At 41.8% G+C, this 144179-nt stretch overlaps 1 protein-coding gene across 1 annotated transcript; it reads left to right on the top strand.

Moving 5' to 3' along the window:
* Positions 1-38192: 38192 nt before the first annotated feature.
* On the top strand, positions 38193-136536 carry LOC132823227 (organic cation/carnitine transporter 2-like). The gene is made up of 10 exons (XM_060836853.1): positions 38193-38654; positions 48828-48931; positions 55050-55204; positions 63628-63799; positions 76564-76690; positions 93947-94047; positions 108160-108374; positions 121907-122089; positions 126690-126825; positions 135866-136536. The coding sequence occupies exons 1-10, from the start codon at positions 38265-38267 to the stop codon at positions 135963-135965; spliced, it is 1683 nt and encodes a 560-aa protein (XP_060692836.1). The 5' UTR covers positions 38193-38264; the 3' UTR covers positions 135966-136536.
* Positions 136537-144179: the final 7643 nt, after the last annotated feature.

The following is a 144179-nucleotide window of genomic DNA, read 5'->3' as shown; positions in this document are numbered from 1 at the left end:
CTTTAAAGATCTATACCCATTCCCATGATCTCAATCTTTATAGATTTGAAATATTCAGTTAAAATCCTGCAGATGGTGCTGGAACTACGCATAACCTTAAAATATCTGAAACCTGCTGGGCTCTGTTTCCTGACCATAAACTCGTCAGTCGGTTATTCTAATATTTCAGGATCAGGCCTGTAATGTACCCCAGAATATTGTAAGCAAATACACAGATCAGTAACTTCACCTGTAAGAGGAAAGAGGTGGTATCTATCACTCATCTCTCATTCAGAAGCACCATATTTCCTTCAAAGGACTTTGTCATGATTGAGTACTATTCAAACCCTCATTGAAAATAATCTTTTATTGTCTGGAAAGTCTGCTTTTCTCCGTATCATATGATTACTTCTCAGGCAATGCTTGATGGTCACATGATCTGGTCAATTATTTACATAAGCTTGTGAAAATCCATATTGAACTTTGATACTCCCGCGCGTCCAGAATCCATTCCTAGATTTAAACTCAAACGGACTGAATCTTATATTTGAGTTTGGCCAAGTATTAGTTTTAGGAGAAAGTGAGGACTGCAGATGCTGGAAATCAGAGCTGAAAATGTGTTGCTGGAAAAGCGCAGCAGGTCAGCAGCATCCAAGGAGCAGAAGAATCGACGTTTCGGGCATGAGCCCTTCTTCAGGAATGAGGAAAGTGTGCCAAGCAGGCTAAGATAAAAGGTAGGGAGGAGGGACTTGGAAATGCAATAGGTGGAAGGAGGTTAAGGTGAAGGTGAGGGTGATAGGCCGGAGTGGGGATGGGGGCAGAGAGGTCAGGAAAAAGATTGCAGGTCAAGAAGGCGGTGCTGAGTTCAAGGGTTGGGACTGAGACAAGGTGGGGGGAGGGGAAATCAGGAAACTGGAGAAATCTGAGTTCATCCCTTGTGGTTGGAGGGTTCCTAACGGAAGATGAGGCGCTCTTCCTACAGCCGTTGTGTTGCTATGGTCTGGCAATGGAGGAGTCCAAGGACCTGCATGCCCTTGGTGGAGTGGGAGGGGGAATTGAAGTGTTGAGCCACAGGGTGGGTGGGTTGCTTGGTCCGGGTGTCCCAGAGGTGTTCTCTGAAACATTCTGCAAGTAGGCGGCCTGTCTCCCCAATATAGAGGAGGCCACATCGGGTGCAGCGGATGCAGTAAATGATGTGTGTGGAGGTGCAGGTGAATTTGTGGCGGATATGGAAGGATCCCTTGGGGCCTTGGAGGGAAGTAAGGGGGGAGGTGTGGGCGCAGGTTTTGCATTTCTTGCGGTTGCAGGGGAAGGTGCCGGGAGTGGAGGTTGGGTTGGTGGGGGGTGTGGACCTGACAAGAGAGTCACGGAGGGAGTGGTCTTTTCGGAACACTGACAGGGGAGGGGAGGGAAATATATCCCTGGTGGTGGATTCCGTTTGGAGGTGGCGGAAATGACAATGGATGATACAATGTAAATGGAGGTTGGTGGGGTGGTAGGTGAGGACCAGTGGGGTTCTGTCCTGGTGGCGATTGGAGGGGCAGGGCTCAAGAGTAGAGGAGATGTGGTGGAGAGTATTGTCGACCATGTCTGAGGGGAAATTGCAGTCTTTGAAGAAAGAAGCCATCTGGATTGTTCGGTATTGAAACTGGTCCTCCTGGGAGCAGGTGCGGCGGAGACGAAGGAATTGGGAATATGCGATGGCGTTTTTACAGGGGGCAGGGTGGGAGGAGGTGTAGTCTAGGTAGAAATGTCAATTCTCATTCCTGAAGAAGGGCTCATGCCCAAAACGTCGATTCTCCTGCTCCTTGGATGCTGCCTGACCTGCTGTGCTTTTCCAGCAACACATTTTCAGCTAAGTATTAGTTTTGTTGAGTTTTTTGGAAAGTTTCTCTCCATGAGATTTACCTTGAGCTCTTGCTACATATTACCAAACACACCTCACCTCATTCCTGCCCTTCTCACCTGACTTTGGACCGATTCTACTATATGCCCTTCCTGGAAGAACTCACCACTTGTCGGATATCCGCTGTAGATGAACCACCCTGGTGTTCCTGCCCTGTTTAAAATGCACCTGTGCATCTCGCTCTGCAATTTTGAAGCTTCTCTGCTCATCAAAGGGCTGTCTTTCTGCAAATGTCTCTGAAGGGGAAAAGGTCACCACAATTCTCCTCCAATGACCTGGAAGGCTCAAGCGGAAGTCTGTCCACTTCCCAGAGAACTGGCAGAGGAGGCCACACCTCGGGATCTTGGCAGGGTTACCAAGTCACCACCCAGGTCAGTGCAGTACCTACAGTCAGGAGGAATGGCCAGCAGAACTGCAAGAAGACCTTCTCTGCTTTATAAGGATACGTGTCACTGTTTTCTCTCTGCACACTCACTCTGTCTCTGCGACTGCACCCATCTCCCATCAAGGGACACACTCTGCCAATGTCAATGCCTGCAACATCTTCCCTCTCTGTCAAATACCACTAACCCTCCATGGGCCTCTAGGCTGCCTTCTCTCTCAACCAGGACCATTTTTGACCACCCGCAGCAGCACTAACAATTGTGCCACCCACTTTCAGCACACTCAGTGCCTCTCATTCTCTTCTTAAAGATTGAAAATGGCTGATAAATGAGTAGAAAAAGCCATAACGGTTGTAGGATTTCTGCAATTAGGCTTCTGCACACTTTAAGAAAAGAATTCTGTATCTCGCTGGAGAACATCAGGACTTCTCTTGTGGGACTGCTGAGGCCTCCATTTCCTCACAATCAGGTAGCTACCACACTTCATTCCAGGACAATTCTGTACATTAATACCGTCTCAGTGCCATTCATTGAATGTCACTTATTACCATTGCCTATGATGCTTTAGAATTGATTAGATTAAATTCCTGACAGTGTGGAAACAGGCCCACACCGACCCTCTGAAGAGCAACTCACCCAGACTCATTTACCCTCGACTAATGCACCTAACACTATGGGCAATTTAGCATGGCCAATTCACCCGATCTGCACATCTTTGGACGTGGGAGGAAACCAGAGCACCTGGAGGAAACCCACACAGACACTGGGAGAATGTGCAAACTCCACACAGACAGTCGGCCAAGGTAGGAATCGAACCCTTCTCTTTCTTGTGTCTTGCCAGCAGGATGACCGTGGGAATAACTGGATGCTCTGTCAGAAAGCACTTTCTTCATCTCTGAGCAAGAGAGTTCAGATGCCTCAGAGGAAGTATTAACAGTAAGATCTCCTCCTCTACCCTTCACTAGCCCAGATGCTGATATTTTGGTGGAAACAAGAGCATCATGGGTGCTGTCGACATAGCAGGCATTCACCTGCCTGATGATCTGTGCTTAGAGTCATAGAGTCAGAGAGATGTACAGCATGGAAACAGACCTTTGGTCCAATTTCCTCCATCACGACCAGATATCCTAAATTAATCTAGTTCCATTTGCAAGCATTTGACCCATATCCCTTTAAACTCTTCCTAATCATATACTCTTCCAGATGCCTTTTAAATGTTGTAAGTGTACCAGCCTCCACCACTTCCTCTGGCAGCTCATTCTATACATACATCACCCTCTGCAAGTAAAGGTTGCCCCTTTGGTCCCTTTTAAATCTTTCTCCTCTCACCTTAAACCTATGTCCTCTAGTTTCAGATCCCCCTACCCTAGTCACCCTATCCATACCCCTCATGATTTTATAAACCTCTATAAGGTCACCCCTCAGCCTCCGACGCTCCAGGGAAAATAGCCACAGCTTATTCAGCCTCTGTATATAGCCGAAACCCTCCAAACCTGGCAACATCCTTGTAAATCTTTTCTGAACCCTTTCAAGTTTCACAACATCCTTTCTATAGCTGGGAAAACAGAATTGCACATTGCATTCCAAAAGTGGCTTAACCAACAGCAGCAACATGACCTCCCAATTCCTGTACACAATGCACTAACCTATAAAGGCAAGCATACCAAATACCTTATTTGCTATCCTGTCAATCTGTGACTCCACTTTCAAGGAGCTATGAACCTGCACTCCAAGATCTCTTTGTTCAGCTACACTCCCAAGGACCTTATCATTAAGAGTATAAGTCCTGCCCTGATTTGCCTTTCCAAAATGCTGTACCTCACATTTATCTCAATTTAACACCATCTGACACTCCTTAGCCCATTTACCCATTTGATCAAGATCCCATTGTACTCTGAGGTAACCTTCTTCGCTGTCCACTTCACCTCCAGTTTTGGTGTCATCTGCAAACTTACTAACTGTGTCTCCTATATTCACATTCAAATCACTCATATCAATAATGAAACGCAATGGGCGTGGTACTGATTCTTGTGGCGCTGACTGTTCATAGGCTTCCAGTCTAAAAATAATCCCTTCACCACCACCCTTTGTCTTCTCCCTCGAGCCAGTTCTGTATCCAAATGGCCAATTCTTCTGTATTCCATGTGATCTAACCTTACTAACCAGTCCAACATGAAGAAGCTTGTCGAACACCTTGCTTAATTACATATAGATCACGTCCACTGTTCTGCCCTCATCAATCCTCTTTGTTACTTCTTCAAAATATCAATCAACTTTGTGGGACATGATTTCCCATGCTCAAAGCCATGTTGACCATCCTTAATCAGTCAAACACATGTAAATCCTATCCCTCAAGATTCCCTCCAACAACTTGCCCACTACTAATATCAGGCTCACTGTAGTATAATTCTCTGGCTTCTCCTTACCAAATTGCTTAAACAGTGGCACCACGTTTGCCAACCTCCAGACTTCTGGCACCTCACCCGTGACTATTGATGATCCAAATATCTCAGTAAGAGACCCAGCAATCACTTCCCTAGATTCCCACAGAGTTCTAGGATGCACCTGATCAGGTCTTGGAGATTTATCCACCTTTTTTTTATACCATCCAGTACCTTCTCCTCTGTAATATTTCCGTTGTCACTATTCATTTCCCCACGTTCTTTATCTTCCAAGTCCTTCTTCTTGTTTAAACATCTTGGTGAAGTTATAATCCGTTGCAGTGCCAACAATTCTCTGTCTACATATAGGGCCCACAGAGCTGGATGCATGCAGCTAATGGCTTTTTGCTCCAATGGGAATCTTGTTACCATTGTAAAGCTATGGTTTTGCTCTTTCTACTTCTCTTTTGGGAAAGAGCCAGTGACATTTCTCCGAGCACATAATGACCTTTATCACCTCTTCGATTCAACAATGGACAGCAAACTGGAACATGCAACTTGCTCCTACTTTGAAGCTGAGGGTGAAGTGACCTTGATGGCAACTGGCAATCCTTCCCCTACTCAGCTGTGTGGCTGTCCATCCATTTGAAGAAGGCAGCACAATTCAGTCACCGTCTGTTGGCCTTGAAGGAAAATTCAATAAAACTTGCAAATGACACATGCTGTTCTAACCCATCTTGTGTACTTGAAAATGGAGCTCCAATAAAACCAGTGTGCTCATTCCCACGACATCGTGATTTTCTTTGACGGTGTTTTTTTACCCCTCTGTGATACAGTGAATCGTGGTTGCCTGTTTCTGGCTGAGGTATTAGTCTGAAAAGTGCTTCCAAAATTGTTTTGTTAATCAGGATTTTCTCCTGACAGCCCTCTTCCTTCACATTTGACTTACTCACATGCAGATTAAGCTCTAGAGATTAGATTACTTACAGTGTGGAAACAGGCCCTTTGTCCCAACAAGTTCACACCAACCCGCCAAAGCGCAACCCACCCAGACCCACACTCCTACATCTAACACTACAGGCAATTTAGCATGGCCTATTTACCTAATCTGCACATTTTTGGACTGTGGGAGGAAATCCACGCAGACATAGGGAGAACGTGCAAACTCCACACAGTCAGTCGCCTGAGGCAGGATTTGAACCCGGGTCTCTGGCGCTGGGAGCCAGTAGTGCTAACCACCCTGCCGCCCGCAAAGAAGAGGGGCTGCAACTGCGTTGTTGGCGCCTGCAATATTCAAACTTTCTGTAAACGGGGCACAAATTTTACATCATCTCCCAGTTCACTGGTTGCAACAAAGCCATTGAAACATCACCCACACGTTTCCAAGAATGCACTGTGCACTTCCACAAACCTTGCAAGAATAAATGCAGGCCAAAAGCATAACACAGAAAGTCTTGGCTTTTTAATAACATTAGTGAGGTTTGGGGACATGGGAGGGTTCTTTGAACAGAAAACACTGACTCCAGCAGCATGGCTGAATAGAAATTTGCAGCCTGGAGAAACTTCCTAGTCCCTGAAAGATATTTTCTCAGTTACAGATCAGAAGTGGAATGCAGTTGTTTGAAAGACAAGCTTAATTGAGGACTGTGTGGGTATTTTGAACTATGCCGTATCAGGGCAGCACAGTGGCACAATGGTCAGCACTGCTGCCTCACAGCACCAGAGACCCGGGTTCAATTCCTGCCTCAGGCGACTGACTGTCTAGAATTTGCACATTCTCCCCATGTCTGCGTAGGTTAGTTTCCTCCCACAGTCCAAAAATTTGCAGGTTAGGTGAATTGACCGTGCTAAATTGCCTATAGTGTTAGGTGAAGGGGCAAATGCAGGGGAATAGGTCTGGGTGGGTTGTGAGTCGGTGTGGACTTGTTTCCACACTGTAAGTAATCTAATCTAAACTAAGGAAATGAAAGCTATATTGTGTTTATATTAAGGACCACTGTTGTAATCCAAGCTCCGTGTGCATATCATTGAATACAGATTGGGCAATATATTTCTGCTGTTGGAATCCAGCCAGATATTTCCATGGCAACAAGAACATTTTTTATATAAAGGTGTGCGTGAGGTGTGTGCTCATATGAAAACGTTTTTGTGCAAATAGCATTTCTTATCTAGAAATGAGTCCAACATAATACGATAAAGGAGAGAAAGAATGTGGGAGCAGTTTATACTACACTGTTTTCAAGTATGTGCAATCCTAGGCGGAATCTATTGGCAGAGTTTGTGCAGTTTATTATGCTCTGATTCCAGCTGATGGTAATACTGGATAAGTGAGCTCCTTGAGTGAAACCTAGCTTGATACATTTTATTTTTGTGGTTTGGTTTTGGTGGTCAGTCACTGAAAAAATTCACATGAGGCTGCGAATATACATCTAAGAAAAGAACATATATTTACGAAATAAATGGTTTTAAAAACTGGACAAATTTGGAAGAATCTTGTCATTAACACCAACTTTTTCTTACAGTCATTATGTTCACTCTTTAATGTCATACTTTACAAAAAGGGTGGTGGGTGCATGGAACGCGTTGCCAGCAGAGATGGTAGAGGCAGGGACGGTAGATTCATTTAATCTGCATCTGGATAGATGCATGTGAAGGTGGGGAGCAGAGGGATACAGATGCTCAGGAATTGGGCGACAGATTTAGGCAGTAGATTTGGATCGGCTCAGGCTTGGAGGGCCAAAGGGCCTGTTCCTGGGCTGTAAATTTTCTTTGTTCTTTTCTTCTTTTAATAAGGTCACAAATATTTATTTTTAGTGAATTTCTGTACACTTACTAGATGTGATTTTCTCAATCTCTCCCTAAGATGCATAGGCAAACTAATTCACCATTATCTTTCTTCGAATCCTAAGAAACGCTGAGCATTTTGATTTCCAACCCTGTCCACTTGGGCCTGCTAAAACCATTTAAGACTTCTTTCCAGTTTTGACAACCTGGAAAGTATCAAAATTATACTGTCCTTCTGCTAGAATAGTTTCTTCCAACGTAATTCTGCCTCTGGCCTCTGTCCCCACTTTCTGAAGGCCACAAAAGCTCAACTTACTCAACACTTCAGCAATAAACTGATTAGGTACTTGCCTTGTCATCTTGCTTAAGTCACAAAGTATATTGAGAAAGCCCTTTGGATCTAATGCTAAATTAATATTTCTCAATAAAAACAAAACACCTTCACAATTCTAAAAATCGAACACCCACTTGCCTCTACTTCAGAATCCAAGTTCCCAAATTACAACGCTACTTTATAAACTTTCACTACATCTGTCAAAGTTCTGATTCTAGACCTTCCCAGAGTATATTGTCAATATAAATGAGATTCAAAACTTCATTTACCATGGAAAATCATGACATTCAAGAAGTGTTCTTCAACAAATTAAAATAGTCATTAAAATGTTTTGGGGAATGCTCTGATTTGGAAAAGGGAAGAGTCATATTTTGGCAACTTCACTTTCACAAGAATGTATGAATGCAGTAAATGTATCCATTAAACTAATATTATCTCATAACAAAGAACATTAGTATCAAATCCTTATATAAAGCAAAATACAACAGATGCTGGAAATTTGAAGTAAAAACAGAAGGTTCCAGAGAAACTCAACAAGTGTGGCAACATGTATGGTGAGAGAAACAGAATCTAAGCTCCAAGTCCAATGTAACTCTCCTTTGGAACTGAAAGAGGCTACAAAATGGTGGGCATTTTTGCAGTTGCCTGAATGGAAGAGGAAACAAGAGGAACAACTCAATGGAAATCCAGATAAAGACCAGATGGAAGCACTTACCCTCACCTTCTGTCAACAGCGTAAAAACTATTATTTTCTAACACCTTTTAGTTCTGAAGAATCATTTCTGACTCAAAATTATAACTCTTGTTTTCCTTTCCACAGATACTGCAAGAGCTTAGTTTTCCTTTCAATTTGAAGATATAAAGGTGGTTACTGGCAAAATCTGAGTCATCCTTTTATTATGGTAGGTATCAGAGCCAATTCGAATCCTCTAACATACTGATCAAATAAACCTGCTCTTCCTATGTAATGTTTGAATGACTGTAACTATTAGGCACCTTGACAAGAAACCTGATAATTTGATTGTGTGTGTAACTGAATTTAAGATTAGGTCCAAGAACCATGTGAATTTAGGGCCGGGACCTTATCTGAATGGTTTAGATGCTGTCAATATTATCAATGGTGATTATTGGCTATATCTCTCTTTAGTACTAATAACTCAACAGTGCTCAGTGTCAAATCTATCCCACTTTAAAGTGGAGATGTTTTTATTGGTCACATTGTAACAAATGGCCAGTTTTCATATTGTAGGGAATCTAATCTAGCTGTAGATCAGATCTTTGGATAGCATGTGTTCCAATTGATAGACAGAAAGAGAGCAGAACTTTGGGGTGGCACAGTGGCTCACTGGTTAACACTGCTGCCTCACAGCGCCAGGGGCCTGGGTTTGATTCCAGCCTCTGGCAACTGTCTGTGTGGAGTTTGCACATACTCCCTGTGTCAGTGTGGGTTTCCTCCCACCATCCAAAGATGTGCAGGCCAGGTGAATTGGTCATGTTAAATTACCCAAAGTATTAAATGCACTAGTCAGGGGTAAATATGGGGGAATGGGTCTGGGTGGGTTACTCTTCGGAGGGTTGGTGCGGACTTGTTGGGCCGAAGGGCCTGTTTCCATTCTGTAGGGAATCTAATCTAACCTACTTGAGAGGTACTTGAAAGAGCTCTATGTAACACTATTACTATCAGTGGGATAAGGTGGCTGAAAAATTAATGTGAGGTGCTTAGTTCTCATGGAATGGCTTTAGTGACAAGCAAAGGTTAAATAACTTCAAAACAGTTGCCCAAACACAATTTATGTTTATTACGCTCCCTTGACATCTTTATTATCTACAACTGCAGTACATTGTGTATAGAGATAATTTATTCTGAAAATAGTTCCAGAACATACGCATAAAGAAGCCTGTCACAGTGGCATCAGATAACGAGCTTGAATGTTTATGGTTCCAGGACGCCTCAGCCTTATTATCCCTTGTACATAGTTATATTTAATAAAGACCGTTAATCTTCACTTACGAGATTTGATCTGAGCACATGATAGCGTCAGTCAGCAGACCAACAGAAAGAAAGGTAAAATGCAAGGAGGTCTTCGGGGTGGAGGATGATGCCAAGTCAATTGTAAAAGTATAGAAAACCCCAGCAGTGATGCGAAGCAGCTGACAATGGACTTCAAATCCACCCGGGCATTGGACTATGGAGACAGAATTTTGCATAAAGCTGACAACATGTGGGAGAAAGGCCACAGTCGAGAGTGTGGGGCTGGAAAAGCACAGCAGGTCAGGCAGCGTCTGAGGAGCAGGAGAATTGATGTTTGGGCATGAGCCCTTCATCAGGAAAGGCCATAGCATGGAATGTGGCAAGCATCAAGCAAAATCAGTCAGTTACAAAGTGCAATAAACTCCTGTCGATCAAGAAAATTGCAGAAAGATATAACTGTGCAAGAGAGGAATCTGTGCAACATTATGAAAGGGCAGGAAACAAAATAGTCATCAATAGGCCCACATAGCAAATACACTGGTGATGGAAAAAGCTGTGCTTTTACCAGACCTCTTGACCATTTAAGATCCCTGACTAGACCGTGCATTGGGTAAGATGATGATGGCGTTTTAGTAAGTAATATACTGACTCAGGCCTCAGTGGAAGGACAGTTAAAGTTTGAGTCAGTGTGTTACACTTTTTTTTAATATAGAATCCCTACAGTGTGGAAAAAGGCCCTTTGGTCCAACAAGTCCACACTAACACTTCAAAGAGCAACCCACTTAGACTCATTCTTCCACATTTTCCCTGATGAGTGCACCTAACCTACACATCCCTGAACACTATGGGCAATTTAGCATGGCCAATTCACCTGACCTGCACATCTTTGCATTGTGGGAGGAAACTGGAGCATTTGAGGAAACCTACGCAGACACAGGGAGAATGTGCAAATTTATTCATGGAATTTGGGCATCACCAGCTGGGCCAGCATTCAATACCTAATTGCCCACACTGCTGTATGTCAGGAGTCACATATAGGCCAGTAGAATTTCTTCCCTGAAGAACATTAATGAGCCAGATGGGTTTTTCCTAATAATCAACGATGGTCATCATGAGACTCATATATCCAGATTATTATTGAATTTAAACTCCACAATCTGCATGCCAGGATTTGAACCCAGGTCCCCAGAACATTTCCGAGTCTCTGGATTGGCAGTCTACTGTTGACCCACTCGCCATCACCTACAGAGAATGTGATCAATGCCATCCATGTCAGACAAGACCGAGCGGAAGACAGTGCAAAATATGATCATGTAATTAAAGCATTTGATTCCTATTTCAGTTTAAGGTAAAGCTCCATGCTAGACTGGGCAAAGTTTAAACAGCACTGCCATAGAGCAGGAGAAAATATGGATTCATTTATAAAATAAATACATTGCCTTGTGGATCATGGCCAATATAATTCCAACAGTGATGAGCTCATATTGGACTATATAGATATAGGATGTAAGATGGAGTGATTTTTTTTATATTACAATGATATCACAATAAATATTATCACAAATAATGCAGTTTGCCAGACAGGCTGAACTTTTGCCAGCAGAACTGATTCCTTATCCAACGCAAGAGGGAAATTCCCCAGGGAAAGTCCATTGACTCTGACATACTCCATTGTATTTCTCACACAGCAACAAATATGGTGGGACAAGGCAACCCCACAAGGCAACACCACATTACTGTATACAGTTCTGGTCACCACATTACTAAAAGGATGTGGACGCTTTGGAGAGGGTGCAGAGAAGGTTTCTGAGGATGTTGCCTGGTTATGGAAGGTACTAGCTATGAAGAGAGGTTGAGTAGGTTAGGATTGTTCTCATTAGAAAAAAGGAGATTGAGGGGGGATCTGATTGAGGTCTACAAAATCATGAAGAGTATAGACAGGGTAGATAGAGATAAGCTTTTTCCCAGGGTGAAGGATTCAATAATGAGAGTCATGCTTTCAAGGTGAGAAGTGAAAAGTTTAAGGGGGATACATGCGGCAAGTACTTTACACAGAGGGTGGTAGGTGCCTGGAACGTGTTGCCAGCAGAGGTAATAGAGGCAGACGTGACAGACTCATTTAAAATACGTCGGGACAGGTGCATGAGTAGGTGGGGAGCAGAGGGATACAGATGCTTAGGAATTGGGCGATAGGTTTAGACAGTACATTTGGACTGGCTCAGGCTTGGAGGGCCGAAAGGTCTGTTCCTGGGCTGTATATTTTCTTTGTTCTTTCTTTGTTCTTTATTACTCTTACCGTTGCTTCTTGTCCCCAATGTGATGGGAAAGCTCTACCTTCACAGTTACCCTATTCTAGCAGCAGTATTGATTTTAAAAATTCATTTATGGGTTATGGGCATTTGCTAGCTACGTGAACATTTATTGCTCATCCCTAATTGGACTTGAGAAGGTAGTGGTGAGTTGTGTTATTGAACAGCTGCAGTCCAGGTGATTTAGGTACACAACACAGTGATGCTAAAGACACAGCGCCAGATTTTACCCCAGTATTGGTGAACAAATAACAATATAGTTCCATATCAGGATAGTGTGCGGTTTGGAGTGAAACTTGTCAGTGGTGGTGCTTCATGTAATCTTCCCTTGTCCTCCTAAGTTTGGAGGTCATGGATCTGGAATGATGTTTGGGAAGGAGCTTTAACAAGTTGCTGCAGCCACTCAGCTTCTTCAAAGAGCTGACAGGGTGGGGATTGATGTGCACTGGTCATTCTTCCTTCTTGCTTAATTTACGAAAATTTTCTGTGCCATTTAAAGAGAAGGCAGTACCACCATTGAGGGAAAAGGCTAGATTGATGTTTACACTTCTTCTATCTGTTTCTAAGTTATTCAGCTGTCACATGTCCTCATGCATATTTTTATTTTTCTACATTTGTAATTGTTGAATGAAATGGGAAGGAAGAACCTTCTTAAAAATGGGACTGTGTGTGGAAAGAATTACTTCATTTTTTAAAAGCAAGTTACTTGACTGTCATTGCAAATGGTGTACACTGTAGCATGTTTAAACAGTGGAGGAAGGACTGCTGAAGATGGGCTGAAGCAGGGGTGTCTACAAAGGGACTTTTGGCCACTGACAAGTGGTCTCTGGAGTGGTGACCAGTTGGTCATGACAAAGTAGCTGAACAGCTTGTGGTTTTGAATCTTTAGTTAGAAGCTTTTGGACCTCCAAAAATAGAGATACTGTCCTTTCCTCTGCAGTGCGAACCATCTCATGTTTGAAGAAAGACATTTTATTTCTTCTCAGAAGTTGCTGGAAACTGTGGATTTTAATAAATACAGGTCCTTTTGTTATAACACAGGTGTGAATTGGGGTTGCTGTTTCTACAGCGCAAACTTTTAAAATGTGTTGGCTATAACGCGATTACAGTGCCAACACGATAAGCACTGTTTCTAAAGCACAATTTTTCTATAATGTGGGGCTGCACAAGAACACAACCATCGTGTTACAGAAGAACTGACAGTAAGTCAGAAACTTTGTAAGCGTGGACCAGTGTGTGTCCTGTGTCTCCAGCCAAGAAGTCCAAGCACCTGGGTAGGAAGATCGATTAGCTGCAAGTCCAAATGGATTATTGAACTGCCTTCGCAGTCTTTGCATCTGGCCATAATATCTATGATAGTGTGTGTGTGTCTGTCTGTGTGTGTCTGTCTGTGTGTGTCTGTGTGTGTGTGTGTGTGCGCGCGCGTGTGCTGGAGGAGTTGCATTTAAAGCAGGCGAGAGTTTTAACGAGTTGGTTATATAGTGCGGATTCATTATTGTTTACTGTGGCTAAATTTTATTTAATTGAACTAATAACTCTTATTAAGTACAGAAACTTGTAGTGGACTTCTATCAACCTGGATCTGAAAGGCAGAAACTTTAAGCACTTTACACACTTATATAACCTCTTTAGCTTTTGTTGTGACTTTAGGAATAGTGGAGCATGATTTCCAGTACACTTCCCAAAAAAGGGATTTGTAGTTGCATTGTTAGGAAGGGAGATATTAGGATTATATGTTTTTAATTATGGTCACTGAAAGACACTGGTGTCACATGGTCCTTTGTGAATAACTTCCAGTATATCAAAAGTAATGCCACATTTTTTCAAGTCAAAATAATAAATAAATATTAGAGGCTTGTATTGACCTCAACAGCTTCCTCATTTCCCATTCCCCCACCTCATCCTAGTTTCAAACTTTCAACTCCGCACTGTCCCCATGACTTGTCCGGACTTGTCCTACCTGCCTAGCTCCTTTTCCACCTATCCACTCCACCCTCTCCTCCTGACCTATCACTTTCCTCTCCTCACCCACTCACCCATTGTACTCTATGCTACTCTCTGCCCACCCCCACCCTCCTCTAGCTTATCTCTCCACGCTTCAGGCTCACTGCCTTTATTCCTGATGAAGGGCTTTTGCAGGAAACGTCGATTTCGCTGCTCGTTGGATGCTGCCTGAACTGCTGTGCTCTTCCAGCACCCTTTATGGCATAGGCCCAGTGTTAGAAGAAGCTTATTCTTTTAGGATTCACAATAAACAGTGAATATCTTTGAAGTACAACAGTTTTTGTTAAGTTTGAAGACAGTTCTAAACCCTGAAATGGTTCAGCATTGTAACTTAATTATTTTGAAAGAGCAGCAGTTAAAGAATGGAACAACCTGTGAGTGAACATTACATTGGAACAAAGTTTCATATCAAGGTTTCATTCTTACTAATGTGACTCATCGCTTTGGACTGCAAAGGAGTGTTCTATTTTAATTTGTTTCAGGGACCAGAATTATTGTGAAGTCACATGAACAAATCGTTCTTTTAACTATAACATATTGACGTACTTTGCAATTCTCCAGAACAACTGGTTAGTTAGATACCATTTAGTGTCAGTTAGAAATTTGGGATGATATGAATCATTAGGATGTGGCACTACATCCTGTACTGCTTAAAGGCATACGGCCCCTAAGAAGACAGAAGTATTTTAGTGGTATCTCCTTATCTTAATTGAGTTGTATAAAATTATTAAGGTCACAGAAAGCCTGTAAGGAAAAGGGTGACATCTTTGTCAGGAGGTGGTAGAAGAACCATTGGGCATGCACTGCTTTGTCAATCTGAGCCTGATCATTTGTACTGGTCAGTTAATTAAAGGTCAGACATGCCACTGATTTTACACAGAAGGTGTGACTGGTAATGATTTATCAACTATAACCTTTAGGGGCTAGATGTACAGTAAGAAGGCAGAAGAAGAACGTCGGTCAACAGAATAAAACAGGAGGTATATGCATAGTTGGCCAGAAGTCATGATCTTTTGGTTTAACTTTGAGTCATTGATCCACTGCCTTCATTAAATATCATTCTTTTGTCCTTAGCTTAACTGTCCGGAAATGTCCGGAAACATATTTTTACATAGAGTGATCTTGTTGCTAACTAAGACCTTGACATTGGCTCTTTCAGCTCAATCTATATATGTAATTAATACGTCCTTTACAATTAAAGTTACTTTGAACACTGTAGGTCTTACAGGTCAGCAGCGCAGTATACATTTCCAAACAATGTCTAGTGGCAATGGATGTGATAATCTAGGCTCTCTGGAAATGGTGTTCCACCATTTGGGCCCTTTTTCCATTGGCAGATACAGCAAGTCTGGGAGTGAAAGTTCAGGCTCATTCCTCAGGATAAAAACTTTGAAGTGAGTTTGTGTTCATTATGGTTTAATTTTGTCTGCAAATATCACATTGATGATATTCAATTTTCCTTTATGTTCCGGTACTATCCTTCTGATTAATGATTTTTACCTTCATAAGAAGCACCATTATTATTTAAATTTTATAAAGAAAATGTCTTTATTTATGGGCTTTCTAAAACTATGGACTGAAAGAACTGATTTAACACCAGTGTTTTAAAGGAACACTGCATTTTTTGGAAAGTTAGTGACCAGACACGAAGGGCAAACATTGTTTAAACAGCTGCTTAAACAAGCAGGTACAGCAAGCAATTAAGAAACCAAACATTGTCCTTTATTACAAGAGAATTTGAATACGGGGTAAAGATGTCTTACTACAGTTGAACTTTGGGAAGACCATGTTTTGAATATTGTGTTTAATTTTGGTCTGTGTGCTGGAGGAAAGACATATTGATCTATAATGGTAGTGTAACAAAAATTCACCAAAATAATTACTTGAATAGAGGGATAATATACCATGGTATATTATAGACATAGAACAGGAACAGTCCCTCTGGCCTTTCAGAATCAAAAGTGTGGTGCTGGAAAAGCACAGCACGTCAGGCAGCATCCAAGGAGCAGGAGAGTTGACGTTTTGTGCAAAAGCCCTTGGCCTATCAAGCCTACGGCAATTCCTGGTCCTTATTTAGACCTGGTACTTATTGCCCATATGCAGTGTCTCTCCCTCTGTTTTCCTCATGCTCATGTGATTATTAAGACTGACCATAAGCATTGTTAACATACCTGCTTCCACCAGCTTCATTGGCAGCAGCTTCCAAGCACCCACCACCCTCTGTCTGAAACATTTTACCGCACTTCTCCAATAAATTTTTGCCCTCTCACCTTGAACCTGTGTCCTCTTACAGATGACATTTCCATCCTGGGACAAAACCTCTGACTATCCACCCTCTGTAATTTTGTAGATGTCTCAGCCTGTCTTTCCATTGAAAACAATCCGAATTTATCCAAACTCTTCTTATACCTAAAAACCTCCTGACCAGGCAGCATCCTGGCAAACCTTCGCTACATTCTCTCCAAAACATCCACATCTGTCCAGCAATGCAGTGAGCAGAATTGCATGCAATATTCCAAATGTGGCCTAACTACATTTTATACATCTGTAACGTAACTTGCCAACTTTTATCTTTGATGTCTCAGATGATGAAGGCAAGCATGTTGAATGCCTTTTTAACCACCTCATCCACCTGTGTTGCCACTTTCAGGGATTTGTGGATCTCCATGCCCAGATCCCTCTGTAAGTCAAAAGAAAGATTAAATAGACCAATCCGTTTATATCTTCCAGTAATCTAACACTAGGATGTTGGGATGAGAGGGAAACAGTGGACTCTTCCTATCTCGGTCATAACATCAGCCAACAATACTCAAAATCACTTGATAAAGACAGAAAGCTATTAGGGCTGCTGGACAAGATTTCAAGGTGCAGAGCTATTGATGGTTAAGGCTAATATCACTAATTACTGACCTCTCTTAATCAAATACACACCAGTAAACCAGCTGCAAAGCAAATTCAGAAATTTACACACAGGGAAGTGTCTTACTCAAACAAAATTTCAACTGAAGTGGTGCTTTTCCACTTGGACAGAGTAACCTGCTTCTAATAAGCAATATAATGTGTATAGAAAAATTAATTGATTGATTTATTGATGCCTCATGTACTGAGATACAGTGAAAAGTGATGTTTTGTGTACTATACAGGCAGACTGTACCATTCAAAGTGCATTCAAAGCAGAACAGAGTGCAGAATACAATGTGAGAGGCACAGTGAAGGTGCAGAGAGAGAGAGAGAGAGAGAGGATCAAAATTAACATTTGAGGGTCATTCAAAAGTCTGATAACAGCGGAGAAGAAGCTGATCTTGAATCTATTTGTATGTGTACTCAAACTTTCATAACTTCTGCTTGATGGAAAAGGATGGAAGAGAGTCTCACCTGGGTGGGAGGGGTCTTTAATTAGGTTAGTTGCTTTCCCGAGGCAACAAGAAGTACAGATGGAGTCAATGGATGGAAGGCTGGTTTGTGTGATGGATTGGGCTGTGTTCACAACTCTCTATAGTTTCTTGCTGTCTGGAGTAAAACATTTGTCATACTCCTCTGTGTTGCATCCAGATAGGATACTTTCTATGACACATCTTTAAAATTGCCAAGAGTCTTTGTGGACATGCCGAATTCCCTTAGTCTCCTGAGGAAGTAGAGACCTTGCTGTGCTTTCTTGTCTGTCGCGTTGATATGGGTGGACCAAGACAGATTGTTGCTGATGATCACTTCCAGAAAGTTGTTACTTCAGACCAAGGCCACTTCAGTGTCATTGATGCAGACAGTGGCATGCCCTCATATCTACTTCCCGAGGTAAACGGCCAGCTTCCTCATTTTGCTGACATTGATGGAGAGATTGTTGTCTTTACATCATGCCACTAAGTACTCAATCTCTTCTATATTTTACCTTGGCACTGTTTGTGAGATCTGACCTACAATGGTAGTATCATCAGCAAACATGTAAAGGAGTTGGAGTAGAATTTGTCCACAGAGTTGCTATGTATAGGGAGGATAGTAGGAGGCTGAGTACACTGCTTTGCATGGCACAGGTGATGAGGATTATGCTGAAGGATGTGCTGTTGCCCATTCATACTGATTGTTGTCTATGGGTCCAGAAGTTGCGAATCCAATTACAGAGGGGTGAGCTGAGATTTAGTCTCGGAGGTTATAAATTAGTTTGTTTGGAATTATGGTGTTGAAGGTGGGAGCATGATGTTAGTATTCTTGTTATCCAGATGTTCCACAGTATTGGCATCTGCTGTGGACCTGTTGTGCCGGTAGGCAAATTACAAAGGATCAATGCAATTTGGCAGACTGGAGTTGATGTGAGCCATGACTAATCTTCAAAGCACTTTATAATTATGGGGGTTAGAGTCACCAGGCAGTAGTCATTGAGCCACACTGCACGAACTTTCTTTATTGGATGACAGTGATCTTCTTGGAGCAGGTGGGGATCTCATGTCATAGTAAGGTCATAATCACTTTGTGCTCATAAATGAATTCAACAACTAAGACCAATAACACTCAATGGGTGCCATGAATATGGTTGCAACAAATGTGCAAGAGAAGCAGCTTATGGAGTGGGCCTCCAACAGCAGCAGAATTATATTGAGTTATAATCTGTGAGAAGATTTGTAGCTTGGGTGCTCGTTGTTGTGGTTCTGTTAGCTGATTCACAAATTCACAGCTCGGCGAACAGAATCACAACAGTTATAATCTGTAACCTCACAGCCCGGCATATACTCCCCACTCTACCATTACCACCAAGCTGGGGGCTCAAGCTCAGTTCAATGAAGTGTGATCCTGAATCAACAGCAGGCATGCCTATTGATGCTACAACACAGGACTACATGCATGCCAAACAATGGAAGCGAAATGAAGATATGGTTAAGTAATCCCACAACCAAAATGTCAGATTCAAGCTCTGCAGCCTTCCACATCTAGTCACAAATGGTGATGGACCATTATAAAAACTAACAGAAGGTAGAGGCACCACAAATAGCCCAATTCTCAATGATGAAGGACCTTAGAGCATCAGTGTAAATGATAAGGCTGATGCAATTGCAACACAGTGGCTCAGTGGTTAGCACTGCTGCCTCACAGTGTCAGGGACCAAGGTTCAATTCTAGCCCTGGGTGATTATCTTTTTTTTAGATTAGACTTAGATTAGACTTTTTTTTAGATTAGACTTACAGTGTGGAAACAGGCCCTTCGGCCCAACAAGTCCACACCGACCCGCCGAAGCGCAACCCACCCATACCCCTACATTTACCCCTTACCTAACACTACGGGCAATTTAGCTTGGCCAATTCACCTGACCCGCACATCTTTGGACTGTGGGAGGAAACCGGAGCACCCGGAGGAAACCCACGCAGACACGGGGAGAACGTGCAAACTCCACACAGTCAGTCGCCTGAGTCGGGAATTGAACCCGGGTCTACAGGCGCTGTGAGGCAGCAGTGCTAACCACTGTGCCACCGTGCCGCCCAACTGTGTGCAGTTTGTACATTTTCCCTTTGTCTGTAAGGGGGTTCCCTTTGGGTACTGTGGTTTCCTCCTACAATCCAAAGATGTGCAAGTTAGGTGGATAGGCCATGCTAAATTAACTGTAGAGTCCAGGGATGTGTAGGCTAGATGGGTTAGCTATGATAAATACTGGGTTACAGGGATAGAGTGGGGGGGGGGTGGTGGATCTGGGTGGGACGTCCTTTGGAGGGGTTGGTGTGGACTTGATGGGCCAATTAGACTGCATTCATACTGTAGGGATTCTATAAACAATCTTCAGCCAGAATTGCCAAATGGAGGCAATCCATCTCAACATCTATTGACGTTTTCAGCATCACGATTGCCAGTCTTTAACCAATTTGTTTCACTCCATCTGATATCAACAAATGATTGATACACAGAAGGTCAGATGTTAGGAATTCTGCAGTGAGTAGCTCAGTTGTAACTTGCCGTCCCAATGCCTTTCCAACAGCTAAAGGGCACAAGTTAGGAGTGTGATGGAATACTCTCAATTTGCCTGGATGGATGCAGCTCCAGTGACATTCAAGAAACTTGGAGCCATCCAGCCAAAGCAGCCTGCTTGATTGATGTCACATCTATCACATTCAACCTTTACTCCTTCCACCATTCCTGCATAGTGACAGAAGTGTGTGCAATCTACAAGATGCAGTAATTTGCCAAGATTTCTTTGACAGTAACTTTCAATTATGTGACCTGTACCACGTAGAAGAACAAGGGTAGCTGATGTATGGAAACACCATTACCTGCAAGTTCCTCTCCAAGTGACATACCATCCTTTTTTGGATAATTTCTTCAGAATCCTGGAACTCCCTTCTTAATGGAACTGTAGATATCCCTAAACCCCAAATTATAGCAGTTTAAGAAAACAGGTTACTACCACTTTTACCAGAGCAATTAGGCATGAACAATGAAATAGTAGTAGGGACTTTAAAAAATCATAATATAGACAAGAATGGAATAGTGTCGGTTAGACGGACTTCAAATTGGTTTCACAGATCGGCGCAAGATTGAGGGCTGAAGGGCCTGTACTGCGTTATAATGTTCTATGTTCCATATATGCTGGTCTGGCCAATGTAAACCACATTCCATGAATAGTTTTAAAATGTAGCAGTGATGTCCCCTGCATACACTGAGCTCTCTTCGGAACCCAGCAACCACGCATGTGTGATAAGGACCATTGGTTGCTTAGAAGTAAATGCTGTCACAGATACTGGAACATCTGTCAATATCATGGGAGTCAAAACATTCAGCAAACTTCAGGTATTTCTCATTTTCTGCAAATGAGGGAATAAGAAAATCTTCCCTCACAACGGTGAAAACCATTTTTGAAACATCAGTTTCATTCAAAGATATCCGAAGAATGCTTATATCTGATCTGACGAATATGATATGATCATTTTGCTCAGCAACAGATTTGAATGAATGAATGACATTATTGTCACATGTTTTACTGTAAGAAAAGCGGTACAATACAGTGAAAAGCCATGATCCAATGCCATTTTCAGTAGTTTTAAGAATAAGAATAGAAATATAAGCTTAAAGAGAGTCCATCAATCCCAAGCCATGAATTCCTCTTAAGTTAATGTTGATCACTTAACTAGAATTGGCGTAATGACAATGTTTCATACAAACTACTCATAGACATTAATATGCTTCCAGCTGTATGTCAACATTGTTCAGCAACATCTTCTTTGCGTCTAGGAGGATTAACTGTTCGCGAAGGATATCAGGACAGATAGTCTGCTGTGTTGAGCTTGCTTCAATTCTACAGAGAAGGAACTTATGTGCTTACTTGGGCTTGAAATTATTGAGAAAGTTAGGGATGAGCCTTTTGTTCACACCCATAAAAATTGTGAAGAAAGCCAAAAGAGAAAACCACTGTGATATGCAATCACCAAACCAAGCCGTGCAGCAAGAGAGTTGCTTGACACTGGTAATTAATGATAATATCGAGAAAGTGAATGGTAATAGAGCCTTTGCCAAAGTGGACCTCAGTTCAGGATACTAGCAAATCGATCTTGCAAAAGAATCAATACATCTCATGATATACTTCAATCATTGACTTTTTTGACACAGGAATCTCAGCTTTTAAGTTAAATCAGTAACTGAGGTATTTTGGCCAGCCAAATGAACCTTATAGAGTATGAGTTCCCTGATTGGGGCTGTTAATCTGGTTCAATCAGGGAGTCCTAGGTCTCAGATATAAATACGAGTGTCAGGGGTTCAGTCTCGGAGTCAGCTCTGATAGAACTGGTTCGGTATCATGTACTATGCACATGCTAAATAAAGTTAAAAATCACACAACACCAGGGTATAGTCCACGGGGTTTAATTGGAAGCACAGTAGCTTTCAGAGCGACGTTCCTACATCAGGTGATAATGGAGGGCTCGATCGTAACACAGAATTTATAGCAAAAATTTACAATGTGATGTAACTGAAATTAAAAATTGAAAAATTGATTGTTAAGCCTTTCATCTGTTAGAATACAGTGATAGTTTCACTTCTTTCATGTGTAAATCACAAAATCTTTTTTTAAAGTTGCATTCTCGGGTTAGCTGTTAACAATGGTGACAGCTAGACATTATGTTGAAGGTGTTGGCCCCCTGTGTTCTCTGTCTATGCCATGATGTTTAGATCGATTCTAATCCAGAAGGTGAGATAACAGAGTTTTACATAAATTCATGCAGTTTTTGAGCTCAGAGTTCTGCATGAATGCATGCAGTTTTTGAGCAAAGTATAATGTAACTCTGCAAGTACAAATTCACCCCACAAAATATATGTGTGCATGTGGGTCTTTGTCTGTCTGTGTGTGTGTGTGTGTGTGTGTGTCTGTCTGTCTGGGGTGAAGTCACTGATAAAATTACACAGTGACATCAACAAGTTTCATCCCACCATCAAACTCACCGTAGACTACTTTCGACTATTTGTCTCATTCTTGGACATATGCATCTCCATTAAGGATGGACACCTCAGCACCACACTCTAACGCAAACCCACAGACAACCTCACAATGCTACACTTCTCCAGCTTCCACCCAAAACATTTTAAAACAGCCATTCCCTATGGACAAGCCCTATGCATACACTGGATCTGCTCAGATGAGGAGGAATGTGACGGACACCTGGAAGTACTCAAGGATGCCCCACAAGTACAGGGTACGATGCTCAACTCATCAACTGCCAGTTCCGATGTGCCACAGCAAGGAACCATAATGACCTCCTCAGGAGACAGACACATGCTGCAACTGACAGGGTACCTTTTGTTGTTCAGTACTTCCCAGGGGCTGAAAAATTACACCATTTTTTTCATGACCTGCAACACGTTATCAATGAGGATGAGCACCTCACCAAGACCTTCCCCACACCTCCACTATTTGTCTTTAAACAACCGCCAAACCTCAAACAGATCATTGTTCGTAGCAAACTGCCTGGCACTCAGGACAACTCCATACGACCCTGTCACGGTGGACGCTGCAAGACGTGTCAGATTGTGGACATAGATACCACTATTACGCGTGGGAACACCTCCCACCTTGTACATGGCCAGTGCTCATGTGACTCAGCCAACATTGTCTATCTTATATGTTGCAGGCAAGGATGCCCGGAGACATGGTACATTGGGGAAACTGAGCAAAGGCTACGACAATGGACGAATGGGCACCGCACAACAATCAACAGACAGGAGGGTTCCCTTCCAGTTGGGGAACACTTCAGTGGTCCAGGGCATTCAGCCTAAGACCTTCGGGTGACCATCCTCCAAGGTGGACTTCGGAACAGGCAGCAGAGAAAAGTTGCCAAGCAGAGGCTGATAGCCAAGTTCGGTACCCATAGGGAGGGCCTCAACCGGGACCTTGGCTTCATGTCACATTACAGGTGATTACCATTGCACTACACATACACACTCTCACATACACACGGACACAGGTACACACAGACGCGCATGCAGACACCCACACACACCCTTATAGACACACACACTCCCACACTCACACATGCACCTCCTCACAGACTTAAGACACTCTGCACTCACTACACACACACACACACACATACACACACACACACATACACACACACACACACACTTTCTCACACTCACAACCCCTACCCCACCCCAGACAGACGCACACACACAGTCAGACAAAGACCCACACACACACATATATATTTTGTGGGGTGAATTTGTACTTGCAGAGTTACATTGTACTTTGCTCAAAAACTGCATGCATTCATATAAAACTCTGAGCTCAAAAACTGCATGAATTTATGTAAAACTCCATTATCTCACCTTCTGGATTAGAATCAATCTAAACATCATGGCATAAACAGAGAACACAGGGGGCCAACACCTTCAACATATTGCCTTGCTATCGCCATTGTTAACAGCTAACCCGAGAATGCAACTTTAAAAAAAAGGTTTTCTGATTTACACATGAAAGAAGTGAAACTATCACTGTATTCTTACATATGAAAGGTTTAACAGGCAATCAATTTTTTAATGTTTAATTCAGTTACATCATACTGTAAATTTTTGCTATAAGTTCTGTGTTACGATCGAGCCCTCCACTATCACCTGATGAAGGAGCGTCGCTCCGAAAGCTAGTGTGCTTCCAATTAAACCTGGTGGACTATAACCTGGTGTTGTGTGATTTTTAACTTTGTACACCCCAGTCCAACACCGGCATCTTCAAATCACATAAATAAAGGCTGACTTGGTGACGGTATACTGGCCTTTGTGGAGTTATTTCAGTTAACTGCTGAGAGAATGCTCTCTAATTGGAGGTGGGGGGGGGGGGGAGGGATCGGAGTGTCTAGAAATAGATTTCAACATAAAGAGTCTCGCAATTAAGACAAACGAGGAGGAATTTCTTATCATAGAGCTTCATTATTGTTTGGAATTTTCTTCCCTTGTAAGAAAAGGAGGTTGGTTTATTGACTGTATTCAAGGTTCAATTACAAGGGAATCCAGAGGTTAATGGGATTATTGTTTGAGATAATGGTTCTGAAACTAAATGTATACTGTACAGCTCACAAGAATTCCACTAATAGCTGACTAGCAATATAATGTTACTGTTACTATTATTCAATAAAACATCATGTTCAAATATTTCCATTGGTTGGGGTTTCTAGAACTAGGAGGCATAGTCTAAAACTTAGACCAGACCATTCAGGAGAGATGTCAGGAAGCACATCTGCACAAAAAGGGTTATAGATGTTTGGAACTTTCTTCCACAAATGGAAGTAAATGCTGAATTAGTTGTTAATTTTAAATCTGAAATAGATTTTTATTTGTTAAGCAAATGAGTTAAGGGAAATGAGCCAAAGACAGGTATATGGAGTGAGGTCACAGATCAGCTTCAATCTCATTGAATGATGGAACAGATTTAAGGGGCTGAATGATGAGCGTGGTGCTGCAAAAGCACAGCAGGTCAGGCAGCATCCGAGGAGCAGAAAATTTTTTCTCCTGCTCTTCAGATGCTGCCTGACCTGCTATGCTTTTCCAGCACCACTCTAATCTTGACTCTAATCTCCAGCATCTGCAGCACCCAATTCTACATTAAGGGCCTGAATGATGGACTCCTGCTCATATGATAACTTAGAACAGTGACTCTGTAAAGAATACACAATGCTGTAACTTCTATAATTAGACAGCTTCGAGAGGAAGTATGCATGAATAAAGATTGGTAATAACAAACTACCCCAACTAACCCTCTCTCTTACTGTGATAATAGTTAGAGACAAGAAAATTGCAGATGCTGGAATTCAAAGTAGACAAGAAGGAGGCTAGAAGAACACAGCAAGCCAGGCAGCATTAGGAGTTGGAAAAATAGATGCTGGTCTGCAGTTCTCCATTAACTGTTCCATCCACTGTGACTTCTAGGAAAGTGAATCTGTTGTTGATCTCTTGCTCTTTTGTGAAATTTATGCCAATAAGGATGTTTTTGATGATGTTGTAGGTTTCCTCTAAATTGTTCTGTTTTGTTATGACAAAGGTGACATCCACATAGCTGAACCAAAGTTTGGGTTGTATTGTGGGGAGGGCTGTTCATTCGAGTCTCTGCATTACTACTTCTACTAAGAACTCTGATATTAGTGATCCCAATCTCAGAAGCAATCATCTGAATACCCACAAATGGAGCTGTATCAGGGCATTATCTAAACAGGCCACAACACACTGCAGCACCCAGAACTACGAGCGGCAGAAGAGAAATACTTATATAGTGTGTTATGAACAACAGCTACCCAATAAACACAATCTTCCGATTCTTAAACAACAAACCCAAACAAATAGAAACAACACGCCCAGAAACTCTAGCCGCACTATTATACATCAAAGACATCTTGGACACGACTACCAGACTACTCTGACCCCTTGGCATCATGGTAGCCCACAAACCTACCAACACACTGAAACAGCGACTGATGAACCCAAACGAACCTATACTAACAACCAGAAAAATGAATGCCATTTACAAAGATACCATGCAAGGACTGTAACTGACACTACATCAGACAGACAGGCAGAAAACTTGCCACCTGGATACACAAACACTAACGAGCCACCAAAAGACATGACCCGCTGCCACTTGCATAGAGATGAAGAAGAACACCACTTCAACTGGGACAACAGATCCAACCTAGGACAGGCTAAACAGAGACATGCACGGAAATTCCTAGAGGCCTGGCATTCAAACCAGAATTCTATCAATAAACACATTTGGACCCCATTTACCAATCTTTGAGAAAAAGAACCAGAAATGATATCACACACCTTAAAAGACATAAATAGAAACAGGACAGAACTCCAGCACTTAATCCAATGATGTTACCCAGCATAGTGATGAAACAAGTCTACCAGCTCAGACAGCAAATTTTCAATCTGAACCTCAACCTGTGCTACAAATCTTCTTAAAAATTACATGTATCTATTTTGGAACAGCTCGTCCCTTAACTGTTCCTGTTCTGCAGCTGAGGCTGCACTTTCATTTTACTTTAGAATTCAGAAAACACTTTCTGTCTTAAAGTGAACATAGCACTTTTCCAACTTTGTAACAGTACTAACTATTTACAGGCATTCTAGATAATTATGGCCACTTTTATGACAGAATCTGTGATAAGCACAGTTTGACATCAAACTGTCAAATGCATTTTAACATCTCACTAAATCTTTCATGTTGCTGCTTAAACATAGTCAAAAGTCACATGGCACCAGGTTATAATCCAACTACGGTTCAACACTTGACGAAAGAACAACAGTCTGAAAGCTTGTGATTTTAAATAAACCTGTTGAACTACAACCTGGTGTCATGTGATTTCTGACCTTGTCCACCCACTCCAACATCATCGTTCTGCTCAAACATGATTAGAGCAGTTGATCTTCCTTGAGCCAATGATCATTAAGGACTGCATGTGATTATTTACTGTTACGTTGTCCTCTGGTTCATGCCAACAGCAGTAGGCAGCATTAGATGAGGCACTTCACAATCATCACTGGGATGATTAATATTGTTTGGACCCAGAAGGGGAAATAAAACACAAGAGGTGAAGGCAAAAATAGAAGCAGGATATTAGGACAGCTTGACATTGGACAAGGGTGTTTAGCATGTGCCAGGAAAACTGGGGATAAGCAATTGCCAGTAAATGTTGACCATGGGAGTCTGCTAGGAAACTGGGCGAGGACTAACATTCTGCCCAAAGGGTTTTTTTGGGAGGGGGTGGGGTGATTGGTAATGTGAGCTCAGTACACTTTCCCAATGCTCTCGGCTGTTCAAACAGGGCCACAGTGCAAAACAATGTAAACAGTACTAAACAATGTTTTAAAAAAAACTGATTGCAAAATCTTCTGTACGTATGTAAAGAGAAAGAGATTGGCGGATGCAAACGTAGGTCCCTTACAGTCAGAAATAGGGGAAGATATAACGTGGAACAAAGAGATTGCAGAGCAATTAAATACATCCTTTGGTTCCGTCTTCAGAAAGGAGGACACAAATAATATCCCAAAAATGGTGGAGAGCATTGGATGAGGAACTGAAGGAAGTCAATATTAGTAGAGAAATGGTGCTGGGTCAATTGATTGAATTAAAGGCTGATAACTCCCTAAGGTACTACAGGAAGTAGCCCTAGAAATAATGGAAACATTGGCGATCGTCTTTCAAGATCCTATAGACTCTGAAACAGTTCCTACTGACTGAAGATTTGCCAAGTAACCCCACCATTTAAAAAAGAGGTAGACCAAAAAGAAAGAGAATTACACACTATTATAAGAGATATAAAAGTAGACCACTTCAAAAAAAGTGACAGGATTGGACAGAATCAGCGTGGACTTAAGGGAATTCATTTTGATTTTTTGATTTGATTTATTCTGGTCACATAAATTGAAATGCAGTGAAAAATATTGTTTTGCATACAACTTGGGTATATCATACCTTACATAAGTACATCAGGGTAATAGAACAGAATGTAAAATATTGTTTTATATCCGCAGAGAATGTGCCAAGAAAGATCAGCTTTAATATTTGAGAGGTCTGTTTTCAAACTTTTATATCCTCTGCCCGATGGAAGACAGTAGAAGAGAGTAAAACTGGAGTGGGACGGGTTTTTAATTATCTTGGCTGCTTTCTTGGGACAGTAGGAGGTATAGACACAGTCAATGGAAGGAAGGCTGGTTTTCATGATGGACTGGGCTGCATTCACAACTCTCCATAACCTCTTGCCGTCTTGGGAAGAACAGTTGCCATACCAAGCTGTGAAGCATCAGATAGTATGCTTTCTACGGTACATCTATTAAAATTGGTCAGAGTCCTTGTGGAATGCTGAATTTCCTTACCTTCTAAGGAAGTAGAGACGATGTTGTGCTTTCTTAACCATAACATCAATGCAGATGGACCAGGACAGATTGTTGGTGATATTTACTCCCAGGAACTTGAAGTTCTTAACTATCTCCAACTCAGCACCATTGATACAGATAGGGGCATGTCCTCCACTCTGCTTCCTTAAGTCGGTGACCAATGTTTGTTGACATTGAAGGAGAGATTGCTGTTTTTACACCGTGCCACGAAGCTTCCTTTCCTGTACTCTGACTTGCCTTTGTTTAAGATCTGACCCACTATGATGGTGTCATCAGCAAACTTGTAAATGGAGTTAGATCAGAATTTGGCCACACCATCACAAGTGTATAAGGATTACAGTAAGGGACTGAGTACACAGCTTTGCAGGCCACCATTGATAATTATTGTAGAGGAAGTGTTGTCACATAATGTTATTTATTGGGGAGTGTGGCTCAGGGCATCGAGGAACCATTGCAGAGTGGGGTGCAGAGTGCCTGAGACAAAGCCTTGGAAACAAGAACAATTTATTACACTCTTGCAAGAACTGGACGCCTCTGCAATCAAGCAGAAATGTACGCGAAAACAGAACCTGCTAGCACTCTTATTTAATTTACAAGTTGCAGAATCACGCCTCCCTTTTCCCATCCTATCATAAGCCGATTATCTCACTTGTTAGTTATCTTCTTATCTGGCCATCCTGCTGTCCTTGTATTTTTGCATTCTTTGTTCCTTGTTTGTTACAGCTTGTTCTTTTATCCAGTTTCTCTTATCATACTATAAGCTTTATTGTGAAATGCTCTTGCTGCTTCTTTTTGTGGTCAGCTACAACCCTTTAAAGTTATTTCCTAGCTTAAAACTATTTTCTTTAAATGACCCTCTACATTCATTAAAGTCTTAGCCTTAAATATGCTACATGCTACATGCTACAAGAATTAACACCCCAACCCCCCACCTGCAAAAACAACATTTCTAATCTCCCACAATTCCCCCTTTTTCTTTTTCTCTTACTGTTGTTTTTGCACTTATTAAGTCTCCTTTAATTCATTTTCTTATGTTCTGCCCTCTTATGCCTTTTGGCGATGAGGTTCACAATTTTACATTTTATATTTGTGTTGTTCAGCCCTCGAACTCTAGAAGCATTCTTTGACTTTCTCTTTGTTGCATATCACCTGCTGATTGTAAAAGCATCTCATGATTTATTTGGGTTCCTTCCCCAAGGGATGTCATCAGTTGGCTCATTACCCATTTTAGGACATTGAACCCTACCACCAGACCCACTAATATCATTAATCTATAGATAGCCAGATTGACTAACCACCTTCCCCAACCAGTCAATCCCCAATTCCCCCATTACCATCCTTTTTCGTTCCGGTACCGATTACCGGCTTCCCTTATCTTGGTGATTTTGTTTCGCACATGTTTGGAGATATCAGTAATGTTAGAGGAGACCTCAGGTATGTACGTACAACATTCTTCTCCAATTAGTGCACAGGTACCACCCTTCTCTGCTAGAATATAATCCAGAGGCATCCTGTTCTGAAGGGTCATTAACCTAGTGGCAATCATTTCGGTCATTATGGCTGCTACTTGGGACTGGGTTTCGGACAATACATCAGCAGTATTGTTGGCCAACTCTTCCAGGGAAGTCGCCAACGTTTGTATTTCTACTCCTGCTCGAGCGGTCCCATACATAGGTTTCAAAGTCCAGAGGAGGCTATCTCCTTCAGTTACTTTCCGGGTTACTCGCCTTCCTCCCTGTTTATTCCAAGGTATTTTTGGGGCTCTTTAACAGCCTCAAGTGGGGAATTATATAGGCGACGTAGCAGCAGCCACTCCAGCCTTTCTGGCTTTGAGGCAGTGTTTGATCAACATCATAACATGCATGCATTCCTGTACATTCAGTCACGCGAATGTATTTCTCCCCGGGAATAAATGGATAGGCCTTCAGGTCGCATACCCGTTTAATATTTGGGGAATGGTTGTGGCAGTGGCTTGGCTGGTGTAGACACAAGATGATTTTCCTAATCGGAAGGGTGCAGTAACATTCTGATTATAGAAACAAGTTGTATTTACTGCTCCTTTTGGGGGGGAAAACTCTAAGGCCATCGCTAGTACCCAGAGTTTTCGGGGCTGGTCGAGGGAATCATCCCGCTAAGTTATAATTACCCCTTTCAAATCTTCAAGTTATATCATTTGAGCCCAAGTCAAATTGTTCTACATCGTACACTTCTCTTTTGGTAAGTGGTATTACCGTATGAGGAATTCTGATTCCCCATGGTGTGGGATCTCAGCACATAGCCAACAGTCGGTATGCCCCTTTAGTTTAGCATAATTTTGACATAAAGCAGTAAAATGACTTTTTCCAAACCCCAACCCCCAACACCCCCACCCCTTGGCAGCTAGCACCAATGTTATCGTGACAATACAAAGCCGATCATTCATTTCAGCTCACAACCCTATCTGTCTATTCCCTAACCCTTTAACTACCAGGGAGGAGTGAGTCCATGCAATACTTACAATTGTTTTGGGATACAGTTTTTTAACCAATACATAATAGTCTCTTATCTCAGTCCATTCCTTTTGCTCAGCTTGATTTTCAGAGGGTTGTCTGTAGGATGTGCTTGCCACTCTGCCGGAGGGGAAGGAGCGTCCACTGGGCCCTTAACATGAGTGTGATGACTCCACCTTTTTTCAGCAGTTCGGATGGCTGTTTCAGTAGTCAGGAGGGTTAGAAACGGTCCCTCCCAGCTTGGGTGCAGTTTGGTATCTTTCCAGGTTTTTATCAGGACCCAGTACACCGTATCCGATGTACTGTGAACTCAAGTGGAGGCGTCTGGGTCAACCGACCCTTCTTCCTAAGGACAGACAAAGAAGAGCCGAGCGCCACAATATAGTTCTTTAAAAACTTATCATTGAACTCTACAGTTGGTAATTCCCCTCTTCCACACAAGAAAGGTAATCCAAACATCATCTCATAAGGAGAGAGGCCTATATCACGTCTAGGCGCAGTCCTAATGCATAGCAACGCGATAGGTAAACACTTTGTCGATGGTAATCTAGTCTCTAGGACTAGCTTAGACAATTGCTTCTTTAAGGTTTGATTTATTCGTTCCACCAGTCCAGAGGAAGGCGGGTGCCTAGGAGTGTGGAATTCCCAAGAAATTTCGAAGCCCGCCATTACTTCTTGTAGGATCTTAGAGGTAAAATGGCTACCTTTGTCTGAACCTATACTTTCCACCACACCATATCGAGAAATTATACACTCTAAAAGAGTTATCACTACTCCCTTCGAAGTAGCTGAGGACATTGGAAATGCCTCCACCCTCCACCCTCCCAGTTAGGTGATCCATTAGAACTAATAAGTACTTTTGTTTCCCTACCAGGGGTAATTCTGTGTAATCTATCTGTATTCTTTGTAAAGGTCTTACCCCAGGGTTTCTTCCACCTCTTGGCCCCCCTCTCGTTACTTCCTTATTAATCTTTTGGCAAGTCGGGCAACCTGCTCATACTTGCTTGGCTACTGTGTATATCCCTTTACATCCGTACTTCCTTAACACTATATCACACATAGCTTGGGAGCCCCAATGACTGCCTTGGTGCAAGGTGGTTAAGATGTTTCTCATGACTGGTTTACTTAATAACTCCCTTCCATCCGGGAGGATCCATCTTCCTTGGGTTGTCTTAGCCATCGTTACAGTTACTGCACTATCCTCCACCCCAATTTTTAAGCCCAGTAATATAATCAAATCCCTACCTAATAGATTACTTCCAATGTCAGGAATATATAGTAATTGTGCTATCATTTCTTCTAATTTGGGTTGGTTCAAAAATAGGCACCAAGAATTCTTCGCCTTTTACTCTGGAACCTTGAGATACTCCTTAGTCAATTTAACACCGGTAGGTCTAAAACTTAGGGATGACCATGCCACCAAAAATTCAGGTCCCACCTTTAAATTTATCAAGGGTTCCCAGTGGGTCTCAAGAGGAAGGAACCCCTGACTCCCCTAATCTTCATCTAAGGTCATTAGGGAAACGGCTTCCCTTTCTCGTGCTAATTCCGGGTATTCCCGTTTAAAATGCCCCACTTTCCCGCAATGGTAACACCCTGCCTGTTGCCTCCTTTCCCGAGTATCTGACCCTTGTCTTTCGTGTCCTCCCCTGCCCTTCCTGTTATCCCTTGATCCTATTCTCTCTTTTGTTATTTCTTCTCCTGCCTCCACCATCATTTTGGCTTTCTGTTTCTGCTTCTCGTCTTCCCTTTTCACATACACTTTCTGTGCTTCACATAACAGTTCTTCCATCTGTCTTTCACTCCATCCATCTAATTTCTGTAACTTCTTTTGTGTGTCTGGCCATGATTTAGTTACAAACTGGACCTTTAAGAGTCCCTGTGCTATCGGATTATCGGGATCCATTCCCAAAATTTCCTTGTGACCTCCTTGAGCTTTTTAAGAAATGCAGAAGGGGTTTCATCCTTCTCTTGTCGTGCTTGAAAGGCCTTAACAAAGTTTTGTGATCTAGGTGCCGCCTCTTTAATTCCTAATATTACCATTTCTCGTAGATCCCGCATTGACTCCCTATCTTCTCTGTCATTATTTTCCCAATGAGGGTCAACATTTGGGAATTTCTGTTCTGCTGGGGCCCCTTCTTCCCCAACTGGGTGCTTCTTTTCCCATTCCTATAAAGCCGCTCTCCTAATCATACCTCGTTCTTCCCCTGAAAATAACGTTCCTAAAATTGCCATCAGTTCTCCCCAGGTATGTAAATTAGGCCCTAGGAATTGCTCTAATTGTTCAGTTAGTCCAACCGGATCCTCTATTAAACTTTTCATTTCCTTTTTAAAGACCCTAACTTCACTGCTAGGTAATGGAGCGTTTACATATCCAATTGTACCTTCCCCAGTCGGAACCTCTCGTAAGGGACATAATTTTACATTTTCCATGATCTCTGCTCCTCCTTTACGTGTGGTGGCTCGAGTGATTCTGAGCCCCCTAGGTTCTGCATCTTTGAGTTCAGAGTCCGTTCCCCTTTCTGTGTCTGGACTTGGTTCTACTTCGGGAGCTGTAGGCTCGTTCCGGGGAGTAGGATATGAGGGCGGCAAACACGTTAAGGGATCCCATTGTGGCTTCCTTTCTTCATTTTTTTTTCTGATTCCTCCGTATTCATGGGACATAGTTTTACTCCCGCGCTCCCTATCCAACAAGCCGCATATTCTGACTCTTCTTGACTGTATGTTTCTTTCCAAATGACGTATATAGATTTGATTACTTACAGTGTGGAAACAGGCCCTTTGGCCCAACAAGTCCACACCGACCCGCAAAAGCGCAACCCACCCATACCCTTACATTACCCCTTACCTAACACTACGGGCAATTTAGCATGACCAATTCACCTAACCCACACATCTTTGGACTGTGGGAGGAAACCGGAGCACCCGGAGGAAACCCACGCAGACACGGGGAGAACATGCAAACTCCACACAGTCAGTCGCCTGAGTCGGGAATTGAACCCGGGTCTCAGGCGCTGTGAGGCAGCAGTGCTAACCACTGTGCCACCAAGATCTTGACACAGCCAATCCTCATCAGACCCATATTTGGGCCAAAAAAAACCAGGCGCCTTAATACTTTCTCTAGTCCAAACGAAACTACAATAGTTTATCATTGTAGCCTTATCTTTCTCCAGCGTTCGGGAGTTGTGTTCCCAATTACCCAACATTCTCCCCAAAGAACTGTCAGGTGGGATATATCCAATTTAACGTTATTTACAGATCGATCGTTACACAGGCAACTCCCCGTGCCTCCTATTGTTGCTAATTTAATTAATCTTAACGAGGTCCGGTGTCACCTTCTTCCACACCCCCTTCAGGGTCCTGACTAGACACCGCACTCATCTGATTAATCTGACCAATTATATGCTTTTTTTTGAGACTTCAACTGTTCTCCATAAATCACCTTAATGTAAGGATAAAAGAGATTAGTTAGAAACTGATAGTTAGGCAGTCATGATTTATAAAAGGAACAGGAGTTAACGTTACATTTCATAATCTGTAAAATCCTTAAAAGAAATCATGTTAAAATTTCCATTGTAGAAATCAGATTCAAAACCGTCCCGGATCTCAAGCTCCAGGGAACAAAGCACAAACATTCAATCACCAACAAACAAATGTGCGTTCAAACTGAATCACAAAGGGTTAAACTTTCTACTTGCTATACAGCTCTTTTCTCTCTCTCTCTCTCACACACACACACACAGACAGACACCATGTCTCACAGACACTTTGAGCTTCCTGCAAAAACTCCTCTAGCTTTTGAATATTTTTCTGGACGTCTGGCCATAAGTTAGTTACGAAGTGCACCCTCGGTAGCCTTTCAGCTACTAGCCCTTCTGACATGGGCTGTTTTCCATGGACATATGCTTAATTTTATATATCGCCAATTCCCCGTACTTCCGTACGTCCCGACCACCAAGGCAATACTTAAAAGTCTCTTTTCTTATCTTAGTCTGTGCACAGAGTTACCTGGTAATTTCGGTGCACCCTGTCCTGTGGCAATTCCTGCAGCAAATACCGCAGCCCCTGGTCACCCGGATATATCCTTTAAGACCTTTCCCTACCCGGGTCTTGTGCACAAGAGTTGCCCGACTGAACCCGCCACGTCTGCCCACCTTGTTTCCAGGGTCTCCCAGTCCAGATCGCACTCGCCCAAACCGCGAACGACAAGCAAGGGAGTCAGAGATCACCGAAATCGGCGAGGTGCACCTCCCCCATTGTCCCAAGAGTGTCGAGCGGTTGGAATTTTGGATCCCGAACGAGGCCCCCAAATTGTGAGAAACAGAACTCACTCACAAATCAATAGCCTGGGACAAAGCCTTGGAAACAAGAACAATTTGTGGCACTCTTACAAGAACTGGACACCTCTGCAATCAAGCAGAAATGCGCACGAAAACAGAGCCTGCTAGCACCCTTATTTAATTTACAAGTTGCGGAATCACGCCTTCCTTTTCCCATCCTATCATAAGCCGATTACCTCACTTGTTAGTTATTTTCTTATCTGGCCATCCTGCTGTCCTTGTCTGCATATTTTGTTCCTTGTTTGTTATAGCTTGTTCTTTTACCCAGTTTCTCTTATCATACTATAAGCTTTATTGTGAAATGCGCTTGCTGCTTCTTTTTGTGGTCAGCTACAATCCTTTAAAGTTATTTCCTAGCTTAAAACTATTTTCTTTAAAAGACCCTCTACATTCATTAAAGACTTAGCCTTAAGTATGTTACATGCTACATGCTACAAGAATTAACACCCCCCCTTCCCTCCCCCGCATCTGCATAACCAACATTTCTAATCTCCCACAAGTCAGAGTTTGGTGATGAGTTTGGTTGGGCGTTTGATGTCAAATACGGAGCTAAAGTTGATAAATAGGAATCTGACTTGGGTATTGTTCTTTATTCAGATGTTCCAGGGATGACTGTAAGATGAGGGAGATGACATCTGCTGTGGAGCTGCAACAAACCTTCCAGCTCATTGAACTAACTTACTTAACATCACTTGAGATACTAATCACTCAAAAGTCACTAACATGCAGCACATTTACAGTGGAAGCAACAGTTAATGATATTATCACTGGATTGGAAATCCGGAATTTGAGCATATGGACTAAAATCCCAAACCATGGGAGACATTCACAATTTACTTTCTTGTTTACATTGATCTAAATGGGAATGTATGTTGGGAGGATGATGCAAACTAATGTTGAGGGGATTTGGACCACTGAAGGAGTGAACAAAAACATAGCAGATCGAATACAATGTCGATAAGTGTGAGTTTATCCACTTTGGTAGAAGGAATGGAGGTGCAAAGTATATCTTAAATGGTGTGCAGTTGGAAAGCATTGATGAACATGGGATATGGGTATCTTTATTCATAATTCACTGAAAGCTAAAATGCAGGTGTAGCATGCAAGTGGGAAGACAAATGACATATTTACCTTTATCAGAAGAAAATTTGAATACATGAGTAAATCTGAATACAGGTCTAGCTCAAATTATACAGAACCTTGGTGAATTTGCAACGAAAGATCAACTTTCGTATTTGAAAGGTTTGTCCGAAAGTCTGATAACAGCAGGGAGGAAGCTGTTCTTGAATCTGTCAAACTTTTATATCTCCTGCCCAATGGAAGACAGTGGAAAAGAGTAAAATTGGAGTGGCAGGAGTTTTTGATTATTGTGTGCAATTTGATTCCTTTACTGAAGGAAGGATGTGCTTTCCATTTAGGGAGTGTAGTTCAGGTTCATCACACTAATTCCTGGCACGGTCCTATAAGGAAATATTGAAGAAATTATATTCTATAGTGGTTGAAAGGTTGATTGCATTGAAAGTTACAAAATTCTTAGTGACATTTCCCTGACATGGGCTGGGTGCGTCTACAACTAGGACCCACAGTGTCAAAATTTAAGGCACATCTATCAGGCTGAGATCTGAAGGAATCCTTTCATTCAAAGAGGGGCTGTGGAAGCTCAGCTATCCAGTATTTTCAAGACACAGATGATTAGATTTCTGGATATTGAGATATCAGGTGATATCAGGGTAATGTCAGAAAATTGTGTTGCAGTAGATGAGCAGCTATCCTTAAAACTGCAGAAAACATTTGAGGGGCCGAATGGTCTACTGTTATTCCTACTTTTTTGTTACATTTTATAGCCTGTGAACTGAAAAATCTTTCAGGTTAAAGCTTTATTATAATCTTTTAATTAAGCACTGATTATGGAATTTAATTTTTTTTTCTCCAAACATTGAGTTACCCATCTGTTTACAAAGTGGTCATTTAAGATTGATTCCAATTAACTATATATACATGCTAATTAAACTGTCATCCTTGCACGTTTGCTAGAACGGTTACTTTTTGTTTAAAAAAAACTTTCTGTGGAAAATTCTAGGCTCAAGACCCATTTGAAGATTTCAAAGCATAATGCCCATCAATATTTCTGGTGCATATTATTTATTTGACCTACATCTTCAAAAAAGGTTACCTGATTATTCATTCATCTGTTGATTGTTGAGACTTATTGTGTTCTGTTGTAAGGAGCAAATATTTAAGGAGAACCTACTTACTTTGAAATGGATTAACTTGTTTCACCAAAATATCAAAATTTGAATTGCACTCATCTGAAAACTCTTCTAGAAGGTAATGACTAAGTCGGGCTTTTAAAATATACACTGGATCATATTTTCTTCCCGGGCAGAGAGTCAGAGTCAGGTTTTCACTATTTCCTGATGATGCCTGTCACTTTGATCTAGTTTCTAATTTGCTAATCAGTGACCAGTTGTAAGAATCAGATCCTCAGAGTGTCATCTGAAGTGGGGTACCTCAACACTGCACCACATTCTGGCTGCAATATAATCCATAGTTTATACTTGTTGAACATTACTTGTTTGCCTTTGTGCCTTGTGTTAATAAGGTTCCAATTATCTTTATACCTTAGTGTCAATAAGCAGCAAAAGTGCATTCAATGTAAGTCACTTGCTTTGTTTGTGTGCATTTGTAGAATATGTTTCATTCCTTATCAGTAGCAACTAACTAAACAGAAATGCTAATCATGGTTTTGTGGTTAAACATAACCTCAGAGTGCCTGTCCTGCCAAATAGTATCCAGGCGAAGCTCAGAGTTGGCAATTGAGCTGTTTACTGAACGAATCTCTCTTGGTGTACAGTGCAGTGGGATAGGGAGGAGCCGGCCGAAGATCAGATTAATATTTATAGCTGGAAACAATTGAGCTGTTACTACAGTTTGAACCAGCTCCAGTCTGTAGTTCCGGTCTGCCTCCTGACGACAAGTTGCTGCAGTTTTACGGAAGAGAGTTACTGCCGGTTCTCCCACTGTCACTAACATGCGGGATTACGATGAAATCACCGCTTTTCTCGGAGAGTGGGGACCCTTTCAGAAAATTATCTTCTTCCTCTTGAGTCTCAGCATTTTGCCCAATGGTTTCTGCGGAATGTCCATAGTTTTTGTCGGGGATACTCCTGAACACCGCTGTTTCATTCCCGGGAACCTCAACCTCAGTGAAGCGTGGATGAACCGCACGATCCCTCTGGAACAAGACAAGGACAAACTCCAGTACAGCAAATGTAGACGGTACCGGTTGGATGTGATCAAGAACCTCTCGGAGATATTCCCTGACCCGGATTCCGTCAATATTTCTGAGGTGGGACAGGAGCCCTGTTTGGATGGATGGGTGTACAGTAAGGAGCAGTACATCTCCACCATCGTCAGCGAGGTAAGGGCTGGAGCAGACACAGTGTGAGACAGGGAGTAGTTTGTGAAGGTGAATGTCATGTATCTCGATGCTTTTTAAGTAAAGGGAGCAGATGCATTTAAATCCAAACTTGGCTGGGCAACTCCACTTTTGTTTATGGGGCCTCTGCCCAATGTGGTTTAATCTGGGACCTTTCATTTTCTGAGCATGAGACTTCTGCCTCTGAGATGCAGAGGAATCTGGGTGTCCTAGTGGGCAGGTATGCTTGGTAATTAGGAAAATTAAGAATGTTTCTGTTTATTGTGCAGGCAATTGTATGCAAAAATAGGGAGATTCTGTATCTCTTCTGCAGCGCAGTGTTGAGACCACATCTGTAATACTGTGTACAATATTGGTCTCCTTATTGAGGAAGGAGGTAGTTGCACTGGAAAGAGTTCAGAGAAAGTTTATTGGACTAATGCCTGGTATAGATAAACTGATATATGAAGAAAAGTTAGATAAACTAGCCTTTTATTTGCTGGATTTAAGGAAAGAAAGATGCAACTTGATTAAAACATCTAATATCTTAAGGATCTTCCTAGTGTAGCTGTGAAGGGGATGTTTCCTTTTGTGGAATGATACCAAACTAAGAGCCATCTAAAAATAACAGGTCACCTATTTAAGAAAAGAGGTGAGCGATAGCTTCTGAAAAGGCTTAATTGGCAATGACTCTCAAAGTGTCATAAGTGGCATGGGTAGATAGATCCTTGTTAGGAAGCAACAGGCAAAAGATTGTCAAGAGTAGGTAAAACATGGAATTAAGGTTACATTACATAGAACATAGAACATTACAGTGCAGTACAGGCCCTTCAGCCCTCGATGTTGCGCTGACCTGTGGGCCCACTCCGAAGCCTATCTATCCTACTCTATTCCATTTTCATCCATATGACCATTTAAATGACCTAAAAGTACAATCTTATTAAATGGTGGAGCATGCTTGAAAAGCCAAATGGTCTACACCGTGTGGGCGGCACAGTGGCTCAGTGGTTAGCACTGCAGTCTCACAGCGCCAGGGACCCGGTTTTGATTCCAGCCTCCTGTCTGTGTGGAGTTTGCACATTCTCCCCGTGTCTGCGTGGGTTTCCTCCAGGTGCTCTGGTTTCCTCCCACAGTCCAAAGATGTGCAGGTCAGGTGAACTGGCCATGCTAAATTACCCATAGCGTTAGGTACATTAGTCAGAGGGAAGTGGGTTACTCTTCGGAGGGTCAGTGTGGACTTGTTGGGCCGAAGGGCCTGTTTCCACACTGTAGGAAATCTAATCTTAATTTGAATTTGTGTTTGCTAACTTCGTGCCCCTGTGAACTGAGTCTTACTCCTTCTCCAGTCCTAAATGATTTGTGTAATTTATCTGAATAGAATAATACTAGTCATAGTCATAGAGTACAGCACAGAAACAGACCCTTCGCTCCAACCAATCCATGCTGACCATAGCGCTGACCTAAACTAGTACCAATTGCCTGTGCTTCAAACATCCCTTCAAACATCTCTTATTCATATACTTACCTAAATGTCTTTTAAACATTGTAACTGTACCCATGTCCACAACTTCCTCTGGAGTTCATTCCACACAGCAATCACTCTGTAAAAAAAACCCTTATGTATTTTTAAATCTTCTTACCTTAAAAACATTTTCCCTAATCTTGAAATCCCCCACCGTAGGGAAAAGACACCAGCCATTCACGTTATCTATTCCCCTCATGATCTTATAAATCTCTAAGGTGACCCCTTAATCTCCTACGCTCCAGTGAAAAATAAAGTCCAAGTCTATCCACCCTCTCCTAAACACAAACCCTCTATTTCCGGCAACATACTGATAACCCTCTTCTGAACCCTGTCTAGCTTAATAATATCCTTCCTGTAACAGGGTGACCATAACTGGACATAGTACTCCGGAAGAGTACTTACACAACTTCAACATAACATCCCAACTGTTATACTCCAAGGTCTGAGCATTGAAGGCAGGAATGCCTTCTTAACTACCAATAAACTTCAAATAATTATGTACCTGAATTCCTCAGTCTCTCTGTTCTATAACACGACCAAAGGCCCTACTTTAAATTGTATAAGTCCTGTCCTTGTTTGTTTTACCAAAATGCAATACCTGTAATTTATCTAAAATGAACTCCATCTGCCATTCATCAGCCAATTGACCCAACAGATCAAGATCTCTTTGTAGTCATAGATAACCTTCTTCACTGTCTACTATACCACTGATTTTGGTGTCACCTAGAAACTAACTAACTGCGCCTTCTATATCCTCATCTAAATCATTTATATAAATGACAAACAAAAGTGGACCTATCACCAATCCCTGTGGAATACCGCTGGTCACAGGACTCCAGTCTGAAAAACAACCCTCCACCATCACTCTCTGCCTCCTGCCATTAAGCCAATGTTGTAACCAATTGACAAGCTCATGCTGAATCCCATGTAACCTTGTTTTACTAATTAGCCTACTGTGTGGAACCTTGTCAAAGGTTTGACTAAAGTCCAAGTCAACAACATCTACCGCTCTGCCCTCATTAATCATTTCAATTACTTCCTCAATCAGGTTTGAGACATTTGATTACTGTCACACAAAGTCTTGGTGACTATCCATAAATACTCTCCAAATGCATATAAATCCTATCTTTCAGAATCACTTCCATCGACTTACCCATCACTGAAGTCAGACTCCGAGGTCTAAAGTTCCCAGGGGTCTCCTTACTTCCCTTCATAAACGTAGGCACAATATTGACCATTCTTCAGTCATTCAGCACTTCACCTATAGTTATAGGTGATACAAATATTTGAGAAAGAGGTCCTGCAATTTCCACCCCAACTTTCCTCAATGTCTTGGGATACACTAGATCAGGTCCTGGACATTTATTCATCTTTACATTTTCCAAGACGTCCAATACTTTCTCTTTGGCAATGTGTACTATTTTCAAAACAATATTTATTCCCTTGAGTTCTCTAGCCTCCATTTTTTTCTCTGCAGTAAAAACTGGCAAGAAATATTAATTTAATACTTCTCCCTTCCCCTGAGGTTCAAAAATATCCTAGTTGATCTTTATGGGGTCCTGTTCTCTCTCTAGTTGCTCTTAATGTGCTTGTAAAATCTCTTTGAATCATCTTTAACCTCATTTGCCAAAGCTATCTCACATCCTCTTTGCCTTCCCTATCTCCCTGTTAAGAATGCCCCAACACTTTTATATTGTTCAAGAGGTTCATTTGCACTCCGTTGTCTATATATAATATAAAGGCAATTATATAATATTATATAACGGTGTCTGTTCACAGGGTTCATAGAGATGATCCAATTGGCTTGTTAGGACTTGTTGTTCCTTGAGCTTCTTTCTCCAAGGTATTTTCACTTGCTTGCAGGTGGCACACAACATCTCACTTCCCACTTGGGGACCCCACAGCCCAGTGAACACAGACTTTAATAATTTTTAGCGCATGAGCACCTTCTTCCATATCCTTATCCCAATTCCCAAACACTTGGCCTTGTTGTTACATGGGCAGATACCACAACCATCCCATTAGTAACAGTCTAAATCAGCAGCTATTCATTTCTCCAGACAGACATTACCCATTCCTTTGCCTGCCCAACAATTGTTTTTGCTCTCTGGGCTTCATAACCATCTATCATTTACTCCACCACCCTCCTTCATTGCTGAAAAAAAATTCTAAAATTCAGCTGAACCCTACTGCATTAACCAGTGACTTCAGAATTCAGGCAAGATATGTGGTTCTACTTGCTGGTAAACAACCTATTGTCCAAAGATTTCTGAAGGTTTCATATTTATCATTTGAAACTGCTTAATGAACAAGTGCCAGGCAATGATCACCTCCAACAAGCAAGAATTTAGCAGTATCTCTCTGAGATCTAACAGTACTATTATTGCTGAATGCCCACTGGCAGTTCCCAGAATTTGCCGTCACTGAATTGAACCAGATGACCAAATACTGTAGCTGCAGGAACAGGCTGAGAGTTCTGGGACAAGTGACTGAGCTGTTGTCTCCCCAGAGCCTGTCCACCATCTGCAAGGTTGAATTCAGTAGTATAATGGGATACACTCCACTCTGCTTCAACAATATTCAAAAAGCTTAACACTGTAAAGAAGGAAACAGCTTGATTAGTATCCTGTTCACCACCTTCAACATTCCTGTCTGCATCACTGACAAGCAGTTACAGTGTATCATTGAACTCACTGAATAGCAATCTGAATCTGATTTATATGCTGAATTATATCTTTATCCCAGTTAGGAAAGTTTAACTTCTTTCAGTTATTTTATTTATTGAAAGAACATCGCTCCAAAAGCTGGTACTTCCAAATATGGACTATAACCTGGTGTTCTGTGATTCTTAACAATCTCTGGAAGGGCTACATTTGTTACCAGTCCACAATTGACCAGAGGAGGTGGTGGGCTCTCTAAATTTGTTTCCAGAAATCTACTGTATTAAAGAAAACGTGTAAGTAAATTTTAGCTGTTCAAAGCTAAAATTAAATAAAAATCACTACAGCTCAATTTGTTTCAGTACAGTGATGCCTCATTATATTCATAATTGCAGATTTTATTTACAAAATGCATTTCATACTGAACACACAGTCAAAGTGGTTTTATGTGGATTCCAGTTTCTCAATGTACTACAACATGGGGGTCTTAGCTAGTGGTCATTCTCTTTTGTGGACACTGTTTTCAGTATGATGCTTCCTCTGAACATAGTCATGGTCATTGAAATATGCCAGGATGCAACACCTGTCTGTGAACAGCACTTTTAATTGAAAAACCAACAGGTTTCAGGCCAAATAAAGAATATTTTGGCTGAAGGTCCTCCAGCAATAGTTGATGTTTGTTTCAGTTTGTGTCCTTGGGAACAACCAGGATGATAAACCTTCTGCCTTATGGAACTGCTTGGGATGGACCAAGATGAAAATCTCTGGATGCCTTTTGTGACATGCTTTGTAAAGGCACACTTCAGAAGGAGGTGGTTGATGGTACATCTTCACTACACCCATCTCATGAACACTGCATGATAGTGAAGAGGTTCTGGGTGTGCTGGAAGGGTCTGAGGGTAAAAGACCCTCTCACTATCAGCCAAGTGACACCTTGGTGCTTGTAGGTTCTGTCATTTAGACAGTCCATCAAATTACTTTGACAGTCCACTTGGGTATCCACTGGATAGGATGCTCTGGCATCTTTCTCTGCACAACCTGTAGAGATCACAAAGTGTTACACTTATTTGAGTTTGAACAGAAGCAATGTTCTGAGGGGTGACACTGGAGTTCTCTCGCCGGGACGGTTTGGCTTACTTCAAAATGATGTTGCTATTGCTTCTATTACGCCAGCAATTTAATTACTAACCCAATTTCTTTGAAACATAATGTGGTCATCCTATAGGGAATCTTTCATGTCTGGACTGAGATAGTGATTATTTGGAAATTGACTAGGTTGGAGATCACAGACGAGCCTCATTCATTGATTACACGTGTGCTTTATGTCAGATTCACATAACAGCGATCATGGGTCAAAGTACTGACTGATTTATATTTTTAACTTGGTTATATTTTTTAATCATTGTCTACTCTTTGATTGTGTGAGTTACTGGCAGTGCTACATTTATGACCAATCTGTGAAGGAGATGAAGCTTCCTTAACTCTGCTAATTCAGTTGTTACAGCTGGCTGGATGGCTAGTGCCAACATTAGAAGACATTGAGGTGTGACCTATAGGTCTGACAGGTTGACAGGTTTCCTTCCTAAAGGAAGTCGTTGGAGTAGTTGGGGTTGTTATAGAAAAGTCAGACAGCCTCATGGTCAGTATTAATGAAGCCATCTCTTTATTTCCAATTTTTTTTTAAAAACTTTTTTCAGTTTTTCAAACTGCCATTATGAAATTTGAATTCATACTTCCTTCATCGATTGGATGCCGAAAGTTTTATTTAAGTTTAAAATATTAGTTTTGGATCAACATATTAGTCCATCAAGCTGAGCATGTACTTTCTCATGTTATGACCCCAGTTGCCTAGAGGTTCTTTTCCGTGAGGTTATTATTCAGTCTTGTCTCATAGTTCATCGTTATGTCTAAAATAGCATGTTTCCAGGTTGACTAGAATGTGTATACATGCAAATGGAATTATTGCTAATAATGGGTTCAATATACAGCAGCCAGGATGATTAAGTACCATCTTCCTGGCAATTGTGCCAGGGGAGGACATTAACTCATGCCTATAGAATCAGAATTGTACAATAGTACAATACAGGTGGTCATTTAGCTTGTCGTAGCTTTGCTGTCCCTGTCTTCCCTGTCTTCCCTGTCTTCAGCTTGCAGCCTTGCTGACTGTTTCTTTTCAGATAGAATCATGGAGTCATAGACATGTTACAGACGGAAATAGATCCTTCGGTCCAACCCATCCCTGCTGACCAGATATTTTAAATTAATCTAATCCCATTTGCCAACACTTGGCCCATATTTCTTTAACCCTTCATATTCATATACCCATCCAGATGCCTTTTAAATGTTGTAATTGTACCAGCCTCCACCACTTCCTCTGACAGCTCATTCTATACACACTCGACCCTTTGCATGAAAACGTTGTCCTTTACACCCCTTTTATATCTTTCCCCTCTCACCTGAAACCTATGCCCTCTACTTCTAGACTCCTCCACCCCAGGAAAAAGACCTTGTCTATTTACCTTATCCATGCCCCTCAGGATTTCATAAACTTCTATAAGGTTACCTCTCTGAGGCTCCAGGGAAATAGCCCCAGCCTATTCAGCCTCTCCCTCTTGCTCAAACCCTTCAACCCTGGCAACACCCTTGTAAATCTTTTCTGAATCCTTTCAAGTTTCAAAATATCCTTACTATACGAGGGAGACCAGAATTGCTCACAATATTCTAAATAATAACATGATTTCCTCTTGACTAGTTCAATTCAACCTGCTCCACTATTCTTTCAGTCAGTATGTTCCAGATCCTTACCACATGCTCTGTGAAGTCACCATTTCTTCTTTTGACAGTGGTGTCTGATTCTCAATCCTACCAGCAATCCTTCTCCTTTGCTAGTCTGTCCAAACTCCTCGTAATTTTGAATATCTTGATCCAGCCTCCTTTTCTCCGATGAATAGATCCATTTTCTTTAACATAGTAACTGAAAATTCCTATCCATGGAATCATTTTCATTAATCTTTTCCACACCTTTGCTAATTCCTTTGCCTTCTTTCTGAGGTGCGCTGCCCACAAATTGATGTAATACTCTTAAATAAAGCCAAACGAGTGTTTTATTCAGTGTGATAAGACTTCTTTGCATTTTCACTCCCTATTGATAAATCCCAAGGTCCTGCATGCTTTACTGATCATGTTTTTAACCTGTTCTGTTGCATTCACATTCAGATTCAGATTTGGATTTAGATTTTTATCGCCACGTGTTCAAGTACAGAAATACAGGAGCATAGCCTACGCATAATAAGTTGAAAAATAAAGAAATAAAATAATAGCTAACATTAAATTCCTTCTTGCTATAAACTAGGAAAATAAAGGATTAAAGTTAAAAGTTCGATAGCCGTTAATGGGAGACCTCAGCTGTTTGTTCTCAATGCCACCACCTCAGATATGGGGGAGCTTCTTTCGCTGCTTGCTCTTCCTGTATTAGGCTGCTGTGCCATTGCTGCTGAAGATGCTACCTCCCTGATCTCCTCCTGCTACCTCTGGACCATACCTGGGCAGGGCCCTCTCATACTAGGAGTACGTGAGGACTGTTTGATGCTGGAGAGTCAGAGTCAAAACATATGGTGCTGGAAAAGCACAGCAGGTCAGGCAGCATAATGTCCGAAACGACGACGCTCCTGCTCCTCGGATGCTACCTGACCTGCTGTGCTTTTCCAGAACCATACTTTTTGACTGGGACCCACTCGTGCATCGAGATACCGTCACGCTGGACCAAGAGACTGCTACATCGGGCTGAGAGCCTGCCCCAGGCCATCGAGAGACTGGGCCAAGACATCACCACGCTGGGCAGAGAGGCCAGGCCGAGATACTGCCACACCAAGCCAAGAGACCACAATGTGCTGCTGAGAGATCAGGTAGAGATGCCGCCATGGGCTGGGCCAGACCAAGAGGACGCCTCGCCGCTTCCAAGCTGAAGCCAGGAGCGAAGGGAAAAAGGAAAAGATTTACCAAGAGAGAAGAAAAGAGGGAAAGAAACGAGAAAGAAAGAGACAGAATGGATAAGCTCCAGCTGAAGTGTCCTTCTCCCTTGCCATCTTGAAAACAGGTTCAATGATTAATGCACAAAAACAGTCTGCTCCTGCACCCCTTTTAGCACTGTACACTTTATTACATATTGCACTTGGAGATGTCAGTTGTATATTGTTTTTACTGTGCTAAATTGTTTCATTTTAGAGTGAAAATGTCAAAAAGAGGTGCAGGTACATCTATGGCTAACAATAATATTAAGAAAAGGAAGCATCTATCATTATCAATAATGCAGATAGTAGAATTATTGCAGAAGCTTGATCGTGGTGTGGCTATGCGGCATCTTACCGAAGAATATGGTGTCAGGAACTATCACTGTGTTGAATTCCTACCTCTCAGTCAACAGAGAGGTAGGAATTCAAGACTTCCTGAAAGAGTTTAGTCTTAAGGATGTCATTTACGCAGTTGCTAATGCTTGGAATGATGTTGATAATACAACATTAATAAATGCTTGGCACAGACTCTGGCCTACAACAATCTTTCTTGAAAATGAAACTGTAGGTGAAGAGTTTGAAGGATTTCATGTCACAGAAGAGAAGAAGATGATAGCAAGCCTTGTTACTTATGCACAAAATTTATCGGATGAAAGTGTAAATAAATTACATGAAGTTGACATCGAAGAAATGCTGAACATTGACAATGATGTGTCTGTCGTGCGTTCTTTGAGCGATGGGAACTTGGTGAAATGGTTTTAAATATAGGTTCCTGTGCAGATAATTGTGAGGATAGTAGATCATAGATGATGATGATGATGATGATGATGATGATGAGTTAGTGAACACAGTTGAAAAAGTCTCCATTGACAATATGGGTGAAAATGTGTGATCAGTTAATTGCTGGCCTTGAACAATGTTCATTTATCAGTAAGCAAGAGATTATGGCAATTTACTCAATTAAAGAGACATTGCTTAGACAGAAACCTATGTCAATGAGACAGATGACACTTGAAGAAGCCTTTAAAACCACAGCCTACCATAGCGCTGAAGCTGTGTATGTTTGAGTTTTACAAAATGTTTTTATTGGAATTCTTTTATAAAAATAAAATGTTGAATATTTATAGTCAATGTATTTCATGAATTTGTATATATTACACTATAAATAAAATGTGATAGTATTTCTAGTCTTTATTTAACCCACTTAGTGCCAGTATTCATATGTTTTTGCTGCAGTACAGTATTTGTGTTTGCTTATGGGTTTCTGCCCTGCACCCTACATTAGTTCTGAAAATTGCAAAAATTCCAATTCCTGCAAAGCAGCTGGTCCCAAGCATTTTGGATAAAGGGATACGTACCTGTAATCTACTTCAGTTATATTGCCTGTTGAATAAGTTTTGACTGAAAATATAGCCTGCTCATTTTCAAATGGTGTTTCTTTTTTTTTTCCTTTCAGAAAAGGCAAATGGGGATTATAATTTAACATCTCATCCAAAATACTGAACTCCAACAAAACTGAACTGAATCTTAACTTGAGATTATGTGCTTAAAGCTCTAGAATAGGAATTGGACCCACAACCTGATAGGTAGAGATGTGAGAACTGGCTTGAGGCTCAACTTGATGTGGAATTGCTGGTGTTGGAGTGGGGTGGACAAAGTCAGAAGTCACAGAAAACCAAGTTATAGTCCAGCAAGGTTTATTTGAAATCACAAGCTTTCATAACACGGCCCCTTCGTGAGTTGAAGTGACTTCACCTGACAAAGGAGCAGTGCTCTGAAGGTTTGTGATTTCAAATAAACCTATTGGATTGTAACCTGGTGTCATGTGACTTATGACTGAGGTTAGAATGACATCAAAGTAGGTTTGATTTGTGAAATGCAATTCTCCTATACCCCATTTCTTTCTATTTTTAGATTTTAAATGGTAAAATAATTTGCTTGCAATTTTGTTTGAATTTTTCATTTTGCTTTTACATTTCAGTGGGATTTGGTGTGCGACAATGACTGGAAAGGGCCATTTTCTATGTCAGCATTCTTTGTGGGAGTGTTGGCTGGTTCCTTTGTTTCTGGGCAGTTATCTGACAGGTGAGTTATTTCTTCTGATCCCCTCTGCCAGAAGGAATTTTAGCCCCAAGTACCGAAAAAAATATGGTGAGCATGTGGAGGTTAATCTAGAAACTGTGTCGTAACATATTATTTGTGTGGCGTTCCTATTGAATGCTATTTTAATGTCTGAATGTTAGGAAATAAGTTAAGTGCTAGCTATAAGCAGTTTGGTCATTGTGAATATTCAGAGGTCTGGATCAGGTGAAATCCTTCAAATATCAAAGTACTTTCGACCTTGGATCAGGCAAACTGAACATCTCTGACCACCTTGGCGAAAGCTTTTGTGCTAGGATTGAGGACCTGAAGAAGCATCGTTATCAAACATTACTTAAAACTTTAATGGATTCCTTGTAGGCCAGTGGATAGCGATCATCTTCTCCTGTATGAAATCATAAGCCTTCCTTGTACCAAAACTCTCTTTCTCCCAATATCACCCCTCCACCTTTCTCTCACCCAACATTCCCCTCGAACTCCACTTCTTACCATGAGCTACATTAAAACCAAAAGAAAAATCTTAGGTTCCTGATGGTCACCTTTCACTGACCAAGATCCTGCTTCATGAGCTGAACTCTTTATCCTTCTGGTGTGTCCAGGTGAGAGTCAGTCCTGGAATATGACAATACAAACAAATGTCACCATAATCTTACCAGACCATAGACTGCACTCTCATCAGAGAGAGACACCTCAGAGTGGTTTAACCTGAGTGGCGCAATGCCTCAGGTAGGGGGAGAGGTTCAGAAGGAGAGCCCTTCAACATAACCTCAGTTGGCATAGAAAATGGTGGTGAGGTAACAACAGTGCAGGATATGTTAGATGTGTAACTTGTAATCAGACAGGATTACATAATGATCCCAAAGTAAATGATTCCTTATGCAAGAGTGATTATAAAATGCAACAATTTCACATGAGTTTGAAGATAGGAATCATGGATCTGAGACAAGTCCAATAAATAAAGACAATTACAAAGGAGAAAGACAGAGTTAGCTGCAGTGGACTGAGAAATAGGTTGAAAGGTAATACAATGTATAAATGGTGGCAGATGCTTATGGAGATTTCAAAACTCTCAATAAAGATATGTTCCATTGAGTAAGAAAGACTCTATGAGAGAGTGCACCATTTGTGGTTAAGTAAGGAAGTTAAGGATGATATTGAAATGAAAGAAAAGGCATACAACACTGAGAATAAGATTGGGACAATCTTAGCGACCAGCAAAGGATGACTAAAAAAAAATGAAGGCCAAAAATCAAATATGGGCTGGGTTCTCCATTTTTTTTCTGTAAATGTGATTGTTTTGAATTTTTTGAGAGGGATTCTTGCTGCGAGGTTCAGTGAGAAATCTTGTCACACCCTACGGCCCCCTCATGTCTGATTCTGTCCCACGCTCACCACGTTGTTCCTAGAACCATTCACCACTCGGTTGATATCCATTGAAAAGCCAGAAATCCTGGCACCTGTGCCATCTTTAAAAAGCCACTGTGTACCCTCATGGGCTCTGGCATTCTGAAGCTGTATTGCTTGGTCAAGGAGGAATTTGAACATGTCAGAGAAGAGGAAGCTGGCAGCACGATCATCTAACAGGGATCTGGACATCCCGGTTGATGCGATGGTGCAAAGGAGGGAACTCTTTTTCCCAGAGGACTGGCAGAAGAGTCTGCAGCATCAGAACATGACAGGTTATCATGGCTACCATCTTGGGCCAGAGCCATCTCAATGATGTGAAGAAACAGCTAGCAATGCCATAAGAAAGCCATACACTTGCTTCATTTCATCAGGGTAAGTGGTACACTGTTCTGTCTACTATCTTACACTCACTGTCCCTCTGCTGCTGCATCAAGGTTCATGCTCTGCCACTCTCACCATCGCCTGTGACACCTTTCCTCACTTGCTGTCACCACAATCAGCATCCCACACCATTAACCCTGCGTGACCTCTGTGCTGGTCTCTCTTCTTCCCGGGACAGCTTACCATTTGTTGATCACCCACACTTACACCAACCTGCACTTGCATGGCATCCAATTCATTTCTTCCACTCACTCCCACAGAAAAACAAACTCTAATATGGTAGAAAAGGCCTAGAAGGTTGGAGAGGAACCTAACGTTTGACTCCTCAACTCCTGCAAGGAGAGAATTTGGGACCACTCTTGTGGAGATGCTAGGATATCCACATGCATCCCAACTGGGCAAGTATCATTTTTTATTCCACTGTAATTCTCACAGTAACCCCGGTGTCAGCATCATTCTTGCATACTACGACCACCCATTGGCCACATTGCCTTCTTTGTCTTTTAGCTCACAGCCAGCCCCTCAACCACTATCGCATAGAAACAGCCTGCTCCACCAGCAGCCACCTCCTCCAACTCTGAGCAAGAAAGTGTTCAAGAGTTGGAGTAAACATCGGCAAGGCTGCCTCCAGCAGTCTCCAGTCAGCTCAGACACTGACCACATTGTGGGAAAGTTAGGCTCAGGGAGTGTAGGAGCACAATTTGGTGAGCACCTCACTGTGACAGCTTCTGTCCGAGGACAGCAATTTCCCAGGCTGCTAGTACTCAGAGGGCCTTCAGGGAACAAGAACCTATTCAGCTACAGGCAGGAGACAACTCACTGGTGATGGCAATCAGGAACTCTGTCCACATGCTCAGAGAGGGACAGAAGCAGCAGACAGGTATGTGGGACACAATGGTCTTACATTGACCAAGGGCTGAAGCAGTGCAGTTAGCCATGTGATGGTTTGCCTTGCGTCTGCCATGGAGATCAGAGTCCAGCATCCTCAGGGCTTGCCAGAAAGCTGCACACATCTGTGGTCTAACGCCACGGCCATTGGTCCTTGCTGGTAATAGGAATGATCATTCAAAACAAAATTAGTAGCCACTAGAATCATCAGTGGTCTACAACATGGAAAAAGTCCCCATGACTTTGCTCGAGTTAAAATCAAACACCTAACTATTCTAATCCCATTTTCCTGCACTTGTCCCATAGTTGTGGAACGGCCTTGTCATTACAAGTACATTTTGAAATGTTCTGTGGGTTTTTGCCTCTACCAGTCTTACGTGCAGTAGATTCTAGATTCCCACCACCTTCTGGGTGATTTTTTTTCCCCTCACACCACATCTAAATCTCCTGCCTTTACCTTAAATCTATGTACCCTAATTATTGATTGCTCCATCAAGAGAAAGGGTTCTTTCCTATCTACCCTGTCTATGCCTTCACAATTTTGCGCATCTCAATCCTGTCACCATTCAGTCTCCTCTGCTACATGGAAAGCAACCCCAGCCTGCCCAATCTCTCTTCATAGTTGAAACTTTCCAGACCTTCCAACATCCTGGAGAATCTGCTCTCCACCTTCTCCAGTGCAATCGCATCCTTTCAAAAATGTGGATTCCAGAACAGCGTATAATACTCTAGCTGTTATGGACAACATTCCCTCTAATTTTTCCTGCCAATGTGTGGACCTCCAAGTTTGTGTGTGGCAGTACCTTCCACAAGCACAAACTATGTGCTCAAAAGCCAATGGCATGCATGAAGCTTCCCAGCTGCTATGATGCCACACAATGTAGAGGGAACATTTGTAACAGGACTAAAGGTTACAAGATTAGGGAGAGGTGAAACCATGGAGGGAAGTGTAAAATAAAGATTAGATGTTTTAAAGTATCGGAATGTGGGACAGGGGTGAAGGATGAACAGAATTTGATATGAGATAGGAAACGCCTCAGAGTTTTGAATTGGGTTACACATGATGTTAAACTCAAATACAATAAGTACACTACAATGTTCACTCTCACAGATGCTAAATTAGTAGGATTATAATTACCCAAGTTAACTCTGTCTCTCTTTTTGAAAATGGTTATGCCATTGGCTGCTCTACAGTATTCAGGCACACTTCCATACAGCAGCCTTTGAAAAGAAAATGCTTGAGATGGCTGACTCACATTTTGAGAAATTAGCACACACCAGTTTCACTCCCTGGGTACTTTTGGCTGCTAGCCTCAGTGAATATAAGGAACAGATTTTAATGTTATCAAGAGCTTGGACAGCAAAATTGGGACAGTTTAAAAGTGTCATTAACATTTGGTAAACCTATACTCCAATAAGGATGTGATTGATCAGTGTTTTAACATAGTGTGATATTGGAAGAAGCATTTTATTCCCATACGTAACACCTTGAGGCAAAAAAAGGCTAAAATGTGCAATTTAACTCTATGATGAGTTTTTCCAATATCCTAAATTTTCATATGGGTTTAAATGTAATTTGTAGATAGATGTGGAAAAACAATACAGCCAACTTATGATGCAGATATCAGTTACTACAGCACAGATATAATAGATTTGAACAACAGTTGCAGTGAAGAGTATGTTGTTGGAAAAAAAAGTGCATTAAAAAGTTTTGAGGAAAATAGAAGTGGACCATTTTGAAATTAATTTATAAAATTCCTCTATCTTCTTTTCGGAGCTCCTTGCATTGCCATACCACACACTTCCAATGGCAGGGATATTAGGTTGATGACTTGCTTCAAGGCTCTGTATTTCAGCTAGTTCCCAAGGAATGCATGGAACAGACTAAGAACAATCCCCACATTGATTTTAATTTCCTCTTTCTTCCTCCAGTGATTGGAACAAGAGCCAGGTGGATCTCATTGAGTATGGGATCCTTGATTAGACTTGCTAACCTGCACCAATTACAGAGCCCTGGCTGATGGATATAAACGGGAAACTTAGAGAGTCTCCTCACTGTAGGGACTGACTTTGAGCTGGCTGGTCAGAGTCCATGTATTGTGCACTTGTATATAAAGGATGACTTTTTGATGAGATACTGGCTCCTGTGCATATATTTCATCTCAATGATGATTTCAAATGAAGTCACATTAGATAGAGTTTGTAGAACATTGTCTTGTGCTTCCCTTTTCATATATATCTTCAAGCAAGGCCACATTCTATTGTTCATACCAACTTCATCCTTTATTGCATGCACTAACTGCACCGAATGCTGAAATGCTGAGATTACTTTGGTGATTTTGTACAAACGCATTGGCCCATGGTCTTGTCAGTAATGAGTAAAGTGAAACCTAAATCATTTGAAGTCTAATGCTTATAGCTATCTGAAATGGTTCAGAAGCAATTGCTACTGTCAATCATGAAATTTAATTCCATGATTCCTTGTTACAAAAAAAGTTCAGATCTTTTTGACTTCAGCCATTTCACCCCTGATCTGAGGAAAGACCTTCCAATTGATCATACAGTCCCTACAGTATATTTAATAATAAAGATGGAAATTGATTTCTTCAAGCAAATCAATCAACTCTCTGCCCCTCAACAAATCTCAAGGGACAGGTGGGATCCTAACTCCAGTCTTTGTCAGATAGTTTTAGTGAAGTCATAGTTTTTTGGGGGAGCATGCTAATGTTACATTCCTAACAGGATATCCTAAAAACCCAAAGATAAAATTGAGATTTTACATTTCTGGGTCCCATCTTGTTGAGAATCCCTATAGTACAGAAACAGGCCATTCAGTCCTACAAGTCCACACTAACTCTCTAAAGATGATCCCACCCAAACTCACAACTCTGTGTATCCCATGGCTAATCCAAACAACCTCTACCTGCCTGGACACAATGGGCAATTTAGCCAATGGGCAATGGGCAATCCACCTAACATGTACATCTTTGGGCTGTGGGAGAAAATCCACACTGTCACAGGGAGAATGTGCAAACTTCACACCAACCATCACCAGAGGCTGGAATTGAACCTGGCTCCCTCAAACCGTGAGGCAGAAGTGCTACCCACTGAGCCATCATACCACCTTAAGTTTCTAATCATTCTGGTACACCATCACATTGCTTACAGCAGGTGTGCGCCCACACTATCATAGATTTTCGGTCCCAATAAAATATAAATCAAAGAATAAATGGTCAAGTCTACTTTCATATGTAAGACTTATGTATAACTGAGAAAATGTGGATTTAATGTGTACACCACACATGCATGTGTACAAGTGTGTGCATGACTTAGCATGTAAAAATGTGTATAAAGACATTGTTATTTATATGTATCTTGGTAAGTGTACCAGAGTATATAGTTCAAAGTTTATTTCATTTTTTTTTAGGTTTGGAAGGAAAGTAGTTCTGTTTGGAACTATGGCCATACAGACTGTTTTCAGCATAATTCAAGCATTCTCTCCAAGCTGGGAAATATTCTGCTTTCTGAATTTCATTGTAGGCCTTGGACAGATTTCCAACTATGTGGCTGCTTTTGTCCTTGGTAAATATCTGTAAAACTCAATATTTTTATCTGCTGTCTCAATATTTCTGTCATTCTCAGTATGGCACTAAATTGGTCTGGACAACCAGTAGAAAACCCATGGAATTTGGAGGCTTCATTTTGTTCCAGTTCTTTCCTGTAAAGAAATGGTCAAAAAATTCTGAAACATGTCACAGAACAAGAATGTAGGGGTATGGGTGGGTTGCGCTTCGGCGGGTCGGTGTGGACTTGTTGGGCCGAAGGGCCTGTTTCCACACTGTAAGTAACCTAATCTAAACTAATCTAATATTCCAACTGGGAACATGAATCAGAGGATTACTGACTTGGAGGGAAAAAATAAAGTTTGAATCGTAACTCATAAAATGTAGTGTGACAACATAAACTATATCAGGGGTAAGTGTGAATGTGGGGTTAAGGCCACAGTCAGATTAGGTATGTTCTCACTGAATGGCAGAACAAGCTTGAGAGTTGTGTAACCTATTTAGAGTCACGAAGTCATACAGCCTGGAAACAGATCCTTCAGTCCAACTAGTCCTTGCTGACCAAATCAAACTCGTCCTATTTGCCTGTATTTGGTCCATATCCCTCCAAACCTTTTCTATTCATGAATTTATCCAAATGGTTTTTAAATATTGTAACTGTAGAAGGCATCCACCACTTCCTCTGGCAGTTCATTCCACATACGAGCCACTCTGCATGTAAAAAAAGTGTATTAGAAATGACTGGGAGGTGCTGGTGTTGAACTAGGGTGGACAAAGTTAAAAATCACACAACACCAGGTTATAGTCCAACAGATTTATTTGGAAGCACTAGCTTTTGGAGCGATGCTCCTTCATCAGGTGGTTGTGGAGGTAACGGTCACACTCATTGAATTTATAGCCAAAGGAGTCCAGTGTCATGGAGATGTGATACAGTAAACAACCTTAAATTAAAACTTTCATCTTTTATCACAGGATATGCTGGTTTGTGTTCCAGCATATCCTATTATAAAAGATGAAAGTTTTAATTTAAGGTTGTTTACTGTATCACATTTCCATGACACTGGACTCCTTTGGCTATAAATTCAATGAGTGTGATCGTTACCTCCACAACCACCTGATGAGGGAACAGTACTCCAAAAGCTAGTGCTTCCAAATAAACCTGTTGGACTATAACCTGGTGTTGTGTGATTTTTAACTTTGTATTAGAAATGGTAAGCCGACTTCTAGTAAAAGCAGTATATGCTCAAATAAATAACTTTTTAAAATATAGAGTTCAGCAGGTTTTTGCTAACCCAGATGTAAGGGATTATGGAACCGAGGGTGTGTATGGTGTTAGGTTTCAGATTACACATTGAATATCAACACAGACTGGAGGAGCTAACTAACGCTCCTTCTATTCCTCCATTACTACTCTTGTAAGTCCCGACGAGCAAACCCATATGTTGGACTGCTGGGTGTATTCATTATCTCTGAAGTAAATTCCACAATGAAAATTAAACACAACCCACTGCAATTTAACAATAAATCACAAAAGATTCCAGACACCCATCATCACTGCTATGAAACCCCCTTAAGTAAATAATTCCCATTCTGCTGAGCAGCACATTCCTGGCATTCTTTTGCTGTGAGAAAATCCAAGTATTTGGATGTTAGATCATTCATGCTTTTATGATACGATAATTTGTTTATTTTCTATAATTAGTTTGCTCTGTGATATGCATGATTTTATTGTTCTGCTGCCTCCCTAAGGCACCTAGTGAATCTGCAATTGCTCCTAATTGCTCCATAGGCACTCATTAACATAACTTGATGTAGAATATCTTTTAAATGCTGTTCTTATGCCATGAATGTAGTTTTCAGTGAAGAACTACACTTTGTGGTGGAGCCATGCTAACTGTTAAATATGTTTGGTTCTTCAGTTTTGATACAATGAGTAGCATCAACCACCCTCACTGGCTCACGAAAGTGTTCCAGAAGCATAAATTGCATGAGTGTCCATCATGGAGGCTTTGCATCTCCAAGGATGCTTCACAATTATCTGCTTCATCAACACTAGCCTGAATAGCAAAGTGACATATTATTACTTACGCAACAGAGTTAAGGCGAATCTAGATCTTTCCCGATGAAGGGCTGATGCACGAAACGTTGATTCTCCTGCTCCTCGGATGCTACCTGACCTGCTGTGCTTTTCCAGTGCCACACTCTCAACTCTAATCTAGATCCTTCTTTCTTTTTATTTTCTGTTTCCAATAAGACATAGTCTCTGTTATTGATTACTTCTCTGTTGTGAAAATTTGGGGAAGTATTATTAGAACCAATTTAGTTTTTAGCTATTTAAATTCTGACGTGATCTTATGTGCAGATTGGGTGACATGGGAGACTAGGGACTTCCAAAATTGTTGACAGATTTATTATTATAGATTAGATACTAAATTCCTGACACACATACTGGCACAAATTTCATTTACTTCTCTTGCAGTGCAGGAATTTCAGTCTTATACATATAAGGTTTGTGTTTATATATGCATTAAAATCATTTATTTTCGAGTTTGGTTTTTGAAAAATGATATGTGGCTTTTGGGGAATGTATATGTGGGGGCTACCTTATTAGTGTATTTCGGGCCATTTTTATTCTAAACCAGGACGCGAGAAAGAGTTTCTGGAGTGATAAATGGAATTTATTTGTATAGTGAGAGATTTATAATCAAACAGAGTAAACATGAAAAAGTATTGGCTTGATTTAGTTTAGAAGAATCAGGAATTGAATTTTTTTGCTTCGGTGAAAACCCAGAGTTTAGAAAGTGTTCAGTGGGAGTTTACAAAAGTCCGAATTGAAGTAAGATGTAAAACAATAGTTTCTTCTAAAGAAAGGAGATAGTTGAGAAAAATGAAAAAGTAAGTTATCTCTGTGTTTTGTTCTGAAATTTGAGAGCAGAAATCTTTGGTTGGAAATCCAAAGGACTATTTGAAGCTGAGAAGTTGTGAATGTAATCAGAAAAGAAGCTCTCAAACTCTTTGGGTGAGAATTGAAGGAATCAATTAAGTCAACCACATAGGTGTGATAGATAATGTGATCTCCAGCATCTGCAGACCTCATTTTTTACTCTATGTCTGATGTGAGTTCTGTAATGTGTTGGTGTTGGAATAGATGGGATTATATTTGTTGCAAATTATGCTACATGAAAATATCTTGGATATTCTATTTAATCTTTACTTCTTTTGTTTAATAAACTTTTGTTTTATTGTTAAAACTAAACATGCAGCATTGCATGTTAGTGTTTCAGTGGAAGACCACCTTAGTAAATTAAAAACAAAACAAAACATCAAGGCACGTCTCAGTCTGGATGTGGCGTGTCCAGTAATAACATTGGCTGGAATTACAACAACGAGATCCAAAACCTATTTTGATATGTCAGATTTGAATTGCTTGTATTTCATTTAGATGTAAATAATGTAAAAATGCAATAGCTAGAAATTATTTAGATGGGGGGGTGCCATGGATAGAATAAATAGACAAAGTCTTTTCCCTGGGGTGGAGGAGTCCAGAACTAGAGCGCATAGGTTTAGGGTGAGAAGGGAAAGTTATAAAAGAGACCTAAGAGGCAACTTTTTCACGCAGAGGGTGTTCGTGTGTGGTATGAGCTAGCGGAGGAAATGGTGGAGGCTAGTACAATTGCAACAATTAAAAGGCATCTGGATGGGTAAATGAATAGGAAGGGTTTGGAGGGATATGGGCTGGGTGCTGGCAGTTGGGAATAGATTGGGTTGGGATATCTGGTTGGCATGGACAATTTGAACCGAAGGGTTGTTTCCATGCTGTACATCTCTATGACTGTATGACTGTAAGACTTAGAAAGAGAATAACAGTAAATAGAACAGCTAGAATTTTCAATGTAGCTGAAGTATGACCAAAAATTTTGCAGAGTGCAAGTTTTACTCATTCAAACGACTCATTTATGAATCTGAGCCAATTTGGGTTCAGTGTAATTTAAGTATTGACATCAGTTTTCAACTAAGTTGATCAACTAATTTGTGTGGGAGACACAAACAGTACTGGTACATTTCAGATGCCTATTGCAACAGTCTGGTTGCAGAGCTCTGTGCCTAGCCGTGAAATCCAGGAAATGTTTGTAACAGAAGTGTCCACTCCAACTGCATGATAAGTGATACCAGTACACTCAAGTATATTACCTGTGTTGAACATTTAGCATTTAAAATTCAGAACTAAAACTCTGAAATAGGTCACTGATCTGGAATGTGTTGGATTGTCAACTGCAATGCAGGTAGCGGGAATCAAATGTCTGAGTTCAGCCACCTATCTCAGGAGGAAATGCTTGCAAAGCCAAGATTTATGTTCTTGAAAGGCCCATCTCAGTGTTTTTGGACTTCATTCTAGTTGCAATGAAAACTTTAAGGTCTTCCATCCCTCACTCAATCCCACCACTTACTCCATATGCCCCATCCATGGCATTTCAAGCCCATTCACCTAAAATGGGTTCTGCATTGAATCGATTAACTCTACAATGACAAGCAAATGTATTAGTAAAATGTTTGGAAAAGTTTTGTTCATAGAAAGATAGAAGATAGGAGCAGGAATGACCCATTCAATCCTCAAGCCTGCTATGTCGTTCAATATGATCATGGCTGGTTATCGAGTTCCATATGCAATCCTACCCTTCCCCCAGGTCCCTTGTTCCCTTTAGCCACAGGAGCTAGATCAATCTCCTTTTTGAAAACAAACAATGCTTTGGCTCCAACTATTTTCGGTGGTAATTAATTACACAGGCTCACCATTTTCTAGGTGAAGAAATTTATCCTTATCTTAGTCCTAAAAGGTTTATCCATTATCCTTCTCCTCTTAGAATTTTAGAGGTTTCTATGAGATTACTGTACATTGCTCAGTGAATACAATCCTAATCAACCCAATCTCTCTTCATACATCAGTTCTGCCAGCCCAAAAATCAATTTAGTAAGTTTTTCCTCCATTCTCTCTATAGCAAAAGCATTCTTCCTCAAAAAAGGGACCAAAGTTACCCTCAATATTTTTGGTGTGGCCTCGTCAGTCCCCTGTATAATCGTAGCAAGATGTCCTTGTTCTTGTACTTGAATCCTCTCACTATGAAGGCCAACGTAGAGTTTGCCTTTTTTAACTGCCTGCTATACCTGTGCACTTACTTTCAAAGAGTAGTGCACAAGGACACCCAAGACTCCTTGAACATTTACCTCTCTCAATTTACAGCCATTCAAATAATAATCTGCCTTCTTATTTTTGTTTCCATAAGACCATAAGACCATAAGACATAGGAGTGGAAGTAAGGCCATTCGGCCCATCGAGTCCACTCCGCCATTCAATCATGGCTGATGGGCATTTCAACTCCACTTACCCGCATTCTCCCCGTAGCCCTTAATTCCTCGTGACATCAAGAATCTATCAATCTCTGCCTTGAAGACATTTAGCGTCCCGGCCTCCACTGCACTCTGCGGCAATGAATTCCACAGGCCCACCACTCTCTGGCTGAAGAAATGTCTCCGCATTTCTGTTCTGAATTGACCCCCTCTAAATTTAAGGCTGTGTCCACGGGTCCTAGTCTCCTCGCCTAACGGAAAAACATTTCGAGAGTCCACCCTTTCCAAGCCATGTTATCTTGTAAGCTTCTATTAAGTCTCCCCTTAATCTTCTAAACTCCAATGAATACAATCCTAGGATCCTCAGCCGTTCCTCATATGTTAGACCAACCATTCCAGGGATCATCCGTGTGAATCTCCGCTGGACATGCTCCAGTGCCAGTATGTCCTTCCTGCGGTGTGGGGACCAAAACTGGACACAGTACTCCAAATGGGGCCTAACCAGAGCTTTATAAAGTCTCAGTAGCACAACGGTGCTTTTATATTCCAACCCTCTTGAGATAAGTGACAACATTGCATTCGCTTTCTTAATCACGGACTCAACCTGCATGTTTACCTTTAGAGAATCCTCAACTAGCACTCCCAGATCCCTTTGTATTTTGGCTTTACGAATTTTCTCACCGTTTAGAAAGTAGTCTATGCTTTTATTCATTTTGCCAAAGTGCAAGACCTCACATTTGCTCACGTTGAATTCCATCAGCCATTTCCTGGACCACTCTCCCAAACTGTCGAGATCCTTCTGTAGCCTCCCCACTTCCTCAGTACTACCTGCCTGTCCACCTAACTTCGTATCATGTGCAAACTTCGCTAGAATGCCCCCAGTCCCTTCATCCAGATCATTAATATACAATGCGAACAGCTGTGGCTCCAACACTGAACCCTGCGGGACACCGCTTGTCACCGGCTGCCATTCCGAAAAAAAACCTTTTATCCCAACTCTCTGCCTTCTCTCAGACAGCCAATCCTCAATCCATCCCAGTAGCTCACTTCGAACACCATGGGCCCTCACCTTGCTCAGCAGCCTCCCGTGTGGCACCTTATCAAAGGCCTTTTGGAAGTCTAGGTAGACCACATCCACTGGATTTCCCTGGTCTAACCTACTTGTCACCTCTTCAAAGAATTCCAACAGGTTTGTCAGGCGTGACCTCCCCTTACTAAATCCATGTTGACTTGTTCTAATCAGACTCTGCTCTTCCAAGAATTTAGAAACCTCATCCTTAATGATGGATTCTAGAATTTTACCAACAACCAAGGTTAGGCTAATTGGCCTATAATTTTCCATCTTTTGTCTTGATCCTTTCTTGAACAAGAGGGTTACAACAGCGATCTTCCAATCATCCGGGACTTTCCCTGACTCCAGTGACTCTTGAAAGATCTCAACCAATGCCTCCGCTATTTCCTCAGCCACCTCTCTCAGAACTCTAGGATGTATCCCATCGGGGCCAGGAGATTTATCAATTTTAAGACCTTTTAGCTTTTCTAGCACTATCTCTTTTGTAATGGCAACCATACTCAACTCAAAGTGGATAACCTCACATTTACTCATAGAAGTTGATCTTACTGCAGACCGAGTAAAATGTGAATCATTCAGGCCCTTGGTACTTTTAATACCAGAACCTGAAAACATTTGCAACATCTTTATCTTATGGAAATGAACATTGCAGCATTTACAGAACAGAAAAGAGAGCAAGTCTTTCAAGTGAGTTTTGATAATCCAATGGATGCCTTGAGCTTTCAACCAAGCTTCATTGTACATTCCTGGTCCCTCCGAGAGGCCACGTATAAGACCTTTTGAACTTATCTTTCAAAAGCTCCCTCATCCAGTTTATACTTCATGACAGTTCTGAAATGCCATGAACCACAAGTTCCTCAAAAGTTGCTCTGACTGCATGAAAATTGTGGAGTAGTAGAATATGCCTATCCCAGCCGTAACGATAGATAAGTACACAGAGTGAAGGTACCTTAAATGCACCTTCAAATGTACAGAAGAAAATTAGAAAGCTTTGGGAGTGGAGTCCAGAATCAGCTCCTGGTTGCCATTTTCACACCTTGGAGTCGCCTTGACTCCATAAAAATCCAGCCCGTTAACTCTGTTCCTGTCTTCACAGATATTATTTTATCTGCTGCGTTTTTCTGAGCATTTTCTGTTTTGTTTCAAATTCTCAACATTTGTGCTAATTTGCTCCAGTTTAAAGTTTGGAAAGAGCATGAGAAGGGAGATGAGACTAATTCCAGGAGTAAAAAAGATGAACTGTGAGGAGAGGTTAGGCAACTTTGGGTTTAGAGCTGGAGAAGGACAGTTTATGAAAGGATTTTCTAAAGTACAGAAATGGAATATATGAGATAGTAATAGATAATAACAAATTGATGATGTCTTTAAAAAAAAGATATTCAGCTCAGATGACACAACTCAATAATTAGTGGAAATACCTTTAAAGAAAATCAAGTAAAGCTTCTTTACTGAAGTTCAGACCCATGCTTACAATGCCTGCCCACTGGTACAAAAACATCAGAAATAGTGGGTTGATGAAAATGTAGAGAATGAGTAATTCAAAATACTAGAGTAATAAAACTTTATGGGACTGAACCTGGTGGTCTTTTGTAATCTCTAATTGTTCTTGTGATTTTGCTTCCAGAGACGGAAGTAATCTCTAGTCTCAATGTCTGCTGGACATTTCTTCATGAAACCTTACTTTGTTTTTAATTGCTTTTCATACATATTCCATCTCTCTTCTCTTCTTCCTGTCATATGCTGCATTCCATTGTTTAATTGCTTCTGTTTATCTTGCTCAGGAACTGGCTCCAGGGCGGCACCTAAGATGGACTGACGTTTCAGTTCTGCATCTAGGATCCTTCTTTCAGCTTGCTTTAGTAGATTAGGTTGAGGGAGCATTACAATACTAGAAACATTTTTTCTTAAAAAAGACTGAAAACCAGAAAAATAACTTCATTTTAAGGTGGCCAAAATAGGCATTGAGATAAAATGAAGAATTAACAGAAAATCAATGTGATTTTGACCAGTTTATTCTTTTACAGGATCGGAAATGCTTGGAAAATCAATTCGGGTTATGTACAGTACAGTGGGAATCTGCATTTCTTTTGCTATTGGCTATATGCTTCTGCCTTTGGTTGCATACTTCATAAGAAGCTGGGGGGCTCTGCTTTTGGCCTTGTCTATCCCTGGTGTGTTCTACATTCCTTTGTGGTGGTAAGTAGAAATTCTATACTCATTAGGTAAAATGTTTATTTCCTTCTCAGATTGATTTTGACCAAAATAAAGCCAATGAGAGTTCTTCTTGTATGAGAATATGGATGGGATCAGATTTGCCTATGTTCTATGAGGTGTTGTTACATCTTCTTGACTGAGAAGGGAGGCTAGGTAAAAACAGTGACTGCAGATGCTGGAAACCAGATTCTGGATTAATGGTGCTGGAAGAACACAGCAGTTCAGGCAGCATCCAAGATTTTGCTGCACCTTGGATGCTGCCTGAACTGCTGTGCTCTTCCAGCACCACTAATCCAGAATGTGAAAGGAGGCTGGATGTTCAAAGTGTGATTTTTGTTTTTATTGCTGAGACAGTAATTGAGTCAAATGGTTGCCATCCCTTTGGAATTTGACATAATTTGACCAGATTGAAATCGATGTGTTAAAAATTAAATGGGATTTATAACGGGAAATTGATCAACTTCATCATATTACTAACAAGGAGATGACGATGACCATTAAATCATATAGGTGGATTGGAATGATATTGGATAGTCAATGTGTTATAGACCTATCCATCCATTTCATGAGCTTATAGTAAGGTCTTAATACTAAATGCATTAAAGCAGAGTATTTTTTTGTAACAACATCTTTTGTTATTTTCCGTAATTTTAACTGTGACTGACATGAGAAAAGAGCTACATTAAAATGAAAGATTCCTGTGTGACTGCTGCATATTTTGAAAGCAAGTGTTGTGACAATCATAATAAGTACATCTTGCACTTGTTCAAACCGCAGTTAAAGTGTGGCTGCAGACAAACTGGTGTTGAAAGGTTGTAGTGCTTTGGTTGGAAACAAGTAGCTTCCTGATGAAGGGCTTATGCCCGAAACATGGATTCTCCTGCTTCTGAGATGATGCCTGACCTGCTGTGCTTTCGTTTTGCCACACTTTTTGACTCTGATCTCTAGCATCTGCAGTCCTCATTTTCTCCTAGCAAGTGGCTGATTGGCTTAGAATCCCAACAGTGTAGAAGCAGACCATTCAGACCACACTGACCCTCTGAAAAGCATCCACGCAGACCTGTCCCCCTATCCCTGCATTTCCCATGGCTAATCCACCTAACCTGCACATCCCTAGACACTTTAGCATGGCCTATCTAGATAACCTGGCCTGTGCCAGGAAAAAGTGAGGTCTGCAGATGCTGGAGATCAGAGCTGAAAATGTGTTGCTGGTTAAAGCACAGCAGGTTAGGCAGCATCCAAGGAACAGGAAATTCGACATTTCGGGCCAGAGCCCTTCATCAGGAATGACTGATGAAGGGCTCTGGCCCGAAACGTTGAATTTCCTGTTCCTTGGATGCTGCCTAACCTGCTGTGCTTTAACCAGCAACACATTTTCAGCTCTGTGCCAGGAAACCAGATCACCTAGAGGAAACATAGGGAGAATGTGCAGACTCCACAGAAACAGTCTGGAATTGAACCCAGGTCCTTGGCACCGTGAGGCAGCAGTGCTAACCACTGAGCTATTGTGCCACCCCTGGTTTGTGAACCAGTGGCCATTTCCCAGTGGCAAAGGCCTGTTTGCCTGCCAACAATTATGTGGTTGGTTCTCAGTAAACATCTCCAGACCTCCATCCACTCAGGAGGTTTCTTTGTTCTCTGCGGTAAAAAACATTTTCAGCCTTAAAAAAACTGTTTTTTTCTCCAGCAGTTGTAGTAAACTGTGACTTATAATTAGTAAAATAGATATTTCAGTCAAAAATAATCAGCTGCCCTGTGTCCCTTGCAAACCAGTGGAAGCATCCAAAAAACGAAGACTGAGAAGCAGCATTCTGGTTAGCATGAGAACCATTTCAGCAAACCAGTCTACAGCTTTCCCAGCTTCCCCCCCCATCCATATCACCAATGTTTTCCTGTTTGTATGTGGGGTAGAATCTAATTAGTTATAATAAATAGCAATTCTTACTAGGTATTTAAACCTGGTCCTTTCTGACAACTCACTCTGGAATACAGGTAAATCTGGGAATTTTGTGTACTTTTAAAATCTTTAATTTGGCGGCAACTCTGAGGGCAGAGCTTGATGTTACAGAACTATTTGGAACCGGATCACTTTTATTGGTTACTGTGCATGACAATTATGAAAAGGAACTGATGAATTTTTTTCCATTTTGCTTTTGTCTAAAACAATACTACTTTTGCTCAAACATTTTTCAAAGTTTTTGGTCAATGTACAAAATAGATTACAGGATCCCTGCATTTGTCCCATTTAGTCGACACTGATCCTTTGAACAGTATGCTACTCCATCCCCACAAACCTGTGTGGGATTTTTACCATGGCTAACCCTATAAACTTGCACAACCACTGCACAATGGACACCGCTGTGCAATTTTTTAACATGGCCAAACCACCTAACCTGGACATTTTTGGACTGTGGGAGGAAACCAGAGCACCTGGAGGAAACCCGTGCAGGGAGACATGGGAGAATGTGCAAACTCCACACAGTCACCTAAGACCTGTCGCTTCACACTAGGTTTCTCATGTAGCTATGTCACAGGACAGAAAATAGGGATTTAGAGTGGAGATAAACATGAATGGCAAATTCAAAAGCAAGAGCAAGAAAAGAGGATTGAAATGAAGGGTCAAAAAATGTGAAAGAATGAAGTTCTTTGTTAAACAAAGAAGAAACATTTAAATAACAAAAGTAGAAAAAATAACAGAAGTAGAGGAGTGTTAAATGAAATAGGAAAGCAGTCGAGGCAGATAGAAATGGTGGTGTGAAAACATCTCCCTTAAGGAACAAAGAGGCAAGGTGAGCAAGTCATTAAGTAGACAATTGTGAGGCAGAAACTAAGGTTGAGAAGAAGAGAAACAGAACTGCAAATAGTGACTAGAGATGAAAGAAGCGGGAGAAACCAGAATTAATGTAAATAAAAGTAAGGGAGGAGGAAGTTAACAGGGTCATAGAGTCATACATGGGAATAGACCCTTCAGCCCAACTTGTCTATGCTGACCAGATATCCTAAACCAATCTAGTCCCATTTACCTGCATTTGGTCCATATTCCTCTAAACCTTTCTATTCATGTACCTGTCCAAATGTCTTCTAAATGTTACAACTGTACCTGCCTCTACCACTTCCTCTGGCAGCTCATACACATACCACCATCTGTGAAAAAGTTGGCTTTCAGATCCCTTTTAAATGGTTCCCCTCTCACCTTGAATCTATGTCCTCTAGTTTTGGTCTCTTCCACCCTGGAGTAAAGACGGCACAGAGAAAATGCAAAAAAAAGCATGATTCTATTCTCTGAGTATACTGTAAGTATTAGATTGCTTGCATGTATGGTCTGTATGGGCATCAGTAAGGTGTTTGACAAGGTTGTGCATGATAGATTGGTTAACAGGGTTAGATGACATGAAATACAACGAGAACTAGCCATTTGGATACATAACTAGCTCAAAGGTGAGAGACAGAGGGTGGGTGGTGGAGGGTTGATTTTCAGATGAGAGGTCTGTGACAAGAGGTGTGCTACAAGGATCGGTGCTGAGTTCACTGTATTTTGTCATTTACATAAATTATTTGGATGTGAATATAGGAAGTATGGTTGGTAAGTTTGCAGATGACAGCAAAATAGTCGGTGTAGTAGACAGCCAAGATGGTTACCTCAGAATACAATGGAAATTTGATCAGAGTACAACGAGTCAATGGACCAAGGAATGGCAGATGGAGATTAATATAAATAAATGTGACGTGCTACATTTTGGAAAGGCAAATCAGGACAGGACTTATACACTTAATGGTAAGATCCTGGGGAGTGATGCTGAACAAAGAGACCTTGGAGTACAGGTTCATAATTCCTTGAAATTGGAGTCACAGGTAGATAATCTGGTGAAGATGACATTTGGTATACTTGCCTTTATTGGACAGAGCATTGAGTATAGGAGTTGGGAGGTCATGTTGTGGCTATACAGTACATTGGTTAGGCCATTTTCAGAATACTGCTTTCAAGTCTGGTCTTCCTGCTATAGGAAGGATGTTGTGAAACCTGAAAGGGTTCAGAAAAGATTTACAAGGATGTTGCCAGGGTTGGACGGTTTGAGCTATAGGGAGAGGCTGAATAGGCTGGGGCTGTTTTCTCTGGAGCGTCGGAAGGGTGACCTTACAGAAGTTTATAAAATCATGAGGGGCATGGATAGGATAAATAGCCAGGTCTTTTCCCCAAGGAGTATGGAGTCCAAAACGAGAGGGCATAGGTTTAAGGTGAGAGGGAAAAAAATTAAAAGGGATCTGAGTGCAACTTTTTCATGCAGAGGGTGGTGCATGTATGGAATGAGTTGCCAGAGGAAGAGGTAGAAGCTGGGACAATTACAATACTTAAAAGTTATCTGGATGGGCACATGAATAGAAAGTGTTTAGAGGAGTGTGGGCCAAATGCTGACAAATGGAACTCGATTAATTTAGGATACCTGGTTGGTCTGCATGGGTTGGATTGAACCATGTTCATTCTGTATATCTCTATGGCTGTATGTCTCTATGCTGCATATTTAGTGTTTGGATCTTGTTTCATGTTTCCTGATGCTTGTCCTCATGGATTCACATGACACAATTCCTGGAAATAAGACAATCAATAAATTAGAAGTTATTCTTGAAATTGAATTAAAAATAGAAGAGTGATTGCAGGAGCAGTGAGCTTTGTAAACAGCTGTGATTGTTTTCTGTAATGTATCACATTAATTATCCATGACTGATAATTTGAGAATATATCCTATTTCTGAATTAAAGAGTTTTACACAGAGTTCTTTTGTTACTGATTAAAAAGAGGTGATTTTTTTTTTACTTGTAAAATGTTCTTATGTGCATTGTCTGAAATTTCAAGATGCAAAATGTTTCATTTGCTAATGAATTTTGAGTTTGAGGTTGATTTTCCTCTTTTATTAGTATACTTGAATCATGGAGTGAAAAGCAACAAACTGGAAAATAAGTCAATGTAATGTCCTTGTCAAATGACACCTTAGTTGGTGCTGGTGACATTTGTAAACTGAACAGCAAAGAATTTCGGAGCTATCCTGGCACTTAGCTGACTGCTTTGTTGAGTTTGTTGATGAGAGTTAGAATTTTGAATAAACCTTTTACCTCATCGTATTGGTAAGCAAAGTATATCAATGGCATTTTCAACATAATTAATTAAACTTCCTAACTGTTGTGTTAAATAGATTAGACCACTTTTGGACTATTGTGTGCAGTTCTGGTCTCCTTCCTATTGGAAGTTGTAAAACTTGAAAGGATTCAGAAAAGAGTTACAAGAATATTGCCAGGGTTGGAGGATTTGAGCTATAGGGAGAGACTGAATAGGTTGGTGCTATTTTCCCTGGAGATTTGGAGGCTGAGAGGTGACCTTATAGAGGTTTATAAAATCCTGAGGGGCATGGATAGGATAAATATACAAGGTCTTGTCCCTGGGGTGGGGGAGTCCAGAACTAGAGGGCATAGGTTCAGGGTGAGAAGGGAAAAATATAAAAGGACTTAAGGGGCAACTTTTTCATGCACATGGTAGTGCCTGTATGGAATGAACTGCCAGAGGAAGTGGTGAAGGCTGGTGCAATTACAGCATTTAAAAGTCATCTGAATAAGTATATGAGTGTGAAGGGTTTAGTGAGATATGGGCAAAGTGCTAACAAATGGGACTAGATTAGGTTTGGATATCTAGTCAGCATGGACGAGTTGAACTGAAGGGTTTGTTTCCGTGCTGTATATCTCTGTGGCTCTATAACTCTAAACTCCATGGTTGAAATTGAACACAAACATGATTTTTTTTTGAATGCCTATAAGTTATGGTCAGATTTTGATAAGATGACGGATGTTGGTCATTCATCCTATGGAGGAATATACCATGGACTTTAATTGTAAAAGAGTGGACTAATTAAATTTAGAGATTCTTTCTTCAGAATTGATATTTAAATACCTGGATTGTGCTAAGATTTAGTGCATAGACAAACTCCTGATGGACCCCTAAGTGGGATTTAATTCTTGGATCAGAAAACTGCTGCCTTGAAAATGTCCTGACGAAGAAATAGTTTTCAGAGTTTGATTGTACAGATGAGGCATTTCCATGATGTTGCAATAACTGGACGAGGCAATGATTGCAACGTTTCAAGATCAGATATTGGACACTGACACCATTAGAGTGGAAGAGTTAAAGATTCACCAGTGAGGGTTGACATGAGGTCAGGGGGTAGGAAGATTTTGTGGCAAGGAACGGGGTTAATCTGTCAGGTCCATGACCTTCAGCTGCCTACAGCCGCTGAGTGTTTTCAGAATTGTTTTGTTTTTGTTTCAGATCTCCAGCTTCTGTGTTATGTTGCTTTTTGTGTTTTTACTTCAGGGATATAATACATAAGATGAGAAGAACATGATGATTCCATGCAATGTAACTGGAGTAAGCTATTTTACTGTTGCTGATATAATTTCTAGTAGGATAATTTTGCAGTTTAAAAAGAGCCTTCAATGAAAAAAGCACTAAGGAAACTCAACATGCAGCATGATAAAGCAATTATTTTTAGAAAGACTGAATCTGCAGTTTACTCAATAAAGACACTACTATATATTCCCTTAACAAAGATTTATAATTAAAATGTTGGAGAATTATTAATGGCAGCATGTGATAAGGATCAGAAAGAAAAATGAATTGTCTTAAGTTAGCACAATTTACTCACCTTCTTGTCAAAAATTAAAAGTCCTGCATAAGGATGCACGTGTGATTGATGAGTATATGAAGTATGTTGAAGAGATTTGGATGAAATGTGAAATATGTATCAGTGGACACCATCATGTCCTAGTGCAAGCCTTCCTGGCTCATAATTTTCATTAGATCGTTGATATAGATCTAAAAATATGAGATGAACTCCCAAGTTTTACAATTGATAACTTTACATTTGGCCTGGAAACCAGATTCAGTGTTCAGCAACAAAAGGAAAGTTAAAATGGTGGTTGTAGATAAAGTCATGGAGAAATAGATAAAGACTATACTAGGGCATTGGCTATGATCCTGACTGATAAGCCTCTCTAATGTTACATCTCAACCTTCTGTGGTCCCGTGAAAAATATCCCCTCCCTTCCATACTCTTCTTAAACTCAAACACTCTATTCCCAGCAACATCCTGGTCAATCTCTTATGAACCCTCTCCTGCTTACTTATATCATTCCTCTGACAAGACAACCAGAACTGGACACAGTATTCCAGAAGAAACCTCACAAATGTCCTGTACAATCTCAACGTAACGTCCCAACTCCTATACTCAAAGGTTTGAGCAATGAAGGAATGCATGCTGAACAGCTTCTGCAACACCCTAGCTACATGTGATGCAAACTTCAAAGAATTATGTACCTGAACCCTGAGGTCTCTCTGTTCTACAACACTACCCAAGGTCCTACTTTTAACTGTATAAGTCTTGCCTTTGTTTGTTTTACCAAAATGGAATACGTGGCATTTATCCAAATTAAACTCAGTATGATAATTAGAGATAAATGGTTTTAATCTTATCACAAGTACAAAGACATGTTACGTATTGACCAAAATTGGGAAATATTCCAGAGTTCATAGTATTTTTAAAAAGATTGGCAGAATGCCGAAGATGAAAGGACACACCGACAGTGAAGGGTGAAGTGAACACAATATTAAGGAAGAGGTTTTGCTTGAGGTATTATGCAGAAAGCCTAATACAAGCTTTAACAGGAGATTTCAGAAAATAGTCATATACTGGCAGCTCATAGAATACCTACACTGTGGAGACAGCCCATTCAGCCCATTCCACGCTTCTGAACAGCATTCCATCAGACTCACTCCAGGCCTCTTCATTTCCCATTGGCTAATTCATCTATCCTACACATACCTGGACACCATGGACAATTTAACATGACCAATCCACCTAACCTTTAGACTGTAGGAGAAAACCAAAGCACCCAGAAACACCAGGAGGATGTGCAGACTCCACACAGTCACCTGTGGGTGGAATCAAACCTAGGTCCTTGGTGCTGTGATGTAGCAGTACTAATCAGTGAGCCACTGTACCATCCACAAACAGCCCTTTGATTTTGTGAGGGAGAAATGTAATTGCAATAGCCCTGAAAAACAACAATATACATATAGAGTCCATGATTTGAATTGATTGCGCAAATGAATGAGTGCTGCAGAATAGTTTCAAAACAGAACGAGAGGAGGTCCATATGAAATTTTGGTGGTTGCAGAGGATAAGAGTAAATAATAATAGAAGCAGAATATGATAGTTTTCTAACACAAGTACTCTGACACCTACATTTAAAGATTGTATTAAGCTTTCTTATTTACTATTCTTTCAGGATAATAAGAGCAATACATAATGAGTTTATAATTTATTCTGAACTACCAGAAAGATGACGAACTGCAAGCCTTGTTACGTAGAACCATTTGTAAGGAAAATAAATTTTCGCAGTTGAGGCACAAAAACAGAAATTGCTGGAGAAGCTCAGCAGGTCTGGCACCATATGTAACAAATTGGTCTGAGGAAATGTCATTGGACCAGAAACATTAACTCTGATTTCTCTCCACACATGCTGCCGGACCTGCTGAGCTTTTCCAGCAATTCTGTTTTTGTTTCTGATTTCCAGAATCCACAATTATTTTTTATCTTGCTGATGAGATTTTGAAGGTTAAAATGAGGTTAATTACACAGGACTTTTAATGGTATGTAGCTGGTACAGATATTAGGTGCACTGTCCTACAACTGGACAATTCCTTTTGGTTCTTTGAACCGCATATTCTTTGGTGTCTCAATTATGCCCTATAAGAGGCACATTTCTGCAGGTTAATACATTTCAAGCAGACTTGTTTTACAATCAGTCATTGGGATTCAAAGCCACGTGCAAGAACATTAGTTTGGAACTTTGTATCACTGTCTTTGATGTTATCGCTACACTATGTTTAAAAAGAAAATCAGCTTTGGTTGAATCTAAAAAAAAACACTTCCTTCATCAATGGTTTATGGTAGTCCCACAAACTTCTCTCAAGCTAGCGCAACTCCCAAAATGACTCCTTGACTACCTGTTACCTCTTCACCCAGTCAACATAATATTCACATTCTCCATTCAGCACTTTCATGCATCCTATTGGCAGGATCAAAGTTTATTGTGGCTAATTAATAGATAATACCTCTTACCATCATTAAAATGCTTAAAATTCTTCAGAAGTTGTTCAAGTCATCTAATTTCTTCTGGGATACTCTTGTGTAACTGGTGCTTGATAACTTTTTCAGAATAGTTATCCTCTAAGGAGAGCACCATGGACTTCCCTCTTCGAGACCTGACCCTCTGTCATTTATGCCCTTATGCCAGGAGACCAACATTTTACTGACCAAAGACAACCTCTGCCTTCTTTACTCTCCGAAAGTGACTATCCCATTAAATTGTTTTTCACGAACTCTTCCACCACTGATTTCAACAAGAAGTGCAAGGAAGTCTTGGTTACCAGTATTGAGAGGTGCCTGTTCTACTTTTCCCCTCTCATTTGGATGTGAGACCAACACCAGGATCCCCTTGGTCCTGTGCCTACATCTCTCTCTAGATTCTTTTCCCTTTCCTCCTTGCCATTGATGAGCTTAAACTCACTTCCTTCAGTAAACTGCTGATCTCCACCTTTCTTTCCCAATCTCCCCACACTAGGTGACATTGTAAGTGGTTTCCATTTTCAAATACTAACTCCTTCCCAGTCACTACTCCTATCATTCCTTCCATTCTCATTCTGTCCTGAGAAGAACAACAACTTCCCTTTAATGACCAATTTATACATGAAGCAAACCCTTTGAACAGCTTACTGCCAGATTACAATTAATACAATTTGAACGCTTTGGAAGGATGGGCAAGTGCAACTTTCTTGTTCACTTTCCAAGATGTGCTTAGCTTTCTACAGGTAAGCACCAGACTCAGAGTCAGCATTAATTCCCAGAATGCAATGGGTTAGTAAATTATCAAAGGGAAGATAATGGTTTAGTATAAATTCAGTCATTGCATCATTAATTTTTCCATTTATATTTTTTAAATGGAAGATTAATAGGCTAGGCATTGACGTCTGGAGACTGTGTGCTGTCCTGTTGAAATATTTTCTGGCATCACCTTGTTCAGTACAAAATGTATTTGTTCTGCCCTCCAACTCTTTTGCTGTTAGTCAATGAAAAGGATGACGCAGATATGATTTAGTTATCAATGCGTCATATGATCAGAAGGAGCATTTGATATCGAAAGCCATACACCCTTTCAAAAATACAAATTAAAATTCTTTTGTCACATCATGAAATTATTTTTAATTGACTTCATTAACTTATTCAGGAATGTTTTCATAGAGTTGATTTTAATTCCCACCAAGATTCACGTGAATAGGGGAATGATTCATAGCATGCTCTTTGCCCCAAATTTCAGACTAAAGACATTTTAATTCTCAGAAATCATGTGCACACACTGATCAGCAGCTTGTCTGTCACACTTGGAAACAGCTGATGACTGTGAACAGAAATTCAGGAGGCTGCTGGGGTGAATCCTTGGCAGGGCAGGGTGTGAAGGAGCACACGTGCTCTTCCTGGCCGCAAAAAGGAAAGATTTCAACACATCTTTTTTCTATCAACACTGAAGGAACTCTGACTTCCTTCAGAATAGAAAGTGATACCAATTCAAGCCTGAGTTAAAAAAAAAACATTGTTGCCCTGTTGATATGATGGGATTCCACTTAGTACTAAGGCTCCAAGCTCCTATCAACTTTCAGTGGGGATCTCAGCTACCAAACTGTAAACTGGTAACCAATGAGCTTCTGGTAAGAATAGTGTACACTTTAAAACTCACCCTGTCCCGTTCTTCTTGGCTGCATTGGGATAACTTTTTAGCTGTGCATAGAAGAAACCTTGTTCTGACAACCTGTATTTTCCATGTAGTTGCATTGCTGTTGTCTTAGTTGATTCCAGGGATCCTATTGCTTATGTTTTTCGATTCATGAGTATGCTTTATTTTTGGCTGTGTGAACGTGAATGTCGAACATAAAAACTTTGCTTGATTCAAACTGATGTAAGCACTGAGTATAGTTGATGTCATCACTAAGAGAAATGAATGATCGTTGAAGGCTTGTCAGGGATTCCAGGCCTTGCCCCTATAAAATGAGACATTAACAAAGAATGTGTGTGTGTAATTTTTTGAAAAAAAATGTTTTGGCATGTCTTCTTGAACTTCAGGTCTGTTCCTGGAAAGAATAACATTCTGTTTTAATGCAAAGTGTAGTAGAAATGGGGCACTCCAAATCATTGTCCATAAGGAATTATTGAATCTTTTAACACTGAGCTCAATGGGGTGTAAATAAATGCTTCAGGGATTTAGAACTGAATGGCACTGAGATATAGGTCAGCCATGACCTTATTGAATGGTGGAATAGGCTCAAAGAGCTATATAGGCTTTTCCAGTTTCTGTTATAGACCTTTGGGTTAAGGAAGAGTAAGTCAACGTATCTCTATTCCTTGTGCCTTTTTAGTGACTCCTGTAAGGAAGGTGAGAATGGCCCTGTAATAACTTCAGCATGGACGGTTTACTGGTGATCACTGTCTGAGCACAACATAGACTTAATTTATCTCTCTCTGAACTGACTTCACTCCATGCTCTCAGATCCAGCTCTGCCCTTGTAATCAAGCCTGATGACTAGGCTGGTGCTGTTGTTATTTGGCATACTGACCTCTACAATGTGGAGTCTGAACATCCCCTCTCATACTTCTTCTTGTCTCCCCTCAGGCCACGACCTCCCATCAAACATTTGACTATCGTGTCCAGCACTATCATTAATGTCATCTTGTCTCCCTAGCCTCCCAGCACATGATTCCCAACCCCCATTAATCCTACTTCCACCTTCGTCCCAAAATCACAAACTGGATTTCCTGGGCAGACCCATTGTTTCTGCCTGTTCCTGCCCCATGGCTCTATGACTATCTCTGGTAGTTCTAGTGTATTGTTAGTTTTTAATTCTACAGTCTACAGTCATGTAGCAAAGAGCTATTTATCATCTTTTGAGATAAATATAACTCTTACCTAATGTTAATGTAGTTAATCAGTCCTAAGGTATCATAACCTGTTTGATTTGGAGATGCCGGTGTTGGACTGGGGTGTACAAAGTTAAAATTACACAACACCAGGTTATAGTCCAACAGGTTTAATTGGAAGCACTCTAGCTTTCGGAGCGACGCTCCTTCATCAGGTGGTAGTCACCTTGATAACGTATTTTTTTACTAATGAGTAATAAATTATTTGCTTTTTCACTCAAGTATGGGCCTCTTCTGCTGAAGACTGAAGGTTTGTAGACAAATATTACAAGGAGTGTTTTGTGATAATAAATGAAACAAAATCCTTTCAGAACCAGGTGAACTACTTCCAAGAAAGGATAGTGGCAGCAAATAGATTAGCTCAGATGGCTTGATGGTAATGCTAACTGATGCCAACTGTGTGTGTTCAATTCCTGTAACTGGTTGAGATCACCATGAGCAACTCTCCTTCTCAACCTTATCCCTTATCTGTACCTAGTGACCCTCAAGTCAAGCTACTACTAGTTGTCTCTGTCGAATTTGACAGCAGCCCTAAGATCTATAGCAGGAATATAGTGCCTTTAGTTTACTTCAATATACGCAGTAGGGAATATTTAATATTAACAGTCATTGCACAAGTCCATTTCGTGACTTCTATATTCTTTCTTTGAAATCAAGTTCTTTTAATCCCAGGCTTATTCCTGAGTCTCCACGCTGGCTGCTGACAACTGGAAGGGTACAGGAGGCTGAAGCAATAATCCATAAAATGGCAAAGAAAAATTGTGTTACTCCACCAGCAACACTATTCAGTGACTTTGAGGTACTGCCACAAAACATTATATTTGTTTCCTTTGTGGTTGTTAGTAAGGGTATATTTATTTTGTTGCCCATCTTATTTCCTGTCTCTTCTGCAAGTGTTGATTGTTGGTGATGGTATGAACTGACCGATGTTAATGACCTTCTCCAAGTCACTGTTATTTCTCAGTTATAAATACAAATTGTGAGAGCTACCAAGTTATTTAGCCATTGTCACTGCTAAGAATGATTTGTTTTCATTCAAAAACAAATAGTCACAGTCATTAGATTTCTACAGTATGGAAACTGACTCTTCAGTCCAACTTATCTATGCTGACCAGATATCCTAAATATATCTAGTCTCATTTGCCAGCATTTGCCCCATATCCCTCTAAACTCTTCCTATTCATATACCTATTTAGTTGCACATTGAATGTCATAATTGTACAGTCTCCACCACTTCCTCTGGCAGCTCAATTCATACACACATCACCCTCTGTGTGAAAATGTTGCCCCTTAGGTCTCTTTTAGATTTCTTTGTTCAGCAACAACCCCCAAGATTTTACCATACAAGTCCTGCCCTGATTTGCCTTTCCAAAATGCAACAACTCACTTTTATCTAAATTAAATACCACCTGTCAATCCTTGGCCATTAGCCCATCTGATCAAGGTCCGTTTTACTCTGAGGTAACCTTCTTTGCTATTCACTGAACCACCAATTTTGATGTCACCTGCAAACTTACGAACCATACCTCCTATATTCATATTAAAATCATTTACATAAAGGAAGAAAAGCAGCGAACCCAGCACTGATCCTTGTGGCACACCACTGGTCTCAGATCTCCAGTCTGAAAAACAACTCTCCACCACCATCCTCTGTCTTCTACCTTCTGTATCCAAATGGCTAGTTCTCCCCATATTCCATGCAACCTAACCTTGCTAACCAGTCTGCCATTAGGAACCTTGTCGAACGCCTTACTAAAGTCCATATAAATCACATCTACTGCTCTGCTCTCATTAATCCTCTTTGTTACTTTGTCAAAAAACACAATTTCCCACACACAAAGCCATGTTGACTCTCGCTAATCAGTCCTTGCCTTTCTAAATACATGTAAATCCTGTCCCTCAGGATTCCCTCCAACAACTTGCCCACCACCGATGTGAGGCTCACAGATCTATCATTCCCTGGCTTTTTCTTACCATGTTTCGTAAATAGTAACACCACGTTAGCCAACCTCCAGTCTTCTGGCATATCACCTGTGACTTTCGATGATGCAAATATCACAACAATGTGCCCATCAATCACTTCCCTAGCTTCCCACAAAGTTCTAGGGTGCATCTGATCAGGTTCCAGGTCCACCTTTATCTGTTTTAAGACGTTCAGCACCTTCTCCTTTGTACTGTGGACATTTTTCGAGATGTCACTATTTATTTCCCCATGTTCTCTCTATTCCATATCCTTCTCCACAGTCAACACTGATGCAAAATATGTGTTTAGTAACTCCCCCATCTCCTGCAGTTCCACAAATTGGCGGCCTTTGGATTCTCCTTAACCCTATTTATCAAAGTTATCTCATGCACCCTTTTTGCCCTCCTGATTTCCCTTTTAAGTATACTCCTACTGCCTTTATACTCTTCTAGAGATTCACTTGATTGTGCTGTCCAAATCTAACATCTGCTTCTTTCATATTCTTGCCGAAAACTTCAAATTCTCCAGCATACTCTACATCTACCAACCTTGTCCTTCACCCACACAGAAACATAATATCTCTGGACTTCCATTATCTTATATCTAAAGACTTCCCATTTTCCAGCCTTGGACTCTGACATAGCCTTCATTACACTAGAGCTAGTCTCAGTCCCAGAAATCTGGCTGTCAGTACTACATTTTCCTGAGAGTCCATCACCCCCTACCTTTTCCAAAATAGCATACTTGTTTGAGATAGGGATAGAGTCAAAAAGTGTGGCACTGGAAAAGCACAGTAGGTCAGGCAGCGTCTAAACAGCAGGAAAGTCGATGTTTTGGGCATAAGACCGTCACCAGGAACGTGGAGAGCTTATGCCTGACTGTCCTGCTCCTTGGAAGCTGTCTGACCTGCTGTTCTTTTCCAGCGCCACTCTTTTTGACTCTGATCTCCAGCATCTGCAGTCCTCACTTTCTCCTGCGATAGAGTTAGCCACAGTAGACTCCTGTACTACCTGCCTTCCTCTCCTACTTTTCCTGAAGGAAACCCACCTGCCTGACTGTGTCTGTGGTTTTTCTCCCTTCCTGCGAGTGCCATCCATCACACCCCCAAGCTCCTGTAAATTCAAAAACCTTCCAGCACAATTCCTTTCATGCCATGACGATCTTGTTTAGTTTCTCTAGAATTCTTTGCAGAACTGTGGCGTCAACAACCATGTAAGTAAGATGGCTCATTAACTTAGTTCATGCTAAATTGACTCATTAAATTAGTTCTCATTTTTTGTATACAAAGGTTAATTGTCTTGTCTATTGCAACTAAATGAGAACAGCCCTGAGGCTGAACACTATGTCTCAACAACATGTTGGATACCATCAAAGAGTCACTGGAAAGCCTTAATTTGTTATGATTTCAAATGCAGTCACTTTTTCATTGTTCATTTTAAAAAATCCATTGTATCAGACCCTCTGATAAAAATTAGGTCTTGAATCGTTTGCTCTGAGTGGAAATTCTTGTTTCCAACTCAGATCAAACTGTAAGTTGCCCACTTAGTTTTGGAGGAGTTTCCTTGATGAACTTTCAGACCTGGAGCTTTCCCTGTAAAACCAACATGATCACGACCCAGAACATGTATCTCCATTCTATGCATCAGAAAAGTCTGAGCTTTCAGTTTTGTGAGTGTTCATGTCTGGAGATTTGCCAGTTCACATGACTGAACCAAGGGGAAACAGTTCAATCAAATCTAAAGCTCTGATTGGGAAGGATAATTTCTCTGGATTTTGATTGCTGCAAAGAGATAATGTTGAAGAACATATAAGTATTTGCTTTACCATGTGTTTTAAGATCTTTCAAGCTGTATTTTATATTTAGATAGCTTGTTTTGTTATTGTTTTCCTTTCATGTAGCAAGCTTCAGTGTGATTGTTAAAATCTGCAGCCTGTGCGTTTATGTTTCAGTGAATGGCTGCCTCATTAAATAAAAAGCAATACATTTGATCCATTGAGTCAGATTTCGTTCTGAGATCTGTCTAATAATAATAATATCAGCTAAGATCATAACACAAGGCCCCTTCCACCAGCTTCAACAATCGTTCCCTTCATCACTGATGCACTGTGGCAGTGCTGTGTATCATCTACAGTGAATCAACAAGGCTCTTCCAAGAGCACTTTCCAAACCTGTAAACTCCACCACCTTGAACGGACAAGGGCAGCAGATGCATGGGGGCGCACCATGTCCTGCTCCACGTCACATACCATCTTGATCTGAAGTCGTATCACCAATCCTTCGCTGTCATAAAACATAGAACAGAGCAGCACAGGAACATGCCTTTCAGCCCACCATATCTGTGCGGATCATGATACGGTTCTAAACTAATGCCATCTGCCTGTACATAGTCCATCTCTCTCTATCTTCTGCTTGTTCATATGTCTGTCTAAATGCCGTTTAAACTTTGCTATCATATCTGCATCTACCACGTCCCCTGGCAATGTGTTCCAGGCACCTACTATCTTCTATATAACAAAACTTCCATTGCACATCTCCTTTAAGCTTTCCCATTCTCGCCTTAAACTTGTGCTTCCTAGTATCTGACTTTTTGCACCTGGGAAAAAGAGTCAACTATCCACTCCATCCATGCCTCTCACAATTTTAAGTACTTCTTTCGGGTTACCCTCAGCCCTTGGTGCTGTGGTGAAAACAATGGAGGTTGTCGAACCTCTCCTTACAGCTAATACACTCCAATCCAACCAACAACCTGGCGAACCTCTGCACCCTCTCCAAAGCCTCTACATCCTTCCTGTAATGCAGTGAACAGAACAGCACACAGCACTCCAAATGTGGCCAGATCAAAATCTTATACAGTTACAGCATGACTTGTCAATTTTACACTCAGTGCCCTGAAGACAAGCATGCCATATGCTTTCTTCACTATTTTATCCACTTGTGTTGCTGCTTTCAGGGATCTATGAACTTGGACTCCAAAACCCCTCTGACTATCAATGCTGCTAAGGTTCTGGCCATTCACAGTATACTTCGCTCTTGCATTTGATGTCCAAAAGTATATACTTCACACTTGTTTGGATTAAACTCCACCTGTCATTTCTCCACCCAACTTTCCATTGATCTATTTCTTCCTGTGTCCTTTGTACCTTTCCTGACCATCCACAACCCCAAACATTTCTGTATCATCTTCAAAGTTACTAATTAGACCACCAACATTGTCACCCAAGTCATTTATGTCTATTACAAACAACAGAAATCCCAGCACTGATCCTTGCAGAGCACCACTAGTCACAGATCTCTAGTCAGAAAAACACCCCTCCAAAACTACCCTATGTCTTCAATGGCCAAGACAATTTTGTGCCCAACTTTCCAACTCATCATGGATTCCATGTGATTTAAACTTCTGGTACAGCTTACTATGAGGGGCCTTGTCAAATTCTTTAGTGAAGACCATATATGCAACACCCAATGCTTTACCCACATCAATGATCTACATCATTTCCTCAAAAAACTCAATCAAGCTTGTGCGATAAGACCTGTCCTACAGAAAGCCATGTTAGCTATCCTGAAGAAGACCATTCTTTTCCAAAGTTACTCCTGTCCCTAAGAATATTTTTCAGTAATATTCCTCCTATTGATGTCAAGCTCGTCAGCATAGAAGTTCTTGGATTATCCCTATTCCCCTTCTTGAACAAAGGAACAACATTGGTTATTCTCCAGTCTTGTGGGACCATCCCTGGGGCTAGAAAGAACACAAGTATCTCTGACTGACCTCAGTCCTGCTCTGATTGATTCTGCTCCTCAAGTATTTATGCAGGAACTCCTGTCACTGTTCACTCCTAGGTTCACTCTGCTGTGCTGTGCTCCTGCCCTCGCTGGGGCAAAACGTTAGAACTCACTCTAAAACAATACTGTGGATGTCCCCATATCTCAAAGGCTGTGGCAGGTCAAAAAGGCATCTCACTGCCATCTTCTTCAGGATAATTAGGGCTTGGCAATAATCAATGACCTTAGAGTGACCTAGCATTCCATGAAAGAATAAAAAGAGAAAAGTTTTCCATTGATTTGTGTAGTACTGGATTCCAGGATGATAACAATGAGGAAATTTTAGCCTGTTAATGATGTCTTTCTGTGCAAGGAAGAAGTGAAAATAACAGGGACTGTCATTGTGTTAGGAAGTCGGTATGGACCACTTTTAATCTGTGATGTTCTTTAGCGTTTCAGGAACACTTCTGTTATGGTAAAGAAGACTTGTAGTTTGAATATGCAAAAGCTCATTACTTTCTCTATTAAAACAGAATCTAAATTTAATTTTGTGTGCAAGGATTTCCCAGGCTTTCTGGACCTTTCCTAGGAAAACAGTGCAAGTGAGATGAGAGGTTGATTCGGCTTAGAAATTGCCAACGAAGAAATGAAATAAATACAAAGTTCTCAAAGTAGCTTCCTTGCTGAAGTTTTATTTTCAAAGGACCGGCTCTCAGTTATACTGTCACTCATTGGAAACTGATTTCCAAAACTTTGCAGATCATTTCTATTACCTTGGAGTTGTTTCCTCTGATCTGACCTGCTAGCTACCAGCTTTCCAATGAGCATGAGAGTCATTAATACCGTGCTACCTTGGATAATAGATGAGCAACAAGACCAACAACAATCATCTCCTCAGACTTCTGGCACTACAAAGAGGCAAAGTAAAGTCACTGTAGTCCCACTTTCTCATTAGAGAGATGGTGGTTTAATCTGAGGATCAGCACACATCAGAAGGCAGGTTCTTCATGGTGAAGGGCTTATGCCCGAAACGTCGAATTTCCTGTTCCTTGGATGCTGCCTGACCTGCTGCGCTTTTCCAGCAACACATTTTCAGCTCTGATCTCCAGCATCTGCAGACCTCACTTTCTCCTCTTCATGGTGACCTCAATCAGTAACAGGAATTGAACCCACACTGCATCATTCTGCATTACAAGCCAGCTGTTCAGCTTACTGAGCTAACAAACAGAAGGCATGAGCAAAGAGATCATAGAAGCTGCATAAAGAAAGAATTCCTTCTTGGGCATCAAAGCGTACCATTGACTCAGGTGGCTGAGAGCTTCTCATCAGGTGATTGCTGACATATCCAGTCTCCTGGAAGAAAACTTCTTTTTACATAGTTAATATGAGCATGTGGATGTCAAGGCCACCTTAGTCCTTAAATGCTTCACCATCAAGTCCTTGTAGGGATATTCAGGTGGCCTTTGTCATATCCCTCTCTGCCCTCAAGTGCATCTGCAGTTCTCCAGTTCTATGTTTGGCAACACTTACATACACTTCACTGTTAACAAGGCCAGCTAGAATGAGAGAGCTGTCAGATTCATAGTTCAGCTGAGTAACCACAGGTTCAGTTGACAGTGTTAGAAATGCATGTTTCGGATACATGAGCCAAGGTTTCCAGAATGATAGTGTTTCACTATGTCTTGCACAACCACAAGAACTGGACTTGCAAGAGGAGAAAGCCAATGAGCATTCTGCTTCATTGGAGAAAGAAAATTAACAATAAGAGAAAGAGAACATGGATGAAGAGGAGAGAGAATAAGATGTAATGAAGGCATCAGTAGCTACAAAGTCATCATGGATGCTGTGTATGTTTCAACCATATTTTAATTTTAGTTTGCTATTTATTAAACTAGTTCTGAACCTATTGTGCTCCCCCTCTTTAGTCCCCAAGACAAATTGTCCCACAGTCAACAATCCATCCTCCGCATTAATGCTTTTCAGTCACCTTTAACCTATGACCTACCATTCTTCACAAGTATATAGGCATCTTGGTAGGTGACAGACAAAAAACAGAGGACAGACAATTGAGTTTTTTATTCAATTGACTAATGAATGAAAGTGGATTAGAAATGTGAAAGTGTAGTAACGTTAAACACTCAAGTGAATTGTATTCCTTAACTATAAATACTTTATCTAACTTTTGCTGCTACTCCTAAGCCTGCTAATTCTGTGCCTTTAGAAGAGATAGAGAAAGGCTGCTCTTTCCCTTACTTCCTTCTACACTTGGTTCATTTCCCTTTTCTTGGTCTACCCTCTCTTACTACTAGCCATGCACCGAAGTCCAACTTTGTGTACTGATGGAAGTACTGAATGGCTAAGATATGGTTTATCGCAATCTTCCGTATGTTTACATTGTGAATGTGTACGTCATTGTTGAGGTCAAGCATGTATTTGTTTGCTTGCCATATCTAATGCTTCATGAAGCCGATCATTCTTTTCATGGATATAAAATCAGCAGAAAAGGCTGTTTTTATGTCCATGAAGCACATGCAGGAGACAGACTTTCTGTAAACATGTGTAATACCTCTGGAAATGCTGATGGAACCTCATTCATTTGCTTCTGTTGCTCCAGAAACATCTACATTGAAGTCAGCCTGTGTCTCACCATCTAGATCCAGTTGAACAAAGATTGCAGGGTTCTGTGCCCTCTGACTGGGAATGATCCACTGTTGTCTTTATTTCCGACTTGCTGTTATTCACTTGTCATGTGTATTTCATCATGTGAAACCTATTCATCTTGGAGATCCCACTAAGGCAGCACACCTGATCTAGAAGAGGTTGTCTGTCTATCATGTTGTGGTGATTCCTCAGGCTGTGCAACACTCTCTGAGGATTGAAAGCAAATTACTGCGGATGCTGGAATCTAAAACCAAAAGAGAAAATGCTGGAAAATCTCAGCAGGTCTGGCAGCATCTGTAAGGAAAGAAAAGAGCTGACGTTTCGAGTCTAACTGACCCTTTGTCAAAGCACTCTGTGATGATTCTTTTTCCTGCTGTGTTGCTGTTAATATTGTGCATTACCATTTTTTGTTCTCTATGACAACAAGTCATTATCATCCCAGCTAATGTTATGAGTTGATTAGTCAGACCCTCGACTGGATTCTGACATAATAGATTTTTTCCTAAGCTAACGTGGCATCTCTCACTGAAAGCATATTGGGTTCAAATGTGGTCTTAACAAGAAAGAGAGTTTATTGTACAGAGAAATTAAAACTAACAATGCTATGTATATTTAACACTGTTTTAAGGATTTTAAACTAGGAGAGAGAACAAGATACAATCGTGTCTCCAACATGATCACTTTGCAGTTACTCAAAAAACAGAGAAACATCTCTTCCCGACCAATCTGTAGGTTGATTAAACTGCTTTTCTGTTCCTGGTCCTGTGAGCAGTGAACCTTTTCCTTGAATCTTCACACAATTGAGATCTTAGATTCTCTCAGCTTTGAATAACCAATGCAGATTTCTAACCAGGCATTCCTGGTCTGGAAGCTTCACAGACTAAATTCTTTCCCTCTGCGAACCTACATCCTTAACTGTTCTGAACGATCTCCCATTTCCAAGGGCATACTATGCTGGCACCTGATTTCAAGGAGAAAGTGAGGTCTGCAGATGCTGGAGATCAGAGCTGAAAATGTGTTGCTGGAAAAGCGCAGCAGGTCCGGCAGCATCCAAGGAGCAGGAAATTTGACGTTCCGGGCATAAGCCCTTCATCAGGACCTGACTTCAGTCAAGTCTCCTTCAAACCGCTCAAAACTTTACCAATCTATGGGAGTTTTTTGAAGATAAATTCAAGTGATCATTCTAAATTCAAAAGATGCCTCTATTGTTACAGTCTGCTGTCATAAAACCCCACAATATAAACAAACTTCCAGTACATTGCAGGAGACACAATACTGATTTAAAATCATGGATCCAAAATGACTGAACGAATTTTTAAAAAATTTTGAATTAAAAAAAATCTTCCATTTGCTGATGAAGTTTTTAAAAATTAGTAAATAATGTAGAAATCACAGAATTCATCATATACTCGTAAGAATTTTCAAATGATACATTTTCATTTTCCAGCAAATCTTTACAACATCCTTTCTATCACACATTAACATTAAATATACAGTTTCATGGCAACCATATTTTGCAACAGTCCATTTACATTACACACTCAGCTTCCTTTGAACACGATAAAATCACACAACAGCAGGTTATAGTCCAACTGGTTTACTTGGAAGCATACTCACTTTCAGAGCATCGCTCCTTCATCAGGTGATCGTGGAGGGCTCAATCCTAACACAGAATTTATAGCAAAAATTTACAGTGTGATGTAACTGAAATTATACTATGAAAAATTGATTGTCTGTTAAGTCTTTCATCTGTTAGAATACTGTGACAGTTTCACTTATTGATATTGATATTAACACGTTATTGATAGAGTCTACTATAACAAATTTCTTTCCAAGCATATGAACAGTTTATAAACTCTATGGCTGGAGGATTAAGCTTCCCAAAACAATTGTAACTTCTTGTCTCAAAACCATTCCAAATAAATTAAAAAATTGTGGTCTATATAAATGACCATTTCTTCCACATTGTTGCTGACATATATTTCAAAATGTTTAGAGCCAATGCATGACGCAGTGTCTCCTTTTCCAGTGTTGAATTTTTCCATTAACTTAGGGTCTGTCTCTTTGAAAAATAACTTACAGGTCATTAACACTGTCATCTTGTAGTGAAAAGGCACCCATAGCAATTTTGCTGATATCAATAGCCAGTTTGAATGCCTTCTCATACTTTGACATTGCTTACACCAGTGTGGCTGTAAGTTCAGCTTTAAATTTGTCAAAGAGATTGTAATGTTCTTGGCTCCATTCAAACTTGCTGCTTTCTCTTGAGAAATATTTTAAATGGTCTAAAGATCGGAATAAATTTTCGATAAAATCACTCATGCCAACATGTTGCAAAATTTCATTATTTGTAAATGCTTTTTAGCTTTGTTGCAAAGTATGGCCCAAAGTAAGTTACTATCAATTTAACAAATTCACTTCTAGCCAAAAATATAACCAAATTGGCTATTTGTAACTGACCAACAGTTCAGTCAAGTGTTGTCGATGCTCTTCTCAGCTTTGACTAAAGTAGTCAAATTCTTGATATAAGCTGTGCGATTACATAGTTCTTTATGACGTTATTGCTTACGCATGGAATATTGTGGGTATATGTTTCTTTCCAAACAGTGTGATTTTGCATTGCTTGTGTCAACCCAAGTTTTTTGACTTGATCAGTGAATGGGAATCGCCGATATTCATTTGCAAGTTAATTTTCGTGACAAATCATGCGTGTCTATTTATAGAGTCATAGAGTCGTGGTTCTTTCAAAGCAATCCTTCAGTCATAGAATAGGATATAAATCCACTGTTGTTACTGGGTTGATATTGCAATAGTCAATACAGAATTGCTGTGAGCCATTAGTTTCAGCACCGTCATGATAGGGGGGCTCTAGCTACTGGAATCAGTTGAATTTTGTATTTTTTTTACCATGAACTTCAACACTTACCTCACTTGAGCTAATTTATTTAGGTTGACTCTATAAGGAAGTTGTTTTATAGGCAACATATTCCCTGCTGTAAAACCATGAAGAGCTAAGGTTGTTTAACCTGACCTATGCACAGATATCAATTCTGTGAAAGCTTTTGTAAGTTAACTTGATAGTTTTCTGGAAGTTAAACTATGATGCTATCTAACTTTTTAAGCACCTTCACATTATCCAATCTGGTTCCAAGAGGATCAACTTTTAAATTTTAAATTTCTAATTCGTACACTAATTGTTTTGATATTTTATTTTCACTCCCAAGTTCTTTCACTGCCATAAATACACTCATATCGTCCGTGTCATAATACTTCTTTAACAGACACACACACTGATTCTTCCTCCTGTCTGGAGTACTACATACATGATTTGCATCAATGTAATTTCTTTTTGATTTGATGAGGTCCGCTGAATCTTACTTCTTATATTTCCCCAGAGATAGGTAACAACATTAATACTTTAGATGGAATTTTAGAGGGGTTTGAGAAATGTGGGTGTGATTGAATTTGTGGCACAATTGGGTGAGAAGTCCAGTGAGGTCTATTTCGGTATTTGGAGCATCTCAGTTCATCTTTTATTCTTTTCCCAACTGGTATGATGATTTTCTCACCAGGCAGCATGAGCTTTGGTGTAAGGTATATCAGCAAGGATAGAGTGAGTGCAAGGTATGGGAGGGAAGATGTTGACAGTGCTGACAGACTGGGAGAAGAGCAACAATCTACTCCATCAGTGTTGAGCATTTCTCCAGATATTTGTGACTTTCCAATCCCAGATGGGAACCTCAGACCAGGCTGGCTTAGTCCAATCTCATGGCCTGTACTGTTGGTTCTGGAACGGGGCAAGAGGAAGCCTTGCTTCTGCATCACATTGTTCAGAAAGACCTTTGTGTACCTGCCTGCATAGTGGGTCAACAAGTTCCTCCTGTCTACCATGTCTGGCCTAAATATCAGCAACCATGTAAGGAAGTAATGCTTGTGCAGGTACACAGAGGCATTTAAAGATGGTGTGGGGACAAGGACTGTCAACCTTTTGGCAGATATCTGGTGAGTGATGGCTTGTTCTAATGAGTTGGGTCAGAATCCTCAAATTCCCTCCTTGATAAGGCAGCACAGTGGCTCAATGGTTCGTACTGCTGCCTCTCAGCAATAGGGACCCAGGTTCGATTCCAGCCTCGGGCAACTGTCTGTGTGGGTTTTATCTGGGTGCTCTGGTTTCCTCCCACAATCCAAAGATGTGCAGGCTAGGTGAAATGACCGTGCTAAAATTGCCCATAGTGTTCAAGAGACATGTTAGTTAGGTGCATTACTTAGGGTAAATATAGCATAGTAGGGCAATGGGTCTGGATGGATTACTCTTCGGAGAGTCAGTGTGGACCTGAAGGGCCAAATAGCCTGTTTCCACACTGTAGGGATTCTGATGGCATTGTGGGTCTGCAGCAGTTCAAGAAGGCAATTCACTAGCACCTCCTTAAGGGCAACAAGGGATGGGCAGCCACCGTGCCTATATCCCATGAGTGAATTATAAAAAGAGTTTCTGAGTTTGATTTATCAAATATCCTTTCTTCAATTTAAGTGGGACACTACCACATCTCCAAATCATTTCAAAAGGACTGAATCCAACAGACCTTTTAGGAATATCCCTAATGGCTAAAAATAAGAAGGCAATCATTTCTTCGAATCATTTGGGGTGGCAAAGTGATTCAGTGGTTAGCACTGCTGCCTCACAGCAGTAGGGACCAGCTTTGATTCCACCCTCAGGCAACTGTGTGGAGTTTGCACTTTCTCCTTGTGTCAGCATGGATTTCTGCACACATTCCAAAGATATGCAGGCTAGATGGATTGGCCAGAGGAAATGCAGGATCTTGGGCATGGGGGGGGGAGGTGGGGGAGGGGTTCTGGGTGGGATGCTCTTCAGATGATTGGTATAGACTTGATGGACTGAATGGTCTGCTACCACACAGTAGTGATTCTATGATTAGGACATTCTCAACAATACATGCTAATCTTGGTCTTCAATGAACCTTCAGATGGTGGGCGATGAGCAGAAGTTGTAACCAGTTTTATTCCCAAAAGAGTCTTCATTTCTTTAAACACGTGTAAAGCAAGATTTCAGCCTTGATGTATTCTTGTTTCTTTGTGTAATTAAAAGTTGAACTTTGTCAGTGCCATTTTTACAGCTATTATTTTTCCTAAAGGTGCTGCTTAATGAAATCTTGCTCAAACATCTATTGTTGTTAGTATTTAATAAAGAACATCTTTGAAAAGTGCTAAATAGCAATGCTAAATGAGAATACCATTTTTCTCATTTAGTAAGTAGGTAGGTAGTGGTATAGTGATAATATAATATACAATCGTAATTCAGAGTCACAGACTAATGTTTGAGGTCAGGGCTGAAATCCCAAGATGGGGCAGGTGGTGAAATCTGAATTCTAAAGAAACTCCAGAACTCTTAATAACCATTTAACTTGGTTATTTGTCATGAAAAAAAACTCTGGTTCATTAATCTAGCCAAGAGGAAAAAGGAAGCTTAAGATCCAGGCAGCTAAGAACACAATGGACCCTGGAGGAATATCGGAAGAGTAGGACAAGTCTTAAACGAGGAATCAAGCGGCTAAAAGGGGTCATGAAATAGCTTTAGCAAGCAGAATTACGGTGATTCCCAAAGCATTTTATTCTTATATAAGAAGCAAGCGGGTAACTAGAGAAAGGATTGGTCCACTAAAGGATAATGAAGGAAGGCTGTGCGTCGAACCTGAGAAAATGGGTGAGATTCTGAATGATTACTCTGCATCAGTGTTCATTGAGGAGAGGAACATGATGAATGTTGAGATTAGAGATAGAAGGCCGATTAGTCTGGATCACGTTGACATAAGTAGGGAAGATGTGTTAGCTAGGCTAGAGGTTATTAAGGTGAACAATCCCCAGGACCAAATGGGATCTATCCCAGGTTGCTGAGAGAGGCAAGAGAGGAAAAAAGCTGGGGCCCTGACAGATATCTTTGTGGCATCCTTAAATACAGGTGAGGTGCCAGAGGACTGGAGGGTTGTCCCCTGTGTAAGAAGTGTAGTCGGGATATTCCGGGTAACTTCAGACAAGTAAGCCTGACGTCAGTGGTGGGAAAGTTGCTGGAGAAGGTACTGAGGGATAGGGTCTATTTATGTTTAGAAAAGAATATGCTTATCAGTGATTGGCAACATGGTTTTGTGCAGGGGAGATTGTGCCTTACCAACTTAATAGAGTTCTTTGAGAAAGTGACCAAGTTGATAGATAAAGGAAGGGCTGTTGATGTCATATACATGGACTTTAGTAAGGCGCTTGATAAGGTTCCCCATGTTAAACTAATTGAGAAAGTGAAGCCACATGGTGTGCAGGGTGTTCTAGCTAGGTGGATAAAGAACTGGTTGAGCAACAGGAGACAGAGTAGTAATTGAAGGGAGTTTCTCGAAATGGAGAAAGGTGACCAGAGGTCTTCCAAGGGATCAGTGTTGGGGCCACTGTTGTTTGTGATATACATGAATGATCTGGAAGAGGGCACTGTTGGTATGGTCAGCAGGTTCGCAGATGACATGAAGATTTGTGGAGTAGCAGGAAGCATAAGGAACTGTCAAAGAATACAAGAGGATATAGATAGACTGGAGAGTTGGGTGGAGAAGTGGCAGATGGAGTTCAATCCAGGCAAATGTGAGGTGATGCATGTAGGCAAGTCTAATTCGAGAGCAAATTATACAGTAAACGAAAGAACCTTGGGAAAAGTTGATGAGCAGAGAGATCTGGGAGTGCAGGTCCATTGTACCCTGATGGTAGCTGCACAGGTGGATAGAGTGGTCAAGAGGCATGTGGTATGCTTGCCTTCATCAGACAAGGTAAAAAAATGAGGTCTGCAGATGCTGGAGATCACAGCTGCAAATGTGTTGCTGGTCAAAGCACAGCAGGCCAGGCAGCATCTCAGGAATAGAGAATTCGACGTTTCGAGCATAAGCCCTCGAAACGTCGAATTCTCTATTCCTGAGATGCTGCCTGGCCTGCTGTGCTTTGACCAGCAACACATTTGCAGCTTCATCAGACAAGGTATTGAGTATAAGAGCTGGCAGGGCTGCAGTTGGAATGCTGTGTACAGTTCTAGTAAGCACATTACCAAAAGGATGTGGACACTTTGGAGAGGGTGCAGAGAAGGTTTACGAGGATGTTGTCTGGTATGGAAGGTGCTATCTATGAAGAGAGGTTGAATAGGTTAGTTTTGTTTTCATTAGAAAAAAGGAAATTGAGGGGGGACCTGATTGAGCATAACAAAATCATGAAGGGTATAGACAGGGTAGATAGAGATAAGCTTTTACCCAAGGTGAAAGATTCAATAACGAGAGGTCATGCTTCATGGTGAGAGGTGAAAAGTTTAAGGGGGATACATGCGGCAAAGTGCTTTCCACAAAAGGTGGTGGGCGTCTGCCAGCAGAGGTGGTAGAGGAAGACACGGTAGATGCATTTAAGATGCGGCTGGACAGATGCATGAGTAGGTGGGGAGCAGAGGGATACACATGCTTAGGAATTGGGCGACAGGTTTAGACAGTAGATTTGGATCGGCTCAGGCTTGGAGAGCCGAAGGGCCTGTTCTTGGGCTGTAAATTGTCTTTTTCCTTTGTCTTCATTTTTGCAGAGCTTGGGAAAGAGAGAGAGAGGGATAGACAGACAGACAGACAGACAGACTGGGCCCAAGTCCTGCCACACGGGAACTGGGGCTAGACTGGGGCATTGGGTTTAACTAACACAAATTCTTCATTTAGATGAAAGTGAGGACTGCGGATGCTGGAGATTAAAGTCGAGAGTGTGGTGCTGGAAAAGCTCAGCAGGTCAGGCAGCATCTGAGGTGCAGGAAAATTGACGTTTCATGTAAAAGCTCTTCTTCATTTGCCTCTTGTGGCATACACTACCAAATGGCCTTGGCAGAATTCATACACGAGTGGGAAACACAAGTGAGTTGTGTTTCAGTCTGAGTTTTCTCTCCCAGCCCAGTGTGTTGAAAAGTTTTGGAGAAGGATGAGAAGGTTGGGGAGGGTGCGTGTCAGGCTTATATTAATTCTTAGTGTTCTCCCTCACACACGCATTCCCACATACACACTCTCAGATCCCCACTCCTCATACCTCGTCCATCCCTTGTACACTTCCTCCATACCCTGCACACTCACTGCCTCCCTTCCTTCTGCACTGACTTACATATTTGCCCACAGGGTAAAAACAATGACTGCAGATGCTGGAAACCAGATTCTGGATTAGTGTTGCTGGAAGAGCACAGCAGTTCAGGCAGCATCCGAGGAGCAGTAAAATCGACGTTTCGGGCAAAAGCTCTTCATCCCACAGTCTAGTTCAGCAGAGTGACTGCTGTCCTTTCCAAGATGAGTGCCTGCACGGAATGAGGAGAGACTTGATTTTCTCTCAACAGCTCACGGCAAAACAGAGTGCCTCCTGCCCAGGAATGCAGTCCCTCCTCAGTTCCTTCCCTCTCCCAGCAAACTTACTGCTGTTACCAGCAGTGTTCAGGACTCAGACTATCTTATATAAAACCACTGAGCACTGTTTGCTGCTCTCCCAATCGCAGATTCCTTTACTTCCACATTTGCCGCTGATAGTGAGCACAGGAGGGAAATGGCCTACAGTTGAAGGGATCGTCCTTGCAATTCTGTCAGTTCATTTCCCTCTTGTTTGCACACTAGCTGCACAGGCTGCTTCACCAGATCATTCACTTTCACATCATGATCTAAATCAGGTTTGTCCAACATATGGCCCGGGATCGAGAATCCATCCTGCCATGAACCTGTTTCTCATTCTGTTTGATGCCCACAGTAGACAGGAACAAAGACAGCACTATAAAGTTGCTGCCATGACAATTCAGCAGCATCATTATCGTCCTTCCCATATGCATTTATCCGTTTTTGTCATTGTGTTGTTGGTACGTTACTGTCTGTTTTACAATTCTGGGTAAGCAGCTGCAGAATGATACTATAACAATAAAGCACAATGAACAATTATCGATTGAGTGTAAACATCCTGTTTTGAAAGGAGAATACATTCTACAGAAAATACTCAAAACGTTAGCGCTGCCCGCAATGCTCCACATACAGAGCTTTGATGGAGATTTTTAATATGTACACAATTTATTTTCAGTATAAATATTTTGCAAAGAGTACTCCTAAACCCATAATATATAAGTTTGCTAGAATTTCTTGTTAGAATACATATTTTGCAGCGTACCCTTAACTGACAAAATAATTTTGCATTTTCAAACATGAATGAGAGTGATATGATGTGAATAATATTTCTCTGAGCTAACAGCTTTAACTGTGACATGGCTTGGTGTTTAAAATAAAGGACTTTATTATAAAGATCTTTCTATTGAGCCCCACTTCCATTATGTACATGTGATGCACATTCCTGATGAAGAGCTTATGCCCAAAATGTTGACAGTTCTGCTCCCCAGATGTTGCCTGACCTGCTGTGCTTTTCCAGTGCCACACTATTCAACATGTGATGCAGAGCCAGTACAATAGGTGACAGTTAAAGGAGGAAAAAGGAAATTGCGAAAACTATAACTTCTTTAAAAATATTGCAAAGTAAACTTTCTGGAGCATCCATGACTAACATGAATTATAAATATGAGATAAGAACAACAACATTTTCTACTAATGAGCAAAATTACTGAATTATATCTGTTTTCCTTTCAGCTTGAAGATACGAAGTCTAAAAGTAAACAGTCTCATGCAATTATTCATTTGGTTAAAACCTACAATATCCGAATGATCACAATCATAAACCTTCTTGTATGGTGAGTATTTAGTAGTATCATAGCAATAAAGGAGGATACTTGGTTTATTGAATCTGCACTGGGTCTTTGGAAAAACAATCCAGTTAGTTCCATGCATCTTTCGCTGTATCCTGGAAAGGGTACACTGATTCCATAGTGCCACCACTCACATGTAGTGCAGTTCAAATCCTGACAACAGATTACATACAAAAATGTTTTCCTTTCTTTCATCACTCATTTTCCGCCAGGCACCTTACATCTGTGCTGTCTTCTTATTGATGGTTTAGCCATTGGGAACTGTTGTCTTTTCCGTAGTCTGTCTACACTTAAGGATATTAAAAGGGTCTACCAAATATCTTCTCAATCTCCTCTGCCTTAAGAACAAACACTGCTTCTGCAATTTATCTAAGTAACTAATCTCTCAACCATCTAGGAAATTGTTTCTGTACCCTCTCCAGAGCTTTCATGTGTTTCCTGTAGTATAGACACAAAAGAATAGCAAGTTAAACTAACTGAGGCTGAACAAGTATTACATTTAGGTTAAGCATACCTGGTTCTTTTACTGTATGGTGAATGTTAATTTCTGTATTTCTTATAGAAAAGGTGCTGACAGTGCCTCAGGAAATGTAGATTTCAGCAATACATTTTTCAGTGTCTGTTTAACTTATGCCCACAGTATCCTGATCCATTTTCTGAGGTTCTGAAACAGTTGTAACAGGTGACAATAATGATGACCCTCATCAGTCTATTTACTTAGATCCCTACAGTGTGGAAACAGACCATTTGGCCCAACAAATTCACACCAATCCTCCGAAGAGTAACCCACCCAGACCCACTCCCCTACACTATTACTTTACATTTACCCCTAACTAATGCATCTAACCTATACATCCCTGAACACTATGGACAATTATACCAATGGCCAATTCACCTAACCTGCCCATCTTTTGGGAGGAAAGTGGAGGACCCACATAGACACAGAGAGAACATGCAAACTCCACACAGTCACCCGAGGCTGGAATCGAACTCGGATCCCTGGTGCTGTGAGGCAGCAGTGCTAATCGCTGAGCCATCATGTTCCCTGTTCAGTTCCAGTATTTAAAAGGATCCTGGAAGAATCAGAGCTGAAACATTATAGATCATTTGCGTTATGACAAAACCAGGAACGTCATGAGTATAAGTTAATTTGAACCATGCATCTCTGATGTGTGCATTATTACTAGAAGAAATGCAGTGAAGAGGAAGGCCCAAGTGGAAGATTCTGTTTCCCATGGAAGGGTGGGTCAAACCTTGGGAAACAAGCAGGCTTGTTAGAAGTGGTGGATATTGTCACAGTGGTAATGGTGCCTCATTCCTGGATTCAAAGCCACAAGAAACTTATTGATCTTACGAGGTTGAAAAAAATGACTGGTGCGACCCATTCGAGTACCAAGCTCTTCACTCTGCCTCCCCTAGCTTTCTCTTCCACATCATCTCAGACCTTTGCACTCATTACCATCTGACCTCTCATCACTGACATGAAGGGTCATCTTATTGCAATGTCACAGCCATCCCAGTCTGTGATCCTCAACAATTGTTGCCCTTCAATCCCTTCAAAGTTCACAGCTCTGTACACTTATAGGTCTTTCCCTTCACTCCTCCAGGGAAAGAAATCACAGAACAGCTCTTGGCATTGTCACCACTGCAAGGGATGAGAAACTGAAATTTTAAATCAGGCTTTGTCATTAGGGCAGGAGAAATGGAGGCTTCCCAGCTGCTTGATGACAGAACAAAATATCACAGAGTTGCACTGCACATGGCACTCACTCACTTACAGAATACTGAATAGCCTGGACAGAATACATGTTGAAAAGAAGTTTCCATTTGTAGAGAAGGACCTGAGGGCATAGCTTTTAGAGTAAAGGGAAGACATTTTAAAATGGAGGTAAGGAGAAACTTCTTCAGCCGGAGAGTAGTGAATTTATGGAATTCATTGCCACAGAAGACTGTGGAGGCCAGGTCATTTAGTATATTTAAGACCGTAATAGATAAGTTCTTGTGCATCAAGGGGATGAAGGGTTATGGGGAGAAAGCGGGAGAATGGGGTTGAGAAACTTATCAGCCAGGATTGAATGGCGGAGCAGACTCAATGGGCTGAATGGCCTAATTTCTGCTCTTATGTCTTATAGTCTAAGTTTGATATCAGCAACCACTGACATATGACAATTTGAACTATGAAAACTTAAAACACTTTGTCAGTTCTAATTTATGTCTCTCAGCTGCTGCACTATCTGTGTTGGAGGAGCAGGAAGAAGGTGCCTGAGAGGAGGTCACTCACTTTGAGGAGGAGATTTAAACAATCAATATCTTGAGAGAAAAAGTACCAGGAAAACTGATAGAACTAGTATTTGTTGTAAACTTCCATAATTCCTTTGATTCTAGAAACGTCCCACCAGATTGAAAAATCTCAAAAACAACAGCACTGTTAAGAAAAGGGAAAAGCAGAAAGATGGAAACTATAGGCTGGTTAGCCTAGTAACTGTCATTGGGCAAGTGTCGAATATGTTATGAATGAAATAGTAGCTGGGACTTGAGAAAATCATAACGTGGACAAGAATGGAGTAGTGTAGGTTAGATGGGCTTCAGATTGGTTCCACAGGTCGGCGTAACATCGAGGGCCGAAGGGCCTGTACTGCGCTGTTAAGTGCCATGTTCCATAAGCAAGCAAGGTCAATATGATTTTATGAAAGGGAAATCCTATTTGACAGGACAGAGGGCGTCTTATTTACATATACTCAGTATATGAAACAAGGTAAATGAGCTTGTCATGCAGATTGAATTTAGCAAGTATGATGTTGTGGGTATCACAAAAATGTAACTGCAAGATCAGGGCTGGGAACTAAATATCCAAGGATAGTCAGAGCTGGTGGGGTTGCCTCGTTAATAAGGAATGAAATTAAATTGATTAAATGAAATTAAACAGCAAGAATTGATATAGAGTTGGAAGGCATACAGTCTATGTGGGTAAAGTTGAGGAACTGCAAAGGAAAAAAAGATACTGATGGGAATTGTGTACAGGCACCCGAGCAGAAGTCAGAGTGTGGGGAAGAAAATAAATCAGGAATTTGAAAAAGCATGTAAAAAAAGCACTAATACAATAATCATAGGAGACTCCAATATGCAGGTGGACAGGGAAAATTAGGTTGGTAGCAGATCTCAAGGAAAGAAATTTGTGGAAAGTCTACAAGATTTATTTTAGGAGCAGCTTGGGGTAGAGCCCACTTAGGGAACAGGTAATTCTAAATCATGTCTCTCAGCTACTGCACTATCTCTGATGTCTAATGAGGCAGACTGGCTTAGGGAGCTAAACGTGAAGGAACCATTTGAGGGCAGTGGTCATTATGTGAGAGAATTTACCCTGTGAAGTTGAAATATGTGAGTAAGCTACCTAGCAATACAAAAGAAGAATGCAAGAGATTTTTTAGACTTCTGAAAGCTAAGAGTGAGGCAAGAGTGGACATTGGACTGCTGGAAAATGTGTAGTAATGGGGAACAAAGAAATGGCAGAGGAACTGCATAGGTACTTTGCATCAGTTGTCACAGTGGAAAACACTAGCAGCATACAAAAACTTCAAGCTGATCAGGGAGCAGAGGTGGGTGTAACGACCATCACCAAGGAGAAGGTGCTGAGGAAGCTGAATGGTCTGAAGGTGCATTAATCAACCAGACCGGATGAATTCTACCTCAGAGTTCTGAAGGAGGTAGGTGCGGACATTGTAGAGGCATTGGTGGTGATCTTTCAGGAATCACTGGAATCAGGGAGTGTCTCAGACAGTTGGAAAATGGCTAATGCGAAACCCCTGTTAAAGAAGGGAGCAAGGCAGAAAACACGAAACAAAACGCTGGTTAACTTGCTATTGGTAAGAATTTAGAGTCCATTGTTAAAGATGAGATTATGGAGTACTTGAAAGTGCATGGTAAAATAGGGCTTTGTCAAGGGGAGGCCTAAGAAATCTGTTAGAATTCTTTGAAAGGTAACAAATGAGTTCACAAAGGAGAGCCAGTGAGCACGATCTATTTGAATTTCCAGAAGGTCGTTGACAATGTGCTGGCAGGAGGCTGTTGAAGAACATCAGAGACCATGGTCTTCGGGGCAAGGCATTGGCTGACTGGGAGAACACAGAGAATGGTGTAAAGTGGCCTTTTTCAGGATGGCAGCCAGTGATTAGTGGAGTTCCACAGAGGTCAGTGTTAGAACGCAACTGTTCATGTTAAGGAATTGAGGGCATTGTTGCTAAGTTTGCAGATGACATAAAAATAGATGGATGTTCAGGTAGTGTTGAGGAAGAGGGGAGGCTTCAGAGGGAGTTGGACAGACTAGGAGAGTGGGCAAAGAAGTGGCAGATGAAATATAATGTGGAAATTGTGAGGTTATGTATTTTGGTGAGAAGAATCGAGTAGAATATTTTCTAAATGGGAAAAGCCTTCGGAAATCTGAAGAACAAAGGAACTTGGGAGTCGAAGTTAAGGATTCTCTTAGACTTAACATGCAGGTTTATTGGCAGTTAGGTAGACAGATGCAATATTAGCAGGAAGGCTAGAATATAAGAGCTGAGATGTACTGCTGACGCTATACAAGGCTCTGGTCAGACCACTTTTGAAATACTGAGAGCAGTTGGGCCCCTCTATCTAAGAAAGGAAGTACTGGCATTGGAGAGTGTCCAGAGGAGTCATATTTGGAGTGGCTGAGGATTCTGGGTCTGTGCTTGATAACATTTATGATGGTGAAGGAGGATTGGAACTTACAAAATACTGGTTGCTGTGTTGCCTCCCAGATACCAGGGTCCGTGATGTCTCGGACCGTGTCTTTGGGGTCCTGAAGGGAGAGGGTAACCAGCCTCAAGTCGTGGTCCATGTAGGTGCCAACAACATAGGTAGAAAAAGGCAGAGGGATGTAAGGCAGGATTTCAGGGAGCTAGGGTGGAAGCTGAGAGCTGGAACAAACAGAACTGTTATCTCTGGTTTGTTACCTGTGCCACGTGATCGCGAGGCAAGGAATAGGGAGAGATATCAGCTGAACACGTGGCTGCAAGGATGGTGCAGGAGGGAGGGTTTCAGGTACATGAATAATTGGGGGTCATTCTGGGGAAGGTGGGATCTCTACAAACAGGACAGTCTTCACTTGAACCAGAGGGGTACTAATATCCTTGGTGGGAAATTTGCTGGTGTTATTTGGGTGGGTTTAAACTAGATCAGCAGGGGAGTGGGAAACTATGGTGTGGTTCCAGTGCACAGGAGGATGAGAGTAGGGAGGGCATGGACAGGATTTCACGGTCACAGGAATGTGCTGGCAGACAGCAAGCTGGTTTGAAGTGTGACTGCTTCAATGCCAGAAGTATCCGAAATAAGGTAGGTGAGCTTGCAGCATGGATAGGTACCTGGGACTTCAATGTTGTGGCCATTTCGGAGACATGGTTAGAGCAGGGTGAGGAATGGATGGTGCAAGTTCCAGGGCTTAGATCTTTCATTAAGAACAGGGAATGTGGTAAAGGAGGGGGAGGTCTGGCCAGCATAACAGTGGCTAAAAGAGATTTCGACGAGAACTCGTCTACTGAGGTTAGAAACAGGAGAGGAGAGGTCACACGGCTGGTTGTTTTTTAAAGGCCTCCGCAGAGTTGCAGGGATGTGGAGGAGAGGATCAGCAAAGCAATTCTGGGTAGGAGTTAAAGGAACAGGATGGTCATTATGGGGGACTTTAACTTCCCCAACATTGACTGGAAATGCTGTAACTCTAGTATGACGGATGGATCAGTTTTTGTCCAAAGTGTGCCGGAGGGTTTCCTGACACAGTATGTCGAAGGGCTGACAAGAAGGGAGCACTTGATCTGGTACTTGCTAATGAACCAGGCCAGGTGTTTGATTTAGTTGTAGGTGAGCACTTTGGAGAGAGTGACCATAATTCAGTTACGTTTAGTTTAGTGATGGAAAGGGATAGGTACATGCCACAGGGCAACAGTTATCGATAGGGCAAGGGCAAATATAATGCGATTAGGCAAGACTTAGATGCATAGAATGGCATAGCAAAATGCAGGGGATGGGGACAATCAAAATGTGGAGCTGGTTTAAGGAACAGATATTGCGTGTCCTTGATAGGTATGTCGCTGTCAGGCAGGAAGGAAATGATAAGGTAAGGGAACCGTGATTTACTAAATAAATTGCATCTCTTGATAAGCGGAAGAAGGAGGCTCATATGACATTGAGGTGAGATGGTTCAGATGAGGCGATGGAGAGTTGCAGATTAACTCAGAAGGATTTAAAGAGAGAGTTAAGAAGAACAATGAGAGGACATGAGCAGTCTTAAGCAGGTAGAATAAAGGAAAATCCTAAAGCTTACTATGGGTATGTGAGGACTAAAAGGATAACTAGGGTAGGAATAGGGCCAGTCAAAGACAGAAGTGGGAAGTTGTGTGTGGACCCTGTGGAGATTGGAGAGGTACTAAATGAATATTTCTCATTGGTTTTCACTAAGGAAAAGGAGCATATTTCAGAGGAGGGGAATGACATACAAGACATTAGACTGGAAAGGATGGAGGTTAGCAAGGAAGAGGAGTTATCAATTCTAGAAGGAATGAAAGTAGAAAAGTCCCCTGGGCCAGATGGAATTATTCTGAGGATTCTCTGGGAAGCTAGGGAGGAGATGTCGGAGCCTTTGGCTTTGATCTTTGATCTTTGACTCATCATCGTCTATAGATTTAGTACTAGAGAACTGTAGGATTGCAAATGTCGTGCCCTTATTCGAGAAGGGTAGTAGAGATGACCCAGGTAATTATAGACCAGTTGTCGGAAAAGCTTTGGAAAGGAGTATAAGAGATAGGATTTGTAATCATCTAGCAAGCAACAATTTGATTGCAGATAGTCAACATGGTTTCATCAAGGGCAGGTGATGTCTCACAAACCTCATTGAATTTTTTGAGAAGGTGACCAAGCATGTGGATGAGGATAGGGCAGTTGCCGTGGCGTACATGAGTTCAGTTAAGCCTTTGATAAGGTTTCACAAGGTAGGCTGTTGGAAAAAATGCAGAGGAATGGGATTGAGGGTGATTTAGCAGTTTGGATTAGAAACTGGCTTTCTTTAAGAAGGCAGCAAGTGGTGGTTGATGGAAAATATTCAGCCAGGAGTCAGGTTACTAGTGGTGTGCCACAAGGATCTGTTTTGGGACCACTGCTGTTAGTCATTTCTATAAATGACTTGGATACAGGTGTAGGTGGATGGGTTAGTAAGTTTGCAGATGGTGTGAAAGTCAGTGAAGTAGTAGACAGTGTGAAAGAATGTTGTAGTTGCAGGGGGACTTGGATAAACTGCAGGATTAAGCTGGGAGGTGGCAAATGGAGTTCAATGCAGATAAATGTGAGGTGATTCACTTTGGTAAGAATAACAGGAAAGCAGAGTACTGGGTCAATGGAAAGATTCTTGGTTGTGTGGATGTGCAGCGGGATCTTAGAGTCTATGTACATAGATCCCTGAAAATTGCCACCCATGTTGATAGTGCTGTTAAGAATGCATAGGATGTGTTAGGTTTTATTGGTCGACGGATTGAGTTCTGGAGCCGTAATATCATGCTGCAACTATACAAAATGCTAGTGCAACCACACTTGGAATATTGTGTACTGTTCTGGTCACCCCATTATAGGAAGGATGTGGAAAAGGTGCAGAGGAGATTTATCAGGATGTTGCCTGGTCTGGAGGGAAGGTCTTATGAGGAAAGGCTGAGAGGCTTGGGTCTGTTCTCATTGGAAAGAAGAAGGCTAAGAGGAGATTTGACAGAGACATACAAGATGATCAGAGGATTAAATAGGGTAGACAGTGAAAGTCTTTTTCCTCGGATGATGACATCAGCTTGTAAGAGGGGGCATAACTACAAATTATGGGGTGATAGATTTAAGACAGATAGAGTCATAGAGATGTACAGCATGGAAACAGACCCTTCGGTTCAACCCGTCCATGCCGACCAGATGTCCCAACCCAATCTAGTCCCACCTGCCAGCACCCAGACCATATCCCTCCAAACCCTTCCTATTCATATACCCATCCAAATGCCTCTTAAATGTTGCAATTGTACCAGCCTCCACCACTTCCTCTGGCAGCTCATTCCATACACGCACCACCCTCTGCGTGAAAACGCTGCCCCTTAGGACTCTTTTATATCTTTCCTCTCTCACCCTAAACCTATGCTGTCTAGTTCTGGACTCCCTGACCCCATAGAAAAGACTTTGTCTATTTGTCCTATCCATGCCCCTCATAATTTTGTAAACTTCTGTAAGGTCACCCCTCAGCCTCCGACATTCCAGGGAAAACAGCCCCAGTCTGTTCAGCCTCTCCCTATAGCTCAAATCGTCCAACCCTGGCAACATCCTTGTAAATCTTTCCTGAACCCTTTCAAGTTTCACAACATCTTTCCGATAGGAAGGAGACCAGAATTGCACACAATATTCCAACAGTGGCCTAACCAATGTCCTGTACAGCCGCAACATGACCTCCTGTACTCAATACTCTGACCAATAAAGGAAAACATACCAAACGCCTTCTTCACTATCCTATCTACTGCGACTCCACTTTCAAGGAGCTATGAACCTACACTCCAAGGTCTCTTTGTTCAGCTCCCTAGGACCTTACCATCAAGTGTATAAGCCCTGCTAAGATTTGCTTTCCCAAAATGCAGCACCTCACACTTATCTGAATTAAACTCCATCTTCCACTTCTCAGCCCATTGGCCCACCTGGTCCAGATCCTGTTGTAATCTGAGGTTGCCCACTACACCTCCAATTTTGGTATCATCTGCAAACTTATTAACTATACCTTTTATGCTCGCATCCAAATCATTTATGTAAATGACAAAAAGTAGAGGACCCAGCACCGATCCTTGTGGCACTCCACTGGTCACAGGCCTCCAGTCTGAAAAACAACTCTCCACCACCATCCTCTGTTTTCTACCTTTGAGCCAGTTCTGTATCCAAATGGCTAGTTCTCCCTGTATTCCATGAGATCTGACCTTGCTAATCAGTCTCCCTTGGGATCCTTGTTGAACACCTTACTGAAGTCCACATAGATCACATCTACTACTCTGCCCTCATCAATCCTCTTTGTTACTTCTTCAAAAAACTCAGTCAAGTTTGTGAGACATGATTTCCCATGCTCAAAGCCATGCTGACTATCCCTAATCAGTCCTTGCCTTTCCAAAAACATGTACATCCTGTCCCTCAGGATTCCCTCCAACAACTTCCCCACCACCGAGGTCAGGCTCACTGGTCTATAGTTCCCTGGCTTGTCTTTACCGCCCTCCTTAAACAGTGGCACCACGTTTGCCAACTTCCAGTCTTCCGGCATCTCACCTGTGACTATCGATGATACAAATATCTCAGCAAGAGGCCCAGCAATCATTTCTCTGGCTTCCCACAGAATTCTTGGGTACACCTGATCCGATCCTGGGGATTTATCCACCTTTAACCATTTCAAGACATCCAGCACTTCCTCCTCTGTAATCTGGGCATTTTGCAAGATGTCATCATCTATTTCCCTACAGTCTGTATCTTCCATATCCTTTTTCACAGTAAATACTGATGCAAAATATTCATTTAGAATCTCCCCCATTTTCTCTGGCTCCACACAAAGGCTGCCTTGCTGATCTTTGAGGGGCCCTATTCTCTCCCTAGTTACCCTTTTGTCCTTAATATATTTGTAAAAACCCTTTGGATTCTCCTTAGTTCTATTTGCCAAAGCTATCTCATGTCCCCTTTTTGCCCTCCTGATTTCACTCTTGAGTATACTCCTATTCCTTTATACTCTTCTAAGGATTCACTCGATCTATCCTGTCTATACCTGACATATGCTTCCTTCTTTTTCTTAACCAAACCCTCAATTTCTTTAATCATCCAGCATTCCCTATACCTACCACCCTTCCCTTTCACCCTGTAGAGTAAAAAGTGAGGTCTGCAGATGCTGGAGATCAGAGCTGAAAATGTGTTGCTGGTTAAAGCACAGCAGGTTAGGCAGCATCCAAGGAACAGGAAATTCGACGTTTCGGGCCAGAGTCTGATGAAGGGCTCTGGCCCGAAACGTCGAATTTCCTGTTCCTTGGATGCTGCCTAACCTGCTGTGCTTTAACCAGCAACACATTTTCAGCTTCCCTTTCACCCTAACAGGAATATACTTTCTCTGGATTCTCGTTATCTCATTTCTGAAGGCTTCCCATTTTCCAGCTGTCCTTTTACCTGCGAACATTTGCCTCCAATTAGCTTTCAAAAGTTCTTGCCTAATACCATCAAAATTGGCCTTTCTCCAATTTAGAACTTCAACTTTTAGATCTGGTCTATCCTTTTCCATCACTATTTTAAAACAAATAGAATTATGGTCGCTGGCCCCAAAGTGCTTCCCCACTGACACCTCAGTCACCTGCCCTGCCTTATTTCCCAAGAGTAGGTCAAGTTTTGCACCTTTTCTAGTAGGTACATCCACATACTGAATCAGAAAATTGTCTTGTACATACTTAAGAAATTCCTCTCCATCTAAACCTTTAACACTATGACAGTCCCAGTCAATGTTTGGAAAGTTAAAATTCCCTACCATAACGACCCTAATAATCTTACAGATAGCTAAGATCTCCTTACAAGTTTGTTTCTCAATTTCCCTCTGACTATTAGGGGGTCTATAATACAATCCCATTAAGGTGATCATCCCTTTCTTATTTCTCAGTTCCACCCAATAACTTCCTTGGATGTATTTCTGGGACTATCCTCCCTCAGCACAGCTGTTGTGCCAAATGTCAGAGGCAGGTTCTTTACTCAGAGTGTGGAATGCCCTACCTGCCAATATAGTTAATTCAGCCACGTTAGGGAGATTTAAACAATCTTTGGATAAGCACATGGATGATGATGGGATAGTGTAGGAGGAAGGGCTTAGATTAGTTCACAGGTCGGCACAATATTGAGGGCCAAAGAGCCTTTCTGCACTCTATTGTTCTATGTTCTGTGGTAAAGATCTTTCCACCAGTAGGAGAAACTAGGACCTGAGGACACAATCTCAAATTGAAGGAATGACCCTTCATAACTGAGATGAAGAGGAATTTCTTCAGCCAGAGGGTGACTAATCTGTGGAACTCATTGCCACAGAACACTGTGGGCGGCACGGTGGCACAGTGGTTAGCACTGCTGCCTCACAGCGCCTAAGACCCGGGTTCAATTCCCGACTCAGGCGACTGACTGTGTGGAGTTTGCACGTTCTCCCCGTGTCTGCGTGGGTTTCCTCCGGGTGCTCCGGTTTCCTCCCACAGTCCAAACATGTGCGGGTCAGGTGAATTGGCCATGCTAAATTGCCCGTAGTGTTAGGTAGGGGTAAATGTAGGGGTATGGGTGGGTTTCGCTTCGGCGGGTCGGTGTGGACTTGTTGGGCCGAAGGGCCTGTTTCCACACTGTAAGTCTAATCTAATCTAACAAGCCATTGAATGTATTCAAGACAGATAGATAGGTTCTTGATTGAAAAGGGGATCAAGGATCACGGGTAGAAAGCAGGAGAATGGGATTGAAAATATTTCAGCTATGATCAAATGGTGGAGCATTCTGCTCCTACATAGTATGGTCTTATAGTTTTGACGAAACGATGGAGAATTATAGAGTGGAGAAAACAAAAAGAAGATTTGATTGAAATTTTCAAAACCTTGAGAAGGTTGGACAGAATAGCAAGGAGAAACTGTATTCCCTCGTAAGTGCATCAATAAGAGACTGATTTAAAGTGATTTGGAAAAGAAATAAGTAAGATAGAAGAAAAAAGCTTTGACATGGCAAGTACTTTGAGTTTGGAATGCAATGCTTAGAAGGAGGAAGCAGATTCAAGTAAGACATTATATCGATCATTGCAAGGTTATGGTGAAACGGCAGGAGAATGGCAGTACATCATGATGCTCGTTCAGATAGCTCGTGAAGTCAGGCTGTACTGAAAAACCTGTTCAATGATTATGTCTTTTTTTAAAACTTGATTACAGTCTGGATGTTGCTTGCTAGGGCCACATTTACTCCCTGTCCCAAATGATGTTGAGAAAGTGGTGGTGAATTGCCTTCTTGTAGTGTTTGAACCAAAATGAAATGAGATCAGGAGCTGAGTGGTCCTTGCAAAATCCAGACTGAGCATCAATAAGTAGCACTGTCGATGGCCTCTGCCATCAAGAATATCCTGATGGGATGGTAATTGGCTGGGTTGGCTTTGTCTTGCTTTTTGTGCATGGGACGTACCTGGTAATTTTCCACATTGCTGGGAGTATTGCAGTGGTACTGGAATAGCTTGGTTAGGAATGTGGCTAATTCTGCACACAAGTCTTCCATTCTATGGTGGAATGATGCCAGGGCACATAACCTTCACAGTTATTCAGTGCCATCAACCATATCTTGATATTACTTGAAGTGATTTGACTTGGTTGAATTCAAATATTTGTGATGCTAGGGATCTCAGGAAGAAAGCAAGCTGGATCATTTTCTCAGCGTGTTAGCTGAAGGTGAATGCAAATACTACAACTTTGTCTTTTGCCCTGATATGCTGGGCTCCCTCATTGTTGAGGATAGGGATAATTGTGAAACCTCCGTTTCCTATTGGTTGCTTAATTGACCACCTCCATTCACAACTGAATGTAGCAGGACTGCTGAGCTTAGATCTGATGCATTAGTTGTGGGATCACTTAGCCCAAACTTCTTCTGCTGTTTTGCTTGTGAAGTGGATGGGAACATATGCTGGGCATGAGGTTGCAAATTATTTCAGAGTGCAGTTCTCCTGCAGCTGATAGCTTATCAAGCCTCCTGAATGCCCAGATTTGAGGTACTGGATCCGTTTGAAGTCTATGTCTTTAGGACAGTGGTAACGCCACAACCATACACCCCAGTGAGTGGGAACTGAAGAACCACTTTCTATCTAGCCTCAAATTTGACACGAGTGGGAGGGTTTCAGGAATTGAAAGAGAAGCCCCTGCTCAGGTTTCAACCAAGGTTGGAGGGCACCTCCCTCAAGGGCCCCCTTTCCAGATAGGCACCATCCACCAAATCCCACTTACATCTATCCTCCCCCGTCGCAATTAACCCCAACCCAATCTCCACATCAAGATACCTAATGCTGTCATTCCACCACTTCCAGACCTCGCCACCCTTACCTGCCTCCCCCCACACCCTACAATCTACAAGGTGAAGTTTACTTGACGAAGGAGCAGTGCTCCAAAAGCTTGTGATTGTAAATAAACCTGCAGGACCTGGCGTCATGTGACTTCTGACTTTGTCCACCCTAATCCAATACCGGCATCTCCACATGCCATCTACCATGAAGGGAGGTATTCTGGATATAATAGAATTGCCACACAAAGGAACAACTTTCTCTGATCTCAGTGCTCTGGTTAGAGGTTCTCAATGTTCTCTTCTCAATTAAACAAATGGATTGTTTGTTCTTCCTTCATTTTGTAAATATTTTGCTCATAAGTGGAAATATGCAAAGGGTGTGAATGCAATATAAGACAGTGGGACAGAATAGGGATAGCATTAGGATAGTTAAAATGAAAAGTGAAACAACCAATGTAGTATATCAAGCCATATCTGGCTAAAATTATTACACCTAAGTAAAATTGTAATGGAGTGTGTACCGATGGAATTGTTTCAGTAAATTGAAGTAAAGCAAAATAAAATATTTATAACACTGAGAGTAGGAAAGATGGAACTTGCTTGTCCAGTCTCTTAGCAACTGGGTGAATCATTGGCAGCCAATGTTGTGTTACTCTTTTGGTAAATATAAAGAGAAAAATCAGAAAGGAATCATTCAGTTCAAACAGAGATATTGCTGTTGGTCAATGAAGAATGGTTGAACAAGTGGAGGTAGGGGAAGGGATGCAAGCGCATTGTAAATTTTGAAGGATAGTCAGCTACAGGGAATGTTTTGTAGGCCTTATAATGCTTGGAATGAACACATCCAGCATAGAGAATGGATGTGCTGCCTGCATCCTTGATGGGAAATGATAGATGAACCAGGGAACACCATAAGAGACACAAAGAAGATCAGAGTAAAACCAAAATGGAAAATATCAAATGAAATTACAAATTGTTTATAAGCAGTTTTTACCATTTTTTTGGCAGGATGATTATGGCAGTTGGATACTTTGGCCTGTCTTTGAGCACGCCCAATCTCCATGGTGATGACTATTTGAACTGTTTCCTCATGGCTGCCATCGAAGTTCCGGCCTATATAGCATCTTGGCTTTTCCTCCAGAAGTTTTCCCGAAGGTTCAGCCTTTCAGGCGCGTTTTTACTTGGCGGGGTTGTCCTTTTCTTCGTCCAGCTGATACCTCCAAGTAAATGTCTAGTGCGGCTAAAATTATCATAATCTGTCTTTTGTTTAAACATGTTCTTCTTTCTCTGATTATTTTGAATACAAATGTGATATCATCAGTTCCAGAAACTATGAAGATCCATCACAATATCACTGATCTTGTTTTGTTGTAAGATTAAGGTGCAGTGAGGATAATCATGAAATTTGGAATATTGGAGGGTGACTAACCCCGACCAGTCCTATTTACCACTTAGTTTATTCAAATCAGCACTGGTTTAAAAGCTGTTTCTCTTTCAAAGGGTTCATGTAAAACTATACAACCTTTCTTTTAATTGAACCACCACCAAATCTCCATTTGACAAAGTAAACAAATAACTATAGACAAAACTACCCAACAAGGCCAGTACAACTAAAACTTCTCTTTTTGAAGAAGAAGTAAATTGCAATAATCTCAGAGGGCTGCTGTCCTATTAGACAGAGATGACTGGTACTGGTTTAACCTGAGAGTCACTTCGCCTTAGGTGAGGGGCAAAGTTGGAAAGGAGAGCCATTCACCAGTACAACTGCTCAGGAATTCAATTGATATTGTTGGCATTACTGTACAAACAAGCCAATTGCATTAAGTAGCCTCTCCTCTTTTCCCAGTGGGGAAAAGAATCTTGTACCTTATCATATTCATAACATGGGACAGTAAACTGTTGCGATCACTTATTTACTGGAGCTAACATACTTGGGATATGACAAACATTATGTTCGGCATTAAATCTGTCCAGTATTTACTAACTGCTGTGTCCCCTAAACCTCCATAGACCATCCTCTCCACTTCCATTCTTGTGCTATTTATTCACAGCCTCAAATAGACATAGAAATATAGAAACGTAGAAAATAAGAACAGCATTTGGGCTAGCTCCACCATTAGATATGACCATGGATTATCATCCTACTGAGTATCCTCTTCCCACTTTCAACCCATATTCTTCAATTCCTTTAGCGCTAAAAACTATATCTAACTCATTTTGAACATTCAATTTTTGTCCTCAAGCATGTTCTGTGGTAAAGAATTCCATAGGCTCACCACTCCCTGGGTAAAGAAACTGCTCCTCAGCTCAGTCCTAAATGGTCTATCCTTAGACTGTGACCCCCTCCTGATTTTGGACTCCCCGGTTATCAGGAACATCTTTTCTACATCTACCCTGTCTAATCCTGTTAGCTATCACGTGGAGGTGCCCATGTTGGACTGGTGTAGACAAAGTTGAAAATCACACAATACCAGGTTATAGTCCAACAGGTTTATTTGGAAGCACTAGCTTTTGAAGTGCTGCTCTTTCGTCAGGTAACTTCATCACTAGTTACCTGATGAAGGAGCAGTGCTCCGAAAGCTTATGCTTCCAAATAAATCTGTTGGACTAATTAACCTGGTGTCGTGTGATTTTAACTTACTCCTGTTAGAACTATATAGGTTTACGAAATTTCCCTCACTCTTTTAAACTCCAGTGAAAATTCTCCTAACCAATCCAAACTCTCTTCATATATTAGTCCCATCTCCCAGGAACCAGTCTGGTAAAACTTTGTTGCACCTTCTCCATAGCTAAAACATCCTCCCTCAAGTAAGAAAGTCAAAACAACACCTAATACATCTGATGTGGTCTCATCAAGGCCCGTACAATTGCAGCAAGGTCTTCCTGCTTGTTTTCTTAATCCTCTCACTCTGAAGGCCAACATATTATTTGCCTTCTTCAACACATGCTGAACCTACATGCTTACTTTAAGTGACTTGTGTACAAGGATACCCAGGCCTCATTGCACCTTCCCTTTTCCCAATCAATTCAGAAAATAATCCAGCTTCCTGTTTTTGCTAACAAAGTGGATAACCTCACATTTATCCACATTATATTTCATCTGCCACACATTTTGCCACTCACTCAACTTGTCCAAATCTCGCTGTGGCATTTCAGTGTCCTCCTTACAGACCATCCTCCCTCACAGCTTTATGTTGTCTGCAAGTGTGGAGGTATTACATTTAGTTCCCTCATCTAAATCATTAATATATATTGTGAACAGCTGGAGTCGAAGCACTAATCCCTATGGTATCCCACTGGTCACAGGCTGCCAATCTGAAAATAACCTGTTCACTTACATGAGATTTCTATCTTGGGAGGATTAAGTTCCATAGACAATGTACTGTTGTTTCAGTTGAGTTGAGTGCCAAATCTTAATTACGCTATGATGCCATTGATTATGTAGCTGTATAGAATGTTGGTTAGGTCACAGCTGGGGTTCTGTTTGTCACACTATATGAAGGATGTGTTAGCACTTGAGAGGGTGCAGTGGAGATTCACCATGATGTTGCTCAGGTTGAAGTTGAGAGAGACTAGATATGCTGAACTCAGTTACCTTCCATTTTGAATGGCCTTTCACACACCCAGAATGTCGTCTGCATTGCGTGGTAGTGTGCAGGTGTAGCCACTACACAATTCCGTGCTTGCCAATCACAGCATTGACTTCCAGTTCTTGAAGTTGCTGCCATGCACAGACCTAGGAGGCCCACACTTCTGGAAAGAAAATTAGAGAGAACATCACACAAACCCCTGCTGCAGTTTTGGGACAATGTGGCCACTAGACAGGGGGGTCAGGAACAGCACTAGCAGATCAGGTTGATCAAACAGCTCAGCCATGATTGTTCCCTCACCTCCATTCATAGAAATTAAGAGGGTGATTGGGTGTATGGGGTGTGGGGTGGGGTGGGGCGAGCAGTCGGGATGGTGATAGGTAGTCTGGTATAGATTCACATGTACTTGGGTGATGGCCTGGTTAAATGTGAAGTCCGTGGGGTCCACGAAATGGGTACCTAGGAAGGAGACGGTAATGTTGGCGCTCTCAATAACATGTTAATGCTGAGGCTAGAAGCCAATTGCAAGAGAACCAATTGCTGACATTTCAATGGTGAAGCATGTAGAGAATGAGCGATGTTCAGGAAGATGGTCCCATGAGTGCACTTGCAATGGGTGGGGTAAGTGAGTTGGTGGGGACTGCATCTTCAATCAGTCACTGGGTGTTCACAGGGGAAGATCATTGATTAAGAGCACATGAGATATAGTGACACAGGCATGCAGAGTGTTTAGTCATCCTGCAATATTGATCCTCTCTGTGTGCTGCACTCCTTTGGCACCATGTCTGTTGGGGAGCTGCTTGATATATACACTCGTGTGCATGCAGCCACCTGAACAGTAGGCAATGTTGAAGGAAGGAGCCTAAGACGTCAGACTGAGTCACTGCCATGTAAACACATTGCTACTCCTGTTACCACATGTTGTAATTGGTTTCCTTTGAAGACCCCCAACCATTGTGACTTGTTACTGCCTAAAGAGTTACCCTGAAGGGTGCAGTGAAGCATCTAGGCCCTACATAGAGGCATGAACCACATGAACAATGAAAACAAGTATTTTTGAATAACTATCAGCTGTACCCTCAGTACAACTTCATCTTCATGTCCCTCTCACTGTGCCACACTGAACTTGCCCATTCCACAGATGAGTGGAGTGAACCTTCTCCACAGTGGAGGCTATTGCCTTGAGCGAAGGAGGGGTATTTGGATCTGGAGGCAAGTTGACCCTTCTGAACCTGAACTTTCAAGAGTTGGACAGAGGCAGGCAGAGCCCTAACAACCGCTGCAGTGTCCTGGAAACTGTTAGGGAGCCTATGTATGGTTCCTTTGCTGCCTGGATGCCTCAGGCACAGCCCTGTCTCTTTATGAGGACTGGACTGTAGAGTCCCTACCCTAATCGCACCATGCCTTTGGACCAATGTCTTGAGTGATGGGAGTGCAGTTGTTTGTGATTCTCCAGAAGTCCATAAGGGTGCTGGGCCTGTCTCTCTATGGCAGCTGCCAACCTGCCCCTGGTGGCAATGACGCACTAGTGGATGGCACAGCTATTAGTGCTGATGTCTATTGAAGTGTTCCAAGGGAATGCGGAGACACTGTGGAGTTAGTGATGTGGAGGGATCGGGGCTAACAAAAGAAAATCAGGGAATTGAATGAAACAGAGGGAGGTGTCACAGCATAAGCCTTGGTTTTTGCAAGGTTTGTGAAGATTTGTAGCTCAGGTTGAGCTCTAGGGTGTAGGTTTGCTCGCTGAGCTGTAGGTTTGATATCCAGACGTTTCATTACCTGGCTAGGTAACATCATCAGTGGCGACCTCCAAGTGAAGCGTATCTGTTGTCTCCTGCTTTCTATTTATATGTTTGTCCTGGATGGGGTTCCTGCGGTTTGTGGTGATGTCATTTCCTGTTCATTTTCTGAGGGGTTGATAGATGGTATCTAGATCTGTGTGTTTGTTTATGGCATCATGATTGGAATGCTAGGCCTCTAGGAATTCTCTGGCATGACTTTGCTTAGCCTGTCCCAAGATAGATGTGTTGTCCCAGTCGAATTGGTGTTTTTTTTCATCTGTGTTTAGGGCTACGAGGGAGGGAGGGCCATGTCTTTTTGTGGCTAGCTGGTGTTCATGTATCCTGGTGGCTAACATTCTTCCTGTTTGTCCTACATAGTGTTTGTGGCAGTCCTTGCATGGAATTTTATAGGTGATGTTGGTTTTGCCCACGGGTTGTACTGGATCTTTTAAGTTTGTTAGTTTTTGTTTGAGAGCGTTGGTGGGTTTGTGTGCTACTAGGATTCCAAGGGGCCTTAGTAGTCTCTGGGCGCAACACACTACAACTTGCCCGAAGATGGGAAAGGAATGCCATCTGAGAAGACAGGTACTGCCAAAATGTCTCCAATACAAACTGCCAATAAAAACACCTCAAGCCAGAAGTTTAACAGAATGAAACAGCTGCAGAATGCTCCAAGAACTAATCAATGACGCCCACCACAGACTCCGAAAATACAACGGGGAAATTGCGCGCCAAAAACCGTTATTCAAACAAGCAACAAATCAAGAATGGACAGACGCGGTAGAATGAGCCATAAACACCAAACAACGACAAACACAGATAAAGAAAAATCGGGACCTGAAGAAAAAACTTGACAAACTCACAAACAAAGACAAAACCAATAACACAGGGGCTGGATAAAGAACTTATCAGACCGGACCCTATCAGACACAGAAAAAGCGGTACTAGTAAAAGGAATAAATTTCAATTACCAAGACGATGTCAAGAAGGATTTTCTAGCGGCAATAGAAACCACATTGAGGGACAACAAACTCACGGAAGAAACTGAACAAACGATCAGACAGACAGTTGCACCTACTTTGAGCCGAAAGAGGGAAGGAAACAAACTGAACACACAAGAAAAAAAAGCCCTAGAAAACCTCAAAAAAGGCAAAAACATCATCATATTACCTGCAGACAAGGGTCGGCTCACAGTCATCCTGAACAGAAGGGACTACATAGAGAAAGCCAATGCACTACTCGCAGACACCAACACCTACCAACAGGTGGCATTAGACCCGACCCCACAACTAAGAAATAAAATTACATATAACCGAAGAAAAATACACAATTCCCGGACAATTAAACAAGACAGAATTCCAGAAAATGCAACCAGACGGAACCAACATCCCACGATTCTACGGACTACCAAAAATCCATAAAGCAGGAGACCCCCTCAGACCCATAGTCTCACTACCCGGAACACCAACTTACAAACTGGCCAAAGAACTACACGCAAGACTGAAATACCTAGTAGAAGAGTCACGGCACTCCATCCACTCCACCCAGGAATTCCTAAAAATCATCAAAAACACCAAAATAGAGGAAGACAAAACAATGGTCTCATTCGACGTAACAGCACTGTTCACCTCCATCAACATCGACCTGGCAAAGGAAATACTTACGACACTTTTAGAAGAGACCGCTGGTCAACTCCACCGCTGCAGCATTGTTAAAATCCCCGCTGCATTGATATTCCAGGGGAATTAACTGTGGTGAATATTGTGAAGTCTCCCTGCTGTCATGATGGTACTCGCCTCCCCTGCAGCAAATCGCAAACAGTTCAGCGCTTGGTTTACGTTCCAGGCAAGTTGAGTTTAATGTGGGCGGCACGGTGGCACAGTGGTGGGCGGCACGGTGGCACAGTGGTTAGCACTGCTGCCTCACAGCGCCGGAGACCCGGGTTCAATTCCCGACTCAGGCGACTGACTGTGTGGAGTTTGCACGTTCTCCCCGTGTCTGCGTGGGTTTCCTCCGGGTGCTCCGGTTTCCTCCCACAGTCCAAAGATGTGCGGGTTAGGTGAACTGACCATGCTAAATTGCCCATAGTGTTAGGTAAGGGGTAAATGTAGGGGTATGGGTGGGTTTCGCTTCGGCGGGTCGGTGTGGACTTGTTGGGCCGAAGGGCCTGTTTCCACACTGTAAATCTAATCTAAAAAAAAAACCAACAGCACACCTATGGGATCTCCACTACCAGGATTCATAGCAGAAGAGGTAATGCAAAGACTAGAACATCAGCCCTACTAACCATCAAACCAAAATTTTGTGTCCACTACGTAGATGACACCTTTGTCATCACAAAACGAAACAAGATAGAAGAGACATTTGACATCATCAACAACACCCTCACAGGCATAAAGTTCACCAAGGAGGAAGAAACCAACATTCCTGGACGTCACAGTCGAAAGAAAGGACAACGGAGAACTACAAACCTGCGTATACAGAAAACCGACAAACACTGACCAAATACTTAACTACACCAGCAACCATCCCAACACACACAAACAAAGCTGTATCAGAACACTATTCCAACAAGCCACGACACACTGCAGCACAGATGGACTTCGGAAAACAGAAGAGAACCACCTATACAACGCATTCAAGAAGAATGGATACTCAAAGAATACAGTCCACAGATTCCTCAAGAACGAGCCACGACAAGCAGACCAAACACAGCCAGAAACCCTAACCACTTTACCATAATCAAAGAAGTTTCAGAAATGACAGCCAGACTACTAAGACCCCACGGAATCCAAGTTGCACACAAACCCACCAACACTCTCAAACAAAAACTAACAAACTTAAAAGACCCAGTAAAACCCATGGTCAAAACCAACGTCATCTACAAAATTCCATGCAAGGGCTGCCACAAACACTACATAGGACAAACAGGAAGAAAGTTAACCACCAGCTAGCCACAAAAAGACATGACCCTCCCTCCCTCGTAGCCCTACACACGGATGAAAAAGAACCCACCAATTCGACTGAGACAACACATCTATCCTGGGACAGGCTAAGCAAAGACATGCCAGAGAATTCCTAGAGGCCTGGCACTCCAACCACAATGCCATAAACAAACACATAGATCTAGATACCATCTATCAACCCCTCAGAAAATGAACAGGAAATGACATCACCACAAACCCCAGGAACCCCATCCAGGAGAAAGATATAAATAGAAAGCAGGAGACAACAGATTCGCTTCACTTGGAGGATGCCACTTACGATGTTACCTAGCCAGGTAATGAAACGTCTGGATATCAAACCTACACTCCATAAGCCCTGGTGTTAGTATACTCAGTAACAGAGATAGAGTGAGTGAAAAGTAGCAGAGAGAAGATTATGGTATTTGCCCTGGTCATTGGCCTCTATTTGCCACTGCAGTCCAATTCTCTGCAGCCTTGAGGTGGCACTTACCCAGGTGACAATCGCCAACCAGGCTGGCATATTGTGGTTGCATGCATTCCACTGCGCCATCCTTTCAACAACAGCATCTAGATCCCTGTTAGAGGACTTCCTGTCTGAGCCATCTCTTCTCCGTCCCCAACAATGAGCAGAGCAGCTGTTTGATGCTAGGAATCCTTCAGGCATGCAGCTGGTGTATAATGGTAGCATCAATGCAGAAGGTGTTGATCTTAGGTTGGTTATCTGGTGGATATCTTCTGGGAATGGTGTGTGGGAAGTTGGGGCAGAAATCGGATATAATGCACGCCATGAGTGACAACAGCAATTCATGTGGCGAATATGGTACAATGCAATAAGTACCTCTCAGCCTGGGCACACGAATCACTCCACTAAACCCACATACTTTATATTTTGCTAAAATCCTCTAAGATTTAATCTATAGCTTTACCAGAACGGTACCTGGACTACGAGGGTTAAACTACAAGGAAAGATTAAACATCTCCCTGCAATTTAGAAGGGAATGCAACTATGAAACATTTATTCATACAAAGACGGTAGAAATTTTGAAGTCAATTCTATAAATGGAAATTAGTGCTGGATCAATTGTTAATTTTAAAACAGACTAATAGATTTTATGAACTAATGCGATTATGATATGGAAAAAGGCAAGTTCATGGAGTTAGGTTGCGGATCTGTCATGATATAATTGAATGGTAGAGCAGTACTTTGGATTTGGATAACGGAGGTGCTCACCAACATGTAGCAAGGGGATTTGGATCACTGGGGCGATCACTAACATGTGGAGGTAGAAGCTGGAAGCCAGAAGCCACTGGCTAAAGAACGCTCACTACCAAAATGCAGGAATTCAAAAGGGCATAATCGGGAAGAAGATGGTACAACCACATCCAGAGTAGACAGGATAGGTGAGTCAACCTGTGAAGGATTGAGCTGTAGGACCACCGAAATGTGGGTGTTCAAAGGAATAGAACATTACAAACAGACCATGCATTGTACAAGACACAGATAGGGTCCCTAAACATTAGCTCTTGGAATGAATTAATTTCTTGTTTGCTGCACACCTCCCATCTCCAAATAATGTAGATCAACTGGATCTACATCTGGATAGTAGTAACAGGATAGGTCAGAGTCAGCATGGATTTATGAAGGGGAAATCATGCTTGACTAATGTTCTGGAAAATTTTGAGGATGTAACTCTGAAGATGGACGAGGGAGATCCAGTAGATGTAGTATACCTGGACTTTCAGAAAGCTTTTGATAAAGTCCCACATAGGAAGTTACTGAGCAAAATTAGGGCGCATGGTATTGGGGGCAAGATACTAACTTGGATTGAAAGGAAACAAAGAGTAGTGATAAATGGCTCCATTTTGGAATGGCAGGCAGTGACCAGTGGGGTACCACAGGGATCAGTGCTGGGACCGCAGCTTTTTACAATATGTATTAATGATATAGAAGATGGTATTAATAATAACATTAGCAAATTTGCTGATGATACTAAGCTGGGTGGCAGGGTGAAATGTGATGAAGACTTTAGGAGATTACAGGGTGACCTGGACAAGTTAGGTGAGTGGTCAGATGCATGGCAGATGCAGTTTAATGTGGATAAATGTATGGTTATCCACTTTGGTGGCAAGAACAGGAAGGCAGATTACTACCTAAATGGAATCAATTTAGGTAAAGGGGCAGTACAGAGAGATCTGGGTGTTCTTGTACACCAGTCAATGAAGGTAAGCATGCAGGTACAGCACGTAGTGAAGAAGGCTAATAGCATGCTGGCCTTCATAACAAGAGGGATTGAGTATAGAAGCAAAAAGGTTCTTCTGCAGCTGTACAGGGCCCCGGTGAGACCACACCTGGAGTATTGTGTGCAGTTCTGGTCTCCAAATTTGAGGTAAGACATTCTGGCTATTGAGGAAGTGCAGCGTAGGTTCACAAGGTCAATTCCAGAGAGTGGTGGCTGTGTGGAATGCTCTGCCCCAGAGCGCAGTCTGCCCCAGTCTCTGGATTCATTTAAGAAAGAGTTGGATAGAGCTCTCAAGGATTGTGGAATCAAGGGTTATGGAGATAAGGCAGGAACAGGATACTAATTAAGGATGATCAGCCATGATCATATTGAATGGTGGTGCAGGCTTGAAGGGCAGAATGGCCTACTCCTGCACCTATTGTCTATTATCTAACTCATTCACGTGCATAGTTTAGGAGACAGAGAGCAGCATAAGAATGGGACAGTTATAGGACAAGAGCCAAAGGTTTCAGCAGAAACCACTGTGGACAGAGTGAATCAATATGCTAGAAACGTCCTTTCAGCAATGACAAACATCGACAATGACATTCCACATCTCCTACAGTGTACCAACATGGCCTTTGGCTATTCGAGAAACAGAATTGTTGATGACAAAATCTGAAACCCAGCACCGAGCCAGTCTGCAAGGTAGCAGTTTACATGCCCTTCTATCTGTATTGAAGACATGGACAATTATGGCTGACACCTCAAATCCTCAGAGAGGTATCACCAGCGATGCCTTTCCAAAATCTTGTAAACCCCACTGACAGGTTAGGTGTTTCTAAATTAGTGTCCTCTCTTAGGTCAACACCCCAGCATTAGGACACTGCATCCGAGTCAGTCAGCTTTGTTGAGTGGGCCACATCATCTGCATGTCTGATACAGATCTTCAAAAATAAGTTCTGATTTCTAAGTTTCAAGTAGAAAAAAAATCATTCTCAATCTCGAGAATAGTCTATGAAGAAGGATGAAGTGGATTAGAAAGGCAGTTACTCATGGATTTTGCCTTTCCCACATGCACTTATTCGAATTCTGCACTGTTTTCTGATCGCATTAAGATTCTTATGACTACAATTACTTAGCCAAAATGTAAGTTAACGGACAAATCTTACAGGATCCTAAAGAATGTGAGCTTTTGTTAACAGGGATCACTACATGGTTGTTGGCCTCAAGAAGTGTAGATCTTGCACCTTTAATATGCAGCTTTTTGGGAGAACAAGATATCAACAATTTTGACACATAACTCAGAATCGGTAACTTCTCACAGATTGGACCAGGCTGCATCTAAGGGCTGTTTGTTTGCTCCTTTAATGGTCAGTAACAATGAGCCTACCTTGATGCTCACAGCATCCTAACCTTGCCTTGCCATTTTGCACTGTGATCACCTCCCCAGCCGAGGTACCAGGTCATAATACGTCTCCCTTTAATGCAGACACAAAGCCAGTGAGCTTTTTTGTCTTTTTTTTCTTGTCATAGTTGTCAACAGACCTCATTCACATTACAGAAGACAGCCTTCAGTCAGGGAGTCCAAATACAGAAAATCAGAAGCAGCATTGCATATATGATCTATAACATGCACTTACAGTGCACTGCAACAACTCATTAAGCATCTTCAACAGCATCGCAACAGTCAGAGGGGAATATTTGGAGAGTGTTAATATTACTGAACGGGTAACTCAGATGCTAGGACTGGTGTTCCAGAGGCATGAGTTAAAATTCTATTCCAACTGATGAGGGAATGTAAATTTAATTGATCAATGCACTATAAATCTAAGTTGTACTTGTGATTGCTGAATGATTTTCCAAAATTCCCTAGATTCTGAAAAAGTCCCAGAAGATTGGAAGTGAACAAACATAATGATGTAATTTAAGAAAGGAGGTATACAAAGTGGTTAGCACGATGAAGGGCTTTGCCCGAAATGTCTATTTTGCTGCTCCTTGGATGCTGCCTGACCTCCTGTGATCTTTCAGCACCACTGATCCAGAAAGTGGTTAGCACTGCTGCCTCACAGGACCAGGGACCCAGGTGCAATTCCAGCCTCAGGCAACTGTCTGTGTGGAGTTTGCACATTGTCTGCGTGGTTTCCCCCGTGTGCTGCGGTTTCCTCCCACAGTCCAAAGATGTGCAGGTTAGGTGAATTGGCTGTGCTAAATTGTCCATAGTGTTCAGGGATGTGTAGGGTAGGTTCAATAATCAGGAGAATGGGCCTAGGTAGGATACTCTTCAGAGGGTCAGTGTGGACCTGTTGGGCTAAATGGCCTGTTTCCAACCTGTAAGGATTCTATGAATATTTTCCTAACCGTAGGCCAGTTGGCCTGACATCAAGAAAATGCTGGAACCTATTATTAAAGAAGTTCTAACAATGCACAGAAACTCATGATATGATCAGACCTGGTTTTACCAAAGCTATATTATGTTTCATTAATTTATTCAATTTTTTTTTCAATGTAATAAGTAAGGTGTGTGAAGGGAAGCCAGTAGGTGTAGTACACTTGGATTTTCAAAGGTCATAAGGTTCTACATGTATGTATGCAAGTGTAGTATATTAGCATGGATGAATGATTAACAGACAGGAAACAGAGGTTAAGAGCATTTTCAAGTTGGCAGGCTGTAAATAGTGGAGTAGCACAAGGATCAGTGATTGTAGCTCACATATTTACAATGTGTATTATCGACAAAGCAGCAGAACATATTGAGTCCAGGTTTGTTGAAACTACAAATCCAAATATGAATGAAAGCTGTGAGGATAAAAGGTCAGGTGGCATAGTGGCTCAGTGGTTAGCACTGCTGCCCCACAGCACCAGGGACCTAGGTTTGATTCCAGCTTTGGGTTACTGTCTGTGTGGAGTTTGCACATTCTCCCCGTGTCTGTGCAGGTTTCCTCCCATAGTCCAAAGATGTGCAGGTCAGGTGAATTGGCCATTCAAGTTGCCCATAGAGTTAGGTGCATTAGTCAGAGGGAAATGGATCTGGGTGGGTTACTCTTTGGAGGGTTAGTGTGAACTTGTTGGGCCGAAGGGCCTATTTCCACACTGTCGGGAATCTACTCTAATCCTGCAGAGAGATAAAGACATATTAAGTGAATGACAACAAGCTGGTATATTGTGAAAAATCTTAGGAATTATGAGGTTGTTCACTTTGTCAGCAACAACTGGAAGGTATTTGTTAAGTCATGAAACTACTAAACATTGTTGTTCTTAGAGATTTGAGTACAAGGAATACGAAGTAAGCATGCAGGCTCAGCAAGCAATTAGAATGGCAAATGATAGAGGATGGCCTTTATTTCAAGGGAATTAGAGCATAAGAATAAGAAGCTGTTGCTGCAATAGCCGAGAGCTTTAGTGAGATCACAACAAGTGGCTGTGAATTTTTCAAATTCTCTACCCAGAAGATTTTAGATGGTTGTTGCAGAGTCAGTAAAATGCTTAGATAGGGAGGTTTTGGATCTCCCAGGGAATAAAGTGATATGGGAGCAGGTGCTATAGTAGATATGAAGCAGAAGATTGACCTTGGTCATACTCAGTGACAACATAGGTTTGAGATGTTGTTTGATCTACTGCTCCTATTTTTGCAATACTTGAATAAGACACCTTACCCGTTTTATGTGCCTCTTTTCCAATAGCCAAGTACTTAAGCATCAACATGACAAGGCTGAAAAATGTGTTGCTGGAAAAGCGCAGCAGGTCAGGCAGCATCTAAGGAGCAGGAGAATCGACATTGCGGACATAAACCCTTCTTCAGGAATCCTGAAGAAGGGCTTAAGCCCGAAACGTCGACTCTCCTGCTCCTTGGATGCTGCCTGACCTGCTGCGCTTTTCCAGTAACACATTTTTCAGCTCTGATCTCCAGCATCTGCAGTCCTCACTTTCTCCTACATGACAAGGCTGTTTTATGAGTGCATATTTTCATTGCAGGATCTTATCTATTAAGAACATAAGCAGACAAAATTTGGATGCACGTTTTTCAATTCATTAATGTAAATGGATGGGGAGTACCTTCATGTATTCTCAAAATGTATGTCTAATTTGCAAAGATCAATGTCAGAGAGCATATCTAGTACATTATCTATGTATGAAATGTCTGACAGGATAAGGTATTCATCTTCTACTAACCACGCATTTCTGTTTTTTTTTTCTAGATCTTTCTGCACTTGCCACAGTGCTGGTGATGATTGGAAAGTTTGGGGTGACAGCTGCCTTTGCCATAGTTTATGTCTACAGTTCTGAACTGTTCCCAACTGTGGTAAGAAATATGGGTGTCGGTGTGAGTTCTATGGCCGGCAGATTTGGAGCCATCGTCTCGCCTTACATTTTTTACCTTGGTAAGATAACAGTTGAACTTCTGTAGTGATGTAGAATATCAGGAAATTCCTTCCATTAGCCCAATACTCACAGACCATCCTTAAATTCACACCATGCGGTCAAGGTACAAATGAACAGATTGAATGGAGCTGTAAATACACTTGAAGCACTTGGTCATCACCACCATGCTCTTGTCTCTCATCACCATGTACTCTGCCTATCCCACACTATGTGACAAAGGGTGGTAGCATTTGACTGAATCCAATATTTCATTATGTCTGAGAAACCTGAGTGCATTATTTAAATGATATATTTGTGTTGTGGAATTAGAGAATCTGTACAGTACAGAAAGAGACCATTCAGTCCATCAAGTTTGCAGTGTCCCTCTGAAGGGCATCCCACCCAGACCCAACCCTCTAACCTGCATTTACCACAACTGACCCACCTAACCTGCATATTCCTGAAAATATTGGGACAATTTGCCATGGTCAATCTACCCAATCTGTGCATCTTTGAACTGTGGGAGGAAACCAGAACACGTGGCAGAAGCCAACATAGATATGGGGAGAACATGTAAACTCCACTTAGACAGTCACTCAAAGCAGGAATTGAACATGGGTCGTTGGTGCTGTGAGGCAGCAGTGCTTTCCATTGAGCACAGTGCGTTTCCAATGATTATGAAGAAGTGCTTAAACAGTAATAGGAGTTATTTCGATTAATCAGGATATTTGAAAAAAAGTAGTCATTCACTGTATTGGAGGATAACCATCTCAATACCATCCTAAACCTGATGGTTCCATTTCAGCTTCTCCATATTTCCCCACCTCCAAAGTCTATTTACCCAGATGTTGTGGAGTTTCCTCCACAGGTCCACTAAACACCCTTGCTGGTTTCTAGTCATGCATCTATGTTACTTTAGTATCCTGGCTATGGATTACCTTTCCCTTTGCAAAGATATAGGAAGGTTAATATTTCATTCAGAATATAATTCTACTCAGCTGTTTCTGCAATATCCCATTGTGAGTATATTATCAGATGCAAGCAATGATTTTGTTGCTCGCTCAAGCACCACCACCTTTGATCTCGGAAGCTGTGGCAGAAGAGAGAATTTAAGGAAAGGAATGTATGGCTTTGGAGGGGGCAGGTGGGCAGTGAGATATATTAAGGTGATGTAGCATTGCCTGCCTACCCTATCTCTCTTCATAAGAATGGCACAGTGATGCAGAATAAAGATTTCTGTGCTAAATTTAACCAGATAAAATCGCTAAATTCAAGTCCAAAGTTATATAAAGTTTTGGAGTATAAGCAATTCCACCAATATGGGAATCAGGTGAGAAAATGGATTTGACATCCAAGATCAGTGATAATCATATTAAGTGGCATGGAAGGGCTAAGGTGTCATCTGGCCTGTTCCTGCTCCTTTTCCCAAGTATGGACTACAATAAACACACCCATAAAGTACACATTAATGTATGGTAGCTAATATATTGATATTAATCATGAATTAACTATTGCTATTAAGCAATACAATTTAACAATGCCATAAACGCATTGAAGAATAAATGGTAAAACCTAAAAATGGGTACAAACATTTTGATTAATATGCAGCAGTTCTCCGTGATTCAGTCAGGTCAAAATCTTTAATCTGCTTTCCAATTAAATGATGGTGAAAACTGCAGTAGACTGGCTACACACCTCAACAGAGTGTCCAATTTCACAGAAAGCCAACACCACAAAAAGGTGGCTAACACAATTGAAAGTCACCCTGTCCCTCACAAAGGGTGTGTGTCTCTGCCTGCAACAGTTACTAGAAGTGGTTGAGGAAAAATCTCAAGTATGAAAAAGGCAAGAATATCAGCTTCCATGGTTCTCCGATGTGGCAGAATCCTTGGTGCAGAAATAGAGGATGATGGTCTTTGATTTAGATGGCCGACTTATCTCTAAATAAATGGGATCAGAGCAAACTCTGCAATTCTACCATACTCAGGTTTGAATGCTGCTGGACAATTAAGTAACTCACCGAAAGCCCATCCTTAGTGAAGGCAGAGCCTAAGACATTCCACATGGGAGTGAAGCCTTCAGTCTTTGCAATCATTTTTAGTCAGATGGTCTAAGTGAATGATCCACCTTGGTCTCTTGCTGAGATCATGAACATTATAGAAGCAATTCATTAGACAATTGGATTTATACCACATGAGACCAAGAAACACCTGAGCATGTGGAATAAAAGCTGTGAATCCTGACCACATTCCAGCTGTGGTGCTGAATGTTTATTCTCTGGAATGAACTGCAACCTTAGCCAATCTGTTCCTGATAAACTATGACAACATGAAAAATTGCCCAGCTATGTCTACTTAAGAAAAAAAATCCAGCTAATTAATAACCATTTTTACAGTAACTTAATAGTCTGCGTGACTAAATTGTGTGATTTATATGTTTTTCAACAAAATATATTTTACTGTTTATATTAGGTCTAAGTAGCATATGCATCTTGCTTTGTGTGTGTAAGGGGTTTATTGATTAATTTGTCAGTATTTCAGGATTTTTTTAAAATCAGTATGGGAGAGGTAGTTCATATTGTGAATTTGTTTGAATTGGGAGAACTTTACAAGCTGACAGAATAAACATAATAAACTGAAACCATTAGCATGCCTCCAGTTAGAAGGATGGGATTCATTTAGTTTCTGCCTGGAGGAAATACCCATCGTTTGGAAAGCATGTAATGTTCAATTCACTGATGTTCTGGTGAAAGTTGAATGTATAAAACAGCTCTCTTGGAGTTAATTCAGAAAAGTAAGAAATAGGTTACTTCTGTGTGAGGGTTTTAGTTTGACAGTTGCAGACCAGAAATATTAAAACTCTGAAGAGGTTATTTGAAGCTGAGAAAGTCTAAACTCAGTTTCATGAATACTTAAGAGGCTATTAAACTATCAATGTCTGGAGGTAAAAGCCTCTCAATGTGAATTAAGTCTGACGTTTCCGTAGTGAAAAAAATGTGCCATTGGGATAAATTGAATGTTGTATTTCCAAAATCTTTTGGATTGTATGATATCCAAATAGCATTTTTTTTCTATTTTAGTTTGTTTCTTTTGTGCAATAAAGTTCTATTATATTGTTAAAACCAGATCTGCAGCATTACATCCTTATATTTCAGTTAAAACAAACCTCGTTAAATTAAGAAAAATTCTAACAAGCCCGATTTTAACCTGGGATCTGAGTAATAATATCAGCTGAGATCAAAACAATAGGTGTCAGCAAGAGCTATCAAGTGGCACTTACTTATTAATAATCTCCGTTCTTTTGGTCAGTGCAGGATCTGCAGACACCACAATTCCAAACTTCATTGCAACCTTACTCTAAACATACACAAAATAACTGAATTGCAGAGTTAGGTGAAGGTAATTGTCCTTGGCATCAAGATAGCATTTAATTGCGTGGGATAATCATGGAACCCTAATAAAATTGAATGGTATGGCCAAGTGCAAAAGACCAGGACAATGTTTGGTTTTAAGCGGATGATCAATGGTAACATTGACTGGACACAAATGCCAGCAAGACAGATTCTGACCAATGCCCCATGGCAATCAATAGTATTGGTATCACTGAAACCTCTCCAACCTAAAAACAATTTGGGCATTATCATTGACCAGAAACCAAGATCAGCCATCTAGCAGCACAAGTACATCAGAGGTTGAGTATTTACTCGTGCATAGTTCATCCCATGGTGTCCCACATCCTTTTCACCATGGATAACCTACAGCTAAGAATGTGATGGAATGACTTAACTTGCCTGAATCAATTTAATTCCAACAACACCCAATAAAGCTTGACACCATTTAGCACAAAGCTTCCCACTTGACAGGCACATCGACCACATTAAACATTTACTCCCTTCACCATGGGTGCACGTTATTGGTAGTCTGCATTATCAACAATGAAGAACTTGTTAAGATTTGTTCAACAGTGCCTTCCAAATCCATGACCACAATCACCAAGAAGAACAAGGGTAGTGATTATATAAGCACACAATCACATGTAAGTTCCCTTCCAAGTCACATGCCAATTTGATTTGAAAATTCCTTCATCGTTTCTAGAGGAGAAATTGTATCAGACCTGAGAATAGCTTTGGAGATTTTTACTGTGATTAGTAATTGATAGATCGCTGCAACTCAGGGTGCAAACTTAGTGCTGCTTTCTTACCTCAGCCCACCCTAACAGTGTTGTAAGTACACTGTGACCTCATGAATTCAAGGTGGCCACTCACTACCACCTCTTACTTAATGTGAGGGATGGTCCACACTCATGAAACAAAAATTATTGCTTTCTCAAACTTTAAAGCAAATGCCAAGGTAATACCAACCCAATTTTCGAGTTAGCAATTTGGAACCAGTTTCCTACCTCTTCACTACGAAATGGTACTTGACGAAGAGTCAAAAGCAGTCAAAAGAAAACTAACCTCAAAATTAGAAATGAAAATAATAATTGCCAGGCAACTTGAATGTCTGAACATTGAGAATATGGTAAAAGGTAGTTATCATCCATAGGACTTGTGTTAAATGGATTGTCTATGAATTTATATTGTTGTGCTGGTTTTATAATTTATCATCTATTTATTTGCAGGTGTTCATCATGATTTTCTCCCTTTTATTGTGATGGGGACTTTGACAGTGTTTTCAGCAGTTTTGGTTTTGTTTCTGCCTGAAACAGTCAATATCCCTCTCCCAGAAACAATTGACCAAATGCAAAAGATTAAGGGGTAAGTGTGTGTAGTCTTAATGGTTTAGCCTTTTCTCTCAGTTCTCTTCTTTGATCAACTTCAAATTCACTTGAAAAGCAGAACAAAACTCTCAATTTTCCACAAGTTGAAAAGGATCCAAAACCTAACATTTGTGATACATTTAGAAGAGATAGTGTTATAGAGTCATGCAGCACTGAAAAGACCCTTTGGTCCAACCTATCCACACTGAAGAGGCATCCTAATCTGATGTACTCCCATTTGCTGGCATTTGGCCCCTATCCCTCTGAACCCTTCCTATCAGATACCTTTTTAATGTTGTAATTGCACTTGCCTCAACCACTTCCTCTGGCAGCTCATTCCATACACAGACCACCCTCTACACCCAGCCCTCAGGTCCTTTTTAAATCTTTCCCCTTTCACCTTAAACCTATATCCTCTAATTTTGGACTCCCCCACCCTAGGAAAAAGATCTTAGTTATTCATTCTGTCCATGCACCTCATGATTTTATAAACCTCTGCAAGGTCACCCCTCAGCATGCAACGCTCCAGGGAAAAACGCCCCAGCCTAGTCAGTCTCTCCCTTTTCCTTAAATCCTCCAGTCTTAGCAACATCCATGTAAATCTTTTCTGCACCCTCTCAAGTTTAACAAGATCCTTCCTATATAACGGTGACTAGATATGTATGCAGTAATCCAAAAGTAGCATCACATCACATCAATATGTGCTTTTTTAAGAGAGGTGGAACGCATTTCAAAGAGCACTAGCTATTTATAGAACGTAAAACATTACAGTGCAGTACAGGCCCTTTGGCCCACGATTTGTGTAGTGGTAGCTAAAGAGTTTGCCACAGAAGATAGAAGGGATTGTGAGATATTGTGTTATGAGACATTGTGCTATAACCTATCTTTATTAACTCACTCCTCAGTTCGCTATATTTATTAATACTGGATTCCCATTCATTTATTCATAACCCTTACTAACCCATTATTTACAATAACATGGTTTCAATCATTAATTCATAAAACCGCAGTTCTGAAATTTAAAAACAATCCTTTCAAAGTCATTATTGCATTTCCATACCATATCAGCATACAGAGCAATACCATCCCCACCAAGTCTGCAAAAAACATTATCGGCGCTCACCAACCATCTCCTGGACCTGAATACATTAATTACCTGCTAAATATCTTTTAGCTGGGCCATTATCCCTTTAATAAATTAACTGAAAATACAGCACTTGCATGAAATTGCATGAATGAATGAAACTCATACTGAAAATAGTAAATAAATCTGACCACACAGCTGGAATAATCAATTTAATAATATCCTTAATTCTTTTGTTACAATTTCTAACTTATCTAGAGTATATAGGCCTAGTACTTTTACTAACATTTACTAACTTAAAAGACAAAAGTACTGACTCCTCCTGATTATGCAAGCAAACCAGACAAACGCCCTTAATCCCATCAGAAATAGCAGTCAGCACTTAGCGCATGTTTTAACCCATCTCCTGTCTTCAAACCTTTGTGTACAATAGAATGGAATTTTAATAAATGCAAGAACTGTGTATAAAGGGGCTCTTGTAAGAACTGTATTTCAGAATTCCATTACTGCCTCAAACTTGTTCTGTGATTGCTGAATAAAAGAGGCTATTTTTGCCAGTCACTGATTTTGGTCGTAATTTGAACACGATCCCACAACTTGGTGTAGTCGGTAGAATCACAAGGGGCACTGTCTAAACTGACCGATCACAGACAGTGCATCCAGGGTAATAAGCTTCCTTCTTAGAGTCATGATCTTGTCCCTGAACGTGATCCCGAACCTTTGGTGAGTTGGCTGTTTTATTTCGAATTGGCTAACATGGCCTAGGGCAAGGAATTGCCCACGATGCATGAGTTAGGGTGATCATGATTGACCCTGGGAAGCTGCTTATATCATCCAGGGGCAGGCTAGCCACTCCTGTCATAACTGAGGAAGAAATACTGCAGCAATTACAGAACTACCTTGAGATATTTTCAATTGGGCAGAAATAAAATATGCCCCAAGGACCCTAGGTGGGGAAAAAAAAACACCCGACAGAAAAATAAAGACAGAATGTAATTGTCTCTTGCATTAATGGGACAAATTCACCAGAGAAATGAAGGCATTTCCCAATCAGCCCATGATTGGGAAGTAACCCAACTTAAAGAGCAATTAAAAGCAATGTATGAGCAACTACTGAGAGAAAAATCCAAACAGGAAACTGCTCACCTTAAAAATCAGGAGCTTGAGAAAGAGAACAAGGAACTGAAGGATGAGATAACAGTCCTGCCAGTTTCTTCCCCATTTCCCAAGCCCACACAGAATTTGTACCCAACCAGTCGAGACATCCCCAGAAGTGTTTCAGAAAAGCAAAACTATTACCCTTGGGAAACAGAGGGAGTCAAGCAGTGAAAGCGATGAGCACTGTGCATCCCCAGTACCATTTTAATAACCCCTTAAATCCAGAAAAGGACAGATTGGAAAAATGATCAGGCAGAGATTAGAGGATGGCACTGAGGTGGATGTTCCAGTATTACGGACTGAAATGCAGACTGTGCATGGACCTGCGACCCCTGAGAATGATTAAAGAAATGCCTTATCCAAAGAAGGGGCCAGTGAAAACATGGGAAGGCCTAGACTGGTTAAGGGGAATGTACATGCTCCATCGCCGGGATGGGGTACAAATACTGAACGTTATTGTAACTAAAAAAGAATGCAACCTCCCACCTAACAGTCAAAGGTGCTCTTGGAGAGTACAAGCAGGAGCTGCAAGCTGGCTGGACAGCAATAAAACACATTGGTTACAGGGCTTTAGTCTGCATAAGACTGATTGGACAACAGTCACAGTTTGTTGTCAAAAACTCACTGAAGAAGTCCCAGAATATGAAGAAAGGTGTAGGATGACCTGGAAAGAAAATGCAGGAGTCCCAAAAGTGCAGGATGACAGGGATTTTCAAAATTCTGCTTATGGCCCGTTGAAGTCTGCTTTTGTGACCGGACTTAAACCTGAGCTTACCAAAATGTTAAAGGTCCCCAAATTGGACTGGGATCAGAGGGGGACTAATTACTATTACCGGGCCCACTAGCTCAACCAAAATATAGATGTCAAATTGCAAGGCCTTCTGGTAGGACAGATGAAACAGATAGCCAGTAACTCCAGGAAGACCCAAGACAAACGCCCAGGGAAGTGTCACTTCTGTGGGAAGGAAGCCCACTGGGCCGGGGGGGCTGACAAAAAGAGAAAGGGAGAAATTGCCTAATAAGCAATGAGGAAGAGGAGACCCCTGAGGCTGGGAGTAAGACCAATCTCCTAGAACGGTTTCAACAACTAACCATCCAGCAGCAGCAGGAGCTGCTAAAGTTGACAGAAAACTGAAAGAGCCCACCCCCATGCTCCTCTACATTCCTACTGGCTTTATGCCAGCATTGGGGAGACAGACTGTATGTGAACATGAGAGAAGGCGACCTGGACATTGGGTACCTTTTGGACACAGGAGCAGAATTGATGTGCCTACTCCAGAGATATGAGACCAAACTTCAGATAGATGGGACAGTGAGGACACCTTATGGAGCAGGAGCTGACAGGAGTGAAATCAAGTGGACCAAACCCATACACTTTGAATTCAGCCCCCTTGTGTTACATGGGTAGGACCTGTAGCCCAGCCGCTCCTCGGGGTGGATATCCTAACCCAGCTGAACTCTTTACAATTCAATGATGGACGGGTAACATGATCCGTCAGAACCCTACAAAGGGAAGAACTAAAAGATCTGTGCTAAAAACAAGGATGACTGTAGGTTACTGAAAATGGAATCTGTGATTGTTACAAGAACATCTCCACTTCGTGCCAAAAAGGAAAAGGGGACTTGAGTGAAAACCCACAGTATCTCGAAAAGCCTGGTGTGGCCAGTGCAAAAAGCGCTCGGAATGGATATTAGCTACAGGTCACAGGAAAACCAGATGGGCTGTCAAGACATTCAGCATTGTCATGGTATTGAGAAGCCTACCCCTGGAGGATCTGCATAGTCAACAGAATTATGGGCTCTGACTGAAGCCTGCAGAACAGCAGAGGATCAGTCTGCCAACTTTTACACAGACTCCCGCCAAGCTGCAGATTGTCATCTTACTGTCTTACTCTCAGGTACCAACTGATGCTGTAGGTTCTGTGTCCTCACAGGTATCAGCTGCCTGAAAAGACTTGCCAGAGGGAGGTCACAAGCAGATGAGTGGGTTCTTGTGAAAAAGATCCACAAGGAACTCTTAGGCGCAAAGTGAGAAGGACCATCCCAGTGCTGTCAAGGTCTGAGGACAGGAGACCTGGATTCATGCCTCCCACATCAAACTGATATCCCACAATACACCAGGACCAGAGACTGACTGACCATCATGATGCTTGTTATTGTTATTCTAACTGTGCATGTTTTTTTTTTGCAAAGTGTAGTTCCCAAACGGTTAAAAGTCTGCAAGCTGGAGAAGGATAATGTGATTCTCTTTGAGACATCTCTGTAGAATCAAAAGGGGAAACTGTGAGATATTGTGTTATAACCTATCTTAATTAACTCACTCACCAGCTCACTATATCCATTAATACCAGGTTCCCATTTATTCATTCATTCATAACCCTCTCCCCTGTTTTAGTAAATAACAGGGAGAAAGTGAGGACTGCAGATGCTGGAGATCAGAGTTGAAATATGTGGTGCTGGAAAAGCACAGCTGGTCAGGCTGCATCGAGGAGCAGGAGAATCGACATTTTGAGCATGAGCTCTTTGTTCCTGATGAAGAGCTTACACTCGACACATCGACTCTCCTGCTCCTCAGATGCTGCCTGAGCAGCTGTGCTTTTCCAGCACCACACTTTTCGATTCTGATCTCCAGCATCTGCAGTCCTCACTTTCTCCCTGTTATTTACTATAACATGGTTTGGTTGATTCATTCATAAATCCGTGGTTTTGTCGTATCCAAATTTAAAAACAATCCTTTCAAACTCATTATTACATTTCCGCACCTTATCAGGATACAGAGCAATATCATTCCCATCAAGTCTCCACAAAACATTATCACCCCTTACCAACCCGCTCCTGGACCTGAATACATTAAGTACATGTTAAATATCTTTTAATTGGGCCACCATCCCTTTTAATAAACTAATTGACAATAAAGCACTTGCATGAGATTGCATGGATGAATGAAACTCATACCAGAAATAATAACTAAATCTCAACACACAGCTGCAGTGGTCAGTTAAATATCTTTTATTCTCTTATTACGATTTCTAACATATTTAGAGCAGAGGGACCTAGTATTTTTACTAACATTTACTAATTTAAAAGACAAAGGAACTGACACCTCCTGATTAGGCAAGCAAACCGGACAGATAGCCTTAATCCCATCAGAAATAACAGCCAGCACTTAGTGCATGTTTTTTACCCATCTCCTGTCTCCCAGGACAGAAGCTCTTCAAATCTTTGTGTACAATATTTTAATATATGCAAGAACTGTGTACAAAGGGGCTCTTATAAGAACTGCTACCTCAAACTTGTGCTGTGATTGGGGAATAAAGAGGCTATTTTCGCCACTCATTGATTTTGGTCATTATTTAAACACAATCCAAATCACTCCCCACTGCACTTTTTCTAACCTTCTCAGCATATTCCATTCTTCCTTATCTGCTTGTTGGTTCCTATCAATTGTATCTATCAGACATAAGAGTAGAAATAGGCCATTCAGCCCATCAAGTCTGATCTGCCATTCAATGAGATCATGACTGATCTAATAACCCTCAATTCCACTTTCCAGCCTTATCCCCAAAAGCCCATGAATTCCATAATAATTAGAAATCTCAGCCTTGATTGACTCAATGGCCTGGCCTTAATATCCTTCTGCAGTATAGAATTCTGCAGATTCAATAACATTTGAGGGGGAAAAAAACATCTGCCTCACTTCTGAAACTCCTTACTTTGAGATTATTCTCCCTAAATTCTCACACAAAGGGGAACAATTTCAGAACATGCGCCCTGTCAAGCCCATTAAGAAGCTTTCATGGTTTAATATGGACTCATAGAATCCCTACAGTGTGAAAGCAGGCCATTCAGCCCATCACTGTACTGCATCCCTACATCTCCCTAGGCTAATCCATCTAGTCTGCGCATCCCTGGCGACTGTGGGCAATTTAGTATGGCCAATCCACCTAACATGCACATCCTTAGACTGTGGAAAAAAACTGGAGCACCCGGAGGAAACCCACACAGACAGTCACCAGAGGCTGGAACCGAACCTGGGTCCCTGGCACTATGAGGCAGCAGTGCTAACCACTGAGCCACCATGCCATCCAGCCACATTGCTGCCCCTTGCAATCTTCTAAATTTCAATCTGTATAAGCTCATCCTACTCAAACTCTCTTCACAACAAAATCCCTCCATACCCAGGATCAACCTAGTAAACCTTCTCTAGACTACCACCAATCCTGAATGTATCTTTCCTTAGACCAGGGGACCAAAACTACTCAGTGTATTCCAGCTGAGGTCTGACTAGTGCCTAATATAGTTATCGTGAGACTTTTGTGTTCCATTTCTTTTGAAACAAAGGCCATCATTCCATTTGTCTTTCCTAATATTCACTTCAATTGCCTCTAATGGGAGCAAGTTCCATATTTCTGATACAAGTTGCCATCTCGTCATACTTGAGCAACCAATGAAGAATGAATGAAGTCATCGACATTAGAGGAACCACTTTTGCAGGAGGTGCAAGCAATGGTTTCATTCCTGTCAAAAGCTAAACAGGGAAATTTTGATTCATTCATGACTTACTATCTGACAAGCAACCTGACTGCACACTTCAGAAATCTTAGTGTTACAGGATACCATGGAGAAGGAAACCTGGATGTCATCAACATACCTATGGAAGTTGTGTTACAGATGAAAGCACTGACGGGAAGGCCGCAAATGAGGTAGAGAAGAAGGAGCCAGAGCTGGAACCTGGTGAATTCTATCAGTGGTTATGTGACAGCTGTAGGAGAAGCCATTGCTGAAAATAGATTGGTTATCTTGGGACAGGCAGAAGTTCAAACCCTGGAGGATGAATTGCAAGTGAGCTATGAAGATCATGAAAGTGTTGACATGTTCATCGTGTCAAATATCTCAATGAAATTGCAGAAGAAAGGACAAATAGTGGTTCATGACTGCAGTCATTGAGGAAGTGCCTTCAAACTGAAAGGTAATTAGTTAAAAATCACACAACACCAGGTTATAGTCCAACAGGTTTAATTGGAAGCACCGAAAGCTAGTGTGCTTCCAATTAAACCTGTTGGACTATAACCTGGTGTTGTGTGTTTTTTAACTTTGTACACCCCAGTCCAACACCGGCATCTCCAAATCATGAAAGGTAATTAGGCAGTGTAAGATCATGCTGAAAGGAGTCAACAGGAAACTGGAGTAAATTTTAACACGATTCATGTTCATTGATAATATTATGCACTTTTTCAATTTTGGTGAATAGAGGAAAATTATCACAAGGATAATCAACCTGTTGAATTATGTCATGGTTAAATGAGGAGTATGATGAAATATTCTCCACTTACCCGAATGAGTGCAACTGCAATAATATTCAAGAAGCTTGACACTATTCCAAGACAAAGCAGTGTGGTTGATTAGCGCCACATTCACAAACCTGCACTCCCTCCACTACCGACACCTAGTGACAGCAGTGTGTACTATCCACAATATTCACTGCTGAAATTCACCAAGGCTCCTTAGACAGGACCTTCCAATTCTTGACATCTAGGATGACAAGAGCAGCAGATATGTGGGAACATCAGTCTAAGGTTCAACGCCAAGTAACTCACCATCCTGACTTGGAAATATATCACTGTTTCTTTTGTGCTGCTGCATTAAAATCTTGAAATGCCCTCCCCAATGGCATAGCTGGTGCACCAATACCAAACACACTGCAGCAGTTGAAGAAAGCAGCTCACCACTACCTTCTCAATGGCAACTAGCAATGGGCAATAAATGCTGGCTAGCCAGCAATGCCCACTTCCTATGAATGAATAAATAAAACTGCACCTGCACACACAGATTGCAGAAGTTCATTAAAAACAGCTCACCGCCACCCTCTTCTGGGCAATTTCAGTGGACAATAAATGAAAACCTTGCTGATCATACGCACAAAATAATGGCCAAATATATTTTAATTGATGACCACATTTTCTACATTAAAATGAAACAGTGACTACAATTCATAAACATTATTTGGATCCCAGGTCCTGAGTTTATCAGAATTACAGTTTTTTAATGAATATATTATTTTTATCTTGTGCATCTTTAACAGTTACAAGAATTTAACATTGCATTCCTAAAGTCTTCAGGACATTCCTGGAAGATTGCAATGTTTTGAGACTGCCAAGATGGTAGCACCTCTGTGAGAGTTTCTGATCACTGAACACAGCACAGAAATGGCAGGAAAATTATGAACTCTTGATCTGTACATCTCAATACCACAACCTGCAATATATTTACTTGCGAAACATTGAATGTTTCACATCACAGTGAAACTATTTATTATCCGGAATTCTTGCAACATTGCTTTCAAAATAACGTAACAGTCCTAAGAAGGGAAGTAAGTCTAATATGTATATTAACCTCATGTGTGTTAATGTATTACCACCTTCTGCATTCCAACACCACTTGTATGTTTCATGCTCAATGTAGCTAGCTTGCGCTTGTCCCTCCAGCTTTGTCCCTTCAGCCCACTGAGCCAAGCTTCATTGTCTTTCCTATCAGTGTGAGCTTGATTGAAAGGTATTAAATCCTCAGGAGCAAATTTTGCTTTCTTAACCTTGCTGACATTAATCCAGCATATTGTGCTATCCATACTCTACAGCATAATATCAGCATTTTTGTAACTTATGACATGAAATCTTTTCGAATGATGAAATATGACAACTCTGACATGAAATGATTGTAATTACTGATTGAAATATCGGGGGCAGGATTCAATGAACATTCATTCATTATGATGACACTGTTTTTGATCTAATTACAGGTTTGATTGCAGATGTATTCACAGAATACATGACGATTTACATAAGAATGAAACAACTCAAGAAACTTTGGTGATGGTGCGTACAAAGGAGGGAAATTAACCCAACCCTAGCAGCAGGTCAGCAGTGGAGAAATGGACAATGAGTATTTTTCAGTTGTTACCACAGATCAACGCCATCTCCTGTTGAGTTAAAAATCACACAACGCCAGGTTATAGTCCAACAGGTTTAATTGGAAGCACACTAGCTTTCGGAGCGACGCTCCTTCATCAGGTGATAGTGGAGGGCTCGATCGTAACACAGAATTTATAGCAAAAATTTGCAGTGTGATGTAACTGAAATTATACATTGAAAAATTGATTATCTGTTAGAATACAGTGATAGTTTCACTTCTTTCATGTGTAAATGTGTAAACTTTTTTTAAAAGTTGCATTCTCGGGTTAGCTGTTAACAATCTCCTATTGAAATAAACTTAGCAATGCAATCAAGATACTCAGGGAATATTGTTATATCAGTCAGGTATGACATTATGAATTTACATTTTCTCACTTACATTTTTACAAGGGATGTATTTTGATCTAACTTAAACTTTAGCCAACAGTTTGATCTTAAAATGTACTATGTCAGTTTTGCCATTTGCACAACAGCCTGTTTCACTACTGACTGAAAATAAAATTGCTGCTATTTTGAGAAACCAACCTTAATAACATTCAGTTTGTGTGTTGTTAATTTGTTTGCTGAGCTGAAAGGTTTGTTCTCAGATGTTCCATCACCATGTTGGGTAACATCATCAGTGAGCCTCCGATGAAACGCTGGTGTTCTGTCCCACTTTCTATTATGTGGCTTGGTCTGTTAAGATGGGTGATATCATTTCCAGTTCTTTTTCTCAGAGGTTGGTAAATAGGGTCCAAATCAATGTGTTTATTGACGGAGTTCCGGTTTGAATGCCAGGCTTCTAGGAATTCCTGTGCATGTCGCTGTTCAGCCAATCCCAGGATGAATGTGTTGTCCCAGTCAAAGTGGTGTCCTTCATCATCTATAGTAAGGATGCTAGTGACAGCTGATCATGTCTTTTGGTGCCGAGTTGGTGTTTGTGTATCCTGGTGGCTAGTTTTCTGCCTATCTGTCCGACGTAGTATCTGTTACAGTCCTTGCATGGTATTTTGTAATTGACATTCATTTTTGCTGGTTGTTGGTACAGGATCCTTTCGGTTCATTAGTAGCTGTTTCAGTGTGTTGGGAGGTTTCTGGGCTACCAGGATGCCAACATCCTTACCGGCATAAATTTCAGCAAAGACTAAGAGAACAACAACAGACTCCCCTTCCAAGATGTCACAGTGGAACAAACAGTCAATGGACAACTGCAGACCAGTGTCTACAGGAAAGCAACAGACACAGACCAGATACTTAACTACAGAAGCAATTGTCCCCACACCCACAAACGGAGTTGCATCAGGAAACTATTTAAATGGGCCACAACACATTGCAGCACTTAGAAACTAAGAGCAGCAGAAGGAAACTACCTATACAATGTATTCAAGAACAATGTTTAACCCTGATTTGGAGATGCCGGTGTTGGACTGGGATGTACAAAGTTAAAAATCACACAACACCAGGTTATAGTCTAACAGTTTTAACTGGAAGCACACTAGCTTTCGGAGTGAAGCTCCTTCATCAGGTGATTGTCGAGGGCTCGATCGTAACAATAAATTCTGTGTTACGATCAAGCCCTCCACAATCACCTGATGAAGGAGCTTCACTCCGAAAGCTAGTGTGCTTCCAGTTAAACCTGTTGGACTATAACCTGGTGTTGTGAAATGTTTAACCCTTAATGAAATGCTGAGCATAAACGTTTAACCCTTAATGAGATGCTGAGCATAAGCATTTAACCCTTAAAGAGATGCTGATAGACCATTTGGTATATGGGATTAATGATGTAACCATGCAAAAGTACCTACTAGCTGAAGCCCAACTGGACTTCGAACAGGCATTGCAACTGGCTTTATCATTGGACAATGTGGCAAGTGGAGCATATGAGTTGCAAAGTATTCTGATGGAAATGCCTCATCGGTCTGACTGAGCTTGGGGAACACCATTTGAGTTTAGAGTAGAGTAGTGCTGGAAAAGCACAGCAGTTCAGGCAGCATCCGAGGAGCAGTAAAATCGAAGTATCGGGCAAAAGCCCTTCATCAGGAATACAGACAGAGAGCTTGAAGGGTGGAGAGATAAATGAGAGGAGCGTGGGGGTGGGGAGAAAGTAGCATAGAGTTCAATAGGTGAGTGGGGGAGGGGATGAAGGTGATAGGTAGGGGGCGGGGAGGGTGGAGTGGATAGGTGGAAAAGATAGGCAGGTAGGACAAGTCATGGGGACAGTGCTGAGCTGGAAGTTTGGAACTGGGGTGAGGTGTGGGAAGGGGAAATGAGGAAATTGTTGAAATCCACATTGATGCCCTGTGGTTGAAGTGTTCTGAGGCGGAAGATGAGGCGTTCTTCCTCCAGGCGTCTGGGGGGGAGGCAGCGGCGGTGAAGGAGGCCCAGGACCTCTATGTCCTCGGCAGAGTGGGAGGGGGAGTTGAAATGCTGGGCCACAGGGCGGTGTGGTTGATTGGTGTGGGTGTCCCACAGATGTTCTATAAAGCACTCTACTAGGAGGCGTCCAGTCTCCCCAATGTAGAGGAAACCGCATCGGGAGCAACGGATACAATAAATGATATTAGTGGATGTGCAGGTAAAACTTTGATGGATGTGGAAGGCTCCTTTAGGACCTTGGATGGAGGTGAGGGAGGACGTGTGGGAGCAGGTTTTGCAATTCCTGCGGTGGCAGGGAAAGGTGCCAGGATGGGAGGGTGGGTTGTAGAGGGACGTAGACCTGACCAGTTAGTCACTGAGGGAATGGTCTTTGCGGAAGACGGAAAGGGGTGGGGAGGGAAATATATCCCTGGTGGTGGGGGTCTGTTTGGAGGTGGCAGAAATGTCGGCAGATGATTTGGTTTATGCGAAGGTTGTAGGGTGGAAGGTGAGCACCAGGGGTGTTCTGTCCTTGTTATGGTTGGAGGGGTGGGGTCTGAGGGCGGAGGTGCGGGATGTAGACGAGATGCGTTGGAGGGCATCTTTAACCACGTGGGAAGGGAAATTGCGGTTTCTAAAGAAGGAGGCCATCTAGTGTGTTCTGTGGTGGAACTGGCCCTCTTGGGAGCAGATACGGCGGAGGCGGAGGAATTGGGAATATGGGATGGCATTTGTGCAAGAGGTAGGGTGGGAAGAAGTGTAATCCAGGTAGCTGTGGGAGTCGGTGGGGCAGTGAAGGGAATTGATTAGCCTCACGCAGCACATATCCTGAACAGAGGGACTCTAGGTCAGCTCACAGCAAAACCCCAAAACAAAGCCAAGCCTTGGCCAAACTTTGCTCAGGATATGGGTTCGGCAAGCTAGTGTAGTTGCTGCCACTGTGCAGACTTGATAGCAGATAAAGTGCCACTAGACCTAAACTAAGTAAAATAACTCATAAACCAGTATCCAGAAGAGAGCACACACTGGAAAGTCCACCTGCATCTGGATTAGAACAGTTAAATTGCTTAGCAACATCCAAGTCAGAACCAATCAAGATAATGATCTGGTTAATTAGTCATCCAGTTCTAATGGAGATCGTTGCTGGTGAGGCTGTTTCACTGATCGCAGAACCTGTCTTTAACAGAATTTGCTCTGGACTCCAACCTTTAAGTTTGTCCAAGACCTTGACTAGATTGAGAATCTATACCGGGGAACCTTTACAAATTAAGGGCACAACTCTGTTCCGATTTCTTATGAGAAACAGTTAGTTCAGTTCCCACTGATAAAAGGTTCAGACCCGAGCCTGATGGGATGAATTTGGTTGAAAAAGATTCACCCAGATTGGCTCAACATTGTTTGATTATAAAATTACTGCCTGATATAATTAAATATCCGATGTTTTTCAGGAAGGTCCAGGGTCTATCAAAGGGGGACAAGGTGACCTGGCACGTTGACCAGGAAGCAATTCCATGATTCTGCAAGGCCCACCCAATGCCATTTGTCTGACGGGTAAAAGTAAAGGCAGAAATCAGGAGGCTGGAAAGCGAAGGAATCATTAAAGCATCCAGTTTGTGGAATGGGCATCGCCAGAAATACTGATTGTGAAGCCTGATGAGTCAGTTCGCCGTTGTGGAGATTTTAAATAAACAGCGAATCACCTTTCGCAGAAGATAAATACCCAATCCCTCACTTGGAGGATTGAGACACAAACCTGGAGAAGCAGGGGTAGGTTGTCCTTCATGAAGCTGGGCATGAGCCATGTTGCGGTTAGGTCAGGATTCCCAGATGTTACAATTAATACCCATAAGGCTTTGTGCCAATATACGAGAATGCCATTTGGGCTATCGCCAGCATCTACAATTTTTCAGCGGGCAATGGAGAACATCTTGTAAGGTCTACCCTAAGTCGCCATTGCTCTGGATGACATACTAATAACAGGGAAGTGCTCCTTATTAGCAACAGAGAAAAACTTGGACGTAGTCCTTAGATGTTTCTCCCAGGTGGGCATTCATTTGTCAAACACAGGGATGACGATGGAAAAACTGCATTCATCTTTTGCGACATATGGACTCCCAGAAGTCTTGGAGACAGATAATGGGCCATTGATCACCAACAGAGCATTTGAGTACTTCCTCAAGTCGAATGGTATTCGACATATCAAAACAGCTCCATACCATCCATCATCCAATGGTCTGGCATCTAAACTTTAAAGACAGCCTTAACAAAACAGCCCACAGCTTCACTAGTTAGCAGCTCCTATTTGATTAAAAGACCACACCTCATGCAACTACTGGAATAGCTCCAGCAGAGTTGCTAATGAAGAGACTTCACAACAGGTTAAATCTGATCTTCCCTAACCTTGGGGCTGGGCATGTGAAACTGCATCCGGGATGTGAGAGCTGGACACACAACTCCGCTAAGCGAGAGACACGTTTTACTTCAGTGGACAGAGTTTGGTGTAGGAACCACAGGAATGGCCCTGCATGGCTAAAACAGCTCATGAGGAGCCACAACGAGAAAGAACCGATCTATGTCCTTGGACTCAGAGGGGGAGGAGATGTAGTGGTTATAAAAGGTCAGCCTGATGGACCTCATGGAATATGAGTTGCTTGATTGGGCTCATTAATCTGATCCGTATTCCCAATTCCTCCGCATCGCTGCATCTGCTCCCAGGAGGACCAGTTTCACCACAGAACACATCAGGTAGTCTCCTCCTTTAAAGACCTCAATTTCCCCTCCCACGTGATTGATTATGCTTTCCAGCGCATTTCATCCACATTCCGCATCTCCACCCTCCAAACCCATCCTCCAACCACAACAAGGACAGAACCTTCCACCCCACTAACCTCTACATACATTGCATCAAACTCCGCCATTTCCGTCACCTACAAACGGACCTCACCACCAGAGATATATTTCCCTCCCCACCCCGATCCACTTTCCGTAAAGACCATTCCCTCTGCGACCACCTGGTCAGGTCATGCTCCCTAACAGCCCACCCTCCCCTCCCCTCCCACCTTCCCCTGCCATCGCAGGAATTGCAAAACCTGCGCCCACACCTCCTCCCTCACCTCCATCCAAGGCCCCAAAGGAGCCTTCCACATCCACCAAAGTTTCACCTGCACTTCCACACTTGTCATTTACTGTATCCATTGCTCCTGATGCAGTCTCCTCTACATTGGGGTAGCGCTTCAGAGAACATCTCCAGCACACCCGCACCAATCAACCCTACCACCCCGTAGCCGAACATTTCAACTCCCCCTCCCACTCTGCCGAGGACATGCAGGTTCTGGGCCTCCTCCATTGCCACTCCCTTATCATGCAATACCTGGAGGAAGAGCTCCTTATCTTCTGCTTCAGGACCCTCCAACCCCATGGCATCAATGTGGTCTTCACCACTTTCCTCAGTTCCCCTCCCCCCCCACCTTAGCCCCGTTCCATCCTTCCATCTCAGCACTGTCCTCATGACCCGTCCCATCTGTCCATCTTCCTTCCCACCTATCCACTCCACCCTCCCCTCCGGCCAATCAGCTTTACCACCACCTCCATCCACCTATCACACTTTCAGCTATCTTCCCCCAGCCCCACCCCCTCCCATTTAGCTCTCCACCCCTGATGCTTCCAGCCTCATTCCTGATGAAGGGCTCTGGCCCGAAATGTCGATTTTCCTGCTCCTCGGATGCTGCCTGATCTGCTGTGCTTTTCCAGCACCACACTGTTGTCTCCAAGGGAGAGGGATCATTGTCAACGACTCTCCGCCTGTAAATAAGGGGGTGACCTAACAATGGTATACCAGTCTCGGTGAAGTTATTTCAGTTATGGCCAAGTAATAGAGGTGAAAATTAAGCCCATATGGATCATAGCCTGGTGTCCTATCCAGAAGAGGAATTTTGTAAAGATCATGAACCAAAGACAGCACCAAACCTGTGCTTTTCTTCCAGCTGATATTTTACATTTTTGCTGTTGGCTGTTCCTCCTGCACCATCCCTGCAACTTGAGTCCTACCTCCCTCTGCTGGAGTCAAATGGGAACCAGTCCATCATGTTCAATGCAGGCTGAAAAGAGTTCAAACCAGCAGCTCGGGACAGGACAGAAATTGAGTGTATAAGCTGCCCTTTAAGTAGCACAATATTGGATAATTACGATTAGACTTACAGTGTGGAAACAGGCCCTTCGGCCCAACAAGTCCACACCGACCCGCCGAAGTGCAACCCACCCATACCCCTACATTTACCCCACCTAACACTACGGGCAATTTAGCATGGCCAATTCACCTGACCCGCACATCTTTGGACTGTGGGAGGAAACCGGAGCACCCGGAGGAAACCCACGCAGACACGGGGAGAACGTGCAAACCCCACACAGTCAGTCGCCTGAGTCGGGAATTGAACCCGGGTCTCAGGTGCTGTGAGGCAGCAGTGCTAACCACTGTGCCACCGTGCCGCCCACGAAAATTGAGTAATAGAGGATAAAAAAAATCAATTGAAATGAGTATAAATAAGAAATATTGGCCTGGATTTTTCAACAACTAAATAATCACTTTTGTAGCTCTTGATGGGATTTCTACATCGGAATCCTGTGGAAACCCTATTATAGTAGACTCCAAAAGAATGGTCCAGAATATTGAACATTTTGCTGCGCACTTCCCTTTCACGTGGAACCCTCTGAAGTATTCATTTGGCTCAGAAAAATAGGAAGATTCCACTGTAATTATATAAATAGTTACTTGGGAAAAGTGAAAATCATGAAAAACCGATCTGAATATTCAACTGATATCCCCAGCTAACCACATTCATTCCCAATTACATCTTCCACAGAGAAAGCAACCCATTGCCCTGACATCCCCTCACCCCCAGGTACCTAACACCATCCACCGCCACCAACACTGTGCCCTACTCACACACCAAGAGGACCTAATTCCATTACTTTTGACACAACACTGTCCTTTTCCTGTGCTATGGACCTGACCCCCATTTCCTCGCATCCAGGCCTGAACCCCATTCCCCCACTGCCAGACCTGAACCCCATTCCCCCACTGCCAGACCTAACCCGTGTTCCCCACTGCTGGACCTGACTCCCATTCCCCAACTGCTGGACGTGACTTCCATTCCCCCACTGCCAAACCTGACCCCTATTCCCCCTCTGCCAAACCTGACCCCCATTCCCCCTCTGCCAAACCTGATCCCTATTCCCCCTCTGCCAAACCTGACCCCTATTCCCCCTCTGCCAAACCTGACCCCTATTCTCCCTCTGTCAAACTTGACCCCCATTACCCCACTGCTGGACCTGAACCCCATTACCCAACTGCTGGACCTGAACCCCATCACTCCACTGCTGGACCTGATACCCCTCCCCCATTCCCCCACTGCCAGATCGGACCCCCCATTCTACCAAGCCAAACCTGACTCCCCATTCCCCCACTGCCTGATCTGACCCCCCATTCCCTCACTGCCAGACCTGACACCCATTCCCCCACTGCCAGATCTGACTCCCCATTTCCCCACTGACAGAACTGACCCCCCCATTCCCCAAATGCCAGACCTGACCCCTCCATTCCCCCACTGCCAGACCTGACTCCCATTCCCCCACTGCCAGACCTGACTCCCATCCCCCATTGCCAGACCTGACACCCATTCCCTCACTGCCAGACCTGACCCCCCATTCCCCCACTGCCAGATCTGACTCCCCATTCCTCCACAGATAGGCCTGATCCCCATTCCCCACTATCAGACCTGACCCCCATTACACCACTGCTAGACCTGAACC

Source organism: Hemiscyllium ocellatum, chromosome 16 (assembly GCF_020745735.1).
Source record: "Hemiscyllium ocellatum isolate sHemOce1 chromosome 16, sHemOce1.pat.X.cur, whole genome shotgun sequence".
NCBI classification, from domain to species: domain Eukaryota; kingdom Metazoa; phylum Chordata; class Chondrichthyes; order Orectolobiformes; family Hemiscylliidae; genus Hemiscyllium; species Hemiscyllium ocellatum.
Note: the sequence above shows the minus strand (reverse complement) of the source record. Positions and strands in the feature narration are given on the sequence as shown.

What these genes read in the sequence shown, in the direction of transcription:
- LOC132823227 (XM_060836853.1), top strand. Translation starts at nt 38,265, where the DNA reads ATGCGGGATTACGATGAAATCACCGCTTTTCTCGGAGAGTGGGGACCC. An exon ending in TCTCCACCATCGTCAGCGAG is followed by an intron (nt 38,655 to 48,827) that starts GTAAGGGCTGGA and finishes TTTACATTTCAG; the next exon opens with TGGGATTTGGTGTGCGACAA. An exon ending in CACTATTCAGTGACTTTGAG is followed by an intron (nt 76,691 to 93,946) that starts GTACTGCCACAA and finishes TTTTCCTTTCAG; the next exon opens with CTTGAAGATACGAAGTCTAA.